We start from the raw sequence: 119,423 nt of genomic DNA on the forward strand, positions 1-119,423 counted from the left end.
TTGTGTCAGACTCCGCATGGACAATGTGTCGGCAGTCAGATACATCAACTATATGGGCGGCACGCGCTCTTCCGTGCTCACTCACTTGGCCAAGGATTTTTGGGACCAATGTTTCTCCAGGGGGATCATGGTGGTGGCGGAATATCTTCCGGGTCTCCACAATGTGCGAGCGGACTGGAGTTTGCGATATCTTTCGGATGCCAGCGACTGGAAATTAGATTCCAGGGTCTTCGATGCCGTGTCATCTCGATGGGGTCCTTTCTCCATCGACCTTTGGCTGGATCCGGAGGCGGAAGCGGTGGACGCTTTCCTCCAGGAGTGGTCAACTCCAGTCATGTACGCATTCCCTCCGTTCGCTCTGATCTCCCGAGAGTGCTTCTCCAGATCCGCCACCAGGCAGCGGAACTAGTCCTCATTTTGCCCCTTTGGAGATCGCAGTTGTGGTTTCCCCACCTTCTGGATCTTCTTATCGCCGAGCCGCCCTTGCTCCCGGCTCTACCCCACCTTCTCAGGGATCTGGCGGGTCAGTTTCATCCATTGCTCATCGGCGGAACGTTGCAGCTTCTCGCGTGCAGGGTCTGGGGGGCCCCTGGGAAGTCTCAGGAGTTTCGGAGACGACTCGATTCTTGCTGGCGAGCGCTTGGGCACCCAGAACCAGACGAGCTTATCGTTCGGCTTGGGATTCCTGGGCTCGTTGGTGCCTCTCAGGGGACCTGGATCCCACTGAAGCTCCTGTGACGGCTGTTCTGTCATTTCTGTCTGCTTTGTTTGATGAGGGCAAGGTATATCGTACAATTAATCTCTATAGGTCTGCTATCTCGTCTAGACACTCAGGGTTCGTGGGCCGTCCTGCGGGCCAATACCCCCTAGTCTGTAGATTGTTGCGGGGCTCTCGTCTGTCCCGTCCTCCGAGGCTGCGTTTTTCTGCTACTTGGGATGTTTCCATTGTTTTGTCTTTCCTCCAGGGTTGGCCTTCTAATGACGCCCTGTCGTTACGGCAACTCTCGGCTAAGCTGGTCACCCTCTTGTGCCTGATCTCCTGCAAGAGGGTATCTGACGTACGGGCGTTGGATCATGACGCCCGATCCTTCTCGTCTGAGGTGGTGACGTTTAATATCTCCCGACGCACTAAGACAAACATCCGTTCGGTGTCATATCCGTATTTCCCGGAGTCCCTGCAGCTTTGTCCTGGTAATTGTCTGCAGGAATACGAACGTCGTACCAGTATTTTGCGTGTTCCTGATTTTCCTCATATCTTCATTTCCTTTCGCAGACCCTTTCATCCGGTAACCAGTGTTACCCTCTTGCGATGGGTCAAGTGGGTTTTGTCCCTCGCGGGTGTTGATACCTCGATTTTTACAGCTCATTCGGTTTGGAGTGCCTCTGCCACCTCTATGACGGTTTCTGGAGCCCGTTTAGAGGACGTTATGAGATTAGCAGACTGGTCTAGGGCGTCTACCTTCCGTGAGTTTTACTTTAGGCCACCATCTCATGTCTTCTCTTCTGTGGTGGCCCAGCTTTAAACTTGCAATATGAGCCTCCGTGTCCTGGAATAAAATTTCATGATTTTCCCATTTCATGACGTAAAGTCTTGATTTTATAAAGGACACGGAGGCGAGTATTGCCCACCCAACTTTTACCTCCCTATGTTGTTGCCTGTTTTATCTGTCATTTGGCTAGCTTGGTTTTTGTTTCATTTACGTGCATTAATTGCTATGTGCCTTCCCTTCTGAATTGTATACTACCGTATTTATTTGCTTGCTTCCCTAGGTTGATGTTCCAGCCAAGATGCCCGGAATATGCACAGTTTTGTTGGTTGATGTTCCAGTCAAGGTGTCCGGAATGTACACAGTTTTGTTGGCAAGTCGGATCCGGACCTCCGTTCCAGTTGTCGGTTTCTGGTAGTCGGGAGACCTTTTCAGAAGTTACATAGTAACATAGTACATAAGGCCGAAAAAAGACATTTGTCCATCCAGTTCAGCCTGTCATCCTGCAAGTTGATCCAGAGGAAGGCAAAAAAAAACCTGTGAGGTAGAAGCCAATTTTCCTCACTTTAGGGGAATAAAAATTCCTTCCCGACTCCAATCAGGCAATCAGAATCTTCCTTTCATGTTTGAGCGTTCATCAGGTTGGAGTTTTACAGACCACAAAGAAAGAGGACTGCTCCAGTGTGACTATGGGTTATATGGACACTGGGAGGGACAGAGTGGGGCTTGTTGCCATAGTTACTGCATGTTTAAAGTGTTTTTTCTTTGCTGCTATGGAAACAGTAAAGAGAGAGAAAGCAATACTCGCCTCCGTGTCCTTTATAAAATCATGACTTTACGTCATGAAATAGGAAAATCATGAAATTTTATCATGCAAAAGTAAAGTATCCAATACATGCAATCCCTGCAATGACATGAGTAGGACCTTCTGACTCCAGGGAGTGCTGTGGGTGGGACACTTTACAAAAGAGACTGGATTACTGGAAGGACGGATATCCTCATCTCCATCTTTAATACATGTTCCATCGCAGTGAGTATTGTTACAGATATTCTACTATTATCATTGGTTATTTTATTATGCTTTACGCTTCAGATACTATTTTTGTGGTAACACTTCTGTCTGCAATAGTTTAGGAAGTTCTGCAAAGCATTTACATTCAGAACTGCTTGTCTAGCACACAATCCCCACTCCACAGCACACATCAATGTCAAGCAGGTTATATTATGACAAGGATAGAACAGAAACTTCCAAACACAGCAACAAGCCAGGCGATCCACATAGCACAGTCACTGACACTGACACGTAGTTTTGGATTCCCTGGAGTTGACACCACACACAGTATTGCTAAAACAACAAAATAACAATAAAAAGCCAAGATCACGCAGCGTTGTACTCACAATAATACAGCCGCCTGGACAGTAAAGCATTGACATGGTCATCGTTATTTATATAGGACGGCCCAGCATTCCTTTCTAAATCTCTCGAATGCTGCTAAATCCGGACTACATTGCAGAAAGGAAATATGTCTTGTTCTATATTTTGTAAAAGTTCCTTTCACTTTCACTTGTATTTGACATTTGTTTATCTGAAATTTGGTTTGTTATTAAACAGCTGCAGGAAAATCACTGTAAACCAGACACAATACCATGCGGCAGCAACATCATGGGGTTAAAAGAGGGAGGGGGCTACCTCTCTCAACCATCGGGGCTGCCGCACTGCGATGGCAGCGCCCGATGGTTGCCATGGTGGATGAACGCTGTAAAAATAAATAAATAAAAACTGTTCCAAAACAGCCAATTTTTTGGTCACCTTGCCCCATAAAGTGTAATAATGAATGATAAAAAAATCCTATGTACCCAAATATGGTACCAATAAAAACCTCAACACTTTCTGCAAAAAACGAGCCCCTGCACAAGACGATTGGCAGAAAAATAAAAAACATATGGCGTTCAAAAAATGGACACTCAAAAACATAATTTCTTTTCAAAACTGCTTTATTATGTAAAACTGAAACAAACAAAGAAAGTAGACATATTTGATATCATTGCATCCGTAACAACCTGCTCTATAAAAATAGCACATGATCTACCCTTTCAGATGAATCTTGTAAAAAAAAGAAAACAGTGCCAAAACAGCTATTTTTCAGTTACCTTGCCTCACAAAAAATGTAATATAGAGCAATAAAAAAAATCATATGTACCCCAAAATAGTACCAATAAAACTGGCACCTTATCCTATAGTTTCCAAAATAGGGTCACTTTTTGGGAGTTTCTACTGTATGGGTGCATCAGGGGGGCTTTAAATGGGACATCGCATCTAAAACCAGTCCAGCAAAATCTGACTGCCAAAATTCATACGGCGCTCCTTTTCTTCTGCGCCCTGCCGTGTGCCCTTACATCAGTTTACTACCACATGTGGGGTGTTTCTGTAAACCGCGGAATCAGGGTAATAAATATTGAGTTTTGTTTGGCTGTTAACCCTCAATGTGTTAAATTAAAAAAAATTAAAAAAAATGGAAAATCTGCCCAAAAAGTGAAATTTTTAAATTTCATCTCCATTTTCCTTTAATTCTTGTGGAACACCTAAAGGGTTAACTAAGTTTGTAAAATCAGTTTTGAGTAACTTGAGGGGTGTAGTTTCAACAATGGGGTCATTTATGGGGGTATCCACTATGTAAGTCCCACAAAGTGACTTCAGACCTGAACTGGTCCTTAAAAAGTGGGTTTTGGAAAAAAAATTAAGAATTGCTTCTAAACTCCTAAGCCTTCTAACGTCCTAAAGAAATAAAATGACATTTCCAAAATGATGCCAACATAAAGTAGACATATGGGGAATGTTAAGTAATAAATATTTTATTAGGTATGACTTTCTGTTTTAGAAGCAGAGAAATTGAAATTTGGAAAATTGTGAATTTTTCAAAATTTGGGGATTTTTTCATAAATAAAGGTGAAATATATTGAGTCAAATTTATGACTATTATGAAGTACAATGTGTCACGAGAAAACAATCTCAGAATGGCTTGGATAAATAAAAGTGTTCCAAAGCCATTACCACATAAAGTGAAGCATGTCAGATTTGTAAATTTTGACCTGTACACTGGGGCATCAATGACCCTTGATCATGAAAGGGTTAAACATCACCTCCCCTAATAACGAACAATGTTTGGAAGCTTTGGAATATGAAAAAGAAAAAACTTGTGCCGGCGTGGTGTGTTTTTAACAACTTCAGCCCCGCTAGCTAAAACCCCCTTCATGACCAGGCCACTTTTTACACTTCTGCACTACACTACTTTCACCGTTTATCGCTCGGTCATGCAACTTACCACCCAAATGAATTTTACCTCCTTTTCTTCTCACTAATAGAGTTTTTATTTGGTGGTATTTCATTGCTGCTGACATTTTTACTTTTTTTGTTATTAATCGAAATGTAACGATTTTTTTGCAAAAAAATGACATTTTTCACTTTCAGCTGTAAAATTTTGCAAAAAAAACGACATCCATATATAAATTTTTCGCTAAATTTATTGTTCTACATGTCTTTAATAAAAAAAAAATGTTTGGGCAAAAAAAAATGGTTTGGGTAAAAGTTATAGCGTTTACAAACTATGGTACAAAAATGTGAATTTCCGCTTTTTGAAACAGCTCTGACTTTCTGAGCACCTGTCATGTTTCCTGAGGTTCTACAATGCCCAGACAGTAGAAAAACCCCACAAATGACCCCATTTCGGAAAGTAGGCACCCTAAGGTATTTGCTGATGGGCATAGTGAGTTCATAGAACTTTTTATTTTTTGTCACAAGTTAGCGGAAAATGATGATTTTTATTTTAATTTTTTTTTTCCTTACAAAATCTCATATTCCACTAACTTGCGACAAAAAATAAAAAATTCTAGGAACTCGCCATGCCCCTCACGGAATACCTTGGGGTGTCTTCTTTCCAAAATGGGGTCACTTGTGGGGTAGTTATACTGCCCTGGCAATGTAGTGGCCCAAATGTGTGAGAAGTACTTTGCAATCAAAATCTGTAAAAAATGGCCTGTGAAATCCGAAAGGTGCACTTTGGAATATGTGCCCCTTTGCCCACCTTGGCTGCAAAAAAGTGTCACACATCTGGTATCGCCGTACTCAGGAGAAGTTGGGGAATGTGTTTTGGGGTGTCATTTTACATATAACCATGCTGGGTGAGAGACATATCTTGGCAAAAGATAACTTTTCCCATTTTTTTTATACAAAGTTGGCATTTGACCAAGATATTTTTCTCACCCAGCATGGGTATATGTAAAATGACACCCCAAAACACATTCCCCAACTTCTCCTGAGTACGGCAATACCAGATGTATGACACTTTATTGCAGCCTAGATGCGCAAAGGTGCCCAAATTCCTTTTAGGAGGGCATTTTTAGACATTTGGATCCCAGACTTCTTCTCACACTTTCGGGCCCCTAAAAAGCCAGGGCAGTATAAATACCCCACATGTGACCCCACTTTGGAAAGAAGACACCCCAAGGTATTCAATGAGGGGCATGGCGAGTTCATAGAAATTTTTTTTTTTTTGCATAAGTTAGCGGAAATTGTTTTTTTTTTTGTTTTTTTCTCACAAAGTCTCACTTTCCGCTAACTTAGGACAAAAATTTCAATCTTTCATGAACTCTCCATGCCCCTCATTGAATACCTTGGGGTGTCTTCTTTCCGAAATGGGGTCACATGTGGGGTATTTATACTGCCCTGTCTTTTTAGAGGCCCTAAAGCGTGAGAAGAAGTCTGGAATATAAATGTCTAAAAATGCATTTGGATTCCGTGAGGGGTATGGTGAGTTCATGTGAGATTTTATTTTTTGACACAAGTTAGTGGAATATGAGACTTAGTAAGAAAAAACAAACAAAAAAATATATATATTTCCGCTAACTTGGGCCAAAAAAATGTCTGAATGGAGCCTTACAGGGGGGTGATCAATGACAGGGGGGTGATCAATGACAGGGGGGTGATCACCCATATAGACTCCCTGATCACCCCCCTGTCATTGATCACCCACCTGGTAAGGCTCCATTCAGACGTCCGTATGATTTTTACGGATCCATGGATACATGGATCGGATCCGCAAAACACATGCGGACGTCTGAATGGAGCCTTATAGGGGGGTGATCAATGACAGGGGGTGATCAGGGAGTGTATATGGGTGATCACCCCCCTGTAAGGCTCCATTCAGACGTCCGTATGATTTTTACGGATCCATGGATACATGGATCGGATCCGCAAAACACATGCGGACGTCTGAATGGAGCCTTACAGGGGGGTGATCAATGACAGGGGGGTGATCAATGACAGGGGGTGATCAGGGAGTGTATATGGGTGATCACCCGCCTGTCATTGATCACCCCCCTGTAAGGCTCCATTCAGACGTCCGCATGTGTTTTGCGGATCCGATCCATGTATCCGTGGATCCGTAAAAATCATACGGACGTCTGAACGGAGCCTGACAGGGGGGTGATCAATGACAGGGGGGTGATCAGGGAGTTTATATGGGGTGATCATGGGTGATCAGGGGTTCATAAGGAGTTAATAAGTGACGGGGGGGGGTGTAGTGTAGTGTGGTGTTTAGTGCGACTTACCTACCTGTGTCCTCTGGTGGTCGATCCTAACAAAAGGGACCACCAGAGGACCAGGTAGCAGGTATATTAGACGCTGTTATCAAAACAGCGTCTAATATACCTGTTAGGGGTTAAAAAAATCAGATCTCCAGCCTGCCAGCGAGCGATCGCCGCTGGCAGGCTGGAGATCCACTCGCTTACCTTCCGTTCCTGTGAGCGCGCGCGCCTGTGTGCGCGCGTTCACAGGAAATCCCGGCCCTCGCGAGATGACGCATATATGCGTGACTCTGCGCAGGGCTGCCGCCTCTGGACCGCACATCTGCGTTAGGCGGTCCGGAGGCGGTTAAACACGCTGTATGTTAATGCCATCAAACGTGCTTTTACCCATAGCTATGTATGTCAGTATCACTCAGACATCATTTACTATTGCTGTCATTGTGTTCCAGAGCTTGGGGAGGGTGGAGGGAAAAATAAAAAAATTCATAAAAAATAAATGTGAAGAAATACATTTTCCTAAAAATTCCTAGGAGGCTAGAGGAAGTTACATACCAATTTTCAGGGCAATTGAAGCAGTCTGAACCAAACTTTTTCATAAATTTGGCGAACCTGAACCAAATCTCAGTGGTTTGCTCAACAACACCAGACCATAAATCCAAACAAATACAGACCCAGAACAAACTAAATGATTAAATCTAAGCCTCAGAATAGTCCCCCTTAATAAATACAGACCTCAGACCACATTCCCTAAAGACATAAATACAAACCTCTGACCAGTCTCCCTAAATATATACAAATTTCAGACGACTCCCTAAATAGAGACCTGAGACCAGACCCCCCTAAATAAATACAGACCTCAAAATAGATGCCAGACAAGTAGACCCTCTGCATTCAACAGAGTTTATATAAATAATGAATAAAGGGAGTGCATAATGAAAATGTAACTTGCTGTTACTTATTAACAGTTTCTCGGACAGTTTGATATAATTTGGTTTCAAGCAGCCCAAAAATTTATTTGCAAAATGGGTCGTCTTCTGCTCAGTTTTGCTTTGCTGTTTTGTGCTTTATCTCCAATAAACAGCGACTTTGTGATCGATGGAATAAGAAACATTCAGGTTTGTATAGCTATTATATTGTGTTATGCTTACAATGTAATGCTCCAGAGGTTTATTTTAGAGGATGCTAAATGTAGACCATTGGGTTAACATAGTTTTTTGATGAATTTCTGATCACAGCTAATAGTTTTATAGATTAACTCCTTAAGAACCATGTAATCTTGGATTTTAAACCCATGGTACAGCAGAGGTTATAGTCCCTTTTCTGAAACTATATCTAGTGGCAGAGGATCACTAAGTAGAGAATGATCCATAAATTTTAAATCTTTAATAGTGGGACAACCCCTTTAACCCTGTGGCACAGTAATTTTTTTAATTTGAATTTTTTTGCTTTTGTACTTTTGTGCTTTACTCCCCTCTAGTCACCTTTGCTAATTCTAGCAATCATATAGGAAAGTTTACTAAAGAGACAGCTAAGTTTAATTCGCTATGCGAATATATTACTTTGCCTTTTTTTATAAATAGAATAATTATAATAATTATCAGGTATTATAATTATTCTATGTATTAAAAAAAAAAAAAGCAATCATATAGGAAAGTTTACTATAGAGACAGCTAAGTTTAATTTGCTATGCGATTATATTAATCGCATAGCAAATTAAACGTAGCTGTCTCTATAGTAAACTTTCCTATATGATTGCTAGAATTAGCGAAATTGATGAATAGGTAGCTAAAACGAAGATGGAGAATACTTCGTTATCTTCGTTTTGTGGAATATAACGAATACATTCGTCATATTCGCTAATTCTACCAAGCCAACCATAATAAACCAGGTCCAAGTTGAAATCGCAATGCAAATAACATAACTCGAAGTAATCGCATGGCGATTTCAACTTAGTAATGCTATATTCCATATTTGTTAATTCTAGCCTAATATGGAATATAGCAGTGCTAAGTTGAAATCGCCATGCGATTACTTTGAGTTATATTAATCGCATTGCAATTTCAACTTGGACCTGGTTTACTATGGTTGGCTTGGTAGAATTAGCGAATATGACGAATGTATTCGTTATATTCCACAAAACGAAGATAACGAAGTATTCTCCATCTTCGTTTTAGCTACCTAGTCATCAACTTCGCTAATTCTAGCAATCATATAGGAAAGTTTACTATAGAGACAGCTAAGTTTAATTTGCTATGCGATTATATTACTTTGCTTTTTTTAAAAATAAATAGAATAATTATAATACCTGATAATTATTATAATTATTCTATTTATAAAAAAAAAGGCAAAGTAATATAATCGCATAGCAAATTAAACTTAGCTGTCTCTATAGTAAACTTTCCTATATGATTGCTAGAATTAGCGAAGTTGATGAATAGGTAGCTAAAACGAAGATGGAGAATACTTCGTTATCTTCGTTTTGTGGAATATGACGAATACATTCGTTATATTCATTTTGTGGAATATGACGAATACATTCGTCATATTCGCTAATTCTACCAAGCCAACCATAGTAAACCAGGTCCAAGTTGAAATCGCAATTTGATTATTATAACTTGAATTAATCGAATTGTGATTTCAGCTTAGCACTGCTATATTCCATATTAGGCTAGAATTAACGAATATGGAATATAGCAGTGTTAAATTGAAATCGAAATTTGATTATTATAACTTGAATTAATCGCATTGCTATTTCAATAGGAGAGTAGCCTTTAAGTTAAAATCGCGATACGCGATTATTTAAATCGCATATTAATCGCGATAACTATAATAATGACGAATATTCGATTTCGACGAATATAAAACGAATATTCTATCGAATATTCGCGAATTTTGTTGAAATCAAATATGGCACCTTCCGCTCATCACTACTCCCCTCTTTGAGAGCCATAACTTTTTAAATTCTCTGTTCACATAGTCATATAAGTGCTTGATTTTTGTGGGATAAGTAATACATTTTAATGCCAAAATTAATTTAAATTATCATGTGTTGACAAACAGGAAAAATATTTGTGGAGTTAAAATAAAGAAAAAACAAACAAACAAACAATTCCACCATTGTTTTTTTTGTTTTTTGAGCTTTGGTTCTTATGGTGTTCACTGTGTAAAAAAACTACATGTTACCTTTATTCTGCGGGTAGGTATAATTATAGTGTTCAAAGAAAAAGAAACACAGTCGGCACTGCACCGTGCGGTTTTTGAACATCTGACCGGATTTCACACTTGTCATGGCTGCTCACGCGGTACAATGGTGGTGCTCTGCTATATAAAGTGTTGAGCTTAATTATAAAAAGTGAGATGATAGAAGAAAAGCGGCATCACCAATTCATATACCAATACTAATTATAGCTATACCAAATTTATGTAGTTTTTGTTCTGCTTTACTGCTTTTAAAAAAATACACAAAAATGCCTGTGTCTCCATATTCCGATATCCATTACTTTTTTAGAATTGTGTGAGAAAATAATCAAATGCCTTGGCTGCGTCTAGTGAAGCCAAAGCCCAATCCTTATTCAGAGAGTATCCCACCTGTGTAACTACCTGAACCCGTCTAATGTTCTCAGTAGTGGACTTACCTGGCATAAAGCCCCTCTGGTCTTGATGGACCAAAAACAGAATTGCCCGATTTTAGCGGGTGACCAATACTCTGTTCAGGATTTAGTAGTCTACATTCAGCAATGCTATGGGCCACACTCTAGAGGACTTTTATCAGGTTTGAGTAGGAGTATAATAGTGGCTTCCATGAATGAATCCAGCAGGTGGCCCAGTTCCATGGCTAAGTGGAGGGTAATTAACAACTGAGGAGCTAGTACTTCTGCTCCTTTGGGAGCCCATCTGGGCCAGGGGATTTACCTTTATTTAAGTCTGTTATGGCTTGCTGTATTTCTTCTAGGCTAATTGGCAAGTCCAATTGGGTTCTTTGTGCTATAGTTTGTTTAGAAAGAGATATACCCTCAAAATACGTGGCTATCTCTGTTTCAGATGTTGTTATGCTGGATTTATATAAGTCTTTATAGAAATGTGTAAAGGTGTGAAGAATTGCTTCCTGCGTGCGGAATTCTTGTCTTGTAGAGTTCCTGACTGCTAAAATTGCTGAAGAGGTTGAATTATGACGGATTAGTTGAGCCAGTAGTTTAGCTGACTGATTACCTAGCTCGAACGCTGTCTGTTTCATAAAACTTTGTTTCCTATCTGCTTTGTCTTTAAGTATTGCTAGGTATTGTCTACCCGCCTGTAGCCATGCACTCCTGTTAGTGTCTGTTGGATGGTGAATATATTGCTGTTCCAGTGCAGTGCACTGGGAATCCAGCTCCATCTCCAAGTGTTTAGTGTCTTTTTTTTTAAATATAGGATATACTGGAGTGTAAGGACCCTCAAAGAAATGCTTTTAAGGTATCCCATACTAGGGCTAAATTGGGTTTGTCTGCATGTATCCGTAGAACCCAATAAATTTAACCAAAATGCATGTATATTCATTATATACACTACTGAGGGGGTGCCACATATCAGGGTACCCAGCACCGGTGAGTGGTCTGATATCCCCCTAGGCAAGTATAATATAGAGCAAAGGTTTAACATTGCAGTCTCATTACCTAGCATATAATCAATTCTGGTTAGAGAGTCGCGACTGCCACTATGACAGGAGTATGTCCTAGCACTAGGGTATTTAGCCCTCCATAAATCCAGCCATCTAAAGCCAGTTAAGAACCTGTGGAGTGGTGAGGGACTTCCCACACTTGTCGGATCCACCATATCCAAAAGACGATCCAGAGAGGAGTCCAATAGCATGTTTAGATCTCCCATACAAAGTACCCTAGCACGTGGGTAAGTAGCCACAAAAGTAGCTGCCAGGTGCAAAACCTGCATAGAGCCGGGCGGAGGATTATAAATGCCTAATAATACATATTGTACATTGTCACAAAGAAAGTGGACAAAGACATATCTGCCTTCTGAATCAGTGACTAGGTATTTTACCTCGCAGCATAGTTGTTTGTGAATTAACAGGGACACTAAGAGGAAGTGTGTTAAGAGTGTGCTGCCCATTGAACCCAAAGTTTCTGTAAAACCCGAGATGTATTAGCGGTAAGATGTGTCTCTTGGAAACATAGGATCTGTGGGCTTGAGTTTTTGACAAATGCAAGTACCATGGATCTCTTTTGCTGTGTGCCTAGTCCCCTGACATTCCATGATAAGATTTTAAGCTCAGCCATGGCTTTCTATGTACATGTGTATCATCAGGACTGGGACATAGTGCAGTGGGTGTATTAACATGCAACAGTGCTACATACATAACAGTAATTAACCAAGGAAAACTTAATTTTTATAAAAAAGGAAAACAATCTAAATCCCTGACGTTATTCTTCTGCAAGTATAGTGTTAGGTCTGGGGTGATCTCTTACTCCGGACTATAGGCCAGTAAACCGGGATGCCTCTGCCTACGATGATGATTGGCAGAAGCATGCGGCGGCATCTACAGCATTAGTATATCCATTTGGGTAGTTGTATATAGTTATCAAGACCCTAAATCTTTAGCTAATGTACAGTCGTGGCCAAAAGTTTTGAGAATTACATAAATATAGAAAATTGGAAACGTTGCTGCTTAAGTTTTTATAATAGCAATTTGCATATACTCCAAAATGTTATGAAGAGTGATCAGATGAATTGCATAGTCCTTCTTTGCCATGAGAATTAACTTAATCTCCCAAAAACTTTCCACTGCATTTCATTGCTGTCATTAAAGGACCTGCTGAGATCATTTCAGTAATCGTCTTGTTAACTTAGGTAAGAATGTTGACGAGCACAAGGCTGGAGATCATTATGTCAGGCTGATTGGGTTAAAATGGCAGACTTCACCTGTTAAAAGGAGGGTGATGCTTGAAATCATTGTTCTTCCATTGTTAACCATGGTGACCTGCAAAGAAACGCGTGCAGCCATCATTGCATTGCATAAAAATGGCTTCACAGGCAAGGATATTGTGGCTACTAAGATTGCACCTCAATCAACAATTTATAGGATCATCAAGAACTTCAAGGAAAGAGGTTCAATTCTTGTTAAGAAGGCTTCAGGGCGTCCAAGAAAGTCCAGCAAGTGCCAGGATCGTCTCCTAAACAGGATTCAGTTGCGGGATCGGAGTGCCATCAGTGCAGAGCTTGCTCAGGAATGGCAGTAGGCAGGTGTGAGCGCATCTGCATGCACAGTGAGGCAAAGACTTTTGGAAGTTGGCCCGGTGTCAAGAAGGGCAGCAAAGAAGCCTCTTCTCTCCAAAAAAAACATCAGGGACAGATTGATCTTCTGCAGAAAAGATGGTGAATGGACTGCTGAGGACTGGGGCAAAGTCATATTCTCCGATGAAGCCTCTTTCCGATTGTTTGGGGCATCAGGAAAAAGGTTGTCCGGAGAAGAAAAGGTGAACGCTACCAACAGTCCTGTGTCATGCCAACAGTAAAGCATCCTGAGACCATTCATGTGTGGGGTTGCTTCTAATCCAAGGGAGTAGGCTCACTCACTATTTTGCCCAAAAACACAGCCATGAATAAAGAATGGTACCAAAACACCCTCCAACAGCAACTTCTTCCAACAATCCAACAACAGTTTGGTGAAGAACAATGCATTTTCCAGCACGATGGAGCACCGTGCCATAAGGCAAAAGTGATAACTAAGTGGCTCAGGGACCAAAACGTGACATTTTGGATCCATGGCCTGGAAACTCCCCAGATCTTAATCCCATTGAGAACTTGTGGTCAATCCTCAAGAGGCGGGTGGACAAACAAAAACCCACTAATTCTGACAAACTCCAAGAAGTGATTATGAAAGACTGGGTTGCTATCAGTCAGGAATTGGCCCAGAAGTTGATTGGGAGCATGCCCAGTCGAATTGCAGAGGTCCTGAAAAAGAAGGGCCAACACTGCAAATACTGACTCTTTGCATAAATGTTATGTAATTGTCGATAAAAACCTTTGAAACGTATGAAGTGTGTGTAATTATATTTTACTACATCACAGGAACAACTGAAACTAAGATCTAAAAGCAGTTTAGCAGCAAACTTTGTGAAAACTAATATTTGTCATTCTCAAAATTTTTGGCCACAACTGTACACTAAATGTGATCAAATGCTGTAATGAAATATATCCAAACATGTCATATAGACCAAACCAGTTTGTTGACGTCTTCTAGTCACCAGTCCCTAGGTATGCCAAGATTCTCAGCGTCTTGGGGATCTTCGCCGTAAGGCCAGCCATTCAGAGACTTCTCTAGGAGATGTAAAGAAGACCGCTCTGTCGTCATCCACCACTCTGAGTTTTGCAGGACAGCCCATGGAATATGGGATGTTGGCTTCTCTCAGGCGCCTCTTGACATCCATAAAGGTGGCACGTTGTTTCTGCAGTTCCATGGAAAAATCTGGAAAGATGCACACCCTGGCATTGTCATATTTAATTTCATGCCGTCTTCTGGCTAAGGCTAGTATAATGTCTCTATCTTTGCAGTTGAGGAACCTTGCAAGCATGGGTCTAGGTGGGGCCCCTGGTGGAGGAGGTTTCGCTGGTACTCTGTGGGCCCTTTCTACCGCATATGCTGAAGAGAATTCCGCATCTGGAAAAAGTTATTTCATCCATTTTCTCATCAACTCATCTGGTGCACGATCTTCTGCTCTTTCAGGGAGACCAATGATTCTGATATTGTTTCTGTGGAGCCTATTTTCTAGATCGTCAGCTTTCTGTTTCCAGAGCTCTGCTTTGGTGTTAAGATCAGATATGGATCTTGGAACAGTAGCTGTGGCATCTTCAATGTGGGAAATGCGCTCTTCTGTATGTTGGACTCTTTCCGACAAGTTATGCAGATCTTGGCGTAACAGTCCCAGGTCACTCTTGACTTCATCTAGTTTCCCTGTAATGGATGTCTTACATGCTGTAATGGCTTTCAGGACTTGAGCGGATACTTGTTTAAGCGTGGGCTCCTCATGGTCTTCCTCAGAGGAGGTAATAGGGGTCGGTAATTCTGATGCCGTGCTTGCACTGGTATGCACATTTCGCTGCTGTAATGGTGACTGCACCTTCATCTGGTTGTCTAGAAAATTCACGCAATTTAAACGCTCTGTGTTTATGGGGCCCCAATGTTATATCAGGTTAGCAGCCAGTATGCACTAGTGGAGGCCAGTTCCGGTAATATAGGAGGTGCAGTGTATTTTATACAGTAAGTCTGCTGGCAAGTTCAGGATTTCCTCCCTATATACGTTTTGTGCTGTTATTTACAACCCAGTGGTCTGGGTATAATATTAGGCAGTCTATATTCTCCACTTTGGTCTTATAATGTCAGAGATATTGTGTTTATATTATATAAAACAGGGGGTACTGTGCCCTTGTATTTAGGCAGGAGCCTGCGTTTATCTAATCTCCTTCCCCCAGCGCTGCGGGGATGTTGTTAAGATGGCCGCCTGGTGGAAAACCGACAGAGGCCCGCGCGCGTGGTTGGTTCCCGCTCCTCCACCTCAGGGATCGTGCCGGCCGCTTCCCGATCTCTTCCCTTTACTCCTCACCAGGTCTGATGTGTCGGAGTGCGTGGCAGGTCTTCTGTCCTGATCACCAGCGCAGATCTTAGGTCCAGGTCTAGTGCGCCCAGGTGTTCCGCAGGTCCCCCTCCACATCCTCCGGCGTGGATCACAAGCCCTGACTCCTAGTGCAGCTCTTTCCATGTGGTCCGCCGGGTAGGTCTGCGCAGCGCTGGGTCCCGTTTATTGTAGGGCTCAATCAGGGGTCAATTTAGCTAGAAATGGCTGTGAGTTGTCCAGGATTTGTCCGGGTCTGCAGTGCCTACCACGGAGCTCCTTCTACATGTGTCCAGCCATCTTGGCTGCTGGCCACGCGCCACCCCGGATACATAGAACTTTTTGATCACTTTCTACTCAGTTTGGTTCATGGAGTGAGATGGCAAAAAATGGCAAGTTTTTTTATTTATTTATTTTGGAATTCACTGTGCAGGATACTTTTATATTTTAATAGTCCAGACATTTCCTTTTATTTTTATATCGTTTTCTTATTGTTTTCTTATTGTTACATGTATAATTTGGAAAAGAGGTGATTTGAATTTGTAATATTTTTAAATATTTTTTTAAACAATATTTTACTTTTACATTGCATCTAGGGTACTTAAACATGCGATCGTTGGATGATATACTATAGTATTACAGTCTATGATGCTTGTGATGTCTTTTTGTTTTTACATCAACATGATTAAGAGAAGCCTTGTTTTTTGAGCAATATGCTGTACTTTCTATTTTTACCATTTTGAAGTATGTAAACATTTATGTTTAATTTTATTAATATATTTTGGATACAAGAAAAATAAATCCCTATTTCCTTGTTTTTTTTCTTTACCCTGCTTGATGATATAATGTGATTCTTCAGTGAGCAGGCAGCTCATCTTGTTTAGTTTAGGAAGGTGGAGAGCAAGGCATTTTCTCTGATAACACCTATTACAAAAACAATTTATTTTCTTTATCTCTTTTTGCTTTACAGAAAAGAAGCACTGAAAAGGTAAGATACAGTACAAACACAAATCATCTAGTTCTGTGTATACTGCATACAGTATATACTGCTTTAAATAAAAAGTCACATGGTGGGACCGAAATGTTGCATTTAACACAAGTTCTATACCATAGATTAATTCTGTCCTCAAGCTTTATTTTTTGGGTTATTTCTCCAACACACACTGCTCTAGCATTTTAAAAACTAATCCACATAGATAAAATTTTAATGCCTCCTTTCCATACAAAACTCTGCCCACTTTCCAATAAGCCCTTCCCCCTTTTTGAGCAAGTCGGAAAAGTGTAGAAACCCTAGTTGCGCCAAATTAGACCACTGTTTAGATAGATTTTAGTCTCAGACACATTAGTTATTCTGGGCCAATGTCAGTTTTCCTAAGTATGAACATTATAGTGTTGGCTAAAAGTAATGATGAAGGTGATAAACCATAACGTTGTTCTATCTGGTTAAGCATACGATTTACACTGTTACAGTAGCAGACGAAACAAAAAAGCAATATACATTGTAAATTAATTTCTGCATATAAATATAACTTACGCACATCTATCCATTCTGTGTCCTGCAGCCAGTAGATGATATAGAAGTCTACAGTATAATTATCAGCAGTCAGGTGACATCTCGCTTTGCCCATAATGTCATCACAAGCAGAGCTGTTAATCGAGCGAACGTGTCCAAAGAAGCCTTCTTTAATGTGGATCTGCCCAAAACAGCTTTCATTACAAATTTCAGCATGTAAGTACATGTAACATACAAATATGTGTGTTGCACATTTTATCTAGGTTAGATGAATGGTAATATTTGGATATCAAACACATCATGAGACCCTACATATAAGGACTGGTACTTATGCAGTTCCCTTACAATTTTTCACATTATAAAAGGAGTCTTCAGATAATTTTTTGATATATCAATCAGATATTTTCTTGCCGTTATATCCCTGCTGAGCCATCTACAAGATGACCAATATAAGATTACCATATAATTAAAGGGCTTATCCAACAGTTTAAAATTATAAAGTTTCAGAATGTTGTCAAATAATAAAATAAGCAATACCCTCCGATCCTGAACTCTCTCACCCTTATGACCCTTCCCAGTCCCTTGCTGGCCTCTGCTTGATCACTCATCAGTCATTGGCTGCAGAGGTGGCCCGCCTAACACAGGGATCGGCTGAGGGGTCATTTCCTGTTTGTTTAGAGGGACGTGAAAGCAGGGACTGGCGGCGGACCATAAAGCATTGGAATGCGAGTACCAAGGGCTCAGTAAGGTCCATTATTTTATTATTTTATACCATTTAGAACCCATTTTTTATCTCCCAGACAACCCCTTGAATATCGTTTATGAGGGTCCTTTAAAACAAACTATTGTTAAGAATTGCCTTGCTATTAAATAGTATTTCATACATACATATATATATATATACCAATTTTTATTGGTTATTCCAGGATAATAGATGGAGTCACATATCCAGGAGTAATTAAGGAAAAGGAAGCTGCTAAGAAACAGTATGATAAAGCTGTATCAAGGGGTCAAACAGCCGGACTAGTCAGGTAAATGCTATTTCTTGTTGCGTGCAATCACTGCATAGATGGAACGTGAGGATATTAAAGGGTGATGACTGAAAATAAGGCTCAGATATTGCACTTACTTTGATACCACTGCTGAAATAAAGGGAACGTCACCAGGAAAATGCAGTGCAATCTGCAATTACCAAGTTACAGTGCAGAAGGAGCTGAGCAGATTGATCGTTTTATAGGAAAAATACAGCAAAACTTGTAATTTATTAATTTCTGGACTCTGATGGGCCAGTCGTACCCTGTGTAAATACAGTCAAGCATGTGCCATCTTTCCCAACAGTATGAGCATTAAGGAACACTGCACAAGTACTGGACGTCATCAGTTCACACTTGCACAATTTCTGCACAGAAGAGTAAGAGTAAAGATGCAGCGTCTTTTATTCCCAAGGATCCAGCTCATTAATATTCATATATTCAATGCAGGACCCTACTTTTAGTAATGAGTAATAAAGCATGTTAAAGGAGGGAACTGCAGTGAATAAATTAATATTAATGAGCTGTATTTACAGGTTGGACCTTGTGATTGTTAGAGCACGTTTGAATGGACCAACTCCTATTTTATATGTACCATAGTGCCATCGCCACAAAAAGGATGCTGCTCATTACTATTCCTTTAAAGAGTCCCTCTCAGAAGGATCAACCCTATTAAACCAGGCATACTGTCTAATGGGGTTGACCCTGCTAATGCAACTGATACTTGTCTTGTGGATATCGGTTGCGGTGTTCCCAAGAAATTGGAATTTCATTAATTATGCAAATGAGTGTTTCTATGCACTGAGGGGTGGGGCCAATCCCCCCTGTGCATCTTAACCCCCAGCTTTCCAGTGCTAGCCACGCCCCTTGATACACTGAAGTCCTCATTTGCCTAAAAAATAAAGTTTTTTTTTCTCTGGAACACCACGCAGAGTGCCTTATTTAATAGGGGTGATACAGTTGACAGGTGCTCTTTAAAGAGGGTCCTGAAATGGCCTGAATGACCTTATCCATCTTCTGGTCAGACCTTCTTCTTTACAGGTAGCTTGTCCACTGAACCTCAAAGACCTTGATGGGGAGCCTCAGGGTTCAACAGAACCTACTTTAGGGAAATTTGCCACTAGTTTTTTCTTGGCATAATTTTTCATAAATATACCCCGGTGTGTTATCATGTGGGGAAGTACTGTATGATACCACATATATAGTGTACCACATATGTGACATACTAATATAAAGTTATTTTTACTGCTGTCTATACAGGGCCTCTGGAAGGAAGACGGAGAAGTTCACTGTGTCTGTTAATGTGGCTCCAGAAAGTAAAGTCACATTTGAGTTGGTCTATGAAGAAATGCTGAAACGTCGCCTTGGAAAGTATGAGATGTTCATCAAAGTTCAACCAAAAACTCTTATAAGAAAATATGAGGTACGACTCCTGCAGAAACATTTTAAATGAGACAAAAATATAATTCAGAACAGGTTTATTATTTCTTTAACTTAATAACATTGTCCAATAAATGTACTTTATGACATGTAGTCCTGGGTTTGAAATCCATGACACTGTAAAGGTTTACCTCTACTCTGAAATCTAGAGATGGTCGGGAGCTCGGTTGTCAGAGACAGCCAGAAACCTTGGAGAGAAAACAGAAATGCATTGTTTCCGTCGCCTATTTCATTGCAAACATAGCACTTAACAGGATTGTTGAACTGTATTAATTTTATATATGGCATACAAGAGGTTAAAAATAGTAAAAGAAGCCATACTCACCCTCACCACTCCCCACTGACAAGGCTCCGGTCTCCACTGCTCTCCACTTCCTGGTTTAAAAAAAAAGCCAGCTTACCTAGAGTGAGTTGCCTTAGCCGTGATTGGCTGAACAGGACATTTTCAGCAGGTTGAATCGGGACCAGGAAGTAGAGGGGAGCAGGGACTGGGGCAGTGTCACAATTGGTGGTGGTAACTATGGCTTCTTTTTTAATTTTAACCCACTGCAAGCCACATAAAAAAAATGAATACTGTTGGACAAGCTCTTTAATGAGTATTGAACCGAAAGATGTTTGTCAATTGCCCACTGCATGGCAGAGCTACTGGGAGTACAAAAGAAAAACCCATACAAGAAAAAAATTTCCTTACAAACCCATGACGCACCAAAATTACCTAGAACTATACATATTGTATGACTGAAACTGCATTTTAACTTTGGGGTTTGATGGAAGTTGACTAAAAGAAAGATTACAGATACAGTTTTCTATTAGACAGTGTCATAAATCTCCCTCTTTGTTTTTATAGTGATTTTACCGAATAAAACTACAAAATACAAAAATGCATGTTTTTCTACTTTCTGTCAAATTTACTCTAATAAACAAAAAATATATTTTATTATATTTATTTCAATAAAAAAAAACTTATAATAAAAAGCCCTCTATGATATAAGAAATATTAAAACACCTAAAAATATGCAAATAAAAATGTTTGGTCATTGAAGGGAATCTGTCACCAGCAACCTCACTATGTAACTATTGGCATAGACACATAGCTGTAGTTCACCATATTAAAGTGCTATTCTGTTGATCTAAGGATTCGTTTCTGAGTTATGATGCAAATTAGGCTACTTTCACATTAGCGTTTTCAATTCCGCTATTGAGATCTGTCATAGGATCTCAATAGCCGAAGAAAACCCTTCCAGTTTTGTCCCCATTCATTGTCAATGGGGACAAAACTGAATGAAACGGAATGCACCAAAATGCATTCCGTGCCATTTGGCTGCGTCCCCATGGAGGATAAAAAAAATGCTGCAAGGAGCGTTTTTCTGACTGCAATGTGGTGTGGAAGTGGTGCGGAGCAAGACAGATCCGTCCTAACATACTATGTAAGTCAATGGGGATCGGTTTTCTCTGACACAATAGAAAACGTCATGGCTATAGAAGACATAATACAACTGGATATGTTCATGACGGATGCAAGCGGTAGTATTATCGTAACGGAAGCGTTTTTGCAGATCCATGACGGATCCGCAAAAAACGCTCATGTGAAAGTCACTGTTGCTCTTGTTGCATCCAAACTTCATCTGAAAGTCACTGTAGCTCTTGTTGCATCCAAACTCCGCTCCTTTCTGTGAAATACATAAAAATATCTGTAAAAATCAGTTCCGCTAAATATGATTTCTTTAAACGAGTAACATTGTTACCACTTGCATTACAGATTGAAGTAGACATACATGAACCTCAAGGTATCAGCTTTCTAGATGCTCAAGCGACTTTTTTAACAAATGACCTACTACCTACTATACAAAAATCCTTTTCTGGAGAAAAGGTAATATGTTACGTGCTGTAGAAAAAGTTACATGTACCTGCAAAGAGACTTACCCATAACTATTTATCTATATAATATATACCTTTCGTGGCACCAATTGTTCCCTCCAAAATTTTTAGCTGATGGGGCACTTAGGGACCAGGGCACCAAATAATTAGCCATTATTAGCTACTATAGTCATTAGGTTTATGGTAACATCCTGGGGTCTAGGACATTAAAGGGATTAATATCTGCAACTATGATAATATAAAGTAGTGTATGGGATTAATGTCTGTTTCCCTGGTGTCTAGGGCAAACAACAGTTTACTGACAAGATCCCTAGTGGTCTAGGTCTAGAACAGATAATTAGTTATTATTAACAGAGCAGGGAATAATAACAGCATCCCTTGTGGTCTAGGTCAGTGAGGAGTTAATGTCAGTATCCCTGACCTCGCATAGCTGTTGTCCAGTAGTTTACTCACTTGGCCAGGTTCCAAGGTTTTCTGTGTAACAGAAAGTTTAACCCTGATTAGTGAGTTTCCTGCCTGTATTGATTACAGAAATCAGTGAATAGAGGGGATAGAGAGGACTGTGCAGATGTAGTTGATCAGCCACATAATTCTCTCAGTGATTGGCATAGATATATCATGAGGACTTTGCCAAATTTCAGGGAGTATAGCCAGTATAGGCAGAGCACATTTTTACTGGGTAAGGGGAGATTCTACTCTATGCTTAAAGAGGGTGCTTCTGGAATTAAGAAAATTACAACGTTACTGAAAATATTGCTTTATTATAAGCATTCCCTCAAACACATTTCATTAGTTATAATGGTTTGTTTGTCTATAGAGTAATCATCAGGGAAAATAAAATGGCCGCCATCCTATTAGTACACACAAAACCTGTCCTAATCCCACAACAGGACAAGCTACTTCCCAACACTGAGCTAAAGAGCTCATCCTCCTCTCTGCTCTCCTTGTCAGGGGTTATAATCCTGAAAACAGATTATAAGATCTTCAGTTCAAATCTCTGTATGGAGTTCATGAGGAGACATGAAGTACAGAGAGGACGGACAGGACAGACTTTGGTAATGTGGGGCTGTGATAATGGAGACTCCATACTAGTGCTGCTGCTCATAAACCACACCCCACCCTCCTCTCTGTACTTCATGTCTCCTCATGAACTCTATTCCTACAGATATTCAGCTGAAGATCTTATTAGGGCTCCTTCACACTTGCGGCAGGACGGATCCGGCAGGCTGGTTTCCCTGTCGGATCCGTCCTTCCGCTGTTTCGCCGAGCCACCGGACCGCCGCTCCGTCCCCATTGACTATAATGGGGACGGGGGCTGAGCCCTGGCGCAGCACGGCGGTGCACGGCGAAAGCCGCCGGACTAAAAAGTCTTGCATGTCCGACTTTTTAGTCCGGCGGCTTACGCCGTGCACCTCCGTGCACCGCCGGAGCTCAGCCCCGTCCCTATTATAGTCAATGGGGACGGAGCGGTGGTCCGGCGATATGGCAAAACAGCGGAAGGACGGATCCGACAGGGAGACCAGCCTGCCGGATCCGTCCTGCCGCAAGTGTGAAGGAGCCCTTAGCTATTCTCAGGATCATAATCCCTGACAAGCAGAACAGAGAGGGGGATGAGGCAGCTTTTTACCTCAGTGCTCTGAAGTAACTTGTCCTCCTGTGTGATTAGAACAGGTTTTGTGTGTACTAATAGGACAGCTGCCATTTTATTTCTTCTAATCATTAATCCCTAGACAAAAAGAGCCATAATAATTAATTAAATGTTTTTAGAAAATATATTTATAATAAAGTAATAAGTATTTTCAGTCACTTTATTTTATTAAATCCCGGAGAGCCCTTTGAGCAATCCAGTTCAAACTCTTGTTTCTCTTTTTTAAATTCTTGCATTCCAAGAGTTATTCTTTATTTTTTCCACCCCCAAAAGGCTTTTTGTTTTAAAAAAAAATATTTTTATATGAGTCATATTTACTATTGGCATCATTTTAAATTGCATATAATTTATTTATTACCTTTTTGTTATTTTTTTATTTTTTGGGGGGGTTAGAAAAAAAACTGAAATTTCCCTATTGTTTTTGTTTTTTCACTTTTTACATCATGGACTGTGCAATATAACAAACATTTTATTCTTATTTATAACTTTCATTTATTGTCAGGATAATTCTGGAATTACCAAAAGTATATAGGGGGACATGTATTAAGATCGGTGATTGATACACCCGTCTTAATCCCTGTGCTCTGCCTGCAGCTCCCTTGCTGGCGTAGATATTTAAGATCATTTTCCACGCCATTTTGCCACAAAACACCTTCGCAACAAAATCTGTGACATAAATGCACCAAAAAGTGGCTTAAAAAAAAGATAACTGATGACCCCCATAGTATTTTTTTACTGGTTACTGTTGGTGAACAAAAGCATGTTTTTTGGCAAAATGTTTGTGCCTGTGCCGTCAACGTAGTTATGTGTTTGTTTTTGCGGGAGGCATTGTAATTGTTTACCACCATTTTGGGGTACATATTTAATATTTAATTTGAAGGATTTTTTTGGGGGTGGTGCAGTAATTCTGCAATTGTTTTTTGTTTTTGTTTTTTTGCAGAAGACAATCGCATGTTCTGTAGCTTTTCTATTTAGTGGCTTTTGTAAATTGTCTCCGGTTGTTAAGATATAGATTACCGTACCTGCCATTTAGAGCAATAGGTAATTGTACCTTCTCACATGTGTTAACATACAGACACTTTTAGGACACTAATTATTATGGTTTCTTGTCTTCTATTGTCTTCAGGGCCATGTCTCTTTTAAACCCACGATAGATCAACAGCGTTCATGTGCTGACTGTGATACCACGTTACTAGATGGAGATTTTACTGTGACCTATGATGTTAATAGAGAATCCCCTGGAAACATACAGGTGAGGTGTAATGATCACAGCTGGCCATACACAAAACATTCAGGCTACACCTGCTAATATGGATGAAAATGGAGCAGCATGGCAGTTCCCCGAATCTGTATAGTTGAAGAAAGCCTGTCAGGACTTTTGGCCATGCTAAATTGGTGACAGCACTAGGAAGAGGCTGGGGAAAGCAGTACAAAAATACAATTTGAGGCTTTTTTCTTATCAGGAGTAATGAGAATATGAAGGTTTATTGTGCCAAATACTGCTGTTGCAAGTGCCCTGGGGCCAGGGATTCATTGTGAAGTGCTCTCTGCATAGAGCTGCTTCACATCCCCTCCCTTCTGCTTTGAGTGACTTCTGTAGCGGTCTCCTGGTCGGATACTACAGCTGTCACTCAGAGCAGAGGATAAGCATGTGGAACAGCTAAGTGCCTAAACAACTTTAAAATGAATCCCCTTCTGCAGCGCACTTGCAAGAGCAGAATAAAACTTCTTATTCTTACCACTCCTGATCAGAAATCAAGCTCCACAAAAGGTATATTTGTAATATTTTCCCTGGCCCTTACTTAGTGTCCTAGTGGTGTCAACAGCTTAGCATGGTCAAAACTGCTGACAGATTCCCTTTTAGATTAATTCACATGCTGTGGGATTGGTGTGAGTCTTTAGTGCTGATTCCGCACTAAAAATCCTTAGCCATTTACAGTACAATATATCTGGATGAAGTTTAAAAAAACGTATTCATATATGCTAGAAAATTTACATGCAGAACTGAGGGCATGCTGCAGATTTTCTAATTCTTTTGTGGTTTTGTTAAGGGTTTTCACCTTTGCTAATGCATAAGATGAAATTGACACCAAAATCTGATTGTAAGATATTCATATTTCAACATGGATTCATCACATATTTGCATCATATCTGCAACTTAAATTGTCCACCGCTTCTTTGTGTTGGATTTCAACACTCCTTTTTCCCAGGAGATAAGCCATTGTCAGAAATGTCTGTCAGCCTATACCCTTCTCCTTGTTGAGATAAACTTTCACATTCACTAGTCTAAGCATGCATGTTTATCAGAAAGTTGGGAGATATAACTTTCACCAACAGATTATCTGACCAATATCTGTCCAATCAGACCAATAGTTGGTGTTGTGAGGGGTAGCTTTATTTTAGGGGATCATTCACACCGATACAGCCTCAGGACACCAGGTTTCAGGTCCAAACTGCATTTATTGTGATACACCAGTACAAGCAAAATGACAAAAATAATAAACACTCGCCCATCCAGACTCTAACTAAACATAATATTCCTGACTCACCTAAGTCCCTGTTCACACCCTGTGAACACATGTGGCTTTCTCAGCCAATGTCCCACAGCCTCCTGGCTGTACACAGCACAGTACGCCCACTGTCTCCAGTCCAGTGTCTCTTGGGGAATAGTGGTCTCTCAGTCCTCCTGGCTTGGACCACACAGAGCCTCCAGGCCTCTGTCCACAGGCAACATACTCCCCCAAAGTTCAGGCTAGTGCCTAGCCTCGTGGCCCCTCAGCCCACACGGCTGAGACCACTCACACAGAGCCTCACCAGGACTCTACTTCACCAAACACTCCAGAGTGAGCCACACCCAAGAACCAGTAGCAGGATTAAATAGGATCCCTGGACATGAGCATGCCCTAAGTCCCGGACTGGAGCATGGGGAACAGGCACCCACCCAACACATTGCCTGTTCCCAGTAAAAGCTCGCTCTGAAATAGCTGAACCAGCTACACTATCTATATGGTGTCCCCCCAACTACTTTAGTGGACACCTGAGCTAGTGCTTTACTCCACCAAGGCTGGGCCCCTTGGTGACACGCTCCCGGTGCACACAACACCCCGTAGCTTGGCTTGCGTAGATCCCACTCTTGGATGGCAAAAGGAATCAGGCAACCAGTATATGTCCCTCAATGAGGGCACAGGCTTAGTTAAGGGCAGTAGGTTAAATCAGTGTACTGCCTCAATAAGAGGCAACAGCTCTCCTTCTGGTTTGGCGCTGCACCCAGCTCCATGGGAATCAATACTCTTGCTCTGGTCTCCTCCAAGTGGAAGCAATGAAGATGGTTGTATCTGCAGTTATCACCATGGCTTTTTCATCATCTGGCCCAATACCATACTGCACACTCTCCAGCTGGTTTGTAGTATATCTGTGCCCGCAACCACCGTGCACACATTCTTCATACATGATATGCCTTTCCTCATCATTCAGGGTGGCTTACAAGCAGCAGGTTGGCTGGTCTAGGTCACAGGTGACTATTAGACAGGTCATCATCACTATCAGGTTGTGCAGCTTCTCTCTATCCCTCAGCTCCATCTTCAACTCCTCTGCTGCTAAGCTGCATCTTTTGACCTACTAAAATTTCCAGCTCAGGCATCTGACCATGATGATAGCCTGCACTTCTATTTATCCTTTCATAGCCATGTTTTCTAACTACAGCCTCAGGGCCTGCACAATGAAGTCACGTGACCAAAAAGTCCTTGTGCAGCTAACAGCATACTAACCAACAGAAATATTATAATTGGGCAACAGTTGCCGAATATCCCTACATTTCTGCCAGATTATCTGTCACTGAGACCTGCCTACACCCATTTTTATAATGTAGCAATGAGGCTGACTATCAGGCTTCCTCAATTTGGTCCTAATATGTGCCCTATAAAAAAAAAAAAAACACACTCACCTATCTATGGACCCACTGTGCCTGTGCTGCTGTCACATTCCTGGTCGCTTCTAGTCTCCGCAGGACCAGGAAGTGTCTTGTGGCAGCTGCAGCCAATCACAGGCCTCAGTGGCCTCATATGTTTGAATAGTATGTATAATAATAGTATAGCATCACAACTGTGAGGTATCATAGGGTCCATAGGGGTTTTTAACCCCCGAAGCTGGACAACCCTTTTAAGGAAATGTATCAGTAGTGTCATTGATGCATGCAATTAGAACTGGCCAAGACAGTACAAATTACAATAAATATAATAACATAGTGTCACATGTTGCATGTTACAATTTGGTGTGCTACACATTTCTATTAACATTACATTTTGGGGAGCATATATTACCAGGACACATGAAGTGGCTCACACCTTTGTGTAACATTAAAGGGGTTGTCCGGGTTCAGAGCTAAACCCGCACATATCCCCTTATTCACCCAGGCAGCCCCTCTAAGATGAGCATCAGAGCATTTCACAGCATTTTCATTAGATCCGGTGACGTACTGCATCTCTGCTAGTCAGAGGCTTCCGCCTAGCAGTGTTCCCGGTGACGTCACTGGCACTAATGGGCTGGCTTTAGAGCTGCCTTAGCCTTTTAAACAGCTAGGGCAGGGCCGAAGCCCACCCATTAGTGCTGGTGATGTCACCGGGAACACTGCTAGGGGGAAGCCTCCGCCTAGCAGTGTAAAAATATAAACAAAAAATCCCTTGCCCTGCACATCGCAGTGCAAGGTAAGGGAGAGCATCGAAGCATGAAATGCTCCGATGCTTATCTCAGAGGAGCTGCCTGGGGAAAGAAGGGAATATGTGCAGGTTCAGCTCTGAACCCGGACAACCCCTTTAACTATAAGCATAAGTAAACATTTTAATAACCAGTATATTGTGATGGCCTTGCTTTCTATAGCCTGCTATACATACTAATTCATATTTTGCACTCACAAATAGTGTTCCTCCCTTTTCCAAAGCTCTCAAATTAAGGGTAAAAAGGGTCAAAAACACATCATAATTTGGTTCAAGCTAAATAATCCATTTTGCCTCATTTTTTCTTAATAAATCTTCATTGTAAACTGGAGTTATATTCACTACTTTACTAGGGGGTTAAAGATGGAAAATGTCTCAACAATGCGATACTATCTGCAGTTGCCCATAAAGTGTAGAATCACTTTTGATATGAAAATAACTTGCTATATTTGTTTTTTAGGTTGTCAATGGATATTTTGTTCACTTTTTTGCCCCCCCTAAATTGACTGGTGTACCAAAAAATGTAGTTTATGTTATAGACAGAAGTGGATCCATGTCCGGTAGAAAAATGGTGCAGGTAAAAAACTGCATTGTGTAAATCATTTTGTACTTTGTGTGTTGCAATATAATTCTTAATAACCACTTTAAAGTAAAATGTAAACCTTTTGACGTCTAGATGACTTCTGAAGATCACGAAACAGATCTTCACTATTAAAAAGGGTTTTCCAGGAGTAGAATAAGGATTACCTATTCTCAGGATAGGTCATCAATATCTGATTAGTGGGGGACTGACACCCTGGCACCAGGAAGCTCTGATATAGTGTAATTTTTCTAAAGCGATCTAAGACTTCCTATACAGTGTGATAGTATTCTATTGCAGTCTGTGGTACAAGCGGTCAGAAGATAGTAAGATCAAGTAATAATTGCATTAAAAAAATTGTAAAATATAAAAAACACAAAAATATAAAAAAAAATATGAATTCACCCGCATTTCCCAATTTTATATATAAAAATAAACAATAAAAAATAAACATACTTGGTATTGCCATGTTCAAAAATACCCAAACTATCAAAATATCGAAAAATATTTATTGTAAGCGTGCAGTGAGCCCACAGGGGGGAAAGCTGGGTGGAGGGGAGTGGTAGTAGTGGGACTAATAGGAGTGATGGTGGTTTACAGTGGTTGTCCTCACTCCAATGATCCCTAGGGCCATGAAGTGAATGGAGGGGTGCTATCCTTCTTCCCCTCAGGGCACACCCTGGTATTGGGACTCCTGCCTGATGGTGGCTAGGGCGCCCTTAATGTTAAGTAGATGGGTGAAAGGCATGAGGAAACATGTAGGTAGGGGCCGGCGGATGATGATGGAGTCGATGATCAGGTCAATTAGATTACAATAAACACATTCTTTCTTTACTGAATAGATGGTGGGAGTTGCAGTACATATAGCAGTAATAGGCACAGTTCTGGGGCATATTACAGAGTTTTCTTTATTTCCACACACCACACAGTAGAAAAACTAAAAAGATAGCAAAACTATATAAAATAGAAACTATGTAAATAATATATATATATATATATATATATATATATATATATATATTGATTATTTTTTTCTTTCTACACAACTGGTCTCTAAAAAATGTGTATTTGACATTTTCTTCAAAAGTTTAAAAATTACTGCAAACCTTACCAGACTATTAACATCTCCAAAAATGTAAAGGAGGTTAAAAAAAATGATACCAATATAAAGCAGGCAACTAGTAAAGTTAACATATAGTATAGTAATTTGACCTGCTGGATCTCATTTTCATGTATTATATATCAAATTAACCAATGTATCTGTATACAGACAAAAGAAGCCCTTCTCCAAATTCTGAATGACACGTCAGAACATGATCACTTTAATTTCATACTGTTCGACAATAGAATTTCTGTGTGGAAGGATTCTTTGCTCAAAGCAACTCCAGAAAACCTAAAAGAAGCTCGAGAATTTGTCAAGAACATTAATACTGGTGGCTGTAAGTAAAGCATATTTGCAATGTAAAATTCAAATTCTACTTAACTGAATGCAACTGCAGACCCACTGCACAAAGATTTAGACAGTGTAAACTATGGGTGCATTCACACAACCGTATGGCCGAAGAATGGGTCAGCGATCCGCAAGATACAGCAAAAAATAGAGCATCTCCTATATTTTGCGGAGCAAAGGCATGGATTGAAAGCCCACGGAAACACACGGAAGCCCTTCCGTGGGCTTTTGAGTCAATGCCTCTGCACTCCAAAAGATAGGACATGTCCTATCTTTTGCTGTATCTTGCAGATTGCAAACCCGTTCAAGTCAATAGGGCTGCACTGTGATACAGAGTGCACGTGGCCTAAACATGGGCACGTCGGGCATACGGTCGTGTGAATGGACCTTAAGGATATGGCTACATAGTCAGGTTTCCTGATGCAGTTTTGGAAGCCAAAACCAGGAGTGAATTCAAAAAAATCTGTCCGTTAAACTTTTTCTCCTTTTATGACCACCCCTAATTTTTGCTTTCAAAACTAAATGCAGAAACCTGGTCATGTGGCCATATCCTAAGGCTAGTTTCACATCTGCGGCAGAGGCTCCGGCAGGCTGTTCCAGTAGGGAACAGCCTGACTAAGGTCTGTGGATCCGGCATTGCTGGATACTGCCTGTGGTCCCCCATGACCCCTTTTATTCGCTGATTCCCGACACTCTATGCTGCAACTGCTAGCTGGATTACCCAGCAACTAGTGATGGCCCTGCGGTTCGCCTGGCGGTCGGTTCGTGACGAACTTTGCACTCTCCCGATCTGCCGAACATGCAAACATATGGCGATGTTCGCGCGCGACATATTCTTTTGCATTGCGCCAAACTTTGACCCATGACACATCCATCAGGTGGGACAGGACAGCCAATTGAGATGTTTCAGCACATGGAGACACGCCCACCCTATAACATAACCCGATCTGGCAGCCATTTACTATTCTGTATTTTGTCAGTGTAGGACAAACGCTATTGGAACAACTAATTACAATAGGTGTGATATACCAATTGCCCCCCCAAAAAAACTGATTGAGGCAGGGGTGTGATATACCTATAATATACTTTCTATATAGTGCATTTGAACTGTACAGTAGTTGTGTGCGGTTCTGCTGTGATACCACAGCTCTATAGAGGTTCAAACGGTATTGGAACAACTAATTGCAACGGGTGTGATATACCTGTAGACCCCCCAAAAAAACTGATTGAGGCAGGGGTATGATATACCTATAATATACTTTCTATATAGTGCATTTAAACTGTGTAGCAGTTGTGTTTGATTCTGCTGCGATACCGCAGCTATATAGAGGTTCAAACGCTATTGGAACAACTAATTGCAACGGGTGTGATATACGGTACCAGTTGCCTCCAAAAAAGAACTAATTGAGGCAGGGGTGTGATACACCTATAATATACTTTCTATATAGTGCATTTGAACTGTGCAGCAGTTGTGTGCGGTTCTGCTGCGATACGGCAGCTATATAGAGGGACAAATGCTATTGGAATAGCTAATTGCAATGGGTGTGATATACTATTTGCCCCCCCAAAAAAACTGATTGAGGCAGGGGTGTGATATACCTATAAAATACTTTCTATATAGTGCATTTGAACTGTGCAGTAGTTGTGTGCAGTTCTGCTGCAAAATCGCAGCTCTATAGAGGTTCAAATGGTATTAGAACAACTAATTGCAACGGGTGTGATATACCTGTAGACCCCCCAGAAAACTGATTGAGGGGTGTGTTATACCTGCTTCCACAAAAGACTAATTAAAGGGTAAGATATAACTGCTTCCACCCAATATTGATTGAGGCCTGCAATATACCTGCTTCCACAAATACTGCTCTTCTCTAGGGACTTAGGCACAGGGTCATTTTGAAAATGACAGGCAGAGGAAGAGGCAGGCCATTCCGCAGGGGTGGTAGGGGTCGCGTCGGTGCAAGTAGGAAGTTCTAGAAGGCGCGTGCGATTACTTCAAAGGAAGCACCAGAGTTGGTTGTGTGGCTCACTCAACCTTCCGCTTCTGCACCCTCCTCATCCTCTGTATCTGCACCCTCCTCACTCTTAGCTGTGTGCACTCCCAAATCCACCACCACCACCACCATTTCTTTTTTGAATTTGGACTCTCCTGAGCTGGTTTCACCATGGAAACATATCGCTCTGCTTTGTTTCCATCCTGTATGTAGTACTTCCTGTTGCTGTAGCCAACTAAACCCATGATGCACTTCTCCTTTCTCTGTCACACTTTGTGCAATGACCCTAAAAACACTGAGCTAGTTTATAGCTCCCTTCCACCCAGATAGTTACATAGACACATGTCCCTGTTGCTGCTTTGACAAGCCCATGGACATAGCATCACAGGAAATAAGAAAGGGCTCCATGGTCATGGTCATGTGACCACAACCCAAAACAGGACATAGGAGCAACACAGGTAAAAGAAATGCGTTACAGAATTACAACTAACTTTATAAATTGATATTTTAAAGGATGTTGATACAAATAAGAAAAGAGTATGCAATGGTAACAACTAAGTGTACAAGGCAATATATAAAGTGCACATGTTCTTTACAGATAGAGGTTGGACCCTCAGAACTATTTTCACTGATGGGCACAAGAAACCTGATTCCAGTTCTGACTGAGCAGATTGATTATTCCATTTGGGTTACTTAAATGTATAAGTCATTGTCAGCCAGCATGCTACGTATGTGTTAACTGTATACATTGATTGCATACATTAACATGTTCAAATATCTTGCTTCACCATAGGGACAAACATTAATGACCCTGTACTGGAGGCTGTCGAGTTATTAAATACAGCACACAAGAATAAAACTGTTCCTGAAAGAAGTGTTTCCTTAATTGTCCTCCTCACAGATGGTCAAGCCAATGGAGGTAAGTAAGACAATATAGGTTGTTTTGTTCAGATCATTGAAAAAGGATATTCTTTAGTAAAGACGTTTCTGAGTGATAGATATTGATGACCTATCCTTAGGATATGTCATCATTATCAGATCTGCGGGGATCTTACACTCGACCTATCCACCGATCATCTATTTTCAACTGATTCCAGACCTAACATAGAGAACAGAGCAGAAGCAGAAAACCCCATACGCTGTGTAGAGACCATGTGCCGCAAGCCCCGATGGAGCGGAGTGGAGGATGGGAATGGTAGTGGTTCTGGCTGCAATACTTATACACACAATCCTCACACTTAGGCTGAGTTCACACAAGCGTGTCCGGATTAGGTCCGGATGCGTCCTGGTGTATTGCGGCAAACCCGTGCGAGTATGGTGCAATGTGGTTTGCACGCGCGTGATAAAAAACCGACTGTGGTACCCAGACCCAGACAGTTTGGGTTCGGTGTTGTGTAGATGTTATTATTTTCCCTTATAACATGGTATAAGGGAAAATAATAGCATTCTGAATACAGAATGCTTAGTAGGTGGTCAATTGAGGGTTAAAAAATAATTAACTCACTCTTGATCGCGTAGCTGCCGGTCTCTTCTTACTTCTTTAATAATGAGCTGCCGGCTAAAGGACCTGTGGTGACGTCAGATCACATGGTCCAATCACATGGTCCATCACCACGGCATAAGTGATGCGTGAAAATCACAGCTCATGTGCACAGCCCCATAGAAATGAATGGGTCCAGATTCAGTGCGGATGCAATGCGTTCACCTCCCGCATTGCATCCGCGTGGAAATCTCGCCCGTGTGAACTCAGCCTTAGTCTTCCTAGATGCAGGGCAGTGATAGGAGGGTGTGCTCTTTCTTCCCTCCGGGCATACCCTGATGTTGGGGCTCCTGCCTGCTGTTAGTTGGGGTGCCTTGATGTTAACATTTTGTATGGGTGCAAGGCAGGGCATGCAGGTGCTGTGGCTGGCGTTTGATGCTGGAGTCAATAATCGGGCCAGTTGTAGGAAAATAAACATCTCATTTTACCTAAGTGCAGAATGGGAGTTGTAGTACGTCCAATGGTATCAAAACAGAGCTCCAAATAATTCACAGTGCAGATCTCCCAAAAAAGCAATGCATGGATTTCAGCAAAGATGGGAACTGTAGTACTTTTTCCCTCTTTCTCCTTCTGCAGAATCTATGGCTTGCAATATTACTCTTGCAATGGTGGCTGTAATTTCCAATTAAGGGATACGGTGGGCCAGATCGTGTGAAGGGTGTTTAAGCAATGTCCCTCTCACGGAAGAAAAATCTGTAGCAGCCCTAAACAGCAAAATACCTTACTGACTGACTCCAATGCTCGGCCATGCAGATTCTGGACCTTCTCTTTCTATTCCCTTTTCCTGGAGTACTGTAAAGTACTGATGGCTTGTTTGATGCAAATATCCTCAGAGGCAGTGATTCTCTGAAACCTAGTATTCTGGGGAGTGAGCACATGTCACAGCTCTCACTTCCTCTACTAAATCACAACTACCCAGACTCAGCTAGGGTCGGATCCACACCTAACTTTCTGCAGGGCTGAGTCAGAATTATTAACCCCATCTGATCCATACAAAAGCTATACTGTGTACATTACAAGGCATTGGCAGATGATATTAAAAAGCATTATAAAGATTTAAATAACATGGGGTACTGCACATGCCGGGGTACTGCAGCCTAGCTCAAATTCACTTGATCTAATTTTTTTTCATTTGTTTTTTACTGGACAAAAATGCATCAAAATGTAAATCCAGTCTCAGTAATAAAGAGCTAAAGTAAAAAGTAAAGTAAAATATTCAGCAATAGCAGAAATATTCATTAGGCTACTTTCACTTGCGGCAGAGGATTCCGGCAGGCAGTTCCGTCACCGGAACTGCCTGCCGGATCCGTCAAAACGTATACAAACTGATGGCATTTGTCAGACGGATCAGACAAATGCATTGAAATGCTGGATCCGTCTCTCCGGTGTCATCCGGAAAAACGGATCCGGCATTTATTTTTTTCACATTTTTTGTGGTGCAGACCAGAATACCGGATCTGTCAATCCGGCAATTTGAATGCCGGATCCGGCACTATTACATTTTAATGGAAAAAATGTGTTCCCGAATTTTGGACAAAGATTAAACCGTAGCATGCTGCCGTATTATCTCCGTCCTGAAAAGTCAAAATGACTGAACTGAAGACATCCTGATGCATCCTGAACGGATTGCTCTCCATTCAGAATGCATGGGGATAAAACTGATCAGTTATTTTCCGGTATAGAGCCCCTAGGACGAAACTTTATGCCGGAAAAGAAAGTACCCTAACAATTTAACTGCTTTCCGACCATCTGTTGACGATATACATCCAGGCAGTCAGCACATACAGTGGATATAAAAAGTCTACACACCCCTGTTAAAAAATGTCAGGTTTCTGTACTGTAAAAAAAAATGAGACAAAGATAAATCATTTCAGAACTTTTTCCACCTTTAATGTGACGTATAAACTGCACCACTTAATTGAAAAACAAGCTGAAATCAAGAAAAACAAGAAGAAAACCCCAAAAAACTCAAATAATGTGGTTGCTCAAGTGTGCACACCCTCTTATAACTGGGGATGTAGCTGTGTTCAGAATTAAGCAATCACATTCAAATCCATGTTAAATAGGAGTCAGCATACACCTGCCATCATTTACACTGCCTCTGATTAACCCCAAATAAAGTTCAGCTGCTCTAGTTGGTCTTTTCTGAAAGTTTGTTAGTCGCATCCCACAGCAAAAGCCATGGTCCACAGAGAGCTTCCAAAGCATCAGAGGGATCTCATTGTTAAAATGTATCAGTCAGGAGAAGGGTAAAAAAGAATTTCCAAGGCATTAGATATACCATGAAACACAGTGAAGACAGTCATCATCAAGTGGAGAAAATATGGCACAACAGTGACATTACCAAGAACTGGACGTCCCTCCAAAATTGATGAGAAGACGAGAAGAAAACTGGTCTGGGAGGCTACCAAGAGGCCTACAGCAACATTAAACGAGCTGCAGGAATATCTGGCAAGTACTGGCTGTGTGGTACATGTGACAACAATCTCCTGTATTCTTCATATGTCTGGGCTATGGGGTAGAGTGGCAAGACGAAAGCCTTTTCTTACAAAGAAAAACATCCAAGCCAGGCTACATTTTGCAAAAACTCATCTGAAGTCTGAGGTAGAAGACAATTTTCCCCACTTTAGGGTAATAAAAAATTCCTTCCCGACTCCAATCAGGCAATCAGAATAACTCCCTGGATCAACGACCCCTCTCTAGTACCTATAGCCTGTAATATTATTACGCTCCAGAAATACATCCAGGCCCCTCTTGAATTCCCTTATTGTACTCACCATCACCACCTCCTCAGGCAGAGAGTTCCATAGTCTCACTGCTCTTACCATAAAGAATCCTCTTTTATGTTTATGTACAAACCTTCTTTCCTCCAGACGCAGAGGATGTCCCCTCGTCACAGTCCTGGGGATAAATAGATGATGGGATAGATCTTTCTACTGACCCCTGATATATTTATACATAGTAATTAGATCTCCCCTCAGTCGTCTTTTTTCTAAAGTGAATAACCCTAATTTTAATCTTTCAGGGTACTGTAGTTGCCCCATTCCAGTTATGACTTTAGTTGCCCTCCTCTGGACCCTCTCCAGCTCTGCTATGTGTCTGTTTTGTTTTCAGGAGCCCAGAACTGTACACAGTACTCCATGTGTGGTCTGACTAGCGATTTGTAAAGTGGTAGGACTATGTTCTTATCACGGGCATCTATGCCCCTTTTGATGCAACCCATTATCTTGTTGGCCTTGGCAGCAGCTGCCTGACACTGGTTTTTACAGCTTAGTTTGCTGTTTATTAAAATTCCTAGATCCTTTTCCATGTCAGTGTTACCGAGTGTTTTACCATTTAATAAGTACGGGTGACTTGTAAAGTTATGCACATGGGAAGAAATAATGCATTTATCAGTGTTAAACCTAATCTGCCACTTATCTGCCCAAGCCTCCAATCTATCCAGATCCCTCTGTAGTAGTATACTGTCCTCTTCAGTGTTAATTACTTTACACAGTTTAGTGTCATCTCCGAAAATTAATACTTTACTATGCAAGCCTTCTACAAGATCATTAATACATATATTGAAGAGAATAGGGCCCAATACTGACCCCTGAGGTACACCACTAGTGACAGTGACCCAATCTGAGTGTGTACCGTTAATAACCACCCTCTGTTTTCTATCACTGAGCCAGTTACTTAACCACATACAGATGTTTTCTCCCAGTCCGAGCATTCTCATTTTATATACTAACCTTTTTATGTGGTACAGTGTCAAATGCTTTGGAGAAGTCCAAATTTACGACATCCATTAAATCGCTGCTGTCCAGTCTAGAACTTACCTCCTCATAGAAACTGATTAAATTAGTTTGGCATGACCGATCCCTCACGAAGCCATGCTGATATGGCCTTATTTGCTTATTTCCGTTGAGATGCTCTAAGATCTCTTAGAAAACCTTCAAACAGTTTACCCACAACAGATGTTAAACTTACCGGCCTATAGTTTCCAGGCTCTGTTTTTGGCCCCTTTTTGAATATATTGGCACCACATTTGCCATGCGCCAATCCTGTGGGACATTCCCTGTCAGTATAGAGTCTGCAAATATCAGAAATAAGGGTCTGGCTATGACATTACTTAATTCCCTTAGGATACGGGGGTGTATGCCATCCGGTCCTGGCGATTTGTCTATTTTAATCTTTTTAAGTCGCTGTTGTACTTCTTCCTGGGTCAGACAGGACACTTTAAATGGGGAATTTATTTTTACATTCAGCATTTCATCTGACAGTTTATTTTCCTCAGTGAATACATTGGAGAAAAAAAATATTTAACAGCTTTGCTTTCTCCTCGTCGCTCTCTGAAACTCCCCCCTCATTACTCTTTAAAGGGCTGACACCTTCAGATTTATACTTTTTAACATTTATATAATTGAAGAACATTTTAGGGTTAGTTTTACTCTCTTTGGCAATTAATCTCTCGGTCTCTAGTTTGGCCGCTTTTATTTGTTTTTTACATGTTCTATTTTTTTCCTTATAGTTTTTCAGTGCTTCCGTGCTACCCTCCTGTGTTAGTGATTTATATGCTTTCTTTTTGTCATTTATTGCTTTCTTTACAGTTCTGTTTATCCACATTGGTTTCTTATTGTTCCTTAACCTTTTATTCCCATATGGTATGTACCTCTCACAATAAGATTTTAGGATGCTTTTAAAGATATCCCATTTTGTGGCTGTATTTTTATTTGTGAGGACTTTATCCCATTTAATTAGGCCTATGGCCTCTCTTCGTTGGCTAAATTTAGATTTTTTGAAGTTTGGTATTTTTGTTCCTCCCTGTAGAAACGCTCTTTTGAATGATAATTGGAAGGTTATTACTTTATGGTCACTATTTCCCTGGTGTCCCCCAACCTGCCCGTCTGTTGTTCTGTCAGACCTATTGGTTAATACGAAGTCCAGTATGTCCGTCCCTCTAGTCGGGTCCTGAACCAGTTGGGAGAGGTAATTGTCTTTGGTTATTGCCAAGAACCTGTTTCCTTTATGAGATGTACAAGTTTCAGTTTCCCAGTCTATATCTGGGTAGTTGAAGTCCCCCATAATAACCACCTCATTATGATTTGCCGCCTCGTCTATCTCGTTTAGTAGTAGATTTTCTGTGGACTCTGGTATATTAGGTTGTTTATAGTAAACTCCTATTAGTAATTTATTATTGTTTTTAGCTCCATGTATCTCTACCCACAGTGACTCCACATGTTCATGTCCCTCACTTATATCTTCACGGAGTGTGGGCTTTAGACAAGACTTTACATAAAGGCAGACCCCTCCCCCTCTCCGGTTTTGCCGATCCTTTCTAAACAGACTGTAACCCTGTACATTAACTGCCCAGTCTTAGCTATCATCCAGCCATGTCTCAGTTATTCCCACTATGTCATAGTCCTCCTCACACATCACTAATTCCAGCTCCCCAGTTTTATTAGTCAGGCTTCTGGCATTAGTATACATACATTTGAGAGGTTTATGTATATTTTTTTACCCTACACCTTTCCTTCTGAACTGTTCTAGTCCCTCCTTCCATTCCTCCCCCAGTCCCACTACCTGGCCCCCGGTCTCTATCTGCACTATCTTCCCCTCCTATAATGAATTTCCCTCCCCCCAGTCCCTAGTTTAAACACTCCTCCAACCTTCTAGCCATCTTTGTCCCCCACACAGCTGCCCCTTCCCCATTGAGGTGCAGACCATCCCTACGATAGAGCGTGTAGCCGATAGAGAAGTCGGCCCAGTTCTCCAGGAACCCAAACCCCTCCTTCCTACACCAGTTCTTGAGCCACTTGTTAATCTCCCTAATCTCCCGCTGCCTTTCTTATGTGGCCCGTGGTATAGGCAGTATTTTGGAAAATACTACCTTTGAGGTCCTTGCCCTAAGCTTTTGACCTAAATCCCTGAAATAATTTTTAAGGACTCTCCACCTACCTCTAACTTTGTCATTGGTTCCGATATGGACAATGACCGCTGGATCTTCTCCAGACCCTCCCAGTAATCTGTCAACCCGATCGGCGATGTGTCGAACTCTAGCGCCAGGAAGACAGCACACTGTTCGGCTATCACGGTCTTTGTGACAGATTGCCCTATCTGTTTCCCTAATAATGGAACACAGTTTTTTATTTAAAGAGCACCAACTGGCCAAGGTGATGTCACTTACAAAATTAATACAATATAAAGAGGGTTGCACCTAAAGTAACCTGCGTTCCACCTCAGTTCTCAGGGTGTGATTCATGGGGCTAACCAGTTCTAGCCAACGTCTCAAATTTATCATTCACCTGGTAATAGACAATCTCAACTAAAAATAACCCAGGGGTAGGTCCCTTTGGAGTAGGGTACCAAAAATTTAGCTGATTTACTGTAAGTACCCCCAATCACCATATTACTTGTACTTGTGGTTTATGCATTAAACGTATATAAACTGTGTTTGGTTTGATGACTGACTAGTGGTGCCCCTGTATGTTTATCCACTAGCCAGGGGCCACCTACTCTAGGAACCTTTATCCCTGTGTTATTTTTTTGGGTATATTGTCATCATTACATCAAGAACTTTATGCAGTTTACTCCCTTTGGAGACCAGGGATTTGTTAACTGTTCACCAATCACCAGTCATCTGGCTTTGGAAGATGTAGTAGAGGAAGGTCATCATTAAAGGGGTTATCCCCATTTTCACCCAGGCAGCCCCCCTGACTTGAGCATCGGAGCAGTTTATGCTCCGATGCTCTCCCTTGCCCTGCGTTAAATTGCACAGGGAAAAGGCATTTGCTGGATAGGGCTGCCAGGCGAAGGCTTCCACCCAGCAGTGAGCCCGGTGACGTCACCGACACTAATGGATGGGCTTTAGTGCTGCCCTAGCCTGAAAAACGATCATCAGGCACACTGTGTCAATGCCGAGGGAGGTCCTGTGACCCCCCCCCATATCGGCGATCGCTGCGGATTAACCCCTTCTATGCCGCTGCCCGTGGCATAGAAGGGGTTTGTGTCATACACTACCAGGCAATGCATTACAATACAGATGTATTGTAATGCATTGCAGAGGGGATCAGAAATAAAGTAAAGGAAAAAAAAGGAAAAAAAATGTTTTTAATAAAATTAATAAAGAAATAAAATTAATAAAGTAAAAAAAAGCCTTTCCCCTTATTTTATAATAAAAAACTGAAAAAAAAACAAAACACACATATTAGGCATTGCCGGCTCTATAATATTGATCGGCTCTATAAATATATCACATGATCATATATCACATGATCCACCCTGTCTGATAAATACCATAAAAAAATAAAAAATAAACTGTGATGAAAAAGCTATTTTTGTCACCTTACATCACAAAAAGTGCAACACCAAGTGATCAAAAAGGTGTATGCCCCCCAAAATAGTACCAATCTAATCTTTACCTCATCCTGCAAAAAATCAGCCCCTACCTAAGACAATTGCCCAAAAATAAAAAAAAATAATGCTCAGTATATGAAGATACTAAAACATCATTTTTTTTGTTTAAAAAATGAAATTATTGTGTAAAACTTACATAAATAAAAATAAAATATACATATTAGGTATCGCCGCGTCCGTAAGAACCGGATCTATAAAAATATCACATGACCTAACCCCTCAGGTGAACATCGGAAATTTTTTTAAATAAAAATGGTGTAAAGAAAGATGATATATCTCAAATGCTTACAGAGAGCTTTAACAGGGTCTTGGAGGGCAAAGCCACAAAACTGACTAATAACACAGCATATATACGTCTGTTACCGAAACCTGGGAAAGATTTGCTTTTGCCATCTTCATACAGACCTATATCACTGATAAATGTGGATCACAAGCTATTCTCTAAAATTATGGCGGATAGATTAGCTGACAAGCTGCCGGATCTAATTAGGCCATCTCATGTGGGATTTGTAAAGGGCAGATCTGCAGTGTTTAATATGAGGAGGGTGCTGACTGTTCTGGATTTTGTTGCTAGGAGTCCTCAATTAAGAGAATAACCTGCACTCCTCACAATAGATGCCGAAAAGGCATTTGATAATGTGCATTGGGGATGGCTGGCGCAGGTATTAGATGCAAAGAATATTAAAGGAGCCTTTCGAACTTATATATCAGCATTATACTCAGACCCTCAGGCACAAATAGTATTACCAGGCTTTCTCTCTCAATCTTTCCCACTTTTAAAAGGGACGAGGCAAGGGTGTCCTCTTTCACCACTATTGTTTAATATAGCAATCGAGCCATTAGCCAGGTACTTAGAAAAGTCAGAAGCATTTGAAGGTATAAAGATAGGGTCAAGAGAGGTGAAATTGTCACTCTTTGCAGACGACATAATTATGTTCCTGGCAAATCCTTCTAGAGATATTCACCGAATATTTAAAGTGATAGAGGATTAATATTGAAAAATGCGAACTCCTATATATAGGTAATACACCCTCAAAGAACCAGCCAATGGTACATGAATGTCCCATAAATATTTCAAAAAAACATATCAAATATCTAGGTATTAAAATTGGACCCTCGCCTCATTCTCTGTATAGCCTCAACTACACACCATTGATAAAGCAAATAAAACAAGGGCTAGAGAGATGGCAATCACTGCCCTTATCTCTGCTAGGTAGATGTCATTTGGTAAAAATGGTTAGTGTTCCCAAACTGTTTTATCCAATGCAAACATTGCCCATCCTAATCAGACATGGGGATTTAAGGGAGTTAAATAAGGCATTCTCACAATTTTTATGGTCCAAAAAGAGAGCTAGGATAGCCCTACGGAAGCTATATTTGCCAGTGGAAAAGGGAGGGGTGCGCTTCCCTGACCTTAGAAGATATAACTTAGCCAGTCTTTTCCGCCATTGTAGGGATTGGTTGGCTAAGACGTCTTATTATTCAAACCTGATGTTGGAAAAAGAACTAGCCCAGGGGTAGGATCTGGGAGCACTATTGCATACACACCTAGCCTCGATGCCAATGGATATTAAGAGTTTAATAATATTCAGAGACACTATTGTAACATGGAAGGAAGTGAGAAAATTGTATAACTTATCCTTTAAGACTTCTAAATATATGTCTCTATGGTCCCATCCAGAATTTGAGGTAGGAAACACTAATAAACTGTTTCAACACTGGAGGCAGAAGGGGATTGATACTGTGCAGCATTTATTGCATGTTCAAGAGCAAAGATACCTTACGTTACCAGAAGTATGTGATAAATATGGTCTCCATAACAGGCAGGAAATGCAGTACTATCAAATAATGCACTTTTGTAAGTCTAGGCTAAAACAGGTTTCCTCGGAATGTAAAGTCAATGGGTTTGATACATTACTCAAACAGATAGGAAATAAATGGTCACCTATAGGCAACTTAGAGATAGGGATAATGATAAAACGGCTGCTACGATTAGTGTAGGTTGGGGTAAGCTATTGGTAAGCCAAGACTGAAGAGAGAGGATAATGACGGGGTGGATTAGGACAAGGAAAGCAGTAATATGTGAAAAATGGAGGGAAACTCAGCTGAAACTAGTGCACAGAGCAATATACGCTTTCAACATAACTAATACACGTAATACAGAGTCTTGGATAAATAAATGTCCAAAATGTGATCTCTTAAAGGCGGATTTGGACCACGGGATGTGGCTATGTCCCAAGACGCGACAGTATTGGGAATGGTTGCTGTCATGGATTAAAGACACGTGGCATATTGACTTACCATGCGAACCAGAAGTAGTTCTATTTCATGTATTTCCGGACACAATCCAAGTACCCAAACTGATAGATGGGGTGTTACTAGTAGCATTGAAATGCTTATTACAAAAATGGCTAGAGCCTCAGACTCCCACAGGTACAGAATTTCACAGTCTAATGAGGCACTTCCTGTTAATGGACCAATTGGATGCGGAGTCCAATAAAAACAGGGGTTCAGCAGCTTTTTTGAATAAATGGTCGAAATTTCTTGCCAAACATTTATCAACAGAAGAAACACAAGCTCTCATGAGTAACTTTAAACATACTGAATGGTACTTGCAGAAAGATATTAGAGGCACTCTAGGAAAATTGAAAGTTTCATGAATTCGGAGAAATAGATATAGGAGGTTTATTTTAGGTTTGCCTTTTCTTGATGCTCTTTGTATGGGCAAGGTGACAATAGTATAAGGGAGGAGGTACATCCAGACAGTATGGGTTGGGATGAGGGAGGGGGGTGGTTATTCTTTATTCATTATTCATTTCTCAGAATTAATGCTCCTTATTTTGTCATTGGTAATGTCCACGTTATTGTTAAATTTGGAAGACAGGATATCATTGATATAAATTGATACTTGGGACATATGAAATGTACACATCCTTACACGTGTACCTCTGTTTGAAAAAAAAAACCGTCATCTCATCCCGCAAAAAATGAGACCCTACCTAAGATAATCGTCCAAAAACGGAAAAAAAATTATGGCTCTCAGACTATGGAGACACTAAAACATGATTTTTTTTGTTTCAAAAATTAAATCATTGTGTAAAACTTACATAAATAAAAATAAGTTGACATATTTGGTATCGCCGCGTCCATAATAACCTGCTCTATAAAAATATCACATGACCTAACCCCTCAGGTGAATACCATAAAAAAATGGCAATGAAGAAATGCCATATATTAGAGCCGTCCCCGGGCCGGCTAGAAAATATTCAGCGATTTCACTCTGCTCAGTAGGAACTGGGGGATCCTAGGAGTGCTTACGATGCAAAATATCCTGTCTTTGTGTCTAATCATCAGTAATATTTATCTTTACCTTTTGTGTCACCCCCATTGCCTCATAATCTCTTGCCAGCAGGGCCCTCACTCCTAGTGTTAAATTGTATATTAGCTTGTAATTCTATGATGTCTATTTTGATTTGTACCCTCTGAATTGTAAAGCACTGCAAAATATGGTGGGCAATATAAATAAAGTTTATTATTATTAATATTTTAGCCTATGTGGATCAGTCCATGTCAGAAGCAAGGGTACTTCATCAGGTTAGGAATACACATTCGCCACACAGTACCTTATATTCCTAGCTTGAGGAAAGATGTGCTACTGTAGGGGACTTTTGAGCAGTTGATAAAACTGTACTTATTGAATCTCAACAGATTTGAGAAGTGTTAAGTTTTGTTATTATTTGGTATGATCACTGGGACTTAAAGGGGTTGTCTCACTTCAGCAAATAGCATTTATTATGCAGAGAAAGTTAATACACGGCACTTCCTAATGTATTGTTATTATCCATATTGCTTCCTTGGCTGGCTGGATTCATTTTTCTATCACATTATACATGTCTCGTTTCCATTGTTACGACCACCCTGCAATCCACCAGTGTGGCTGTGCAGCCACAAAACTAATATCACTATGCTTTGCCAGATTTGTTTAGCATGAAGTCATTTGTGTCAGTCACAGTGCTTCCATAAGAGCTATGCCATAGTGTATCTGTTAGTGCAGCTATAATGCTGCCTTTAGTACCAGCCACATTAATTCTATGAGTATGTGCCTCAGTTCTCCCATTAATGTTTGCTATTATACCTCCCATGTGGAAAATGTGCTCCTGAATTGTTTTGCTAATCATCAAGAGAACTGTGCAGTCACACAATAGCTGCAAGGTCCTCTCTATCCCTCCCTGCACCCATCTCTATGATCAGTGCAGGGCAGAAACATTTAGCTCAATGTTTAGCTTTCTGCAATGGACTATTGAGCAGTCTGTATGAGGGGAGGGATGGGGAGCAGTCTGTATGAGGGGAGGGATGGGGAGCAGTCTGTGTGAGGGGAGGGATGGGGAGCAGTCTGTGTGAGGGGAGGGATGCGGAGCAGTCTGTGTGAGGGGAGGGATAGGGAGCAGTCTGTGGGGGTGGGGCCAATAAGAACAATATGTCGGGAGAGGGAGAGAAGTCTGTGATGGGGCCATAAGAAGCAATCTGTGGGGAGGAAAATGGAGAGCAGTCTGTGAGGGGGTTGTAAGAAGCAGTACGTGTGAAGGGGCCATGGGAGTAGTCTATGTAAGAGAGTAGGGGGCATGTGGAAGCAGTCTATGTAAGAGAGTAGGGGGCATGTGGGAGAAGTCTATGTGAGAGTGTAGGGGCATGTGTGAGCAGTCTATGTGGGAGAGTAGGGGCATGTGGGAGCAGTCTATGTGAGAGAGTAGGGGCATGTGGGATCAGTGTATGTGAGCGAGTAGGGGCATGTGGGAGCAGTGTATGTGAGAGAGTAGGGGCATGTGGGAGCAGTCTATGTGAGAGAGTAGGGGCATGTGGGAGCAGTCTATGTGAGAGAGTAGAGGCGTAGGGGAACATTCTACGTGAGAGAGTAGGGGCATGTGGGAGCAGTCTATGTGAGAGAGTAGGGGCATGTGGGAGCAGTCTATGTGAGAGAGTAGGGGCATGTGGGAGCAGTCTATGTGAGTGAGTAGGGGCATGTGGGAGCAGTGTATGTGAGAGAGTAGGGGCATGTGGGAGCAGTGTATGTGAGAGAGTAGGGGCATGTGGGAGCAGTCTATGTGAGAGAGTAGCGGCATGTGGGAGCAGTGTATGTGAGAGAGTAGGGGCATGTGGGAGCAGTCTATGTGAGAGAGTAGGGGCATGTGGGAGCAGTCTATGTGAGAGAGTAGGGGCATGTGGGAGCAGTCTATGTGAGAGAGTAGGGACATAGGGGAGCATTCTATGTGAGAGAGTAGGGGCATGTGGGATCAGTCTATGTGAGAGTGTAGGGGCATGTGGGAGCAGTGTATGTGAGAGTGTAGGGGCATGTGGGAGCAGTGTATGTGAGAGTGAAGGGGCATGTGGGAGCAGTGTATGTGAGAGAGTAGGGGCATGTGGGAGCAGTCTATGTGAGAGAGTAGGGGCATAGGGGAGCATTCTATGTGAGAGAGTAGGGGCATGTGGGAGCAGTCTATGTGAGAGAGTATGGGCATGTGGGAGCAGTCTATGTGAGAGAGTAGGGGCATGTGGGAGCAGTGTATGTGAGAGAGTAGGGGCATGTGGGAGCAGTGTATGTGAGAGAGTAGGGGCATGTGGGAGCAGTCTATGTGAAAGTGTAGGGGCATGTGGGAGCAGTCTATGTGAGAGAGTAGGGGCATGTGGAAGCAGTCTATGTGAGAGTGTAGGGGCATGTGGGAGCAGTCTATGTGAGAGTGTAGGGGCAAGTGGGAGCAGTGTATGTGAGAGAGTAGGGGCATGTGGGAGCAGTGTATGTGAGAGAGTAGGGGCATGTGGGAGCAGTGTATGTGAGAGTGTAGGGGCATAGGGAAACATTCTATGTGAGAGAGTAGGGGCATGTGGGAGCAGTCTATGTGAGAGAGTAGGGGGATGTGGGAGGAGTCTATGTGAGATAGTAGGGGGATGTGGGAGGAGTCTATGTGAGAGCGTAGGGGGGTGGGAGGAGTCTATGTGAGACAGTAGGGGCATGTGGGAGCAGTGTATGTGAGAGAGTAGGTGCATGTGGGAGGAGTCTATGTGAGAGAGTAGGGGCATGTGGGAGAAGTCTATGTGAGAGAGTAGGGGCATGTGGGAGGAGTCTATGTGAGAGAGTAGGGGCATGTGGGAGCAGTCTATGTGAGAGTGTAGGGGCATGTGGGAGCAGTCTATGTGAGAGTGTAGGGGCATGTGGGAGCAGTCTATGTGAGAGAGTAGGGGCATGTGGGAGCAGTCTATGTGAGAGAGTAGGGGCATGTGGGAGTAGTCTACGTGAGAGTGTAGGGGCATATGGGAGCAGTGTATGTGAGAGAGTAGGGGGATGTGGGAGCAGTGTATGTGAGAGAGTAGGGGCATGTGGGAGTAGTCTACGTGAGAGTGTAGGGGCATGTGGGAGTAGTCTATGTGAGAGTGTAGGGGCATGTGGGAGCAGTCTATGTGAGAGTGTAGGGGCATGTGGGAGCAGTCTATGTGAGAGAGTAGGGGCATGTGGGAGCAGTCTATGTGAGAGAGTAGGGGCATGTGGGAGCAGTCTATGTGAGAGAGTAGGGGCATGTGGGAGTAGTCTACGTGAGAGTGTAGGGGCATGTGGGAGCAGTGTATGTGAGAGAGTAGGGGGATGTGGGAGCAGTGTATGTGAGAGAGTAGGGGCATGTGGGAGTAGTCTACGTGAGAGTGTAGGGGCATGTGGGAGCAGTCTATGTGAGAGTGTAGGGGCATGTGGGAGCAGTCTATGTGAGAGTGTAGGGGCATGTGGGAGCAGTCTATGTGAGAGAGTAGGGGCATGTGGGAGTAGTCTACGTGAGAGTGTAGGGGCATGTGGGAGCAGTGTATGTGAGAGTGTAGGGGCATGTGGGAGCAGTGTATGTGAGAGTGTAGGGGCATGTGGGAGCAGTGTATGTGAGAGAGTAGGGGGATGTGGGAGCAGTCTATGTGAGAGAGTAGGGGCATGTGGGAGTAGTCTACGTGAGAGTGTAGGGGCATGTGGGAGCAGTCTATGTGAGGGAGTAGGGCATGGGGGAACCTTGATTGAAGTTAATCTTCATGTGGATCCACCAACACAACCACTGCGCATCGGTAGCAAAAATCCAAGTGTTAGACACAGAACATCTTCGTATTTGTGATGTGTAAACTAAGCCTAAAAGAACCAAGATAATTTCATAGAAGCAGCAACAGAACCAACCTTACTGATTAAATCAGGCTATATTCACATCTGTGTTGAAGGCTTCATTACAGATTTATTCACATTTGACAGAAAAATAAAAAATACCTAGGAGGGACAGTCTCTTCTTCAATCAGCTCTCCCATTCAGTAGATACGAAGAATGACTCTACCAGCTGCTTAGAGCAGTCCAGCCTCCAAGCAGCAGAAACATCAGTTGTCCCCACCACCACCGCTTCTCCTTCATCATTTCAGCTAAAGAAGTAGTGGCCAGCTGCCTGCCACCTGGCCAACATTCATACCCGCTGTGTCCCTGAACCAACCATCATCCAAATTTCTGGCACAGAGCCCTTCCACCTCCCGTCCCCCAAGTAGGTGCACTCGTTCATACCAGTGTATAGAAATACAGGTGAAATGTGTAAATATTTTATTGACTTTTAGGTGAAACAAACCCTTCAAAAATCCAGGAAAATGCAAAGAAAGCCATTCAGGGTAAATACACCCTGTACAGTCTTGGTTTTGGCAGTGGAGTTGATTATGCTTTTCTGGAGAAGTTAGCACTGGAAAATTCAGGAATCGCCCGTCGCATATATGAAGACTCGGATGCAGACTTGCAGTTGCAGGTAATGTGATGTTCTGCAATGTTCATCATAAAGGTAATGTGTCACCTATATTTGTTTTTTTCTGCCAGTTTAACCCAGATAAAAATACATATTCCTATTTTAAATCTGTTTTTATTTCCTCAATTTAGAATTTTTTTTAAATCCTATTTCCAGAACATGCTTATGCCATTTTACCTAAGGCTACTTTCACACTAGTGTTTCGGATCCGGATAAGTTAAGTATAAGTACAAGGGCATGTGTATAAGACACAAGCAACTTACCGACTTCAGACTAAGTTCTGGAGTGTGCGCAGTGAAAAGATCTCACCAGTAAAGGAGCTTAAGTTCTGGCGCATGCGCAGTGATAACACTTCACTAGCAAAGGAGCATAAGTCTGGACACATGCGCAGAAATTTGGCCCGAGCTTAATATGAGTGAAGTCCCATGACCTACGCAATGTTAGATAACAGTGTCCTCACTTTCTAAGTTCAAGCGCGATAGCTAGTTTAAACTCAGCGTGAACATGAGTTCTATGACATGCGCAGTAAAGATAGAAGAACCGATCTGTATTTAAGTTGTAGCGCATGAGCAATGGACACTAAGTGATGATTGGCGCACAATGAGACAGGAGTGGTCAAGACACACAGTGGACATTCTGATCGGAGAGGAGAATCAACTTTGAAACAAAGTAGTCACTAATTAGCTACTAGGGCAGTACCATCACAATAGGGAGGTTTTAAAGCTTGGATCCCGCCCCTTCCTTCACTAGCAGACTGCCCGAAACCCCTGAAGACGCCAATGAGTTGGCGAAACATGTCGGGGGGGGGGGGGGGCAGCTTGTGAAATGTTTTTAATCAGCGAGCGTACCTCTGATCTGGCTGCACTCTACTAATAGCATAGTCCAGAAGGGTTCTGGTCAAAAGATATACGGACACACACTACGCTTCAGTATCTTTGCTATTCAATGCACTGTGAATAAACAGTGCCAGCATTGGTTATAGGGCAAATAAGAGTGAGTTCGGTGGCACCGCTGAGAGTTTTAAATTACTAGCAGGTACCATGGGCCATAGGAACAATAGACTGGAAGGGACCTCATTGATGTCTATGGGAGAACATGAGCTGTGACTAGGCTTGAGCGAATCGAGCTCCGGATCATAGATCTGAAGTCGATTCATTCAAACACTTTGGTTTTAATGCTGTCCAGGGACCTGTCTCTATACGGCATTAAAATGTATTGCCTCCGTGCAGGCAAAATTTGTTGCACCCACAGTCGCGCGATACTTCGGTAAATTAATTCGGTAATCACTTCTGCATCATTAAAAACATAATTTTTTATTTTTTTTTTACATTTAAAATGAGCAATCCGAAGGCAAAACATTTCAATGTTGTACGGAGCTCCAGACAGCATTAAGATCGAAGTGTTTTGATTTCAGATCTATGATCCGAAGCTTGATTCGCTTAGCACTAGCTGTGTCCTGTGCAGAGGTCAGGAAGGTTAGATAAACTGTGATATCTATCTATTGTGAATGGTGGATCCTGTGTTATCTAAACAAAGGTGATATCTGTTTTTGTAATCCTGCCTGTGATGATGATGAGAAAACTGCTGAAAAGTGTGTACAGAATCTGTACAGAAAAGGAAGTGCGTTGTGCAAAGACTTCAGGATTTTAGTATTTTTTAAATGGAAAATAACATCAAAGATTCTTTCAAAATAAGTTTAACATAAAAAAAAAACTGATTTAAACTATAGATAATTTTCTGATCATACATTCCCTTTAATATATATTGGGCCTACCTTGAAACAGTGGAACCTTGCACTGCAACCAAACTAGTGTCGCCTAAAGTGAGGTATAGGGTCTTAAACTTAACTAAAAGTCGGGTAAAAGGAGGTTTAGATTTAATTATTTGTATCTCTGGGCAACAATCCTCAGAATAGACACTGAAGGTCAGTGAGACATATCAGAGGTGAGGCACAGAAAGGTAGTCAGGAAGCAGCCGTGGGTCAGAACTTGGAGGTCATTGAGATACGTCAATCCAGAAAATTAGGCAAAGGCAGAGTTAAAAATCCAAGCTGAAGGCTAATCTTGATATACAAATAGATGGCTATAAATCCAGAGTTTCTAGGAGTGGCACTGGAGTTCGGAGAGATATGAAACAGTACTCCCTCCTCTTAGGGCCCACTCCAATGAATCCCTTGTGTCTCTTGACATAGTCCTTGTCTGTGACCTGTTGCAGTCTCTGTTTCCAGAGGGAACTTAGATCTGTGAAGCAAGCATTGACCGTGAGTTCAACATACTGTCAGGGCAAAGAAAAAAAACCTGGTTCAAAAGCTGCCTCAAATGGATACCTGCCTGAAGAATTGTTGTGGATTACAGATGAGACTATTTCCAATGGTTCCCTACTACTTCAGCTACTTCACAGAGGCTGTTATTGTCATAGAGACTTCAATAATGGTTCTGGCATAGTTCAGTTCCTGCCAATATTCAGAGACTGTTGTTTGTAGTTGTTGCAAATTTGTGAGTTATATTGTCAATTACTTTTACAACGCAAAAGAAAGAGTTAGTCACATGCAGCGAGCCCAGGAGGAGCCCAGTGGATCTGGCCATTACAGCCAATCACAGCAACTTTCCTCGCACTGTTGCTCCCTAGGGCTGTGAAATGAAAGGAGGATGCACCTTTTCTTCCCTCGGGGAACACCCTGGTTCTGTGACTTCTGGCTGATGGTAGTTGGGGTGCCTGTGATGTTAAGTGTTAGTATGGGTGCAAAACAGGATGTAGAGTTGAGCGAACACCTGGATGTTCGGGTTTGGCCAAACTTTACAAAAAAGTTTGAGTTCGGAACCCAAATTTGACGCCGGACCCCATTGAAGTCAACGGGAACCCGAACTTTTGAGCACTAAAATGGCTGTAAAAATATGTCATGGAAAGGGCTAGAGGGCTGCAAATGACATCAAAATGTGGTTAAGAGCATGGCAAGTGCTTTGCAAACAAATGTGGATAGGGAAATGACTTTAAATAACATAAAATACGTAAAAATAAAAAATAATAATCTTGATATAGGAGGATGAGGTCCATATGGAGTAGAAGGTTGAGGAAGCGGTAGATGTGGTGGTGCAGGTGGAAGCGGTGGTGGTGGAGAAGGAGGTAGCCTACATTGCTTTTTGGTTTTAATTTTTTTTAAATTAGGGTACACTCCAAAACATTGGGAAATACAACCTGTGATAACCCCCTCCAGTAGTGATAAACACACGTTCAGACAATACACTGGCTGCAGGGCAGGCCAGCACCTCCAAGGCGTAAAGGGCAAGCTCAGGCCATGTGCCCAATTTGGAGACCCAGACGTTCAAGGGGACAGACCCATCATTCAGTACGTGTAGGCGCGTGCACACATACTGCCCCACCATGGCGCACGTCCCCGTGATGTCCACAATCTAATTGGATATCTTCTCTATCAACTTTCGATGTTCTTTTATGCGCCTACCATGGTGATCACGGGTGGTGGGGAATCAGGGTTCCAGGCCGGAGAGGGAGCCTGAGAAAGGGATACCACATCCAAGGGAGGTCAATGGATGAAATTAAATGTAATCGAGCGGAAATGTGGGACAAAGTATTGAAGCATAAGCTTCCAAGTCAAGGAGGGGGTGCGCGGCAATTACCCACTCCTGACTCGGGGAGTTAGTGACGATTTATAACAATACAGGACTCTCAAGATTCCCTGTTATTGGAATGATTAATAAAAAATTATAGGGAATGTCACTAAGGTATTTTGGATTTGGAAACGTTAGCCAGGAGAGGCCCTGCTGCCGCTTTGTTGAATCTAAATAACTTCTGCCTGATCGCACGTCCCTGTGACGTCCATGATCCATTTGGATATCTTCTCTATCAACTTTCGATGTTCTTTTCTGCGCCTTCCATGTTGATCATGGTTATCAGCGATAACATCAGGGTTCCACGCCGGAGAGGGAGCGTGAGAAAGGGAGACCTCATCCATGAAGGGACAAGTTATTAAAGCAGAAGGATCGAATGAAAGGGCTAATTAAAGATGAATTTTAGAAATTTAAGTCTCTGTCACCTATGCAGAGCAGGGGTTTTTCATCGCCAGAAATGGGTAATGTCACCCAACAATGGAACAGATTATTTTTAAAAATAAACAGCAAAAATTGTAAAATGTCAACCCAAGAATGTAAAATTAGTGAAATTAATTAAGCTGTCAACTAGGTAGAGCAGGGGTATATCACACCCAAAAATTGGTGAATTTCACCTGAAAATGTAACAGACAAATTAGTGATTTTTTTTAACCTATATACTAGGTATAGCAGTGCTATATAACACCCCAAAATTGGTAAATTTTACCCAAAAATGTAACAGACAAATTATTGAAATTTTTTTACCAGTCTACTAGGTATAGCAGTGGTATATCACACCTAAAAATTTGTGAATTTCACCCGAAAATGTAACAGACAAATTTGTGATTTTTTTTTACCTGTCTACTAGGTATAGCAGTGGTATATCACACCAATTGGTGAATTTCACCCGAAAATGTAACAGACAAATTAGTGCATTTTTTTAACCTGTCTACTAGGTAGAGCAGTGGTATATCACACCCAAAAATTGGTGAATTTCACCCGAAAATGTGACAGACAAGTTAGTGAATTTTTTTACAAGTTTACTAGGTAGAGCAGTGGTATATCACACCCAAAAATTGGTGAATTTCACCCGAAAATGTGACAGACAAATTAGTGATTTTTTTTTACATGTCTACTAGGTATAGCAGTGGTATATCACACCCAAAATTTTGTGAATTTCACCTGAAAATGTAACAGACAAATTAGTGAAATGTTTCTACCTGTCTACTAGTTATAGCAGTGGTATATAACACCCAAAAATTGCTGAATTTCACCCAAAAATGTAACAGACAAATTAGTGTATTTTTTTCCTGTCTACTAGGTATAGCAGTGGTATATCACACCCAAAAATTGGTGAATTTCACCCAAAAATTTAACAGACTAATTAGTGAAATTACATAAAATAAAATACATACAAATAAATTTAAAAATATTGATTTATGAGGTGGAGGTCCATATGGAATAGGAGTTTGAGGAGGCGATTGACATAGCAGTGTAGGTGGAAGCACTGGTGGAGGAGGACGAGGTAGCCAACACTGGTTTTTGGTATTAATTATTATTATTTTTTTTATTTTATTAGGGTACACTCCAAAAGAGTGTGAAATATCCAAACTACAAGAATGAGCAATTGTGCTGTAGTATAACAATGTCTGGTTAAGGCCGGTATACATGTCTATTCTGCACAAGGTACGGACAAGTCCTGAGGGATTCATGCCTGGTTCATTTTAATGAACGTGAGCTTGTCCACATTGGCTGTGGACAGGCGGCTGGGCTTGTCTGTGATAACGCCCCCTGCCGTGCTAAACACACGTTCAGATAATACACTGGCTGCAGGGCAGGCCAGCACCTCCAAGGGCAAGCTCAGGCCATGTGCCCGATTTGGAGACCCAGAAGTTAAAGGGGGCAGACCCATCATTCAGTACGTGTAGGCGTGTGCACAGATAATGCTGGACCATGTTGGTGAAATGCTGCCTCCTGCTAAGACGTTCCATATAAGCTGATGGTGCTGGTTGTTGTGGCGTGCTGACAAAGATTTTCCACATTTCGGCCATGCTAACCCTGCCTTCTAAGGTGCTGGTGGTGCCCCAGCTGCGTTGGCGACCTCTTCCTCCTCCTCTGCCTTCGCCTTGTGCTTCCACTGTGCCCCCGCTGTCAGGTGGGAATGCCACCAGCAGTGCGTCTACCTGCGTGCGTTTGTACTTGTGCATCTTACGATCACGCTCCAGTGAGGGACTTAAGGACGGTACATTGTCCTTGGAACGGGGATCCAGCAGCATGGCCACCCAGTAATCAGCACAAGTTAGAATGTGGGCAACTCGGTGGTCGTTTCGGAGACACTGCATCATGTAATCGCTCATGTGTGCCAGACTGCCCAGAGGCAACCAAAAGCTGTTCTCTGTGGGAGGTGTATTGTCTGTGTCCTCTGTATTCCCCCAGCCACACACCAGTGATGGCCATGAGCTGGTCTGGGTGTCACCCTGCTGTGAACATGGTTCCTCCTCCTCAATCTCCTCCACCTCGTCATCCTCCAGAACTGTGCCCTGGCTGGACAATTGTGTACCTGGCGTTTGTGGGTGCAGGAACCCACCCTCGGAGCCACTTGTGAATGACTGGCCGGAAACCCTGTGAAATGATCCCTCTTCCTTCTCCTCCTCCTGTGCCACATCCTCTTCCATCATCGCCAGTAGCGTTTTTTCAAGTAGGCATGGAAATGGGATAGTAACGCTGAGAATGGCGTTATCGGCACTGGCCATGTTTGTGGAGTACTTGAAACAGCGCAACAAGCAACACAGGTCTCACATAGAGGCCCAGTCATTGGTGGTGAAGTGGTGCTGTCCCTCAGAGCGACTCACCCGGGCGCGCTGCAGCGGAAACTCCACTATCACGTGCTGCTGCTCGCACAGTCTGGCCAGCATGTGCAAGGTGGAGTTCATCCTTGTGGGCAAGTCGCATATGAGGCGGTGAGCGGGAAGGCTGAAGTTACGCTGCAGCGCTGACAGGCGAGCAGCAGCAGGGTGAGAACGCCGAAAGAGAGCACAGATGGCCCGCACTTTATGCAGCAGCTCTGACATATCGGGGTCATTTTTACGGAATCTCTGCACCACCAAATTCAGCACATGCGCCAGGCAAGGTATGTGCGTCAAACCGGCTAGTCCCAGAGCTGCTACGAGATTTCGGCCATTATCGCACACCACCCGGCCGGGCTTGAGGCTTACTGGCACCGACCACTTATCGGTCTGTTTTTCAAGGCCCATCCACAGCTCCTGCATGGTGTGGGGTTTGTCCCCCAAACAGATAAGTATTAAAATTGCCTGCTGTCGTTTACCCCTGGCTGTGCTGAAGTTGGTGGTGAAGGTGTTACGCTGACCGGATGAGGAGCCAGTAGAGGATGAAGAAGCGGAGTCGGAGGAGGAAGCAACAGGAGGCAAACCGAAGCGCCCTGCAATCCTCGGTGGTGGAAGGACATGCGGCAAACTGCTATCCGCCTCAGGCCCAGCCGCCACTGCATTTACCCAGTGTGCTGTTATGGAGATATAACGTCCCTGACCGTGCTTACTGGTCCACGTATCCGTAGTGAGGTGCACCTTGCCACAGATGGCGTTGCGCAGTCCACACCTGATTTTGTTCCCCACTTGGTTGTGCAAGGAAGGGATGGCTCGCCTGGAAAAGTAGTGGCGACTAGGCCAGACGTACTGTGGGACAGCCACCGCCATGAGGCTTTTAAAACTCTCTGTCTCCACCAGACGGAATGACAGCATTTCAAAGGCCAGTAATTTTGAAATGCTGGCATTCAGGGCCAGGGATCGCCGGTGGGTAGGGGGGTACTTCCTCTTCCGCTCCAATGTTTGGGAGATGGAGAGCTGAACGCTTCTGTGGGACATTGTGGAGATGCTTGGTGACCCAGATGTTGGTGTTGCTGGCAGATTCTTTGTTTGCGGGGTGGCAGGTGGCACTGTCACTCCAGAGGTGGATGAAGAGGCCGAGACTGCAGCAGAAGGGGAAGCAGGAGGAGCCAGAGACCTTTCTTGGTATTTGAAGTGTCTACTCCACTGCAGCTCGTGCTTTGCACTTAGATGCCTGGTCATGCAGGTTGTGCTCAGGTTGAGAACGTTTATGCCTCGCTTCAGGCTCTGATTGCACAGTGTGCAAACCACTTGTGTCTTGTCGTCAGCACATTGTCTGAAGAACTGCCACACCAGGGAACTCCTTGGAGCTGGCTTTGGTGTGCTCGTACCTTGCTGCAGTGGGCAGTAGCAGGCGTACTGTCTAGGGGACGGCCGCTCCGCTTTTGCACCCTGTTCCATCTTCTGCTGTGCTGGTGGCTCTGTGTGACCATCGCCTCTTCCTCCGAACTACACAGGTCACTCGCATGACCTTGATTCCTTGTCGGTCTGCACACTTTCGAAAGTCCCAGCAGTTGGCACCTGTGTTTCCTCATCATCCAAGACGTGCTGCGATGGTCCTCCCATGTACTCATCTTGAAACATAAGTGGTTAGGCATCGGTGCACTTAATCTCTTCCACTTCTGGGGCAGGGCTAGGTGGATGGCCCTGGGAAAGCCTGCTAGCCAGAGTCATCAAAAAGCAGAAGAGACTGCTGCATGACTTGGGGCTCTGACTGCTTGGCTGATTTGCAAGGGAGTGAGGTGAAAGACAGATGGCCATCGGCTGCAGGTGCCAACTCTGATCTTTCAGCAGGAGACTGGGTGGGAGAAAATTTGAAGGATCTGGAGGCACTGTCAGCAACCAATCTACTATCTCCTGTACTTGTTCTGGCCTCACCATTCGTAGAGCCGCATTAGGCCAGACCAAATACCGCTGCAGGTTCTGTCGCCTACTCGCACCTGAGGAAGGTGTTTCACTTGTGCGTGTAGCTGGCACAGATCGACCACATCCTCTTCCTGCAACAGGAGCTCCACCAGCAGCACCACGACCAGGGCCACATCCGTTATTTGACGCTCTCCTCCTATTTCTCAAATTTAGGATCTTGGACTAAATGGGTGTTTTTTTAATAGCGGAATAGAACAACAGTATCTAAATGGTGTATCTCACACGTACAGATGCAGACTAGGCCGCAATTTAGGATTTTTGCCCAAAACTGATGTTTTTCTAATAGCAGAATAGAACAACACTATCTAAAGGGTGTATATCACAATGACATATGCAGCACTGAGCTTGCATAAAATGGCCGCCGTCGCCCGCCTAACTAACAGACTAATAAAAAATATTTTTCTCTGTCACTGGGCTCAGGGCAGGGTAAAAAGATTGTGCACTGCACCCACACAACAAAATCTATGTAGATCGTGGAGTTCAATTGGAGCAGATATAAAGCCACATGAGCCGGTCAGCAGCCAATATATAAAGTGCTTCTGGGCGCAGTGGAGGCTCAGCTTCAGGGAATAATAAATGGGCTATGGAAGGTTAGATCAAGGGAGGTGATAGGCCACCCTGAAAAAAATTGTTTTTAGCGAATGCTTAAAACTGTGCAAGTTGTGATTAAGCCTGATTTCTTGGGGTAGGGCATTCCAGAGAACCGGTGCAGCTCGGGAGAGAGAGGTTTGGATTTTTGTGGAAGTCAGTCGTAAGTCATTGGCTGAATGGAGAGCACGGGTAGGGTGGTAGACAGAGATGAGGGAAGAGATGTAGGGTGGTGCAGCACTGTGGAGGGCTTTGTGGGTGAGGACGATTCTATAATGTGTGGGTAGCCAGTGCAATGACTGACACAGGGCGGAGGCATCAGATTAGCGGTTGGACAGATAGGTGATCCTGGCTGCTGCATTAAAGGGAACCTGTCACCTCTACTATGCTACCCTCACTGAGCGTTTCTAAATGTTCATTGTGTTACCCTAAACATATAAATTTAACTTTTAATTTTATTTGCAGACGAATTCAATAAGTATTATTATGCAGTTATATAAGTATTCCCGCCTTTTATGCAAATTAACATAAGAGTCAAATCTTACTTGTCTGACCAGAGAAGAGTCAAATTTTCAAGCTCTGACTCATCTCATCTCAGGTTAATTTGCATATGTATCAAATCGTTTTTTTTAACACAATAAAAGCACACAGAGCTATGGGGACTGGGTATTGCGGATGTGCTAGCGGCCATCTAGCAATCCATGTCCTCAGCTCTATACCCAAAATCCCGATGACAGGTTCCCTATAAGAATAGATAAAGAGGGGAGAGTCTGGTGAGGGGGAGGCCAATTAATAGTGAGTTGCAGTATTCAAGGCAACAATGAGAGTTTTTGTTGTTTCCATAGTGAGAAAGGGGCGGATACTAGAGATGTTTTTGAGGTGCAGGCGACATGAGCGGGAGAGAGATTGAATATAGGGGATGAAAGAAAGATCAGTGTCAAAAGTCACCCCCAGACACCCCGGGCGTGCTGCCTAGGAGTGATGACGGTGTTGCACACCGAGAGGCAGACATCAGGTTTAGGTAGCTTAGTAGATGGAGAGAACACAAGAAGTTCCGTTTTTGAAAGATTTAGTTTTAGATAGAGAGAGGACATAATGTTAGAGACGGCAGAGAGACAGTCACTGGTGTTCTGTAATACAGCAGGTGTGATAATCATAAATTAGGCACAACCTCTGGCAATCCATACACCTAGATTGAAATCTACTACAGCCACTGATTAGAGTAAACTGGTGTAAATGATAGTGGATTTCCTGGGGCATACGGCCCTGCCTACATCATGCCCCAACCCAGCCCCCACCACTGCCCAGTGTAGTGAGGACAGCGCAGAAACATTGCATGCGCTTACATTTAGACACACAGGCATTTGAATGGAGGAGACGTCACATGGAGGTGATTTGACTGGTCACATGACCCTCTATCAGCAGCCATTTTATGGACAGGACCTCTGTGTGCACAGCACAAAAAACTTGGCAAACAAGAGAACTGTCACGACTGTGACTGATCCAGACAGGTCTGGGAGGAGAAGGTCGCAGCGACTTGCTACTCGCGATAGCTTGTGAGTTTGCTCCGTGGTTCAGGGTATGTCATCCGGGTTTTGCCTTGTGAACCTTTTTGTCCTGACTGAGAGTTTGTAGGCATCCTTCTCAGGTGAGTCCTGTCTGCCACTCCCAGCTACTATATTAGTTTCAGTTTCACTTGCAGTCATTGCCAGATATAGTCCTTACTTCCAGTGCTATTCTGACCTTTGGAGGAGATCGTTTGACGGTATTGCCGTGGAGCTCTGGTCTGGCGTGGACTGTCGTTGTTGGGATCACCTTCTCTGCTCGTGACTGGATAAGTCTATGTTATAGATTGTTTGTTTGTTTGTTTGTTGCTGTCTTCCCCTGTTGTTAGGGTATCAGGGCAGACAGGTGCCAGCTTAGGGTTAGTCAGGGGTGACCATTCTATTTCCCATCCGTAGATAAGGGTCCCCCTTCCCCTCCGTCTGGTGCGACACAACTGCTGCTGGGATAGCGGTCGTGACAAGAACAAACCTTACGAAATATAGAATAAGGCACAGAATTTCAACAAAAGCTATATTATCAGTAACCGCCATATAGTAATCCTACAGACACATTGGTCACAAGCAGACAGACACTGGCCAACCCCTTTAACGTTCAGCAAAAAAGGTTGTATATTGCACAGTAATGTATGATTTTCCAATACACTATCCGTATCAGTTATTCACAGCTTTCCAAATCTGATTTACGTCATTGGACAAACATTTATCCTGGTCTTTGAATGGGCAAAGAGATGCACTGCTCATTACTATCTGTAAAATACTCAGGGCTATGTCTATGAGCCGAGCACCATTATGTCCATTACATGTCCAGGATAATGAAGGGTTTTGCTGAATAACTCCAAGCAGAGATTTTACAAATTGTGAGATATTGATACTGACAGTATACTGACGGTATGTGGATCATACATACTGGTTTCTTTACTTTTTTTTTCTTCTTTTTTGCACTTTAGGGATTTTATAATGAAATTGCAAATCCAACATTGATTGACATAGAAATGCAATATCCTGAGAATGCTATCGCTGACCTCACTCAGAACAACTTCAAGCATTACTTTGAAGGGAGTGAAATTGTGGTCGCCGGACGTGTAACAGATAATGACTTGAATTCATTTACTGTGGATGTAAAGGCAAAGGGGGTAAGTGCAAACTGTATGCTGTAAGCACATACAATGTTTTCCAGGCTTTTCAAATTGATGACCTATCCTCAGAGTAGGTCATTAATATAAGATTGTTGGGGGTCCGACACTTGGCACCCCTGCCGGTCAGCTGTAGGAAGAGAAGGCATGCGCTCCTGCCTCACCGTGGATATAGCAGCGGCGAGCAGGAAGAAAGACGCGGGACAGAACGCGTGCACGGCATGTGCCTTCTCTTCATACAGCTGATAAGCGGGATGCCAGGTGTCAGAACCCCACCGATCTGATATTTATGACCTATCCTAAGGATAGGTCATCAATATGAAAAGCTTGGAAAACATCTTTAACTTTCTCTATGAAATGAGACCTTTGGTCGAATGGTATGATGACCAATGTTCCTAATCACTGCCTTGAGATGTTCTTTTACTAAATATTTGACTCAAGCAAAGGTCCATTAAAATCAATAGCAGTTGAAATGTTGCCAGATTTTCAGTAACAGAAATTTCTGACCAGTGCCAAAGAGATTTTAGAGCTGCTTTATTCAGAAAACCCAAAATACAAGATCAAAAATTCAATATCACAGACTCCAGCAATGCGATCTTCTCAAATGTATCTATTGCAAATAAAAAAATAGTTTTCCCTTTTAAAGCTAACATTTTCATCTTATACAGAATTATGTAGTTGAGAGCTGGTTTCTTTACCCCATTTTTCTTCTCTCTATTTACTGACATAGATGAGTGCACAAAGTTATCTTAAAGGGTTTTGTGGAATTACTGTGGTGTTTAACACATATGCTCATGTAGTTGCTTTCCTTATGTACATATTCCCCTTGCTTTTTTTTTCAATTTGTACTCTCCTGTATGAATCCTCTATGTAGCGCTTCCTGTTGCTTTATCTAACCAAACCCATGACGCTCTTCTCCTTTCTCTGCCACAGTTCCAGCACCGCCCCTAACAACACCCAGCTAGTTTATAGCTCCTATCACCCAGCTACTTACATAGACACTCCCCTATCACTGCCCCTAACAACACCCAGCTAGTTTATAGCTCCTCCCACCAGCAACTTACATAGACACTCCCCTATCACTGCCCCTAACAACACCCAGCTAGTTTATTAGCTCCTCCCACCAGCTACTTACATAGACACTCCCCTATCACTGCCCCTAACAACACCCAGCTAATTTATAGCTCCTCCCACCAGCTACTTACATAGGCACTCCCCTATCACTGCCACTAACAACACCCAGCTAGTTTATATCTCCTCCCACCAGCTAGTTACAAAGACACTCCCCTATCACTGCCACTAACAACACCCAGCTAGTTGATAGCTCCTCCCACCGGCTACTTACATAGACACTCCCCTATCACTGCCCCTTACAACACCCAGCTAGTTGATAGCTCCTCCCACCGGCTACTTACATAGACACTCCCCTATCACTGCCCCTAACAACACCCAGCTAGTTGATAGCTCCACCCACCGGCTACTTACATAGACACTCCCCTATCACTGCCCCTAACAACACCCAGCTAGTTGATAGCTCCTCCCACCAGCTACTTACATAGACACTCCCCTATCACTGCCCCTAACAACACCCAGCTAGTTTATAGCTCCTCCCACCGGCTACTTACATAGACACTCCCCTATCACTGCCCCTAACAACACCCAGCTAGTTGATAGCTCCTCCCACCAGCTACTTACATAGACACTCCCCTATCACTGCCCCTAACAACACCCATCTAGTTGATAGCTCCTCCCACCAGCTACTTACATAGACACTCCCCTATCACTGCCCCTAACAACACCCAGCTAGTTTATAGCTCCTCCCACCAGCTACTTACATAGACACAGTCTGAAGAAGGAGCACTGTGCTCTGAAAGCTTGCAATATGACTTTTTCTGGTTAGCCAATAAAGGTATCACTCCTATAATGGTTATTTCACATGAACGATACAGATCGTGTCAGGATCTGTTCAGAAGAAAACGGATGGTTTTGTACACAAGTTGAATCCGTTTTTTCTGCAATTGCATTCAGTTTTTCAGTTTTTTTTTCTCCAAAATTGTACCTGGATTGCATGCATTTTTCTAGAGCGTGAAGAAAAATGGAAGAATCTAAATCTCCTAGAAACCATCAGTGAAAAACGCATTACATTCAGATCCCTTCCGTTTTTCACACAAGCCCTATTCACTTCTATGGGGTCAGAGCTGTGTGAAAAATGCAGAATATAGAACATGCTGCATTTTTTCCTGAAAGCAGAGATAAGTGAAAAACAATACTGATGTACACAGAGGATTCAGGCCAGATGCTATGTGTTCACTACACACATCACATCCGGACAGAAAACCTGCTCATGTGAAAGAGTCCTAATGCTTTTGTATTCATTAACACAAAAGTATTCAACATCACATAATAAAACGTCTACAGAGGATCCAAAACCTCATCCAATATAAAACATCCACACAAATTGTTGCAAAATCGAGATATAAAATGGCTCAAATGGTAAAATTTGAAAAAAAAAAACAATACACCAAAAATTTAACCGAATAAAGATCAACCAGTAAAAAAAATAAACAAAACTAGATATATAAGATCTGGGGGCTCCCTTATCTGACAATTTTTCTTGTGTTTTCTCATATTATTATGAGCAACAGGGTGGTGGGAGGGTATGGATAGCGTGTAATTTCTTGGATGGGATGATATACAACATGGTGTACATTTTGGATGATATGAAAATAAACAAAGCCTCCCCCTTTGTCTCTAGTGGCCTCTCAAGGATTTGAAAGTTAGGGCGCTTGCACAGTTGGTGGGACTGTCCAATCACCCTTACCTTTAAAAAATTCATAAACCTAAATATTATATATCCATTGCATATATGATAATTGTAAATCTTCACAACAAATGTGATCAGTATCCATGCCCCTTTATTCCCAGTATTTCGGTAATCACTCAATGTTGTATTTGTAATAGGCGGATGAATCTAAGAAATACACAGAAAATGCTCACGTTCAAAGCGAGGATGATGTGAGCAAACAACAGAAATACATCTTTGGTGACTTTACGGAGAGACTCTGGGCATATCTAACCATACAGCAGTTATTGGAAAAACGGTAAGTGAATGGCTCAAGTAAAGTAGTTCATATTTCAGCATTTTAATTTTTTTATATTTTTTAAATATATAAAAGCCTTCTAAAATTGGAAACGCCAAAGAAGGGTGAGGCAAGATACTTTGAAAACTTTTGACAGATCCAAAGTGTAGGGCCAGTAGTAGTCCTATGAAACTTCACTTGAGGAAGAGAGCCACGAGTAACATATAGAAAAACTCCAGGGGATCGGAGAAAACCTCTCTATGAGGGGGGCACCATACCAGAACTTTGTATGTGTCTCTGCCCCACCAAATTTTCCAGTATGCGTGCATCAATTACTCCCAGTGTCACAAACTTAACTGTCTGGGCCCCAGCGGTGATATCTCCAGCTTCAGTGCGACCATACCGGGAAAGGCGGGCTGAGTTGCCACGTCCCCTGTTGACACAAGAGCATCCTTAGCAACAGGACGTAATGCTCTGTTTCTCCCCACAGCGGGCATGTGTTGGAGGACATTAGCAGTGGGTTGATTGCTCAGCAATAGGGATGAGCGGACCCGTGGATGTTCGGGTTTGCCGGGTTCGGCTGAACTTTGGGTCAAAGTTCGTGTTCAGGACCCAAACTTGACCCAAACTCGAACCCGGACCCCATTGAAGTCAATGGGGACCCGAACTTTAGTGCACTAAAATGGCTGTAAAATAGTCATAGTAAGGGCTAGAGGGCTGCAAAAGGAAGCAAAATAGGGGTTAGAGCAGGACAATTGCCCTGCAAACAAATGTGGATAGGAAAATGACTTAAAATAACATAGAATAGAAAAAATAAAAAAAATCTTAAACTAGGAGGCGGAAGTCAAAGTGGAGTAGGAGGTTGAGGAGGCGGTAGACGTGGTGGTGTAGGTGGAAGCGGCGGTGGAGGAGGAGAAGATATCCAAGACTGTTTTTTGTTTTATTTTTTTATTTTTTCCTTTATATTTATTTATTGTTTAAACATTTTGGAAACTTTGGGAAAATGGAAAAGAGAACGCAAAGAAAAAGTGCGTTGCAGTATAACTGGCTGGGTGCAGCCGGTATACTTGTCTATTCAGCACAAGGTACGGACAAGTCCTGTGGGATCCATGCCTGGTTCATTTTAATGAACGTGAACTTGTTAACGTTGGATGTGGACAGGCGGTTGCGTTTGTCTATGATTAGCCCGCCTGTAAAAGTCTCAGTCTCCACCAGACAGAATGACAGCATTTCAAAGGCCAGGAATTTGGAAATGCTGGCATTCAGGGCAATGGATCGATAGTGGGTAGGGGGGTATTTCGTCTTTCTCTCCAGTTTTTGGGGATGGACAGCTGAACGCTTTCATGGGACATTGTGGAAATGCTTTGTTACGGTGGAGGTGGTGGTGTTGCTGCCACATCCTCTGTTTGCAGAGTGGCACGTGCCACTGTCACTCCAGAGGGGGAGGAAGAGGCTGAGACTGCAGCAGAAGAGGAAGCAGGAGGAGCCTGAGATCTTTTGTGGTTTTTCAGGGGGGTTTACTCCACTGCAGCTCGTGCTTTGCATTTAAATGCCTGGTCATGCAGGTTGTGCTCAGGTTTAGAACATTTATGCCTCGCTTCAGGCTCCGATTGCAAGGCGTGCAAACCACTCGCGTCTTGTCATCACATCAGCACATTGTCTGAAGAACTGCCACACCAAGGAACTCCTTGGAGCTGGCTTTGGTGTACTCAGTCCCTGGGTGCGGTGGGCAGTAGAAGGCATACTGGCTAGGGGACAGCCACTCTGCTTTTGCACCCTGCTCCCAATTTTGCTGTGGGACTGGCACTGTGACCACTACCTCTTCCTCTGAACTGCACACATCACTCGCATGACCTTGATTCCATGTGGGATCTAGGACCTCATCATCCTCCACATCATCTTCCACCCACTCTTCCCCCCTTGCCCTCTGTGCTGGTATGCACACTGCAGAAAGCCGCAGCAGTTGGTACCTGTGTTTCCTCATCATCAGAGACGTGCTGCAGTGGTCCTCCCATGTCCACATCCTGAAACATAAGTGGTTGGGCATCAGTGCACTCAATCTCTTCCACTTCTGGAGCAGAGCTAGGTGGATGGCCCACAGAAACCCTGCCAGCAGAGTCATCAAAAAGCATAAGAGACTGCTGCATGACTTGGGGCTCAGACTGCTTGGCTGATTTGCAATGGGTGAGGTGAAAGACAGATGCCCATGGGCTGCAGGTGCCAACTCTGCGCTTTCAGCAGGGGCCCAGATGGGAGATAATGTAAAGGAACTGGAGGCACTGTCAGCCACCCAATCTACTACCTCTTATGCTTGTTCTGGCCTAACCATTCATACACCGGTATTCGGACCTACAAAATAACGCTGAACGTTTTGCCGCCTACGTGCACCTAAGGAAGGTGTTTCATTTGGGAGTGTAGCTGTCACAAATCAACCACGTCCTCTCTGTGCAACAGGAGCTCCACCAACACCACGACCAGGGCCACGTCCCTTATTTGATGCTCTACTCATTCTTTGAGGTCACCCACTATGCAGTACAGGTGTACCTCACATCAAAAATGGGTATATGTCCCCCACCGATCTAACAGATGGATTAACATATTAATTTCCCTGTCACGGATGCAGTGCAGGTGTACCTCACACCCAAAATGGATATGTCACCAGTGACTGGGGTGCCTAAGGTCCATCAGTAAAATTTATTTTGGGGGCCCACCGTATGGATACATTAAAATATTACCTGCTAACACAGCAGCAAGATGCTGCCAGGTGATTTAATATGGGGGTACCTGCAGCAACTTTGAGAAGGTAGGTCCTTGGGAAAAGAGAATACTGGCTAGCTTTCCTCTATACCTAGAAGTCATCTCAGCTCTGGGGAGTTTCTTTAATAATCTATCAAGTTTTTTATATGAACATAGGCTGGTTGAGATGCTGTACATTGAATATATGTATGTAGTGCAGTGAGTCTACAGTGTTATGTGCCACTTGTGCAGGGGGAGGGAGACTAGGGGCCCACCTGGCTCAGGGGCCCACCGGGGGATTCACCTGTACCCCTGTGGGCCAGTCCGAGTCTGTATGTCACCCATAGAACTAACAGACGGATTAACTATATTAATTTCCCTGTCACGGATGCAGTGCAGGCTTACCTCATACCAAAAATGGGTATATGTCACCCACTGAACTAAAAGACAGATCAACTATTATATTTTTGTGTCAGAGGTACAAAGATGGTGCATTGCACCCACAAAAAAATCACTATAGGTCACCCACAGAATTTACAGCCAGATTAATTATTATATTTCTGTGTCAAGGGTGCAAAACTGGTGTATTGCACCCACAAAAAAACACTATAGGTCACCCACAGAATAAATAGCCAGATGAGATTCCTTACACTCTCCCTCACTTTAGCTGCCTGCTTCCTGTTCCTGCACTACTCAGAGCTGATGGACGGTGCTACACGTAATCCAGCTTGTATAGAGGCTGGGTCACATGATGCACTGGCCAATCACAGCCATGCCATTAGTAGGCATGGCTGTGATGGATTCTAAGTGCCCACAGCTTAAAGGCTTGTTTATTGGCTGCCCTGCAGCTTTTCAACAAGCTTTATTAAATGCCCGAACACCGAACTTTTGCTGCAAAGTTCGGGTCCGGGTACTCAAATTCGCAATGTTTGGTACGGACCCAAACTTTGCAGTTCGGGTTCGCTCAACACAACTCAGCTGCTCTATTCCTGTGTGTTGTGTTCTGACTATTGGAGTGCCGAGTCCTGACTTATCGGGTACTGATCCAGGGATTCGGTGCTTTAAACCCCTTCCTGGCCATATACCACTGCCAGTGATAGGTTTTCACTCCCTAGCTGTGCTCCCAGTTCTGTTCTTTGTGCGTTAGGGCTTATTGGCTGTGTTCCTGCCTACTGTGCTGATACCCAGGCAATGCAGAATGTAAAGAGCAATACCCCAGGTTTCTGATGAGTTTAATTGTTGTTTTTAACTATGCCTAAGAAATTTTAATTTAAAAAAAGTAATTAAAAAGTCGCCCTCTGCCTCACCTGCGTTATACTTCTTCTATGTCAGAAAAAATGGAAACGGTGCTTCATAAACATAGCGCTCATTCCCAAACATCATATTTCTATATATTTACACAAGACAAACTGGCATAAATACATGATGAATCTCCTGGTTTCCTTATATTACAATGCTGTCTGCCTGTAGCCAGGAGTTTAGGCAGATACAGTTGACACCTATAAGTCAACTTTCGACCCTTTACGTGGGCCTTGAAAAATGACTTGGATATTAAATAAGCCAGCACCTCATCTCCAGAGATCTGTTTCAGGGTGTTTGCCCCTCATCAGTGCAGAGCAGAGAGTACTGGCTTAACTGGGTTTGAGGCCAAGTCAGGATTTGGGGGATACTATTTAAAGGCCCATTTGAAGGGTTGAACATTGACTTATAGGATAGCTGCCTTACATCTGGTGGCATTAGAGGCAGAGCTTAAGAGCTCATTTGCATCCCTTTCTTTCCCAGAATTCCACAGGAACTTGTATGGCCTATAAGTCTCCTTACGCGATTAAGGCGCTCTCTCCTCAAGGAGAGATAGTACCCGCCAAATCGAGGATTGATTGACATTTTGTGTAACTTGTAATATATTAATTTAAATCTCTGCTCTTTCTGGGGTTATGAGTCCAGTGGGTGCAGTGACCCTCTGTCTGTCAGCTTTCTCTGTATAAACACAGAGAAGGTGGTCAATAATTAACTCCCACTGGAATTATACAAACCGGATTCCCAAAAAGTTGGGACACTAAACAAATTGTGAATAAAAACTGAATGCAATGATGTGTTATTTGATCCGAGTAAATGTATCATTTTAAAGGAAAAATACGTTGATTCAAATTTTCACGGTGTCAACAAATCCCAAAAGTAGACAAGTAGCAATAAGAGGCTGGAAAAAGTAAATTTGAGCATAATGAAGAGCTGGAAGACCAATTAGCACTAATTAGGTCAATTGGCAACATGATTGGGTATAAAAAGAGCTTCTCAGAATGGCAGTGTCTCTCAGAAGCCAAGATGGGTAGAGGATCACCAATTCCCACAATGTTTCGCAGAAAGATAGTGGAGCAATATCAGAAAGGTGTTACCCAGCGAAAAATTGCAAAGACTTTGCATCTATCATCATCAACTGTGCATAACATCATCCGAAGATTCAGAGAATCTGGAACAATCTCTGTGCGTAAGGGTCAAGGCCGTAAAACCATACTGGATGCCCGTGATCTCCGGGCCCTTAAACGACACTGCACCACAAACAGGAATGCTACTGTAAAGGAAATCACAGAATGGGCTCAGGAATACTTCCAGAAACCATTGTCAGTGAACACAATCCACCGTGCCATCCGCCGTTGCCAGCTGAAACTCTACAGTGCAAAGAAGAAGCCATTTCTAAGCAAGATCCACAAGCTCAGGCGTTTTCACTGGGCCAGGAATCATTTAAAATGGAGTGTGGCAAAATGGTCACGATTCGAAGTTCTTTTTGGAAATCTGGGACGCCATGTCATCCGGACCAAAGAGGACAAGGACAACCCAAGTTGTTATCAACGCTCAGTTCAGAAGCCTGCATCTCTGATAGTATGGGGTTGCATGAGTGCGTGTGGCATGGGCAGCTTGCATGTCTGGAAAGGCACCATCAATGCAGAAAAATATATTCAGGTTCTAGAACAACATATGCTCCCAATCCAGACGTCATCTCTTTCAGGGAAGACCCTGCATTTTTCAACAAGATAATGCCAGACCACATTCTGCATCAATCACAACATCATGGCTGCGTAGGAGAAGGATCCGGGTACTGAAATGGCCAGTCTGCAGTCCAGATCTTTCACCTATAGAGAACATTTGGCGCATCATAAAGAGGAAGGTGCAACAAAGAAGGCCCAAGACGATTGAACAGTTAGAGGCCTGTATTAGACAAGAATGTGAGAGCATTCCTATTTCTAAACTTGAGAAACTGGTCTCCTCGGTCCCCAGACGTCTGTTGAGTGTTGTAAGAAGAAGGGGAGATGCCACACAGTGGTGAAAATGGCCTTGTCCCAACTTTTTGGGGATTTGTTGACACCATGAAATTCTGATTCAACATATTTTTACCTTAAAATTGTACATTTTCTCAGTTTAAACTTTTGTTCCGTGATTTATGTTCTATTCTGAATAAAATATTAGAAGTTGGCACCTCCACATCATTGCATTCAGTTTTTATTCACGATTTGTATAGTGTCCCAACTTTTTTGGAATCCGGTTTGTAAGTCCAGAATGCAAAGAGAAAACTTGTTATACTAAATCATCACCCACAAAACTGTATTTCAATCATCTCAGCTTACATTGTTCTATAACGTGATGCCTGCAAATATGGCAACATGTTCATTGTGAAAGGCTAGTTTTAAAGGGGTTTTACCACCACTAAATGTTTTAATCACTTTTGTAACTGACTGTGTTATAAAAAAAAAACCTCTCCAGTTGTGAGATTTTCCCTTTGCTTTTATTATATTGGTGCCCCTGGTGTTTAATCTATTTTGAGATGTGCCCGTCCACCTAGTAAGCTGGATGAATATAGTTGCACATGCTTTGTTCCATCCTTCAACTGTCCCCAGCCATATGTACTGTTAGAAGCTGTAATAGCTACATGGACAGACATGCAGCAGAAAGGACATGCCCCCTGAGCTGCTAGTCTGAAGAGAACCTAGAAGAGCAACTGGAGCAATGACTGAGGAGAGCTCTGGATCCATGTGAGGTACAGGACTGGTTCTAACTTAATTAGAAAGAAGTTATGTATAATAATGTCTGATTTAAATTTTTACTAAGTATTATAAAGGGCACATGAAAAAATGGCGCATACGGACGAATCACATGATTAAATGCCAAAATGTATTAATATCTGAAATATTATCACAAAAAATGTTAAAAACTATTTCAAACAATGTTACATTGTCAGACAAAGACCCAAATACATGAATGTATAATACTTGGTTGTAGTCCTTTTGCACATGAGCAGCACCCTTGTTTTCAATAGGTTAGTGATTGTGCCCACTTTCTACTACTCTTACATTGATTTCAATTTTTACATAAGTCATGGCATAACCCCTTTAAGTATTTTAGTATTTTTTAATATCTATTAGCATGAATGGTTTTTGCACTGTATATATTATGTTATATGGCAAGCAAACATGATTAAGGGCTGCATTACACTCGCCGATTTTTCGGCCGATGATCGGCAACGAGTGTTTACATAAACGTTCATTAATGATCATCTTGCAGTGTAATACTGCAATCGTGCTGTCTAATAACGATCTGCTGTCGGCAAACAACTAGGCAGTGTGGGGATGAACGATGGCATAACAATCGCTCATCCCCATGCTGCGGAGGAGACCCCTGTAGGTAATATCAGCGGTCTCCTCTGCCAGCTAGCAAGCGAATACCGGGAGGGAACCTGACAATCACTTGCTCAATTGGCCTGTCTAATACAGGCATTAGTGTCCACTGTAGATCTCTGAAACTATTTTACTTAATTTAAGGCTTTATGCAGACCCATCAGAGAAAGCAAACCTAACAGCGCAAGCGCTTGATCTGTCCTTGAAGTTCAAGTTTGTCACTCCTTTAACATCAATGGTGGTTACAAAACCAGAGGAAAAAGACAAGGAAGAAGAAACATTAATTGCTGATAAATTTGTGGACGGTAGGAACTTTTCATATAATCAACAATAGCAAAATACAGTCAGTAACCTAAAGGGGTGTTGTGGTTATGTCAATATCACCTATGCAGAGGATGGGAATAACTATTAGATAAGGTGTGCGCACCGATAAGAATGCTGGTGCTGGTCAAGCATGTGCTATGCCACTCCATTCATTCTCTACGGGACTTCTGAAGATTAAGGAATACAGCAAAAGATGAGACTAGAAAAGTCGATTTTGTGGATCTTTTGCCGCTTTTACCTTAAATTAGGCACACAAAGCTTGATTACTGACAAATCTACCTAGGTTAAGGGTATCCAGGCACTAGGTTAAGGGTATCACAAGCTATATCCCCAAATTGTAACCAATAGCAAGTAGGAAGTGCCAATCACAGCATATAGACAGTACTCAATGGATACTATATTGTTTTGAAATATATTGAAATATATCGAAGTGTATTTTAATGCTGAATTTTATGTATATTTTTATGTAATTTACCATTATATCGAGTAAAATATCAATTTAGACTATACCAGATGGTGAGTGCCTGTTTTTATTGAGAATTTTGGATCTACAAATGGAGTTCATCACCCAAATCACACAACTAAATCAACTAAAGAATAGCTGAACAAGAATATAATTTGTGTTTTGGAATGGCCAAGTCCAGGCCCTGACCTTAACCATATGGAGATGCTGTAGCATGTGCTGAAGATGGCTGTGCATAACAAGGCCTCCCAGAAATATTGATGAACCAAAACACATTTACAGGGAAGAATGCTCTAAATTTTCTCCTAAACATTTTGCAAATTTAATTTGCAGCCTCAGAAAACATTTGGTTTATTTTATTTATTTTTTTAAAGATATTAATTGCATTATATTTTAGAAACCATACAATTATTCCATCTTTTGCTATCTTTGTCTTATATTCAGCCATTGTATTAAAAATACTGGGACAGATTTACTAACGCTGTCCAAAAGCAGGGCTGTGGAGTCAGTGATCCAAACTTCTTGACTTTGAGAGATCTAAAAGTTCAGCTGGTTCCAGGGGATTTATACTATAAATTAATGGAAACTACTCAACAGTTTTTAAGTTTATGTTCATGTATACCAACATTTCTTTACATACACCCTTTAATATTTCTAATGTTTTTCTTTTTAACAGGACAAACATCATCTTCGCATGTTTCACAAAGTCAGAGTAAGATAGCCTTTATCTACGAAATGTTAAAGCAATCAACTAGTAATGTATGTGTGTGACCTAATTTTCACTCTGTGTTCTGTTTACACACAGCAACCATTTCAATTAGATGCACTGTCATCATTGAGAGAGTTTATACATTCAAACCACCAAATTAATCAATAACCTTACACAATGTGCCACTAATTAAAGTTGTTATTCAAGACTAAACTTTTTTTTATCAGACCTCTTCATACTTACCTGGTCCCCACTGTTTGATTCCGGCTGCATAGCCCGTACAACTCCCAGCAATACTGTTAATGGGGTTATCCCATGAATGATGTGAACAATGAAAATCAGACATCATATAGTCCATGACAATCTCTTTCTAACAAAGCTAGAACCAGCCCTGTACCTCACATAGGTCCAGAGATCTCCTCAATCATTGCTCTGCCAGATTTATATCAAGGCAGTGGCGTAGGGATCGCCATAGCAACCATAGCAGTGGCTACGGGGCCCTACGCCACTGGGGGCCCGTCCGGGCCTGTTGATTTTAATTTTTTTTTTACATCCACTTGCCGGCCCGTCCGTGTTCGGTCCGCGGGCCGGGCCGGCTTGGGCCTGGCTGGGGACAGGGAGAAGGAGTCAGGAGAGAGCAGGGCAGTGAGGGCACAATGGGGACGGGCAGCAGATGAGAGAGGCCGCGGTGGAGGGGGTTGGGCCGGGGTCACTGGGGTGTGTACTATACCTGGTCTTGGATTCTAGGAGGGAGTGGCCTCAATTCCCGCCACAGCAGTGTCTGAGACTGTTCCATAGTGAGATCACAGCATCTAAATGGTCAAAAACCCAGACGCTTGCGCTTCTAGAGGTGTTACCGGCATCCTCTGTGGCCAGTGAGGATGCCGGTAATTGATTTGAAGCATTCAAATGGCAATTCTTATTTTGGCCACTAGGTGGTAGGCCAACATAAGCAATAAACAAAAAAAGTTAAAAAAAAACTTGTAAAAAACCCTATACATATGGGGTATCGTAATTGTACTGACCCAGAGAATGCTGTGGGAACAAAACCCATAAAACAGTGGAATTACGTTTTTTTCCAATTCCACCCCATCTTGAATTTTTTTTTACTGCTTCCCATTACATGGTATGCCATAATTAATGGTGGCATTAGAAAGTACAACTTGTCCCGCAAAAAATAAGCCCTCATACAGCTATGTGAACAGAAATATAAAAAAGTTATGGCTCAAGGAAGATAGGGAAGAAAAATGAAAACAAAAAAAACTCCGGTATTCTAAGGGTTAAATCTAGCTGTATAGCACTACCTGCTGTTTTCTCTTTTTCTAATTTCTCTGTCCTGCTCACTGATTGGTTCTACAAGTTCTTGATTCGGTCCGAATTTCTCAAAGTATGGATTCACACAAAACCAATTTTTTTATGGTTCATGTCAGGCAAAGTCACAGAAAATAATGCACTATAATAATAGATGCAAACATAACATATGGACTAAGCCCTCACTCCAATGATAAAATCTGAGACTCTTAGCCAATACATTTTGATACAAAAATACATCTGTGCTCACTAGGGATGAGCGCGAATATTCAAATAGCGAAATATTCGTACAAATATTACAACTTTGTAAATTCGCAAATATTTAGAATGTATCAAGATTTATTCGTTATAACGAATATTCGTTTTTTTCTCCATCTGAACCCATTAGTCATATTAGTAATTTACTTTAATATCACTAAATGAATGCTAGTAATTTACTATCACAAATTTTGTGATAGTAAAAATTACTACTATCACTAATGGGTTGGCTTGGTAGAATTGTTGAATATAGCGCTATATTCTCTATCTTCGTCTATTTGCCCAAGCCAACCCAATAGCATACAGCCCCTATGCGACCCGATTCACTCGCATATTTAAGATCCGATTTATCACATGACATAAACTATCCTGCATAAAGAGGAAAATTATAAATCAGTAACGATTCTCATTAATGATTTATAATTTTCCTCTTTATGTAAGATAGTTTATGTCATGCGATAAATCGGCAATTACACAACTGTGCTATTGGTTGGCCATGGATATGGCTAATAAGTGTATTTTAAGAATATTCGCTATATTGCTATAACTTCGCTTTTTTGAATATTCGTAATATTCTAAAAAAACTAAGTTATAGCAATATAGCGAATATTCGTAAAATACACATATAGACTGTAATTTAGCTAATATAGTGCTATAGTATTTTTTTTTTATAGTGTAAATTTTTCAGTTCAGAAGTGGCGAAAAAATTAGACTATAAAAAAAAAGATTATAGCACTATATGAGCTAAGTTACAGTCTATATGTGTATTTTACGAATATTTGCTATATTGCTATAACTTCGTTTTTTAGAATATTCGTAATATTCTAAAAAACAAAGTTATAGCAATATAGAGAATATTCGTAAAATACACATATAGACTGCAACTTAGCTAATATAGTGCTATAGCATTTTTTTTAAATAGTGCACATTTTTTCCAAAACTGAAGTTCAGAGGAGGCAAAAAAAAATTGACAAAAATATATATATATATTATGGCACTATATTAGCTAAATTACAGTCTATATCTGTATTTGACGAATATTCTCTATATTGCTATAACTTTGTTTTTTAGAATATTACGAATATTCTAAAAAACAAAGTTATAGCAATATAGAGAATATTCGTAAAATACACATATTAGCCATAGCCATAGGAAAGTTGCCTCATACAGTTAAAAGAAAATTCACAATACGCGAATAATTAAATCGCATATTATTCGCGATAACTAGAATAATAACGAATATTCGATTTCGACGAATATATCGAATTATGGCACCTCCCGCTCCTCACTAGTGCTTCCCTGCCCAGCGCCAAGGTTGTCTCAGTTCAAGCAGGTCCTACGCTAAACCTACCTATGCCGTTCTGCATTTGAAGGAGTGGCACCTTCAGGTGTGAATGCGCTTCTACTCTGGGAGTAGCATTCATGTGCACTTTTGCCCCACCTCTCTAAGAGGCGACCTTGATTAAGGTGCTACATATAGGTGTGTGTGCTCCTCCTCTCACCGGCTGCTGATGCACATAGAGGTAACTAGGAGCAACACCTATATGTGCAGGGTATGTGCTCGTGAACGCAAATGCATAACGGCATAGGTAGGTTTAGCGTAGGACCTACCTGAACTGAGACCACCTTGGGGCTGGGTAGGTGGGCACAGATGTATTTTGATCAAAATGTATTGGCTAAAAGTCTCAGATTTTATCATTAGAGTGAGGGCTTAGTCCATATGTTATGTTTGCATCTATTATTATAGTACATCATTTCGGTGACTTTATAAATGTAGCCATGTACATCGGCAACATTCATTATCATATCGTGCAGGATGTTTTATATCTTTTTTTCAGTGATTCATGTCAGGCAAACCAACAAAAGAGAGAGGAGAAAGAATAGATGGAATCTCTGGTTGGGTACTATTTCTATTATGGAGACCAGTTGATATAGATGATGACCATTGTAGGCTATACAAGCTCCTCTTGATTTCTGGGGAAAATATATACAAATTATCATAGTAAAACATCTGCTGGCATCATATAGGTTTAGGAACGCTAATTTGAATATCTTTCCCAGAAATCCAGAGGGGTGTTGCCTGGCCTGCAATACTGCGCACGTGTACTCGGCATACTAGGGGCTCTCCATAATAAAACAGAGTATCCCCTAGAATATATATATATATTTTATTTTTTCCTAAACGTTTTGCAAATTTAATTTGCAGCCTCGGAAAACGCGTTTAGTTTATTTTTTTAAAGATATTAATTGCATTATATATTAGAAACAATACAATTATTCCATCTTTTGCTATCTTTGTCTTATATTTAGCCATTGTATTAAAAATACTGGGACAGATTTGCTAACGCTGTCCAAAAGCAGGGCTGTGGAGTCAGTGAGCCAAACTTCTTGACGTTGAGAGATCTAAAAGTTCAGCTGGTTCCAGGGGATTTATACTATAAATTAATGGAAACTACTCAACAGTTTTTAAGTTTATGTTCATGTATACCAACATTTCTTTACATACACCCTTTAATATTTCTAATGTTTTTCTTTTTAACAGGACAAACATCATCTTTGTATGGTTCACAAAGTCAGAGTAAGATAGCCTTTATCTACGAAATGTTAATGCAATCAACTAGTAATGTATGTGTGTGACCTAATTTTCACTCTGTGTTCTGTTTACACACAGTAACCATTTCAATTAGATGCACTGTCATCATTGAGAGATTTTATAGCTTCAAACCACCAAATTAATCAATCAATAACCTTACACAATGTTCCACTAATTAAGGTTGTTATTCAAGACTAAACTTTTTTTTATCAGACCTCTTCATACTTACCTGGTCCCCACTGTTTGATTCCGTCTGCATAGCCCGTACAACTCCCAGCAATACTGTTAATGGGGTTATCCCATGAATGATGTCAACAATGAAAATCAGACATCATATAGTCTATGACAATCTCTTTCTAACAAAGCTAGAACCAGCCCTGTACCTCACATGGGTCCAGAGATCTCCTCAATCATTGCGCTGCCAGATTTATATCAAGGCAGTGGCGTAGGGATCGCCATAGCAACCATAGCAGTGGCAACGGGGCTCTACGCCACTGGGGGCCCGTCCGGGCCTGTTGATTTATTTAATTTTTTTACATCCACTTGCCGGCCCGTCCGTGTTCGGTCCGCGGGCCGGGCCGGCTCGGGCCTGGCTGGGGACGGGGAGAAGGAGACAGGAGAGAGCAGGGCAGTGAGGGCACGACGGGGCCGGGCAGCAGATGAGAGAGGCCGCGGTGGAAGGGGGTCGTGCCGGGGTCACGGGGGTGTGTACTATACCTGGTCCTGGAGTCTAGGAGGGAGTGGCCTCAATTCCCGCCACAGCAGTGTCTGAGACTGTTCCATAGTGAGATCACAGCATCTAAATGGTCAAAAACCCGGACGCTTGCGCTTCTAGGGGTGTTACCGGCATCCTCTGTGGCCAGTGAGGATGCCGGTAATTGATTTGAAGCATTCAAATGGCAATTCTTATTTTGGCCACCAGGTGGTAGGCCAACATAAGCAATAAACAAAAAAGTTAAAAAAAAACTTTGGAAAAAAACCCCTATACAGATGGGGTATCGTAATCGTATTGACCCAGAGAACGCTGTGGGAACAAAACCCGTAAAACAGTGGAATTATCTTTTTTTCCAATTCCACCCCATCTTGAATTTTTTTTACTGCTTCCCATTACATGGTATGCCATAATTAATGGTGGCATTAGAAAGTACAACTTGTCCCGCAAAAAATAAGCCCTCATACAGCTATGTGAACAGAAATATAAAAAAGTTATGGCTCAAGGAAGATCGGGAAGAAAAATAAAAACAAAAAAACCTCCGGTATACTAAGGGTTAAATCTAGCTGTATAGCGCTACCTGCTGTTTTCTCTCTTTCTAATTTCTCTGTCCTGCTCACTGATTGGTTCTACAAGTTCTTGATTCGGTCCGAATTTCTCAAAGTATGGATTCACACAAAACCAATTTTTTTATGGTTCATGTCAGGCAAAGTCACAGAAAATAATGCACTATAATAATAGATGCAAACATAACATATGGACTAAGCCCTCACTCTAATGATAAAATCTGGACTCTTAGCCAATACATTTTGATACAAAAATACATCTGTGCTCACTAGGGATGAGCGCAAATATTCAAATAGCAAAATATTCGTACGAATATTACAACTTTGTAAATTCGCAAATATTTAGAATATATCAAAATATATTCGTTATAACGAATATTAGATTTTTCTCCATCTGAACCCATTAGTCATATTATTAATTTACTTTAATATCACTAAATGAATGCTAGTAATTTACTATCACAAATTTTGTGATAGTAAAAATTACTACTATCACTAATGGGTTGGCTTGGTAGAATTGTTGAATATAGCGCTATATTCTCTATCTTCGTCTATTCGACCAAGCCAACCCAATAGCATACAGCCCTTATGCGACCCGATTCACTCACATATTTAAGATCCGATTTATCACATGACATAAACTATCCTGCATAAAGAGGAAAATTATAAATCAGTAACGATTCTCATTACTGATTTCTAATTTTCCTCTTTATGTAAGATAGTTTATGTCATGCGATAAATCGGCAATTACACAACTGTGCTATTGGTTGGCTATGGCTAATAAGTGTATTTTAAGAATATTCGCTATATTGCTATAACTTCGTTTTTTAGAATATTCATAATATTCTAAAAAACAAAGTTATAGCAATATAGTGAATATTCGTAAAATACACATATAGACTGTAATTTAGCTAATATAGTGCTATAGTTTTTTTTTATAGTGTAAATTTTTCAGTTCAGAAGAGGCAAAAAAAATTAGACTATAAAAAAAGATTATAGCACTATATTAGCTAAGTTACAGTCTATATGTGTATTTTACAAATATTAGCTATATTGCTATAACTTAGTTTTTTAGAATATTCGTAATATTCTAAAAAACAAAGTTATAGCAATATAGAGAATATTCGTAAAATACACATATAGACTGCAATTTAGCTAATATAGTGCTATAGTATTTTTTTTTAATAGTGCACATTTTTTCCAAAACTGAAGTTCAGAAGAGGCAAAAAAAATTAGACAAAAAATAAAGAGCACTATATTAGCTAAATTTCAGTCTATATCTGTATTTTACGAATATTCTAAAAAACAAAGTTATAGCAATATAGAGAATATTCGTAAAATACACATATTAGCCTAGCCATAGCCATAGGAAAGTTGCCTTATACAGTTAAAAGAAAATTCACAATACGCGAATAATTAAATCGCATATTATTCGCGATAACTAGAATAATAACGAATATTCGATTTCGACGAATATATCGAATATGGCACCTCCCGCTCCTCACTAGTGCTCCCCTGCCCAGCGCCAAGGTTGTCTCAGTTCAAGCAGGTCCTACGCTAAACCTACCTACGCCGTTCTGCATTTGAAGGAGTGGCACCTTCAGGTGTGAATGCGCTCCTACTCTGGGAGTAGCATTCATGTGCACTTTTGCCCCACCTCTCTAAGAGGCGACCTTGATTAAGGTGCTACATATAGGTGTGTGTGCTCCTCCTCTCACCGGCTGCTGATGCACATAGAGGTAACTAGGAGCAACACCTATATGTGCAGGGTATGTGCTTGTGAATGTAAATGCATAACGGCATAGGTAGGTTTTGCGTAGGACCTACCTGAACTGAGACCACCTTGGGGCTGGGTAGGTGGGCACAGATGTATTTTGATCAAAATGTATTGGCTAAAAGTCTCAGATTTTATCATTAGAGTGAGGGCTTAGTCCATATGTTATGTTTGCATCTATTATTATAGTGCATTATTTTCGGTGACTTTATAAATGTAGCCATGTACATCGGCAACATTCATTATCATATCGTGCAGGATGTTTCATATCTTTTTTTCAGTGATTCATGTCAGGCAAACCAACAAAAGAGAGAGAGAGAGAAAGAATAGATGGAATCTCTGGTTGGGTACTATTTCTATTATGGAGACCAGTTGATATAGATGATGACCATTGTAGGCTATACAAGCTCCTCTTGATTTCTGGGGAAAATATATACAAATTATCATAGTAAAACATCTGCTGGCATCATATAGGTTTAGGAACGCTAATTTGAATATCTTTCCCAGAAATCCAGAGGGGTGTTGCCTGGCCTGCAATACTGCGCACGTGTACTCGGCATACTAGGGGCTCTCCATAATAAAAAAGAGTATCCCCTAGAATATATATATTTTTTTTTTTTTTTGAACTTTCACTCACATATCATCTTTATCTCTTTTGGGACAAATCAAATTGACATACTTGAAATGAACCGAATCTTGCCTGGTTCACTCATCTCTACCCAGTTCCAGCTTTCAACTGCCACTAGCTGCAGCAGACAGGACATGCCCTCTAAGAAAGAACCCAACCCTTAATCTGCCAGCTTGAAATAAATTTGGCAGAATAATTGGAGCAATGAATGGGGAGATAGATCTCTGGATCTATTTGAGGTACAGGGCTGGTTCTAGCTTTGTTAGAAAGAGGTTATCATGTACTAGAGTATGTATTTTCATTTTTACATTATTTATCGGATAAACCCTTCAAGTATTCACAGCACTAAGATGAGTACTATATAATGAGATCAGTCAAAAGCAATTATCCTGCTACACAGTTTCCAAATAGCAGCCAGTTGGGTTGTTTACATGTACTGGACAGAACCGAAAAACAAATTTAAATTTGCAGACTGAACCATTGCTCATCAATGGTGGAGCTTCAATATAATGAGTTGGTCAATAATAATGTGCTTTTTTTTATTTTTCCCTAGCGCAAATCGTTTCATATAAGACAGGTGAGTCTTTTTTTTATTTTTATGTTCTTCGGCTTTAGGGGCACAGGTCCGCACCAAATGGGTTGTTAGATCCAAAGTTTGGCAATCCCTTTAAAACTGGCTATATGATTTTAGTTAGTACAATTTTTTTAAATGAAAAGTGGGCTTCACAATATAATGTTTGTCGTGTGTGTGACACTGTTGCATTGGGTTGGACTTGGGTACCTCTGCAGTGTTTGCATGAAGTGCCACTTTTTTATTATTGCATTGTACTTACCGTATATACTCGAGTATAAGACGAGTTTTTTGGCACATATTTTTGTGCTCAAAAAGCCCCCTCGTCTTATACTCGAGTCTCGATTTGGCCGACCCGAAAATGCCACTGCAGCGAGCGGCCCGGCCGGCGCGTGACTGACGTCACTTAGTAACGCTCCTGCTTCCTGAAGTGGGAGGAGCGTTACTAAGTGACGTCAGTCACCCGCCGGCCAGCCAGCTCCCGCTCGCTGTAGTGCATTCATCGTGACAGTGAATACAGAGGCCGGACCTGTTATCAATAGGAGAGAGCTTGTTTTACACACTAGTAAATTACTTTACACACAAAGCCAGTTATGTGCGCAGTTTAGGACACATGAGGGGACACATAGGGCCATGAGGGGGACCAGCATAAGATGCTATATGTCTTATGCTGGCCCCCCCCCCTCATGGCCCTATGTGTCATAGCACATATCCCCTATAACAGTGTCCTCCACAGATCCACCCCATAACAGGGTCCTCCACAGATCCACCCCATAACAGTGCCATCCACAGGTCCCCATAAGTGTCCTCCACACATCCCCCATAACACTGTCCTCCACAGATCCCCCACATAACAGCATCCTCCACAGATCCCCCACATATGCTGCATTTCCCACCCTAGTCTTATACTCGAGTCAATAATTTTTCCCATTTTTTGGGGGTAAAATTAGGGGCCTCGGCTTATATTCGGGTCGGCTTATACTCGAGTATATACGGTATTTTAAAGAGGTTGTCTCATGAAAAATATTCTACAGTTTTCAAACCAGCAACTGGGCCTGAATTATTTTGTAATTCCATGTAATTAAAAATTTAGTATAGTCACTGAGTTATTCAATAAAATATATCCGTATAGCGCCACCTGCTGTTTTTTTTCCTTATCTCTTTGTCCTGCTCACTGAGATGGCCGCACATGCTTTTTTTCATCCTTCAACTGCCTTCTGAGCTGTGATAGGGAGAGCTGAGACACGCCCCCTGAGCTGTGATAGGGAGAGCTGAGACACGCCCCCTGAGCTGCAGACACTCCCCTTGAACGTTCAGCTTGATATAAATCTAGCAGCCTAATGAATGTGGAGATCTCTGGATCCATAGGAGGTACAGGGCTGGTTCTAGCTTTGTTAGAAAGGTATTGTCATGGACTATATGATGTCTGCTTTAAATGTTTTACATTATTCGTGGGACAACCCCTTTAAGCTAAAAACCTTTTTTTCTATTGGTCTTTATTAAAAATATGGCTTCCTTTTTTGTGTACATAGCTGAGATGCTGTAGTAGCAGCCCGTGGATTTTTGTATTTTCCGTCATCTGGGGAGCAGACGGACTCCTTATTTCTGTTCTCTGCCCTTATAAAAACTAATTATAGCTCAGTTCTTATCTTACTGATAAGAATGTGGTTCAAATAAAATAAATATATAAATATAATTTTGACGCTTTAGATGCCGTGATCTCACTTGATCACGGCATCTAAAGGCTTTAATTACCGCGATCTGCATTATGCACGGCGCTGGTAGCAAAAGGGTTAAAGACCATCACAGTTTCCAAATAGCAGCCAGTTGGGCTAGTTACATGTACTGGACAGAACTGAAAAACAGATTTAAATTTGCAGATTGAACCATTGCTCATCAATGGTGGAGCTTCAATATAATGAGTAGGTCAATAATAATGTGCTTTTTTTTCCCTAGCACGATTAATTGCACATAGTCCTCCAGCTTTTGGTAAGTAATTCTTTACACTTATAAAAACAACATAACGCTTCGCACACTCATGGGCATATTTCACCATCATACAACTGCCAAGATTTTGATAGATTTATACACAGGATTACTATATTAAATGTAAATATCCCTCAAACAAGTTGTGAAGTTCTGTAATTGACTAAAGGGGTTGTTCAGCTTTGGGGCCAACAACCCCTTTGGTCCAGACCTGTGCCCCTGAACATAAGAAAAGGAAGACTCACCTGTCTGCGGTCCTGCTGCTGCTCCATTTTGGGCCACTTCTGGTCTTTACCAGACCAGAAAGCAGCTGTGTCCTGTGACCATAGTGGCCAATCATAGGTCTCAGTGGTCCTAGAAGCTTAATTGGTACATCACTGCTGTGACTTAGTGTTTAAGCCACTGTTTTCTCTGAGCCCTGTGACTGCTTGGTCCTGGTCCTATAGGGATCGGAAGCAACCAAGAACAGACTAGCGGTGGGACCATGGACAGGGGAGTTTTCTTTTTTTATGTTCTTCGGCTTTAGGGGCACAGGTCTGCACCAAATGGGTTGTCAGATCCAAGGTTTGGCAACCCCTTTAAAACTGGCTATATGATATATGAAATACTGTAGTGTAAGTGTTCTTAAATAAATGAGTTCCCTTAATGAATATGGTTGTTAAAGGGGTTCTACGGGACATATCTTTCTTTTAGTTAGTCCAATTTGCTTTAATGAAGAGTGGGCTTCGCAATATATAATGTTTGTCGTGTGTGTGACACTGTTGCATTGGGTTGGACTTGGGTACCTCTGCAGTGTTTGCATGAAGTGCCACTTTTTTAATATTGCATTGTACTTATTTTAAAGAGGTTGTCCCATGAAAAATAATCTACAGTTTTCAAACCAGCACCTGGATCTGAATTATTTTGTAATTCCATGCAATTAAAAAATCAGTATAGCCACTGAGTTATTCAATAAAATGTATCTGTGTAGCACCACCTGCTGTTAGTTTTTTTTCTCCTTATTTCCTTGTCCTGCTCACTGAGATGGCCGTACATGCTCATTTTCATCCTTCAACTGCCTCCTGAGCTGTGATAGGGAGAGATGAGACACGCCCCCTGAGCTGTGATAGGGAGAGATGAGACACGCCCCCTTAGCCACAGCAGAAAATACACTCCCCTTGAACGTTCAGCTTGATATAAATCTAGCAGTGCAATGAATGTGGAGATCTCTGGATCCATAGGAGGTACAGGGCTGGTCCTAGCTTTGTTAGAAAGGTATTGTCATGGACTATATGATGTCTGATTTTAATTTTTGACATTATTCGTGGGACAATCCCTTTAAGCTAAAAATCATTTTTTCTATTGGTCTTTTTGTGTACATAGCTGAGATGCTGTAGTAGCAGCCTGTAGATTTTTTTGTATTTTCCGTCATCTGGGGAGCAGACGGACTCCTTATTTCTGTTCTCTGCCCTTATAAAAACTAATTATAGCTCAGTTCTTATCTTACTGATAAGAATGTGGTTTAAATTAAATAAATATATAAATATATTTTTGACGCTTTAGATGCCGTGATCTCACTTGATCACGGCATCTAAAAACTTTAATTACCGCGACCTGCATTATGTACAGCGCTGGTAGCGAAAGTGTTAAAGACCTCTTGGGGGACATATTGTGTGGCAAAAATATATTTAAGTACAAGAAAAAAATAAAAAGGAAAAAGTGCAAGATAAAATTGTTCACTGTTCCCCAACAGTCTTATTTTTTCTATTTTAAAAATAAGTAATAAAGTGAGTATTAAAATAAAATATAAAAAAATACAAAACAAAATACAAATAAAAAAGGAAAAAAAAAGGAAAATGTGCAACATAAAAAAAGTCAGCGTCCTGCAAAGGTCTTTGAACCAAAAAAGTTACAAGTGTTTGAACCATGTGCGCTAAATCGCAAAAAAGTGACTGGTCATTAAGGCTTTTTCATGCCCGGTCATTAAAGGGTTAACCAATAAGTGCTTTCCCCACTAGTAAGGCCTCATACACATGACGTACCGTGTTGTGTGGTCCACAAAACACAGATTCCAGTCATGTGTGCTCCGCATTTTATGGAACGGAGCATAGTATGTGCAACGCACGGGTGGGTCCTGGGCTCCCTTTAAGAATTTTTTTTTGTTTTGTTGTGACGCCAGTTGCATTTCAGCCATGAAGGACTGAGTCCCCCTAAGTAGATGGTATTGGTGATGGGTACCCAGGGTAGGAATACCATAATGGTGTAGGGGGGCCTAATGTCCCTTAGTGGTGTAGCACTTGTCACGGTGCTCCTACCTGGATACGCTGGAATCCCAAGCGTTGCCGTCCGTTGCAGAAAATGTAATGATTGAATGGAAGGAGGAAGAAACAAATTGGAGTCCAGACTTGGTATAACGTTGAACAGCAGCTTTACTTGAAAAAACTTTCATCAGAGAAACAATCTTCCAACTTTATCTTGGTAACTAGCAGACTTTTGCATAAATTCTGGCAGGCGAACACATTCAGCTCTGCTACATCAGTTACTCTTTGGCTCTGCTGTGCTATCAGGATTAAATAGGAACTTTTCCTTTCGGCTGTATGCTGCAACTTAACTTTGTAGTCTGACTCTGTCTTTATCTTTATCCAGGGGACTATACTTCCTGGCTTCTGAGGCTCTTTGCTCTTTTCTATTGTTCCAGCAGAGCTGACGGTGCTCTGCTGGCATTAGCAGGCCTCGTCCAGCAGGGAGGAGCTCTCTGCAGCACAACCTCCCCTGGCAGGGGGTACTCCTGAACTGAACTTCCCTAACTAAACTCCTCCCTCTGACTAAAGAGGGTTAGAATGAAAAGAAAGGTTTCATTCTAGGTAAACTAATACTGCCAATGTGGTCGCCATCTGCTGGTGAACCAGGCACATTACATCAAACATAACAATTGCATAGAAATACATACAAATATCTTGCAGGATCAGGAAATAAGTGCACATGATGACATTATGTTAACCATATATGATAGTGGGGAGACGTAAAAGGTGGTAATGCCACTCGGGTGTTACATATGTGCATGAGCCCTTAGGGAAAGTGCTTACTGGGTATTGCAGGGCACCTACAGTATATCTGGGGGGCAGGAGGTGGTAAGAACCAGTGAGCGCTGTCCTCTGCGGTGAATGAAAGCACTCAATTTTGAATAGCAGGCAGGAAGGAAATGTCGCCACTTAAAGGGGTTTCCCATTAAAAAAGATTTTTTGACAAGTTCCTGTAACATGGTCCCTGAAACAGAAGATTCATAGTTTCCTGTTCCACGACGCTCCCACTATCTCCATCTTCCGGTCCAGAGCACCTCTCCAGCAAATGACTGACTTCAGCGGTGCAGCGCTTCTTGTGGCCACATAATCACTGAATCCAGTCATTGGCTGGAGCGGAGCAAGTGACTATGCCCATATCCAACCGGATGTAAACAGGGTCAGGATCGGAAGATGGTGAGAGCGGGAGCGGCAGGGAGCAGGAAAGTATGAATCTTCTGTTTCAGGGCCATGCTGCAGAAACGTGTTAAAAATCATTTTTTACCGGGAAATATCTAAGTTCCTATTAGGGTCCATTCACACATCCGTAGAATGTGTCTGCACCCATTCCGCAATTATCCAGAACGTGTGCGGACCCATTCATTCTCTATGGGGCAGGAATGGATGTGGACAGCACAGTGTGCTGTCCGCATTTCCGGAGTGTGGCGACGAACTTCCGTTCCACGGCTCCAGAAAAAAAATAAAACATGCCCTATTCTTGTCCGCAATTGCGGACAAGAATAGGCAGTTCTACGGGGGTTCCTGGCCGGGTGTATTGCGGATTTTTTTTACAATGCACAACGCATGGAATATAAAGTTTTAGCTGGAATGCAGATTCTGGCAAAAATAAATTATGAAATACCAGTGGTTGGTAGTTCTTCCGAGAAAATGCCAGTATTCACCACATTATAGGCAGGGCCGCATCTACCATGAGGAGAGATGAGATGGCCAACCTATGCAGAATTACTGTATATTGTTTCATGGTAACAAATAGTGGAAAAGATCTGTGCAGCCATAATCCTTTCCATTTAACACCTGCAGTGTTTCTAACCATCATCATTTATAACATCAACATATTCTACAGAGATGAACAGGTGGGATATAAAGTCAAATGACAAGTAATAAAACCAATTGAACTAACAAGGACACAAGCAAGAGGTCCCTGGAGAGCATACAGTCTAAACTCTTCCTAACATATTATACGTTTTATACGTTATCAATAAGTGTTGGGAAGATGGGAGGGAGCCTAGCTTCAAGATGAGATGTTTGTAGTCTGTTAACCATTGAAACACATAGGTCTGCATAGGAACTGTATACACAAATGCATTCGAACCATAAAAATAAATAATTGCAAAAGTGGACATAGTCTTTAACTCCTTCCCAACATATGCCAGGAAGGAATGTTAAAGGAATATTCCCATCTCTCTAAGATATGTCATTGCAGTATCCCAAACCTGGGGGTATCTGCAATTGCTGTGTATATAGTTTTGTAATGTATTACAATGTATGAATATTATATTGTTCATGTTGGCCATAACTTCCAGTAAGGAATAGCAAAGGAACAGGGCTAACCAACCTGTTCCAAACCCTCTTGGTAGGAATGGGCAGATCCTGCTTCCTGCTAGGAGGGGGAGATCCTGCTGAGAGACAGAGGAGAGAGGAAGCACACACTAGAGCTCTTGTTCCTAAAGAGGATTCTCCAGAGAGAAGACATTCTCAAGCAGATACTTGAGAGGAATCAGACAGCAGAAACCAGCATTAAAGACACTGCAGTGAGGTGTGAGACGGCAGCTGGGACACACATCACCCAGAATATTACTAGGCCAGTACTACGATACATTAATGCCAAATTGCAGCCATCCAACCTGCCTCCATAATCCTTACTAGTGCCAGAGAATTGCACTTGGAAATTGCTGTTTATGAAAGTGTCACGGACACTCCCTTGACAGGGGCCAGGAGATCACAGAGACTGGCAACACGTGGGTAATCTGAATGGTTCCTTGGGGATCATTTGTGTCTGTGTTGTTTTGGTAATGACCACACCTCTGGCAGGTGTTGTTGATTTGGTCATTTAACTTCCCCTATTTATTACTGCTTATCCCTTCTAGGGGTACGTTTTATAGCTTCAGTTTCTGGACTCTGGGCTAGCTGAGAGTGGGTGATTCTGTGTGGCTGTCTACAAGAAACATTAAGTTGAAGGTACCTTCTTGGAAGTTGGGTCCAAGATTTATTGGTCATATAAGATCACTGCCATAATTAATCTTGTAGTGTTTCGTCTTGAACTTCCCCAGGCCCTGAAAATTCATACTGTATTTCACAAATCTTTGTTAAAGAGATATGTTGAACCTTTGGAGCTGTCTTCCTTGCCACCTGCTAGTGTCATGGTAGACGGTAGTTTGGAATTTCAGATCGCCAAGATAATCGTCTCTCTTCAGAATCTTGTCCACTGGAAGGGTTATGGACCTGAGGAGAGGATATGGGTACCGCCATCCGATGTGAATGCCAATCGCTTGGTAAAAGCCTTTCACAAGTCTCACGGATAAGGTCGGTCCTGGGTGCCCGGAGGTCTCCCATAGAAGGGTGGGTACTGTCACGGATACTCCCGTGACAGGGGCCAGGAGATCAGAGAGACTGGCAACACATGGATTAATGTGAATGGTTCCTTTTGGATCATTTGTGTCTGTGTGTTTTTTTTTAATGACCACACCTATGGCAGGTGTTGTTGATTTGGTCATTTAACTTCCCCTATTTATCACTGCTTACCCCTTCTAGGGGTGCAGTTTATAGCTTCAGTTTCTGGACTCTGGGCTAGCTGATTGTTGGTTCTCAGTTGAGCTCCTGGCGCTGCCTTTACTCCACGTGAAGTTGTGTGCGTTTCCTATTTGTATTTTGTGTGTTTTTTTCCCCTTTCTGTTGTATGCAGGCCTGAGGGAGAATCCTGTTCATCCTTCTGGTGGAGGAATAGGTTGTCTCAAGTCCTGTCACTATACCAGGGCCCTACAGGGTGGGTTAGGGCTCTAGGTTCCTGTGTATGAACTTTCCTACCATCAAGGTCAGTTCATACTGATAGTTAGTCAGGACTTAGATTAGGGTTGTTCTAGAAGGTGACCTTCTCCTTTACCCTAGTTTCCAGGCCTCCTGTACTCGGTGTGGAGTATTCCACCCACCCCGCATCCCTGACAGAAAGTATCAGAAGTTACATTTGGCACCTACTACAAAGACTGTTCTGTTTACTTCTGGCCTCTTTCTTCAAAATTACCTTTTCACTGCACTGATCCCTATGGACCAACGGCTTGAGGGAGTACACTGTGACACAACACTTCATAAGGGCCACTATCACACCCATCCTCTGCACCGGCTCCGCAGTGCACGCTGCACCATAACTTTATGATCAATAGGGGTCTAACCTCTGGGTCCCCTGCCAATGCTGAAAATGTAGCACCTCTCCATTCAAATTAATGCATCAGGGTGCCATTTCCTGCATAGACAGGTGGCCAGGAGTGCCCAGAGGTTGGACCCCTACAATCATAAAGTGAGTGCATATGCTATTTTTATACTATCACTTCATAAGATGGGAATACTCTTTGACTATTTTTATTTATTTTATGCACTTATATAGCGCTACCATATTCCGCAGCGCTTTACAGACATTAGAATCCAACTGTCCCCAATGGGGCTCACAAGCTAAGTTCCCTATCAGTATGTCATTGGAATGTGGGAGGAAACCGGAAAACCCACGCAAACACGAGAAAACATACAAACTCCATGCAGATGTCTTTTTTGGTCGGATTCAAACCTAGGACCCCAACGCTTCAAGGCACCAGTGCTGACCACTGAGCCACAGTGATGTCACCTCCATGTATATGATGTAATTGTATAACTGTATTGTACCTGAGCTCTAGCACTGTGCGCTCATCTGTGCTTTCTTATAATACCCTCTGTTTCTCAGCAATAACTTTCATAATTGGATATTCTCCTAACTGAATATTTCTATTAACAGTGGATTCTGACCCTCATTTTGTGATAAATGTTCCACAAAAGAATGACGTACTGTGCTTCAATATTCAGGAGAAGCCGGGTGTGATCCTGAAACTTATTGAGGATAGACAACTAGGTATGTAATGAAACCTGACAGTCAGGACTCATGCACACGACCGTATGCCCTCCGAGAAATACAGTCCGTGAGCGGGCCATATGTCCCGGAGCGGCATACACCGTGCGCACGGGAGTACACAGCATCATAGATTACAATGATGCTGTGCACGTCGGGCCGCCCACGGGACTATTGTCCCACACTCATATGATCTTATGAATGCGGGACAATTGTAATCTATGATGCTGTGTACTCCCGTGCGCATGATGTATGCCGCTCGGGGACATATGGCCCCCTCACGGACCGTATGTCTCGGAGGGCATACGGTCGTGTGCATGAGCCCTTAACGCTTAAAGTAGTTTACGAGATAGCAAAAAAAAACATCTGAAGGCAAGGAAAATGTGATAAAATAACAAAAGAACTTTGAACTACTCACCTGATAAACCCCACTGCTCCAGTGCTCTCCACCAGTATCTGTGTATCTGGTTGCAGCGATGACATGCCCATATACTTATGTAACCACTGCAGCCAGTCACCAGTCTCAGTGGTCCTGTGTCATGCTGCAGCAGTCATGTGTCTATACGGGCATGTCATCTCTGCAGCCAAATACATAAGGACTGGCGGGAAGCACTGAAGCTGCAGGGGATTTAAAAGCTTCTCTGAGATTTTCATCTGTGGATAGGTCTGTGGAAAGGTCCTCAATATGAGATCAGCAGAAGTTCAACTCCTAGCACCCCCAGAAATCAGTTTTTTGAGGAAACCGCAGTGCTCAGCAGAGCTCTTCTGCTTGGTATTGCAGCTCAGCCCATTGCACTTGAATGGGACTGAGCTGCCCCTAGGCCATGTGACCAATTAATGTGAAATCACTGGTCTAGGAAGAGACCTAAGCTCTCACACAGCACCGCAGCCTCTTCATACACTTGATCGGTGGGGGTTCCAGAAGTCGAACCCCCACTGATCTGATATTGATTACCTATCCTGAAAATAGGCCATCAATATCAAATTATTGGAGAACCCCTTTAAGGCCTCTTTCACACTTTCTGCAACTTGGAACTCATGGCCCTTTATTTGACACTTTGATATACTCCTTGGTGTCCTCTACCATATAAAGTTGGGCTTTCATGAAAACTGCATTATTCCCCTTTCTTGTTTAAGTGACTGCCTCTCACAAACTCAGTTCTCAGTGTCTGCCAATACCCACCAGTTAGCTCAGTCAAAAAAGTGACCCCTTAGTATGTCAGGAAAAACCCATACTTTCCATTTTTCCAGGAGGTTCAGAGTTCCCACCCTCAGCCCCCAAAGTATTATCTACCACAGTAGCCTCTTCCACTGTTTCCAGAGCCTCCCATCCATACTCTGCACTATTCTGTTAAAGGAGTTTTCCCACTTTACACATTGATTGCACATCCATGCAATCTCCCATAAAAGCTTGATCACACCCCATGAATCCTCCATGTCTTTTCTAGGTATTGCAGTCAATGGGGAACTTATTGGAAACAAGAAAATCAATAATGTCATATCAAATGAAACCTATTTTGGAAGATTTGGGATCGTAAACAGAGAGATGAAGATAGAAATTGAGGTGACCACTGACAAAATCATAGTCCTGAACCATAAAAACAAGAAAACGTTCTCGTGGCAGAAAACAGGCTCTATAAGCAAGGAAGGGTAAGAAACATATTACTGTAATATTCCTATAGGCGATCTCTAATTTACAACCCTTTTTTTAAGAAGTAAGATGCAGCAGTGATCTGCTGATTGATTCCGGTTGTGCTCCATGAAGTTGCTACCACCCACATGGGTCTTCATTGCAAAGTCATCTGGTCCACTTAATTGGTTAGTCTACTGTAAATGTTTGTTCACTTCTATGTAGGGCAAGGGCTCCTGCACACGACCGTGTGCCGGCGTTGCCCGTGCTGCGGACCACAAATGCACTTGAATAGGGTCTGTTACCTGCATCCGACAGTCCGCACCACAAAAAAGTAGTGCATGCATTACTTTTTTTGTGGTGCGGAGGCTTGTACAGAAAACTTCTGATCCAAGCCTCCATTCCGCACCGTATCTCCCAGATTGCAGACCAATTCAAGTAAATGGGTGTGCATCCGTTATACAGTGTGCTCACGGCCGGAGACCTTATATTGCAGACCCGCTGTTTGCGGGCTGCAATACGGGCATAGCTGGCACATTGGCATGTGCATGAGCTCTAAGGTGGGAAGACCTACTTGGATCCCTCTTCCCCAAGCTGGTCATTTAGGTAGCCAGAAGTAGCAGAAATTATGCCATACATTTCAGGTGAAATAATCTGTATCGTTTCTATATTTCTACTCTTCCAGGTTTAATCTGGTGGTGAACAAAAGAAGTAATGTGACCTTGTCATTTGGAGAAGGAGCAACATTTGTTATAATTCTGCATGAAGTTTGGAAAGGTCACCCTCTCCACAGGGATTTCTTAGGGTTTTATACATTGGATGATCATACATTTTCTAAAGGAGTCCATGGACTGCTAGGTAACATTTAATTATGTATTATACAGGCAGAGTGAATTCACACATTGCATATTTGCTGAGGATTTTTTGTGCGTCTTCCACAGTGAGCATGAGCACTTTTTGTCAAAGTTATTCATGCTGTTTTTGAGCCAAGATCAAAAGTGAATTCAATAGGAATGGAAAGATACATACTTAGAGCAGCACAGCACCAAATTAAGAAAAAAAAGGCAAAAATGTGCAGCAAAAAAGTAGAAAAAAGCAAAAAAGAAAACGGTTGCATGCCTCCAAAGATGCCAAATCCAAGTCCTCACCTATTCCAGATGAACACAGAGAAGGCAGCACTCCAAAAAGAATTGAAATTTATTTACCCTATATCAGCAATGTTTCAGCTGCTGAATGCAGCCATTTTCAAGCATACAAATGTGGTAAATACTCAGGTACATATATATAGGTGGAATACAATCAGTGGCGTGTCTAGCTTTCAAATTTTGGGAGGGCACACTGGGGGCCAGGACAAAAGTAGGGGGGGCAGCTATAACAACGATACATTTACACAATTACGCTTAGAAATGCTGCGATGCTTTACCCAATACCTAAAACTGCAACAGGGAAGAAAAGTCCTGCTGTCTGTGGTTTAAAAAATAAATAAAAATCACTCAGATTTCAACATGTCCTAGCTGACTGTGGTAGACACTTTTATAGGGAGGGGGATCTGTGGATAACACTGCTATGGGGGGGATCTGTGGATGACACATACCGTATATAGCATCTTATGCTATATGTGTCATCCACAGATCCACCCCATGACAGTGTCATCCCCATTTCCCCCTCTATAACAGTGTCATCCACAGATCCCCCTCCCTATAACAGTGTCATCAACAGATCCCCCTCCCTATAACAGTGTCATCCACAGATCCCCCTCCCCGCCTCTCACAGGAGTGTACATTTGACATTTCTAAACTGTAATCCATATCCTGCCGTAACTTTAACTTTAAATCAGGATTAAGCGGCCGCTCATCTCTACTAGTACATTAACCTTACACCACTCGGCTAGCTTCGGTAACAGGGCCAGGCTACAGCCTACAGGCACTGCCTGTTAGTTGTTACCGAGCGAGTGCGGATTTCTGCAGGTCAGAGCATACGGATTACACTCCTGTGAGCAGTCAAGTGGCGGATCCAGAGCCTGGTCTCGGGAGGGCCACTTCCAGATTATTTTCTGTCTGCCACCACCGAACAAGGGTGCTTATAGAACAACCTACACAGTGTAGAGGTATACTGTACATTGTGTGGCACAGTGTAGAGGTATACTGTACATTGTGTGGCACAGTGTAGGCTATATGTGTATAACATAAACATATTTCACATGAAAACTTACAACTACTTGGCTTGGCCCTTGGGGATCTCGGACGCCACTTCAACACTTTGGCCGGGGGCTCGGCGGAGCTGATGTGTTTTATCCTAATGAGAAAGATTTCATAATAAGGATTTGGAGAAGGGGTAGAGGGATAGCAGAGCAGAGAGAGGCTGGTGCTGCTACTAGGGGGTCATACCATGGGGGAGTAATAAAGCCCACCATAATGCCCCCCCAGTAGAAATAATTCTCCTTATAATGTGACAATGGAAAAAATACCCCCTTGTAATGCCCCCAGTTGAGCTAATGTCCCCCATAATGTGCCAGTATAAAATATCCCTATATAGTGCCCCCAGTAAATGCCCCCATAGTGCTCTTCTCCCCCCTTCCTCCTAGTGCCCCTCATAATGTACCAGTATAAAATGCCCCATATATCGTGCCCCAGTAGATGCCCTCAGTGTCCCCCATAATTTGCAAGTATAAAATACCCTTTCTTAGTGCCCCCCGTAGATGACTCCATAGTACTCCTCTCCTACCTTCCCCATAGTACCCACCATAATGTGTCCCAGTATAAAATGCTACTGTACAGAGCCCCCCATATAAAATACCCCTTCTTTGTGGCCTCAGTAGATGCCCCTATAGTGCCCATCAATAATGTGCCAGTAATAAGTGCCCCCAATAGCGTGCCAGTAATAAGTGCCCCCAATAGCGTGCCAGTAACAAGAGCCCCCCATCACGTGCCAGTAACAAGAGCCCCCATCACGTGGCAGTAACAATAGCCCCCCAATGTGCCAGTAATAAGAGCCCAGCCCCATCACGTGCCAGTAATAAGAGCCCCCCCAATGTTCCAGTAACAAGAGCCCCCCATCATGTGCCAGTAATAAGCCCCCCCATCATGTGCCAGTAATAAGACCCCCCATCATGTGCCAGTAATAAGCCCCCCATCATGTGCCAGTAATAAGCCCCCCCATCATGTGCCAGTAATAAGCCCCCCATCATGTGCCAGTAATAAGCCCCCCATCATGTGCCAGTAATAAGCCCCACATCACGTGCCAGTAATAAGCCTCCCCATGTGCCAGTAATAAGAGCCCCCCTAATGTGCCTGTAAAACTATTGTAAAAAACAAACAAAAATAAAAACCCACTTATACTTACCTTCATGTCAGCGATGCGATGCAGGCCTCTTCCGGCCTGTGTCCCGCGCTGTATGGCTCAGGCGGCGCGATGACGTCATTGCGCCGCCTGCGCCGGCCTCTGATAGGCTGCAGGCACTAGGCCGGCAGCCTATCAGAGGAAGGGGAAGGGACACGCCTCTCCCTCCCCTGCCCCGCCGCAGCACAGGTAGATGACTATGGAGATGAACGCAATGGAAGCGCTCATCTCCCGGTGCCCGACTACAGCGGCTCACTTGGGGGGGCATTTTAGTTGGGGGTGCACATGGGGGGCACAGCGTCATGTAGGGGGGCTGTGGCCCCCTCTGGCCCCCACCCCACCCCGGCGACGCCACTGAATACGATTAACATCAATTAATATAATCAAGATAAAAACACATCAAATATCATACACAGAATCAATTCCAGTCAGATGCATGGTATGCAGGAGCGTGACTATAGAGGAAGCGGCTGCTTTGGGGCCCTGACCCAGAAGGAGCCCATCCAGGAGGCGGAGGACTAAAAGATTTTGTCAGGGCCCCCTCAACAGTATTACAAAATGAAATTATATATAGTGACAGTATAGAAAGTGTAAGAAATGGAGGAACAGCTGCCGGGCCTGGTCTGAGAGAGCGATCTTAACTAGCCACAGGAATGGGGGCGGCATGAAAGGAAGGGGTTGCAAAAAAATCACTGGGGGAGAGGGGCCCCATTCAAAAATTTGCTGTGGGGCCCAGTCATTTCTAGCTATGCCACTGATGGTATGGTAGTGTAAATCAATATAATCCCCGTGATATAATAATGTCACAGTGATTATATTGATTCACACTCTCATACCATGTATCTGACTGTGTATGATATTTGATGTGTTTTTATCTTGATTATATTAATTGATGTTAATCGTATTCCACCTATATATACCTGAGTATTTACCACATTTGTATGCTTGAAAATGGCTGCATTCAGCAGATGAAACGTTGCTGATATTGGGTAAAAAAACTACAATTCTTTTTGGAGTGCTGCCTTCTCTGTGTTCATCTGGAATGGGAATGGAAAATATAGAAAAAAGACTGCTGGACCCACTTTCGCCTTGGGAAAAAAAAAACAGAAGGCGAAATTCCCTTTCCTCTAAAAAGTAAAAATTATCTCAGGATACATGTCCTAAAAATGAAACGTCAACATGTGCAGAGTTTGTATATTCAACTTTTTAGAGTTCAAGAGTTATGAGTCCTGTACATGGAATCTGCTGCGTGAAAGACAGCCAAGCCCCGTTCCGGACAGCAGAGACACGGAGCAGTAACATGACCGATAATGCTCGGTGCCTCTCTGTGATCTCTTTACTACAAAATCACGGTGACGACTTTATCTCACGGTGATTTTGTAGTAAAAAGATCACAGAGAGGCACGGAGCATTATCAGTCATGTTATTACTCCGTGTCTCTGCTGTCCAGAGCGGGGCTTGGCTCTGTCACGCAGCGGATGACACGCACGGGATCCGCTCGTGTGAAACAGCCCTTAGGATTTCAACAATACCAAACACGTATCTTGTGTTTTCTTTTTCTATTACCTTAAAGCAGTGATGCCCAACCTACGGCCCGCGGGCCAAATCCGGCCCGCGATGCTGTTTCATGCGGCCCGTGCGACTCCCTGAAAAAAGTCTAAGGCGTAACAATACGCCTTAGACTTTTTCCCCACATTAATCAGTGCAGTGAGCGCTGTGAACGGCACAGGCAGCGCAGCGATGCTGCCTGTGCCTGACATAACCAATAACAAAGCTCCTTACAGCAAGAAGCTTTGTTATTGGTTGGTATGAGTGCGCCACAGCAATACAAGTCGGGTCAGGCAGGGTAAGCCGGCGGGAGCTGGAAGGAGGAGGGGCCGGCTCCCGTGGTGGCTGTAGTAAGGAGAGCGGGGCACGCTGCCGGAGGACCTTGGGCAACATGACAGGGCTGCTGGAGAGGTAAGGAGCGTGGACTCATGTGACTGGTCCCCGGTGACCCTCTTCCCCCCCCTCCTACTATCACCCCACTAGTGACCTTGCTCTCCCCTCCTCCTGTCACCCCACTAGTGACCCTGCTCCCTCTCCTCCTGTCACCCCACTAGTGACCCTGCTCCCTCCTCCTCCTGTCACCCCACTAGTGACCCTGCTTCACCCTCCTCCTGTCACCCCACTAGTGACCCTGCTCCCCCCTCCTCCTGTCACCCCACTAGTGACACTGCCCCCCCTCCTCCTGTCACCCCACTAGTGACCCTGCTCCCCCCTCCTCCTGTCACCACTCTAGTTACCCTGCTCCCCCCTCCTCCTGTCACCCCACTAGTGACTCTGCTCCCTCCTCCTGTCACCCCACTAGTGACCCTGCTCCCCCTCCTCCTGTCACCCCACTAGTGACCCTGCTCCCTCCTCCTCCTGTCACCCCACTAGTGACCCTGCTTCACCTCCTCCTGTCACCCCACTAGTGACCTTGCTCGCCCTCCTCCTGTCACCCCACTAGTGACCCTGCTCCCCCTCCTCCTGTCACCCCACTAGTGACCCTGCTCGCCCCTCCTCCTGTCACCCCACTAGTGACCCTGCTTCACCCTCCTCCTGTCACCCACTAGTGACCCTGCTTCAGCCCCCTCCTGCTTCACCCACTAGTGACCCTGCTCCCTCTCCTCCTGTCACCCCACTAGTGACCCTGCTCGCCCCTCCTCCTGTCACCCACTAGTGACCCTGCTCCCCCCTCCTCCTGTCACCCCACTAGTGGACCCTGCTCCCCCCTCCTCCTGTCACCCCACTAGTGACCCTGCTCCCCCCTCCTCCTGTCACCCCACTAGTGACCCTGCTCCCCCCTCCTCCTGTCACCCTCTAGTGACCCTGCTCGCCCCTCCTCCTGTCACCCCACTAGTGACCCTGCTCCCCCTCCTCCTGTCACCCCACTAGTGACCCTGCTCGCCCCCTCCTCCTGTCATCCCCACTAGTGACCCTGCTCCCTCTCCTACTGTCATCCTTCACATAGTGACCCTGCTTCCCCCTCCTCCTGTCACCTCACTAGTGACCCTGCTCCCCCCTCCTCCTGTCACCCCACTAGTGACCCTGCTCCCCCTCCTCCTGTCACCCCACTAGGACCCTGCTCCCTCCTCCTCCTGTCACCGCACTAGTGACCCTGTTCCCCCTCCTCCGTCACCCCACTAGTGACCCTGCTCGCCCCCTCCTCCTGTCACCCCACTAGTGACCCCTGCTCCCCCTCCTCCTGTCACCCCACTAGTGACCCTGCTCCCCCTCCTCCTGTCACCCCACTAGTGACCCTGCTCCCCCTCCTCCTGTCACCCCACTAGTGCCCTGCTCCCCCTCCTCCTGTCACCCACTAGTGACCATGCTCCCCCCTCCCTGTCACCCCACTAGTGACCCTGCTCCCCCCTCCTCCGGTCACCCACTAGTGACCTGCTCGCCCCCTCCTCCTGTCACCCCACTAGTGACCCTGCTCCCCCCTCCTCCTGTCACCCCACTAGTGACCCTGCTCCCCCCTCCTCCTGTCACCTCCACTAGTGACCCTGCTCCCCCCTCCTCCTGTCACCCTCACTAGTGACCCTGCTCCCTCCTCCTCCTGTCACCCCACTAGTGACCCTGCTCCCCCCTCCTCCTGTCACCCTACTAGTGACCCTGCTCCCCCCTTCTCCTGTCACCCACTAGTGACCCCTGCTCCCTCCCTCCTGTCACCACACTAGTGACCATGCTCCCCCCTCCTCCTGTGCCACCCACTAGTGACCCTGCTCCCCCTCCTCCTGTCTCCCCACTAGTGACCCTGCTCCCCTCCTCCTCCTGTCACCTCACTAGTGACCCTGCTCCCCCTCCTCCTGTCACCCCACTAGTGACCCTGCTACCCCCCTCATTCACCCCACTAGTGACCCTGCTCGCCCCTCTCCTGTCACCCTACTAGTGACCCTGCTCCCCCCTCTCCTGTCACCCCCTAGTGACCCTGCTCCCTCCTCCTCCTGTCACCACACTAGTGACCCTGCTCCCCCCTCCTCCTGTCACCCCACTAGTGACCCTGCTCCCCCATCCTCCTGCTCACCCCACTAGTGACCCTGCTCCCTCCATCCTCCTGTCACCCCACTAGTGACCTGCCCCCCCTCCTCCTGTCACCCCACTAGTGACCCTGCTCCCCCTCCTCCTGTCACCCCACTAGTGACCCTGCTCCCCCCTCCTCCTGTCACCCACTAGTGACCCTGCTCGCCCTCCTCCTGTCACCCCACTAGTGACCCTGCTCCCCCTCCTCCTGTCACCCCACTAGTGACCCTGCTCCCTCCTCCTCCTGTCACCCCACTAGTGACCCTGCTCCCCCCTCCTCCTGTCACCTCACTAGTGACCCTGCTCCCTCTCCTCCTGTCACCCCACTAGTGACCCTGCTCGCCCCTCCTCCTGTCACCCTACTAATGACCCTGCTCCCCCTCCTCCTGTCACCCCACTAGTGACCCTGCTCCCTCCTCCTCCTGTCACCACACTAGTGACCCTGCTCCCCCCTCCTCCTGTCACCCACTAGTGACCCTGCTCCCTCCTCCTCCTGTCACCTCACTAGTGACCCTGCTACCTCCTCCTCCTGTCACCTCACTAGTGACCCTGCCTCCCCCCTCCTCCTGTCACCTCACTAGTAACCCTGCTTCCCCCTCCTTCTGTCACCCCACTAGTGACCCTGCTCCCCCCTCCTCCTGTCACCCCACTAGTGACCCTGCTCCCCTCCTCCTGTCACCCACTAGTGACCCTGCTCCCTCCTCCTCCTGTCACCCCACTAGTGACCCTGCTCCCCTCCTCCTGTCACCCCACTAGTGACCCTGCTCCCTCCTCCTCCTGTCACCCCACTAGTGACCCTGCTCCCTCCTCCTCCTGTCACCCCACTAGTGACCCTGCTCCCTCCTCCTCCTGTCACCTCACTAGTGACCCTGCCTCCCCCCTCCTTCTGTAACCCCACAGGGAAGGAGCTGAACAGACTCCACCGACTATGATGGGATCCGTTCAGTTTCCGTTTGCGATCCTGTCTTTTTACCGGACACAAAAGTGCTGCATGCAAGACTTTTTTGTCTGGTCTTTCAACAGAATCTGCAACAGAGGCTCCAAACGCAGATTTGAAGGCTCCGTATTATGTATTTTAGTAATGCTCACATGTGCCCCCTCACAGTGTTTGCATTTCTTTCTGGCAAAGCTACCTGGTTCTGGCCCGCGAAATTTATACCATGTCTAGTGCGGCCCTCAGACGAAAAATGGTTGGGCACCACTGCCTTAAAGGGTTTGTCTGGGCTAGGAGCCAACAACCCCAATGGTTGAACTAGGGATGAGCGAATCAACTTCGGATGCTGCATCCAAAGTCAATTCGCATAAAACTTAGTTTTAATACTGTACAGAACAAGCGCTCCATACAGTATTAGAATGTATTGGCTCCTATGAGCCAAAGTTATTACTTTGCAAAGTCTTGTGAGACTTCGGGTAATAACTACGTAAATTTATTTCTACTTTTAAAAACCTTTGTACTGAACTTGGGTTCGGTTCCAGGCTCAAAGGAGCCAATACAGTCTAATACTGTACGGAGCGCTCGCTCCATACAGTATTCAAACAAAGTTTTATGTGAATCGTCTTTGGATGAAGCATCCGAAGTCGATTCGCTCATCCCTAGTTGGAACCTTTGGCCAATAAAAAATCACGTCATAGGCTTGGTTTCCTGACTACTTCGGCCAATCTCAGCAATCATGGGACCAAAACACTTTGGGGGTCATTTTTGACCTGATATATGCAACTTTTATGGCGTATATCTGGCGCAGATTCTGCGACTTCTTTCCCGCTCACTCCAGGTTGGGCCAGGCCGGTAGGTCTGTCTCAATCAAAATTTTCTACGCCTGGTTTAGGTGAAGAAAATGGTCTAAATGTAAGACAGCTAAGAAGCTGTCTTACATTTAGAATCGGAACTGGATGTGCCGAAGTTATGCAGAGGCCGGTGCCACTACATCTACCGTCACCTATAGAGCTTAAGAGAAAAAAAATGCCATAGAAACTGCTTGTCATTTTTCCATCTTGCATGTAGTTTTATGTTTTTTTGTGGCTACATTTTTCTAAAACTGACAGATAAATAAAAAACACTACCTAATTAAATAACCAAAACACCAGTAGTAAAAAATTAAATGCTTGTGCGTCTTGCGTTTCATATTTCCCATCGACCTTCAGCTAACATCAGAGGCTGGTGTTTTTACTGCAAGAAAAAAAAAACACCACTAAAACACAAATGTGCAAAAAATGGCATTAAAAACCTATGTGTCAACCCACTCTAAGAGCAGTTTCACATGAATGACTCCATTGCGAGAATCTTGCTCCATGTGTGAGCGTGATCCTCAGTTTTAGACTTGCAGGATTGCACAGCATTAGGTGTGCTGCCCGTTGCCATATTGCGGACCGCATTTGCGGCTGCGGAATACACAGGCACCGTTCCGTGTGCATTCCGCATCACGGATGCGGACCCTTTCACTTCAATGAGTCCGCAAATCTTGAGATGCGGAACGGAACACTATGGAAGCACTACTGAGTGCTTTCTGGGGTTCCGTTTCGTGCCTTTGCACTGCAAAAAGATAGAACTTGCTCTATGGCGGACCCATTCAAGTGAACAAGCCCTTATCATGATTTATAATGCTGTGCGCCTCTGCTTGACTTTACGTCTAAAGGAACATAGTGACATAATGCTGTCAGTAAGATCCTGTAGCAGAGGCACACGGCATTATAAATCAGCAAGGGACTCGCTTGTGTGAAACAGCCCTAATGTAATAAAACGCTTTGCACTTGCGCAGAAAAATAACGCATTTTCCAGCAACGCACCCGCATCTTGTCCAGCCCTCACAGGCGACGCCCGTGGGAAAGAGGCCTCAGAGGATTGAGTTGGTGGGGGAGAGGTTTAGTCAGGGAAAAGTCATTTTAGGTAGCTTGATCAGCCTGCCTGAGAAGATGTGATTTTAAGGCACGTTTGAAGGTGGAGAAGTTGTGAATTGACCTAATATTCCAGGGCAGAGTATTCCAGAGAGTAGGTGCAGCTCGAGAAAAGTCTAGAAGACGAGAGTGAGAGGTACGAATTATGGAGAATATTAATCTTAGGTCACTAACAGAACAGAGAGCACGAGTAGGGTGGTAGACGGAAATGAGGGAGATGTATGGAGGTGCAGCACTGTGGAGAGCTTTGTGGGTGAGAAGTTCTCTATTCTGTGGTGGATGGGCAACCAGTGAAGTGACTGGCACAGACTAGTAGCATCAGTGTAGCGGTTGGATAGATGAGCCTGGCTGCAGCATTTAGGACAGACTGAAGGGGGAGAGTTTAGTGAGAGGGAGACTGATTAGTAATGCGTTGCAGTAGTCAAGACTAGTGTTGATCACAAATATTCTAATTGCAAATTTGCGAATATCTAGAATATAGTGCTATATCTTCGTAATCGCAAATATTCTAGATTTTTTTTCATCAGTCTTCATGATCCCTCACTGCTTCTTGCTTGTGGGCCAATGAGAAGGCGGCAATATCTTTGACTTTAGGAGTAGTGTTGATCGCAAATTTTTGTATCTTGAATTTGTATCACGAATTTTCCAATTGCCGATTTTTGCAAGCAAGAAAATAATGACTGGAGATTTTGCTAATAATTTGCGAATATATGACGAATATTCGCGAAATATTGCAAATTCGAATATTGCCCCTGCTGCTCATCACTGGTCAAGACGAGAATGAATCAAGGCAACAACAAGGGTTTTTGTCGTTTCCTACTGTAAGAAAATGGCAGATTCTGGCGATATTCTTGAGGTGCAGACGATAAGAGCGTGTAAGTGATTGAATATGGGGAACAAAGGAAAGGTCTGAGTCAAATGTGGACCCAAGATAGCGGGCGGGCTGCTCCGGAGTTATGATAGTGCTGCAGACCGAAATTGAAATATCAAGTTTAGGTGGGTTAGTAGATGGGGGAAAGACCAGAAGTTTAGTAAATCACAAATCCATGAAACTGCAAAAATACAAACTCTGATTTGATTTTTTTTTACTTACAAATATATGGTAAAAGCATGATGTTTACAGATACATGGTTCCTGCATTCCCCCACCATCTGTGGCTGTGAAAGATTCCTAGTAGTATTTACAATGTGCCAACTATTTTTGTAATTTAATGTAATCTATTGTTATGTGTTTTCTCACTCTTGGGTTAATAATGGTTTACTTTTCAAGGACAATTTTTTCATGGAATCAATTATGAAATTTCTAATATTCACGAAACTGAAAATCCTGAGAAACCGGATGCAACAATGAAAGTGAAGAACAAGCTGCTGACAGTGACCAGGTAAGGAATATTTATGGTTTCAGTAGATAATCACAAAACGTGAGTAATAAAGTGGGCAACCAGTAGATCAGAATCTGCTGTTGAAAAGAAAATCTTTCAGTAGGATCCACCCCATTAAACCAGCCATAATGCCTGGTAGTAGGGCTGACTCTGCTAGTTAAGAACATACCTTCCTTTCCCAGATCCGTTGCTGTGTTTAAGTGCTTTCAAAAATATGCAAATAATGGCTTAAGTGCACTAGGTGTGGACCCTAGCTCCTCCACTCTGCTTCCCTGGACCCCTCCCAACCTATATGTCCGCCCCTGTCAATCAAGTGTCTAGGGAAGGAGATTGGAGGAGCTAGGGTGCACAGAATTTAATGTAATGTAATTTAATTTAAATACACTTATTCCTCCTAAATGCAGCAATGGATAGGTGAAAAAAAATTTAATTTTTTTTTGCGGTGCGGACGGATCACAGACCTATTCAAGTGCACCCCGGCCGCCGCACGGACGTTACCTGTGTATTGGGGACTGCAAATTGAGGTCCCCAATGCACAGAACGGCCGCACGACGGCCGTGTGCATGAGGCCTTTGTGTGCGGTCACTTTTCCCACACAGATTAGTACAGTGTGACGACACACAATGCTATGTACACATATAAGTACACAGGGGGAAGATTTATCAAAACTGGTGCAAAGGAAAACAGGCTTAGTCGCCCATAGCAACCAATCAGATTCCTCCTTTCATTTTCCAATGAAGCTGTTAGAAATGAAAGGTGGAATCTGATTGTTTGCCTGGGGCAATTAAGCCAGTTCTACTTTACACCAGTTTGATAAACGACTATATACAATATATAAAGAAAAAAATAACAGCACCCTCAAACACTTTATTCACTCCTGTGGTCGCAATGTTTTCAGCTCATTCACAGAGTCTCCTTTCAAGCTATAACCTAAAAACGATGTGACTAGCGTTGAGTGAATTTGTGTTTCAAGTTCAGCTACCACGGACCACAAGGGTCTATTCACTCATCCGCAACTGTTTTGCAGTCCGCAAATTGCGGATCTGCAAAACACGGACACCGTTCATGTGCGTTCCGCATTTTGTGGACCGCACACTGCCGGCACTATGATAGAAATGCCTATTCTTGTCTGTGGCTGCGGAGAAGAATAGGACATGCTCTATTTTTTGGCGGAACGGAAGTGCGGATGCGGAAAGCACATGGTGTGCTGTCCAAATCTTTTGCAGCCCCATTAAAATTGCAGAATGGACCCATTATTCAGACGTTTGAATGGAACCTTGGTTATGGTCTGTGGTAGTGGAATCCATAACGGAATTCTTATCTAACCCGAACCTGAACCTTGTACGCCAAACTTGAAACACAAGTTCGCTAATCCACAGGGGTGAATAAAGTGTTTTTATTTTTACTCATTTTTTGTGAGAGTGCTGGCATTTTTCTTTTTTATTCTTATATTGTCCTGGATTTGTTGCTTAATCCATTGGCCTGCACCTCCATATTTATATTTGGAGATATATATATATATATATATATATATATGTATATATATATATATATATATATATATAGTAAATAATTATATTGCTAGAGGTAGTTGTGTGTGTGTGTGTATATATATATATATATTACTCTTTTTGTGAGGCAAGGTAACCAAAAAATGGCTGTTCTGGCACAGTTTTTATTTTTAGTTTTTTACAATGTTCACCTGACAGACTAGATAATGTGATAATTTTATAGAGCAGGCCGTAATGACGCGGCAATACCTAATATGTCAATTTTTTTATTTTATTTTGAATTTACACAAAAAAAAAAATTACGGTATGTTTTTGTGTTTTCATTTTCTGAAAGTCATATTTTTTTTTATTTTTTGGGGCGATTGTCTTAGGTAGGGTCTTATTTTTTGCTGGATAAGATGACAGTTCGATTGGTACCATTTTGGGGCACATATGACTCTTTGATCGCTTGGTATTACACTTTTTGTGATGTAAGATGATAAAAGATTGCTTTTTTGGCACTTTTTTTTTTTTTTTTTTTTCGGCGTTCACCAGACGGGTTGGATCACATGCTATTTTTATATAGCAGGTTGGTATGGACACAGTGATTCCTAATATGTGCATTTTTTAAAATTTAATTTAATACAATAAAAGCATTTTTGGAAAAAAAATCATGTTTTTGTGTTTCCATTTTCTAATAGCCATATTTTTTTATATTTTGGGCGATTGTCTTAGGTAGGAACTCTTTTTTTGCAGGATGAGATGATGGTTTGATTGGTACCATTTTAAGGCACATATGAATTTTTGTTCGCTTGGTAAAACACTTTTTGTGATGTAAGATGATAAAAAATGGCTTTTTTGGCACATTTTTTAAAAAAAATTATGGCGTTCACCAGACGGGTTAGATCACATTATATTTTTATAGAGCAGGTCGTTATGGATGTGGCGATACCTAATATGTGCATTTTTACATTTTATTTTACACAATAAAAGCATTTTTTTTATGTTTTTGTGTCTCCATTTTCTGAAAGCCATATTTTTTTTATATTTTGGGCTCATTTTTTGCGGACTGAGGTGACAGTTTGATTGGTGCTAACTTTGGGTACATATGACTCTTTTGATCACTTTTTATACCTTTTTTGGGAAGTGAGGTGGGCAACATTTCAATTCTATCATATTTTTTTTTTTTGGGCGTTCACCGTGCAGGGAAAATAACATTATCCTTTTATAGATCAGGTCGTTACGGACGCTGCGATACCAAACATGTTTAGTATTTTTTTTTTTTTAACCAATTAGGGTGGGTTCATATCTGCATTCTGGATTCCGTTAAGGCTTTCCGTTATAACATGAGTATAACGGAAAATAACGGAATCCATAAGACGGACGTCAAAAACCAGGACATATCCGTTCTGCTGCCCATAGACTTGTATTAGGACCGAAGTGAAAACGGAAGCCTTTATAAGGTATTCCGTTTTGCTTTCCGTCCTAATACAAGTCTATGGGCAGCATAACTGATCCGTCCTGGTTTCCGTTATGCAGAACGGAGAAAAAAGGCCTGTCGACAGGACTTTGTTTTCTGTCTTGCCTAACGTGAGCCAGTCGGATCCGTTATGATTCCCATAGACTTCTATTAGGACGGATCAAAACGGAATGCTTCTTAACCACCTCCCGACCGCCGTACGCGTATATGCGTCCGGGAGGTGGTTGCTTTACTCCTCCTGGACGCATATACGCGTCTTCTCGCGAGACGCGAGATTTCCTGTGAACGCGCGCGCACAGGCGCGCGCGCTCACAGGAACAGAAGGTAAGCGAGTGGATCTCCAGCCTGCCAGCGGCGATCGCTCGCTGGCAGGCTGGAGATCCGAATTTTTTAACCCCTAACAGGTATATTAGACGCTGTTTTCATAACAGCGTCTAATATACCTCCTACCTGGTCCTCTGGTGGTCCCTTTTGTTAGGATCGACCACCAGAGGACTCAGGTAGGTCAGTACAGTCCCACCAAACACCACACTACACTACACCCCCCCCCCCCGTCACTTATTAACCCCTTATAAACCCCTGATCACCCCATATAAACTCCCTGATCACCCCCCTGTCATTGATCACCGCCCTGTCATTGATCACCCCCCTGTCAGGCTCCGTTCAGACGTCCGCATGATTTTTACGGATCCGATCCATGTATCCATGGATCCGTAAAAATCATGCGGACGTCTGAATGGAGCCTTACAGGGGGGTGATCAATGACAGGCGGGTGATCACCCATATACACTCCCTGATCACCCCCTGTTATTGATCACCGCCCTGTCAGGCTCCATTCAGACGTCCGCATGATTTTTACGGATCCGATCCATGTATCCATGGATCCGTAAAAATCATGCGGACGTCTGAATGGAGCCTTACAGGGGGGTGATCAATGACAGGCGGGTGATCACCCATATACACTCCCTGATCACCCCCTGTCATTGATCACCCCCCTGTCAGGCTCCATTCAGACGTCCGCATGATTTTTACGGATCCGATCCATGTATCCATGGATCCGTAAAAATCATGCAGACGTCTGAATGGAGCCTTACAGGGGGGTGATCAATGACAGGCGGGTGATCACCCATATACACTCCCTGATCACCCCCTGTCATTGATCACCCCCCTGTCATTGATCACCCCCCTGTCATTGATCACCCCCCTGTCAGGCTCCATTCAGACGTCCGCATGATTTTTACGGATCCGATCCATGTATCCATGGATCCGTAAAAATCATGCGGACGTCTGAATGGAGCCTTACAGGGGGGGTGATCAGTGACAGGGGGGTGATCACCCTGATTACCCTGATCACCCCCTGTCATTGATAACCCCCCTGTAAGGCTCCATTCAGACGTCCGCATGCGTTCTGTGGATCCGATCCATGTATCCATGGATCCGTAAAAAATCATGCGGATGTCTGAATGGAGCCTTACAGGGGGGGTGATCAGTGACAGGGGGGTGATCACCCTGATTACCCTGATCACCCCCTGTCATTGATAACCCCCCTGTAAGGCTCCATTCAGACGTCCGCATGCGTTCTGTGGATCCGATCCATGGATCCGTAAAAAATCATGCGGATGTCTGAATGGAGCCTTACAGGGGGGGTGATCAGTGACAGGGGGGTGATCACCCTGATTACCCTGATCACCCCCTGTCATTGATAACCCCCCTGTAAGGCTCCATTCAGACGTCCGCATGCGTTCTGTGGATCCGATCCATGTATCCATGGATCCGTAAAAAATCATGCGGATGTCTGAATGGAGCCTTACAGGGGGGGTGATCAGTGACAGGGGGGTGATCACCCTGATTACCCTGATCACCCCCTGTCATTGATAACCCCCCTGTAAGGCTCCATTCAGACGTCCGCATGCGTTCTGTGGATCCGATCCATGTATCCATGGATCCGTAAAAAATCATGCGGATGTCTGAATGGAGCCTTACAGGGGGGGTGATCAGTGACAGGGGGGTGATCACCCTGATTACCCTGATCACCCCCTGTCATTGATAACCCCCCTGTAAGGCTCCATTCAGACGTCCGCATGCGTTCTGTGGATCCGATCCATGTATCCATGGATCCGTAAAAAATCATGCGGATGTCTGAATGGAGCCTTACAGGGGGGGTGATCAGTGACAGGGGGGTGATCACCCTGATTACCCTGATCACCCCCTGTCATTGATAACCCCCCTGTAAGGCTCCATTCAGACGTCCGCATGCGTTCTGTGGATCCGATCCATGTATCCATGGATCCGTAAAAATCATGCGGACGTCTGAATGGAGCCTTACAGGGGGGGTGATCAGTGACAGGGGGGTGATCACCCTGATTACCCTGATCACCCCCTGTCATTGATAACCCCCCTGTAAGGCTCCATTCAGACGTCCGCATGCGTTCTGTGGATCCGATCCATGTATCCATGGATCCGTAAAAATCATGCGGACGTCTGAATGGAGCCTTACAGGGGGGGTGATCAATGACAGGGGGGTGATCACCCATATAGACTGCCTGATCACCCCCCTGTCATTGATCACCCCCCTGTCATTGATCACTCCCCCCCTGGTAAGGCTCCATTCAGCCATTTTTTTTGGCACAAGTTAGCGGACATTTTTTGTTTGTTTTTGTTTTTTCTTACAAAGTCTCATATTCCACTAACTTGTGTCAAAAAATAAAATCTCACATGAACTCACCATACCCCTCACGGAATCCAAATGCGTAAACATTTTTAGACACTTATATTCCAGACTTCTCACGCTTTAGGGCCCCTAAAAAGCCAGGGCAGTATAAATACCCCACATGTGACCCCATTTCGGAAAGAAGACACCCCAAGGTATTCCGTGAGGGGCATATTGAGTCCATGAAAGATTGAAATTTTTGTCCTAAGTTAGCGGAAAGTGAGACTTTGTGAGAAAGAAAAAAAAAAAAATCAATATCCGCTAACTCATGCAAAAAAAAAAAATATTCTAGGAACTCGCCATGCCCCTCATTGAATACCTCGGGATGTCTTCTTTCCAAAGTGGGGTCACATGTGGGGTATTTATACTGCCCTGGCTTTTTAGGGGCCCGAAAGTGTGAGAAGAAGTCTGGGATCCAAATGTCTAAAAATGCCCCCCTAAAAGGAATTTGGGCCCCTTTGCGCATCTAGGCTGCAAAAAAGTGTCACACATGTGGTATCGCCGTACTCAGGAGAAGTTGGAGAATGTGTTTTGGGGTGTCATTTTACATATACCCATGCTGGGTGAGAAAAATATCTTGGTCAAATGCCAACTTTGTATAAAAAAATGGGAAAAGTTGTCTTTTGCCAAGATATTTCTCTCACCCAGCATGGGTATATGTAAAATGACCCCCCAAAACACATTGCCCAACTTCTCCTGAGTACGGCGATACCAGATGTGTGACACTTTTTTGATGCCAAGGTGGGCAAAGGGGCACATATTCCAAAGTGCACCTTTCGGATTTCACAGGCCATTTTTTACACATTTTGATTGCAAAGTACTTCTCACACATTTGGGCCCCTAAATTGCCAGGGCAGTATAACTACGCCACAAGTGACCCCATTTTGGAAAGAAGACACCCCAAGGTATTCCGTGGGGGGCACGGCGAGTTCCTAGAATTTTTATTTTTTGTCACAATTTAGCGGAAAATGATGATTTTTCTTTTTTTTTCTTTTTTCCTTACAAAGTCTCATATTCCACTAACTTGCGACAAAAAATAAAAAATTCTAGGAACTCGCCATGCCCCTCTCGGAATACCTTGGGGTGTCTTCTTTCCAAAATGGGGTCACTTGTGGGGTAGTTATACTGCCCTGGCAATTTAGGGGCCCAAATGTGTGAGAAGAACTTTGCAATCAAAATGTGTAAAAAATGCCCTGCAAAATCCGAAAGGTGCACTTTGGAATATGTGCCCCTTTGCCCACCTTGGCAGCAAAAAAGTGTGACACATCTGGTATCGCCGTACTCAGGAGAAGTTGGGCAATGTGTTTTGGGGTGTCATTTTACATATACCCATGCTGGGTGAGAAAAATATCTTGGTCAAATGCCAACTTTGTATAAAAAAATGGGAAAAGTTGTCTTTTGCCAAGATATTTCTCTCACCCAGCATGGGTATATGTAAAATGACCCCCCAAAACACATTGCCCAACTTCTCCTGAGTACGGCGATACCAGATGTGTGACACTTTTTTGATGCCAAGGTGGGCAAAGGGGCACATATTCCAAAGTGCACCTTTCGGATTTCACAGGCCATTTTTTACACATTTTGATTGCAAAGTACTTCTCACACATTTGGGCCCCTAAATTGCCAGGGCAGTATAACTACGCCACAAGTGACCCCATTTTGGAAAGAAGACACCCCAAGGTATTCCGTGAGGGGCATGGCGAGTTCCTAGAATTTTTTATTTTTTGTCGCAAGTTAGTGGAATATGAGACTTTGTAAGGAAAAAAGAGAAAGAAAAAAAAATCATCATTTTCCGCTAACTTGTGACAAAAAATAAAAAATTCTAGGAACTCGCAGTGCCCCTCACGGAATACCTTAGGGTGTCTTCTTTCCAAAATGGGGTCACTTGTGGCGTAGTTATACTGCCCTGGCAATTTAGGGGCCCAAATGTGTGAGAAGAACTTTGCAATCAAAATGTGTAAAAAATGCCCTGCAAAATCCGAAAGGTGCACTTTGGAATATGTGCCCCTTTGCCCACCTTGGCAGCAAAAAAGTGTGACACATCTGGTATCGCCGTACTCAGGAGAAGTTGGGGAATGTGTTTTGGGGTGTCATTTTACATATACCCATGCTGGGTGAGAAAAATATCTTGGTCAAATGCCAACTTTGTATAAAAAAATGGGAAAAGTTGTCTTTTGCCAAGATATTTCTCTCACCCAGCATGGGTATATGTAAAATGACACCCCAAAACACATTCCCCAACTTCTCCTGAGTACGGCGATACCACATGTGTGACACTTTTTTGCTGCCAAGGTGGGCAAAGGGGCGCATATTCCAAAGTGCACCTTTCGGATTTCACCGGTCATTTCTTACACATTTTGATTGCAAAGTTCTTCTCACACATTTGGGCCCCTAAATTGCCAGGGCAGTATAACTACCCCACAAGTGACCCCATTTTGGAAAGAAGACACCCCAAGGTATTCTGTGAGGGGCATGGCGAGTTCCTAGAATTTTTTATTTTTTGTCGCAAGTTAGTGGAATATGAGACTTTGTAAGAAAAAAAAAAAAAAAAAAAAATCATCATCATTTTCCGCTAACTTGTGACAAAAAATAAAAAGTTCTATGAACTCACTATGCCCATCAGCGAATACCTTAGGGTGTCTACTTTCCGAAATGGGGTCATTTGTGGGGTTTTTCTACTGTTTGGGCATTGTAGAACCTCAGGAAACATGACAGGTGCTCAGAAAATCAGAGCCGTTTCAAAAAGCGGAAATTCACATTTTTGTACCATAGTTTGTAAATGCTATAACTTTTACCCAAACCATTTTTTTTTTGCCCAAACATTTTTTTTTTATCAAAGACATGTAGAACTATAAATTTAGCGAAAAATTTATATATGGATGTCGTTTTTTTTTGCAAAATTTCACAGCTGAAAGTGAAAAATGTCATTTTTTTGCAAAAAAATCGTTACATTTTGATTAATAACAAAAAAAGTAAAAATGTCAGCAGCAATAAAATACCACCAAATGAAAGCTCCATTAGTGAGAAGAAAAGGAGGTAAAATTCATTTGGGTGGTAAGTTGCATGACCGAGCGATAAACGGTGAAAGGAGTGTAGTGCCGAAGTGTAAAAAGTGGCCTGGTCATGAAGGGGGTTTCACCTAGCGGGGCTGAAGTGGTTAAAGGGAACCTGTCACCTCCAAAACACATTTTAAACCAACATCATTACCTTGCGGTAGCCCCTAGTGTGTTCCTAATCATGTTTTTCATACCTCCACTGGTTGTTGTATACTTTATAAAAACACTGTTTTAATCTGTGTTTTCGCTATCCTCAGAGTCAGCTTGAAGTCAAGGGGGCAGCGGCCTCCTTGCTTCAAGTCAAGCTAAGGCCGCCCTTACCCGTCCTCCCTTTACTGTCATTGACACCCTGCTGTGAGGCTGGGATCGTGCAGGCCTCGCGCATGCGCGGTGCGCTCCTTGTCACTGCGCGATCCCGTCTCTGGCTCCCACACTCAGCCGACCTCTTTGCTCTCTCTGCGCATGCGCCGGGCTTTTTCCATCTTTCATGAGCGCCCAGCGCATGCGCAGAGAGACGAAAGCGGCCGGCTGAGTGTGGGAGCCAGAGACAGGATCCCTTCTCTGCGCATGCGCTGGGCACGCATGAACGATGGAAAAAGCCCGGCGCATGCGCAGAGAGAGCAAAGAGGTCGGCTGAGTGCGGGAGACGGCGGCCCGATGGTTAGCCCCTTATATAAAGTGGATCCTAAGGACCAAAGCATGGATGGGGTTAAATGGCCGACATGGGTAACAGCACCAATGTCGGCCATTTCAAGCAGATTGTCAGCTGTGTATTACATGCTCTCCTTATCCATCCTGAACAGGGGGGGGGGGGTCTTGGCTTCTGCGCTGTCCTAAAGTGGGGGTAGGGGTCTCCACTCGGCTATCCTGGACGGGGGGTATGGGGGTGACTTGCACAGCTTGCCGCTCAGCCATCCTGTACTGGGAGGGGGTGGTGTTGTGTCCATACTGAACAGGGGGGATGGGGATAGGCGCATGTTCCCTACACTAACTCATTAACCATTCAAGCATCGGGCTGCTGCCACAGCAGAGCAGATGCCCAATAGTTAGCCCCTTCCATACTCAGTTCCCTAATGACCACGGCATGGAAGGGGTTATGTCTGCAGTTTGAAGCAGACTGTCAGCTGTTTGTTACAGCTGACAGTCTGCACTGCTCTGCCATCCTGAAAGGGGGGTAGGTAGAGGAGGGAGAGCCGGGCTGGGACAAGGTCCACCACCAACAGAGGCTGAGCTGCCCAAGTGTGCCCCCCCCCCCCCCCATCTACCCCACCAGACAGTTGGATGTTATGTATTCCTGCAGCTCTAATGCTGTGATGATCACTTATCAGTAGATGACTCAAGTCAAGCCCCCCCACCGCCATTTAGATATGTATGTTTGTTATTAATCATCATCCAACCCATCAGATGACGGATTCACTGAGTGCATAGGAAGCACAGCAGGCTGTAGAACAAAAACGACAAAAGAAAGCTAAATATAACCAATTGGATAAATGATTTATCCTTTAAAGGGTTTCTGTCACCTAAAAAATGGGTATTAAACTGTCTGACATTAGCGATGTTCTAATGTCAGCTGAATATATCTATATTAGTGACATCTCCCTGCCTGAAGCCATTACTGAGAAAAACTAACTTGTATAATATGCTAATTTTTGACATTTACTAAACTAACAAAGAGTCTAAAGATGTGATAAATCTTAAATTATCTGTCTACCGTCAATTCCAACAGCTTAAAGAAGTTTTGAAGTTTTGCAAGAAATGGGGGCTTTCTGCCCTCTCCACCACCACCACCACACACATACACACACACACACACACACTTGGCCAGACCTGTAAAGGGAAAGATTACTTAACTGTTCCCCAGCACCGACTCCCTACGCCTTCTCCTCTAGGCCTGGGCTCCCTTGATGTCAATATTCAGTTTGACAATCAATGGCTGCAGCTGAGATTGTATACCTTTGCTTGATGTGATCATTAGTCATGATGTAAGGGGAGACCATTAGTCATGATGTATCGACATCAAGGGAGCCCAGAAGAGCATCACAGGCCTGGAGGAGAAGGAGTGGGGAACTGGGAAGTAGGTAAGTAATCTTTCCTTTACAGGTCTGGTCCAGGGTTGGGGGGGGGGGGGGTTAAGTTGCCAACTCCCCCCCCCCTTCCCAACACACCATTCTTGAACAACTGGCCCACTGCTGCCTTTGAACAGCAATTCTGGAGCATCTATTCCTATGACTCTATGTTGCGCCATTCCTTTATTATTTCTGCTAGAAGTTATGAATAAATTACTAGAAGTTTGCAATGAAGGTCTAGCTGGGTGTTAGCAGTTGGGCGGGGGGGTCCCTGCACAGTCTGATATAATCCAATCAGTGCTGCCGGTGTAAGACTCTGCAGGGACACCCCCTCAACTAGGAAACACCCACCTGGACTTTCATTGCAAACGGCTAGTAATCCATTCATAACTAGCGGGAATAATACGGGAATGACAGATCATAAAGTCATAGGAATAGATGCTCCAGAATTGTTATTACATAGGTATAGAAATTAATAAAACAAACATGTCAGGAGAGGTGAAATGTTCCTTTAAGCATAAATGAATAGTAGCATGTCTGATTTTACAATTATATTTTTACTTCCATAATTTACTTTCATTTTTAATTATTCTTCTATGGTGCTTGTTGATTTTATTACTATGTATCATTTTTAGGGGTGTACAAAGAGACTACCGAAAAGATCACAAGAATGGCATTAAAATTCCCTGCTGGTTTGTGCATTTCAATGGAGAAGGTCTGATTGATGGAACCCATACCGATTATATTGTACCTGACATTTTCAGTATTGCTTATTAGAAGTGATTACTGTAGAGATTCAATATGTAGAATTGTGTTAATTTGAGATATAGTGATATTATGTCAGGAGAAGCTTTGGAAACCATTTGGAATAAATCAAACATTATTGTAGGTGTCTGTCCTGGTGAAATGTTCCCTTTAAAAGCTACGGACACCTTCAGGAAAATATTTTATGATTCCATTTTACTCATTTTGGGTTAAAATCATGTTTTCAATTGGTCTGTATTAAAAATTGTAAGTAGTTTTTGTGATACCTGTGGTTAAAAATCAGTTTATATGCTGACTATTCCTCCTGAGTTCCATCAGCTGACTGTTCATGTAGAGTTCTTATCTCTGATCTCAGAAACACTCAGTATTAAAGATTTGAAAGAACCCTTTAAGCTGTGGTGCTCAATTTCTTCAGTGCGCAGACAAGCAGCATTTCCTTGCAAATATCTTACTAATCTGTATTGCATTTTCTTTCTTTCTCGATTGGTGGCCGCATTGCAGAGAGTCAAGTTTTTATTTTATGCAGATGAGCTTCTTGGTGCAACAAGAGTGTCACCATTGCACCCTGCTCACTTTCCCTGCTGGCTGTAGCCCCTTCCCCCACGCTTTAAGTGACAAAGCCAGACAGTGGCAATGTTATCCCGCCTGGCCCTGCATTCTCATGATTGCATTTTCACCTGGGGGCAGGGGCGTCGTTAGGTCAAAACATTCGGGGCTTGAGCCCCGGATGTTTTGTCCAGTGCCCCGAATGTTATGCTGGCCTGGTAACATTTTTTTTTTCATTTGGCTATTCCCCATCCTCCTTGTACTTGTTCTACTACTTGCGGGCTGCACGGGCAGGAGTTCAGTCACTTTGGTGCGCAATCCCGTCCTGCGGCACGTGATCCCGCGAGACCCGCTGCTGTAGGTCACAGGTCTCGCGGGATCACGCGCCGCAGGACGGGATTGCGCACCAAAGTGACTGAACTCATGCCCACGCAGTCCGCAAGTGGCGGATCAGTGGAACAAGTACAAGGGGGGTGGGGGAGGATCTGTGGGGTTGCCCAGATGGCTAGGCCCTTCACAGTAGTAATTAACCCCTCTTAGCAGTCCCCATTTTACTGAAGGGGGGACTTCTGTAAGGGGTTAATAACTACTGTGAAGGGGGGACTGCTGAAAGGAGTTAATAACTACTGTGAAGGGCCTCCCCCCGGTGGCGATAGGGGCGTGGCTTCACAGGGTGGGGGCATGGCTTCACGGGGTCATGGTACAGTGGGCTTGTGCCCCGGATGTTTTTAAACCCTAGCAATGCCCCTGCCTGGGGGACTGGCGCACGCTCAGTACAGGCCTAAAGCTTGCAAAGTCTGTACTGTGCACACGCTGATGACGTCGCTCTACAACAGGAAGAGGCAGACGTTGGCATCAGCAAAACATCATTGTGCATGCGCAGTACAGACCCCTTCTGCCCAGCAAGCATTAGGCCTGAACTCCCGATCCCCGTAGCAAACATGCAGTCGCGACAATACAGGGCCACGTCACAAACAGCAACTCCTTGGTGCATCAGTGATGCCCTCATTGCACCAAGGAGCTGATTTGCATAAAATAAAGACACGGGCCACCGAGATGGGGCAAAGTGCATTGAAATCAGATTCCTTTTAAAGAGGATGACAACTTGCAGGGGCGTAGCTAGAAATGCATGGGCCCCATAGCAAAAAAAATGTATGCCCCCCCACTTATCTATCGGGCCTCCCACCACCCCTTCCAGAGCTCCCACCCAAACACCCATCCTAGTTCTCCCACCGCTCAATGGGGACGGAGCAGCGGTCCAGCGAAATAGCGGCAGGACGGATCCGACAGGCTGAACAGCCACAAGTGCAAAAGTACCCTTAGTCTGTCATATAAGGGGGAATAAGAAACCTCAGAACTAGAGTGTGCCCCCCCAAAAGAAGGAAGGGGCGCCCTCCTTATCACTTCTGGCATCTCTTTTTAACTTCAGATCATCAGACTCTCACTTACTAATTACAGCACACACCCCTGTAGTGTCCACCATCAGACAGGGGAGGGAAGAAAAGAAACCCCAGAACTAGAGTGTCAGTGTGCCCCCCCAAGTTGGGGGCACACTCTAGATCTGGGGTTTCTTCCCTCCCCTGTCTGATGGTGGACACTACAGGCCAGGGTGTGTGTGCTGTAAATTTGTAATTAGTGAGAGTCTGATGATCTGAATTCTGAAGTTAAAAAGAGCTGCCTGCAGACCTGCAATGATAAGGAGGGCGCCCCTTGCTTCTCTTAGGGGTTCCCACTCTGCAGGCAGCTCTTTTTAACTTCAGAATTCAGATCAAGTATCTCAGAAATCATAAGTTCTCACTTTCTTTCACTTACTTTTGCTGCAGTCTCTCTTCCCTCCACTCAGGTACGCCCCCGGTCCAGCCCATCCACTGCCTACCTCTATCTGTGCTGCTCTGACTGCTCCTGACTCCTCCCCATCCAGGCCCAAGCCGGCCTGGGCCACGGACGGACCGCCCACTAATTGTGCCCGTCCCGGCCCCCTCCACCACCTATTTAAGCTGCTGCTTGTGTGCCCTGCTCCAGTCCTGACTCCTTCTCCCCAGCCAGGCCCGAGCCACGGACTGCCCGCACCCCGCCCACTACACTAGTCTAGAGTAGTGGGCGGGCGGTCCGCGGCTCGGGCCTGGCTGCCTGTGCTGTGTGTGTAAATAAATAAATAAAAAATCTACAGAAGGCGACCCGGACGGGCCCCCAGTGGCGTAGGGCCCTATAGCCACTGCTATGGTTGCTATGGCGATCCTTACGCCACTGGTCCAGACAATGTGCTAAAATGCTTTAACGTTGCTGAAATTGTAAAACATTAGTGGAAAAATATACTGCAACTACAGAAAGCAGACCATTTTCACATTAAAGACCGCAAAGAGCTCAGGTATACATTCGAGTCTATTCCTTGGGTGCTTAACTTGTTAAGTGCACCAAACTGGAACAAATAGTGCACGCGTCCTTTGTAATCCACATAAGGTATGATATCAAATAGCAGCAATTTTAATGAGAACCGCTTTTTGCAAAGGGGGCCTCCACTTAACCTGAGAAGGGGAAAAAAAGGAATTGGCTCTATTAGGCGTAACTTGGAACATGAAGTTACTGAAGATGGGTGGACTCCTAACAAAGCATGTCCATCCAGATGAGGGCCGAACAGGGCAACAAAACAAAAACAGATGGCCAAAAGTCCTTAACTTCCAGGTGTTGCTATTGTGATCATTTAACTTTCCCTATTTATAGTTGTTTCTCCCACTATGCAGTGCGGTTAATAGCTTTAGTTGGACCTGTGGATAGCTGGTGTTTGGATCTCGGCTGAGTTCCTGGTGCTGCCATAGCTTCTTTGAAGTTAAGTGTTACCTTTCCCTTTTGTATTTTATTTTGACTTTTCTATGTGTTGCATTTTCTTGCTGTTTTGTCTTAGGCCTCAGGGAGACTCCCGTTCATCCTTCCTTTTGGAGGAACAGGTTGTCTCATTCCTGTCATTATTACCAGGGTCCTTTAGGGTTAGATAGGACTTTAGGTATTCCTGTATATGAACTCACCTAACTTTGGAGTCTGTTCATACTGGCAGTCAGTCAGGGCTTTGGTTAGGGATTTCACTAGGTGTCCATCTTCCTTTCCTAGTTTTCAGGCCTTATTTCTTTTCCCCTTTCCCTCCTATGTTCAGTGTGCGGTTTGCCCGTTTCCCTCCCACATTAGAGCGTGACATTATAAACCGCCAAAACCGTAATTTTCTTTCTGGTTTGAGTGCAGCCATGGATCCAATGTCTGCACTGGCAGGACAGTTGCAAGGGCTGTCTTTGGAAGCAGCCGACCGCACGACTATCTCGCAGATTATTAGCCACAGGCTGTTGGTTCTGGTGGTGGTGGAGACCAGACCTATCTGGAGCCTAAAGTTGCCCTCCCTGACAGATTCTCTGGGGGACGTGATAAATTTATTTTGTTTAGGGAGGCTTGCAAACTGTATTTTAGGCTACGTCCACACTCATCTGGGGATAAGAAACAGCTTGTTGGTGTGGTATTTCATTGCTTAAGGGGGATGCGCAGTATCTTTTTCTGTTTTAACTACTAAGACATTGCTTTCATTTATATCTGATTTTGCCAACGTATTTTCTGAGTGGATGCTGGGATTTACCTCCACATCGGGAATATGATTGTCCTATCAATCTTATTCCCTGAGCTAAATCTCTCATTTCCATAGTTAGGCACACTTAATTCATAATCACCCCCCCCCCATGATGGCCATCAGTCACCCCTTTCTTTTTGCCCTGTTCACAGTTCACATCTCTCTTATGAGTACATAATTCATAATCACCCCCCCCCCTCCATGATGGCCATCAGTCACCTCTTTCATTTGTCTCTCCCTGGCCCTGCCCACAGCTCTCATTTTCAAGTTCCAGAGGCATATAGTTCCTATTCATCCCCTCCCCCCCTCCATTCCCCCCCAACCCTTCCTTTTTATGTCACAGAAATTGAGTCCCAAGAGGCAGGCAGGCCAGGCTATTGCTACACCTACCGGATGACACGCTGCTGATTTGGGAGGCACAGTCTTCTTCTGAGGGCGGCAGACAGAGAGAGGATACTGCCTTGCCGCCGGGGCGCTACACAGAAAGTCACGCCTCCCCATACCACATGACCCGACT

General features: G+C 43.3%; 1 protein-coding gene across 6 annotated transcripts; it reads left to right on the forward strand.

Moving 5' to 3' along the window:
• The first annotated feature begins 8,049 nt into the window (after positions 1-8,049).
• Positions 8,050-115,145, forward strand: LOC122943070 (inter-alpha-trypsin inhibitor heavy chain H3-like). Of its 6 annotated transcripts, XM_044300481.1 has the most exons (23): positions 8,050-8,185; positions 16,644-16,661; positions 17,236-17,402; positions 18,113-18,217; positions 19,478-19,640; positions 21,417-21,527; positions 24,310-24,435; positions 28,356-28,472; positions 29,746-29,914; positions 32,710-32,835; positions 48,472-48,653; positions 60,185-60,370; positions 63,332-63,471; positions 70,998-71,158; positions 72,317-72,352; positions 76,461-76,496; positions 80,745-80,768; positions 82,719-82,751; positions 89,787-89,900; positions 91,346-91,547; positions 92,213-92,385; positions 103,075-103,186; positions 114,624-115,145. In XM_044300481.1, exons 1-23 carry the CDS (start codon positions 8,093-8,095, stop codon positions 114,763-114,765), a joined length of 2,736 nt encoding a protein of 911 aa, XP_044156416.1. In that variant the 5' UTR covers positions 8,050-8,092; the 3' UTR covers positions 114,766-115,145. The 6 variants fall into 6 exon arrangements, with proteins under 6 accessions (XP_044156416.1, XP_044156418.1, XP_044156417.1 ...); XM_044300483.1 differs by lacking the exon at positions 82,719-82,751; XM_044300482.1 differs by lacking the exon at positions 80,745-80,768.
• Positions 115,146-119,423: the final 4,278 nt, after the last annotated feature.

The sequence above is a fragment of the Bufo gargarizans genome, chromosome 7 (genome assembly GCF_014858855.1).
Source record: "Bufo gargarizans isolate SCDJY-AF-19 chromosome 7, ASM1485885v1, whole genome shotgun sequence".
NCBI classification, from domain to species: Eukaryota; Metazoa; Chordata; class Amphibia; order Anura; family Bufonidae; genus Bufo; species Bufo gargarizans.

Bases quoted from the DNA above. Each gene is read 5' to 3' on its own strand.
- LOC122943070 (XM_044300481.1), top strand. From the start codon at position 8,093: ATGGGTCGTCTTCTGCTCAGTTTTGCTTTGCTGTTTTGTGCTTTATCT. The intron at 32,836-48,471 runs GTAAGTAAGACA...ATTGACTTTTAG, and splicing joins AGATGGTCAAGCCAATGGAG to GTGAAACAAACCCTTCAAAA. The intron at 48,654-60,184 runs GTAATGTGATGT...TTTGCACTTTAG, and splicing joins ATGCAGACTTGCAGTTGCAG to GGATTTTATAATGAAATTGC.